Here is a 144,179-nt window from a genome sequence, read left to right as displayed (position 1 = left end):
TTCATAGATAGTTTCCTAGCCATAAAGTCCATGGTAGAGGAAATGTATAAGGACTTTAGAAAACATAAGGATGAAGATTCATCGGGCTCTAAACAAGACAAAGGAGAAGATGAGTCTCACTTCCATGACCACTCAAAAGGAAAATGGAAAGAGGAAAGCTTTCTCACACCTCCTAATAGCCCTGAACACAAAAGGAAAGCATCTTTGATCAAACTAGATGTTTGATTTACCTATATATGATGGAGAGTTGAATGCCGAAAATATGGACAATTGGATTAGACAAATTGATGTTTATTGAAGAGTGCAGAATATCGATTCAGACAAGAGCAATATTCAGCTGGCAAGCCTACGCCTTGGAGGCACTACCTTGGTTTTTTGGGAAGGCAGGACCCAAGCTGACATGAAAAGACATGGTAAGACTATCTCTGTCCGGAGTGAATTTGTTTCTGCAATCAAAAAGCAGTTCTATCGATTGGCCTACATGCAGCAAGCCATAATGAGCTGGCAAACTCTTCGACAGTTGAAAGGGAAAAGTGTGCAAGGGTACACTCAAGAATTTAGAAAGAGAGCATTGATTCTAGGAATCTCAGTAGACTCACCTGAGATTCTGTTGAAGTACATTGGTGGTATACATAGCTACAAGAGGCACACTATCCTCATGTTTAATCCCACTAGTATAGATGAGGTATTTGTACAAGCTACTCATCTATAAGCTAGAGGAAAGAATGGAAGTCCAGAAGTTGGGGGATCATCCCAACCCACTGCAAGCAAGAATAAGGAGAAAATAAAGCAGAAATGGAAAGCAAGGAAGGCTAACACTGCACAAAAAAGCAAGGCTTCATGAACTCATTGTAAAAAGGATGGGCATGATGATGAGCATTGTTGGATTCTGCATCTAGATCCAAGACCTAAGAAGTTTGAGGGCAAGAAGAAGAAGATTGTTGCAGCTATTCAGAAATATTTGGGGTCAGACTCAGGAGATGAAACAACCATTGCAGCCACAGGTATAAAAGGTAAGAATTCTGAAGCATCTACTAGTAATTCTGCACAATCTACTATTGATGAAGAAAATGAGAGAAAAAGACATGAGCTTTTCCATATTTGGGTTATTTCCAAACATCAAAAGATTGATACTCTATTTCATAGTGGCTCACAAGTAAATTTAATTTCTGAAGCAATTGTAAAGAAGTTGGGATTAGTAACTACACCTCACAAGAAACCATACCCATTAGGATGGTTGAATGATAAAGCACAACTACAAGTGACTAGACAATGCAAACTCAAGTTTTCTTTTGGGTCAGCGTTTGTAGATGAGGTTGAGTTAGACATAATTCCTTTGGATATATGTGGAATTGTTTTAGGAAGTCCTTATTTGTATGATAGAAAAGCTATTTTCTATAGAGTTGAGAACAAGTATCTACTTGTTAAAGATGGAATCGAATACTTTGTAAGAGCTCATAAGCTCAAGAATAATTATACTCTCATAAACTCAGGGCAGATGAAACGAATGATAAATTCATACAAACAATTCTTACTGATGGTTTTAAAGGAAAAGAAACCTGATAAAACCAATGTATTTGAAGGTTGTAATGCTAAATAGCAAGCTGATTTAGAAAATGTTGTTTCAAAGTATGATATCTTGTTTCAAGAACCTAAAGGTCTGCCACCCAAAAAGGAAATAGTGCATGATATTATTTTGCAGCAAGATGCTCCATTGCCTAACATTGGAATGTACAAGTTGTCCGCTTTAGAGAATGTTGAAATCAAGAAGTAGGTGCAGGAATTGCTCGAAAAAGGGTTCATCAAACATAGCACATCGCCATGTGGGTCACCAATCGTTTTGGTGAGAAAGAAAGATGGCTCATGGAGAATGTATATTGATTACCAAGCACTGAATAAGATAACAATTAAAAATTGTTATCCCCTTCCTCGCATAGATGATCTTTTAGATCAATTGAAAGAAGCTGTTTATTTCTCCAAGATAGATTTGCATAGTGGATACCATCAGGTCCGAGTTGCAGAACAAGATGCATGGAAGACTGCTTTCAAAACAAAGTAGGGATTGTATGAGTGGCTGGTTATGCCTTTTGGCTTAACTAATGCTCCTGCTACTTTCATGAGATTAATGAATGACATTAGATATTTTGAAAAGAGAAAAACTTTATGTTAAACTCTCAAAATGTGAATTTGTCAAAACATCTCTGAATTATTTGGGTCATGTAGTAGGGGGGTGAATTGAAGATAGATCCCTCTAAGGTGGCAATCATTGTAAACTGGCCTAAACCCAAATCTGCTACAGAAGTTAGAAGCTTCTTAGGAGCAACACAATATTGGAGAAAGTTCATTTCTAACTTTTCCTTAATTGCAGCTCCCTTACATGCTTTGACAGGATTGAACAAGGTGTTTTAGTGGGGAGGCAAACAGCAGAAAGCCTTCGACACCTTGAAAGAAAAGATTAGTACAGCACCTGTACTAGCACTGCCTGATCTTCAAAGACCATTTGAGATCCAAACGGATGCCAGTGACTATGCGATGGGAGCAGAGTTGACACAACACATTAAACCCATATGTTATCATTCTGAGACATTTAATTTTGTAGTAGTTAACTATCCTACATATGATAAAGAATTGTATGCATTAGTACAGAGTGTGAAAAAGTGGAAACATTATTTAATGGGCAAAGAGACAGTAATACATACTGATCATCAACCACTTCAATATCTACACTCCCAAACTAAGTTGCAGCAATCAAGGCACTATAGGTGGATGGATTTTCTACAACAGTTTCATTTATTCATCAGATATAAAAAGGGCATACATAATAAATTTGCAGACATGTTACCTAAACCCATTATAAATGCATCTACTATACTTAAGCATAATTATGTGTTACATGAGAGTTACATTGAATAATATGCTCAAGATATAGACTTTAAAGATGTATATGCAACTTTAAGTCAAGGCAAACGAGTAGAAGAATTGGATTATCATGTAAAGGACCGACTCTTATACCATTGTGGGAAGTTATGCATTCCACAAACTGAAAGAGTAAAGATAATTCAAGAAGCCCACACTTCTCTAATATCAGGTCACTTTGGGGTAAGTAAAATAGTTGCATAGCTGCAAAGATTTTGTTATTGGCAAAAAATGAATGAGTCAGTTTCTAGATATGTAAGAGGGTGTACTATGTGTGCTAAAAGAAAGCCCAACAATAGAAAACTAGGCTTGTACACTCCATTACCAGTTCCTTCTCACCCTTGGGAAAGTGTTTCCATGGATTTTGTTGGAGGACTACCTAAATCTAGGAAAGGTCATGATTATCTATATGTTGTTATGGATAGGTTTAGCAAAATGTGTATTTTGATACCTTGTCATAAACATATTACAGTTGAACAAACTGCAAAACTATTTTTTGAACATGTATGGGTTCATTTTGGATTACCCACTTCCATTGTATCTGATCGAGACACCCGATTTGTGGGGAAGTTTTGGTCAAGTCTATGGGAACTGATGGACACCAAACTGAAGAAAAGAGCAACTTTTCATCCACAAACTGATGTCCAGATAGAAGTAGTCAATAGGACAGTGATCCAGTTGCTCAGGGGATATTGCAGCAAGCATCCTAAGCTTTGGGATGAACATTTATGTTATGTGTAGCATGCTTACAACAGAGCAAAACATTCTTCTACACAGAGATCTCCTTTTGAGACCTGTTTTGATTTCACACCAAGGTCTCCTTTGGATTTTGTCTTTGGTAAAGACACCACAGTTGAGGGACACAGTGATGTGGACAGAGCAACTAGGTTCATTGAACAAATCCAAGAGATCCACCAGGCAGTACAGGAACAGCTGGAAAAGAGCCAAGCAAAGTACAAGGCAATGCATGACAAGCATCAGATGGAGCATAGTTTCCAAGTTGGTGACCAAGTCTGGTTGTATATCAGCAAGGAAAAGATGCAAGGTGAAGGTAAAAAGATAAAGCCTATCAGGTATGGACCCTTCAAGATACTTGAGAAGATTGGTGAGAATGCTTTTCGCCTTGATTTACCAGCTTACATGCACGTCTACTCAGTCATAAATGCAGATTGCTTGAGGTTTTTTGAACCTTCACTAATTGAGGATCCCGAAGAGCAGATTCAATTGCCTTCCATTGATGACCTGCTGCCTGAATATCTTAATGAATTGTAGGAAGACACAGTTCTGGACAGGAAGGTGAGGACGATGCGCAGAGGAGATGTTGAGTACCTTAGAATTGGGCTCAAGTGTTCAAAGCCGAGCAGTTCAAAGTGGTTAGAGATTGGACAAGTGAGACAATTGTACCCTCACTTACTCGATGCTTGAAAACCAACTTTTGGTGGTCCAAAAGCTTTTTCAGTGGGAAGGCCGTGATTCAAATTTGATCCATGAAAATTAGCAAAGTGTTATGACTATATCAAATCAGGACAGACTTCAAAATTTATGAACAAAGAGTTACCAGGAAGACCTCTAAACAGTGGCAGTTTGTAGCCAGCAAGGAACGACGAGGACCTCGGTCAAAGCGCGCTGACCGAGGCCCATGGAGACCGCGTAGGAAGCAAAACTAGCAGTTAGGAAGTCCGGATCAAGAAACAGAGGCCGTTTCTGATGCGCGATTGGGAAAACCCCCTCGAGAAGGAAAAGCCCCGAGCGCTCCGTCACATGGGAATCCAGGAAACCATAGGGAAAGTGCTAAGGCAAAAGGAGGGTCCCGTGCTCCAAAACTGACGGAATATCAGAGGCATATTGGGCGGTAAGCAGATTTGGCAGGAGGACGAGCGATTCCATTCATCGCACGACACGTGTCTGGCAGATGAGAGAGAAAACTGCCTCTCATCGCGGGCTAACGGTTGAACAAGTCAACCACGCAGAAAGAGCGAACACCGTAGGATCTGGGGGCTCTAGATCTGACAGTGGAGATTGCACCCGATGGGAAACTTGATTTGACAGGGGAATTAAGCCACGAAATATAAAAGTCTGAAGTCCGATTTGACCGCTAAGTTGGCGGATGAGTCATTCCACAGTGTAACCGAAATACCAAACCATTGAGGAAGAGCTGGCGCAGTTTGTGAGAGGACAAGTGGCTACTTCCCTGTGAGACGTTGGCGATGACACAGAGACAGGGAACTCCAAGCGAACAGTAGCAGGAGATCTGAAGGGGCGAAAGAGGAAGAGAACCGTCAAGGACAGATTGGCTTTAAGCCATGAACATACAGAGAATAGAACAAGGGGAAGAACCAGAGAAGAAAAACCTTAAAAGAAAAGGTGAAAGAGATAGTGAAGCAAGAAGCAGAAAATAGAGAGCTGAGCTAACCTATGTAGCATCAACCAGACATAAGGCTTGAGAGGTTCAAGCAATCCCTGTGAGGATCTGTTGGGAATTAAGTACCACATTGGGCTCCTCCCATTAAAGACTAGAGAGGTCAAGATTTGGTAAGGAAAGAGTTTGTGCACTCTAGTGGCTTGGGGAATCCAAGAACCACCCTATCAAGCATTATCTGTTTCAGGAGACTCAAATTGAGCTCCTCACTGTAAAAAAAACTCTGCTTTAAAGACACAATAAAATAAGGCCACCACTGAAAGCTGGACGAGAGACGTAGCCCTGGAGGATAAGGTGAACTACTTATTAATGTGTTGTGTTCTTGTATTTGCTTATTATGTTTCCCTTAATGTTTTCCATCTTCCAATGTCTGTGTATTTTGTAATCTGATCGATCCGTTGCCTAAAATAACATAGACACACACCAGCACATGAGTCTGTAATACTTTCATTCATTAATTAATTAACTGAGATCACTCACGAGTGATTTTCAGATCAATGGTATTTTATATCAATATGTTTAGTGTTGCTATGATGAACTAGATTTGTAGCCAAATGTATAACACTTTGACTATTGCATAATATAGTTATTTTCTTTTGCATTCTTCCAAGTTAAACTAGAAGACCCTTCAACCAAATTTCCTTTTTGCAATCATGTAAGGTAACAATGTACTATTCCTTTGTAGGGGAGAAAGAAATTGTTTCATCAAGCTTCAACATCCAACTGATGGATCCCCTTGTAAGAGTAAAGATATGTCCTGAAATAGGCCTTCTCTTGTCCAAATCACTTGCAACATCAAATAAACATATTTATAGACATAATCATTACAACCATTAAAGATGATACAATACCATGGGTGCCTCTAAGATACTGAAAGACCCATTTCACTACAACCCAATGTTCTTTTCTAGAATTTTCCATGTATCTATTGACAACACCCACAACATGTGAAATATTCGGTCTTGTACAAACCATTTCATAAGTCAGAGTTCCTACTGCATTAGCATAAGATAAATAATACATAATATTTTTTTCCTCACTAGTAGGATATAAACTTGAAGAAGGCTAAAAATTGGAAGGAAAAGAGATATTAATTGTTTTCACATTATTCATCCAAAACTTTACAAATATTTTCTCAACATACTTCTACTTTGAAAACTTGAGCTTACCATTTGTTTTGTCTTTGTGTGTTTCAATGCCCAAAAATTGTTTTTATACCCCTAGATCTTGGATATCAAAGGTTCTAGGCATCTAAGTCTTCAACTTGTTGAATGTGTACATGCTTTTCCTTGCAATAAAAATATTGTCAACATATAGCACTAAGATAATAAATATTTCATTTAAACTTATGAAGTAAATGCAATGGCCATACCGTTAAAATTTGAAACCAGGGCAAAACTTCATGTGGGTCATCTTATTCATGGCTGATAATATTTTTATTAGATTCCTCTCGTCGAGAGGTGTAGGATTGATATAAAGATCATCCAATTCCGATAAGTATTCATGGAGATATGAATTTATTTTGATTATGGAATTATTATCAAGCCGACCTACAACTCATGTAGGCTCAGAAGCCCAACAGTCGCATCTATTCATCCACCAACGTTGTGTATAAATATAAGAGGAATTTTCCTCATTTGGACTCACTCATCTCATCACATCTCTCTCTCTCTCTCTACTACGCAGAAATGAGTCTCTTATCTACTGCGCTGAAATGGGTCTCTCTCTCTCACACATGTGAAGCCGGAAACTGCTGAAACTGAAGCTGCAACTGCAGAAGTAAAGATTGACTTGTGTGGCCTAGAAGATCTCCTCTTTGGAACTGTGTTGTAGGTTCATCTGAACCTCCTTTGAAAACCGCAACTTTTGGTGGTGGAATGAAGTCAATTCGACGAACGGTTTGCAAGATATCGACTGCCCTAGTTTGAAGCCAGAAACTGCTGAAACTGAAGCTGCAACTGCAGAAGTAAAGATTGACTTGCGTGGCCTAGAAGATCTCCTCATCTGAACTGCGTTGTAGGTTCATCTGAACCTCCTCTGGAAGCCGAAACTTTTGGTGGTGGAATTAATTCAATTCGACGGTCGGTTTGTAAGATATCGTCTGCCCTAGTTTGATAATGAAGCCGCTAATACTGATGATGCTGATCTAGGGTTTGCTACTGCTGATATGAATCAGATTTATTTTACTATTTCTCTCTGCTGAATTATTGAAGATAAAAGAAGATTTGATCAAAGGGTTTCCCCACACATTGTGGGGTTTGTCCCTGGCTAGCCGCCACATCTTGTGTCTCTTGTCTTGGCTTGTTTTCTGTCGATCGTTTAATGTTCTATCTGCACTTTACTTTATGTACATGTGATTGCTAATCAGTGGAATATAATAAGAAAAAGAAGTAAACTCTTATAAGCATAGAACATACCATTTGTTTTGTCTTTGTGTGTTTCAATGCCCAAAAATTGTTTTTATACCCCTAGATCTTGGATATCAAAGGTTCTAGGCATCTAAGTCTTCAACTTGTTGATTGTGTACATGCTTTTCCTTGCAATAAAAATATTGTCAACATATAGCACTAAGATAATGAATATGTCATTTAAACTTATGAAGTACATGCAATGGCCATACTCACTTCTAGTATAATTCTTATCTGTCGTAAATTAATCAAAATTCTTGTACCATTACCTAGGCGACTTCCTCATGCCATACAATGATTTATTGAGCTTGCAAACTAATCTTTTATTGTGATGTTGTACAAAATGTTCTCGTTGTTTCATATAAATCTCCTCATCCAAATCTGCATGCAAGAGCATTGATTTAACATATAATTGCTCTAACTCCAATTCAAGAAAAGAAATCAATGCCAACACAATATGCACATAAACAAGTTTAATAGCTAGCAATTTCCCCAAAAGGTAAAAAGATACACTGAAGGAATAAAAGATCTGGGAAGATCATCTTTCCAAGAATATAGCCAAAAATAAGCTCATAATTAAATTTTAGAATTCAAAATCAGCGACATAATTTCAAAAAATACTTTTAATAACACAAATAATCATAAATTTTTATTTATAAAATACAAATAATTTAATAAATTTAATTACATTCAACATAATGATGACAAAAAAATATTCATTTTTACTAAAACTTTACATGCACACAAAATTTGTAATAAAAAAAACTCTAAACCTTACACCTTGTTTAATTTAAATATAGAATTTCAAAATAATAATTAATACTTTCACATTATTACATGCTAACATTTCACCCTATTTAATTTTACATGGTGTGAATGCATACTGCATCGTTTATTTGACACCGGTGTGCTCATCACGGAAAAGCCTTAAGAGATGCATATCAATGCCATTGGTGTTATGGCTATTTCGTTGATAGGACCAACATGATGGAGTACGTGCACGAAATCTCCAAAGGAATGGCACCTAAAGCACGCATTGTAGTCTACAAGGTTTGTTGGGTATCTGGCTATGTGACCTCTGACCTTCTCTCTGCCTTCGAGAATGTGTTAGACGATGGAGTGGATGTTATCTCGATGTCGATTGGGTCAGATGTGGTTCCTTATGTTAAATTACTGGAACTCTTATGGAAAGAAGACGTTCAAGTTGAATTAGTCAACCATGGTCACCATGGCCATACATAATGTATTTCATTAACCATGATCAACCATATTTCACCATGGTCAACCATAGACAACATGTTAAGCATGGTCAACATGTTCATCCATTATCAATTATAGACAACGTGGTCAACCACGATGAACTTGGTTAAACAATACTTGGCCATGGTCATCATGGCTAACATAAATAACCATGCTCAAACATAGTTGGATGTTATACATGGTCAACCATAGTCATTTATGGTTAAATGTTGACAACCATGGTTAGACATGTTTCCCCATGGTCATCCATAGTTAAATTGAGTGAATCTTTGTCAAAAAAGTTCAACCATGGTCATCTGTGGTCAAACATAGTCACCAAGTTAAACATAGTCAACATGGTCACCCATGGTCACGTTTAGTCCAACATAATCTATAATCTAGATCTTTGGTCAACCATGGTAATCATGGTCAACCAAAGACATTGACAATCTACTTGCACAACCACATATATGTGTCGTGTGCACCTACGATTTACTTTCACATCATTATTAATAAATGTGATTGTTATACAAGAATAGATGAAATTTTCTACATAAACATCTATCAATCACATCTACTAATATAATAATAATATTAAATATTTAAATAAACAAACTATTATTATATAATTAATATCTAAATAAAAAAACAATTATATAATTACATTTACTACATTGAGAAAATGTCACATCTTATATAATTAATTTCCCATATATAAATACTATAAAAAGTTCCTCTCATGCTGATGAAAAATCAATAATAAGAATCTAAATTGAGGGGTATGGCCTCTCCAAAACAGCGAAATCCATTTTCCCCAAGTGAATTTCTTATTCGAAACCTCCCCAAATGGAAATTCAGGTTCTCACGTGCAGAAGTATATATTCTCACCAATTAACATATATATTGAAAAGACAGCAGAGATGTCTATATAGTCGACTCAACGATTGGTAAGTGTGAATTATATGTAGTAAATGTTAAATTTAAGCTATAATAATTGAAAAAGTTATATATTTGAATTATTGCACTTCATTTTCAACAAAATTCTGATACTAAAGAGTTTCTCCGTTTTAACTTTTTAAATATATTAAAACAAAGTTATAACTAAATTTCCATAAGTTAGCTTCAATGCTCTTAATTAGCTAGCTTCTTATACTAATGAGAAACTAGCTTCTTACACCGACAATTAACTAGCTTCAACAAAAACAATCAACTAGCTTCAACATTGATAGTGAGCTAGCTTCTAACATCAATACTCAACTAGATTTTACGCTAATAAGAAACTATGAACATGAACAAAACTAGTAAGTTAGAAAATTATGTGGAAACAAAATGATTCCAACATATTGATATTACATTTTTTCACATTCATGTAATTCAATGGTCTAGCGACAAAAATGGAATTTCATAGCTTCAACAACCTTTATGACAAAATCTATTACATTTTATTTAGTCTCACACTTTACCAGCTACACCAAACCAAGCTCAATCATGTCTTTGAGAAAAGGAAACTAAACTATACTATGTTTAGTCCTTGTATGATATGTCGATGATCTACTAAATGTAATGGCACTTTGACTGTAGCAAAAAATGTCCACATAATATTCTTTATAGCTTCCTTGGTAGCCCCTATAGTAGCAATGTCTTCATCCTCTGCACTTGAAAAAGCAACAATAAACTACTTCTTAGCCATCTAGTTGATGGCTCCACCAAAAAAATTCAAATACACCTGTAGACTTTCCACTATCTACATCTCTAGCCTAATCAAGATCTATAAAATATCATAAATATAATTATTCATTTTGATTTTTCTTCTAACATAAAACATAGTCCTTAGTCTCCTTCAAATACCAAAAAATGATTTTCACAGTGACCCAATGCTCCTTCCTTGGATTAGACATAAATAGACTAACAAATCCCATTAAATGTGTAATTTCAAACCTACATAAGAAACCCTACAACTTCAACATATGGCATATTGGCCATCTATTCCCTTTCTATTTCAGTCTTAAAACATATCTCTGGGGATATAGAGATAGTTGAAGAACCAAATTTTCCAAAGATAGATACAGATGTACCACTAGCAAAGGTAGGTGTATCTACGGGTTGAATTTTGATGCCTACGGTCGAGGTCAACATAAAGAAGGTAGGGTGACTAGTATGGCAAAAAGAAGTCATGTCTAGCAGAAGTGTTTACTAAGGGTGAGTTGGCAAGTCTGTTGATATTAATCTCTTTGGATTGGCTATGGGACATGTTAATGGAGACAAATATACCTACAATTGATAGTTTGAGAGGTGATGATGAGGTTGGTAGATAGGAGGACAAACCAGTAAAGGATACAATTGAGAGCACAAGGGAGGTCACAAAGACACTACCTCTTTTTCCACTAATATCGGAGAAACCAAGTAGAAAGGTAATGCCATCTTAGCTAGTGGCTAGATATAAAGAGTATATGGAGCTTAGGGAGAAAATTGATTAGGATCACATTATGACGGATGAGACAAAAGATAGGTAGGAGAGGGCCATCCATGTTAAAATTATCTATACATCTCATATGTAATTAGTATAGGTAATTTCATAATAAATCTTAGTAGACACACATTTTTGTTCCCGTTGGGAAAGATGACACCTACACTAGAGGATGTAGACTAGATCATGGGTATCCCTATAAATGGCACCATAATAGATGTTGAGTTGTTTAACCATGAAGAATAGCTTTCATGCGAATTGGAGATAATATATTGGCTCTCTCCACCCACAGGAAATGATAGCTCTTCTCATTTTATAGCTTGCCTTGAAACCCTATGGTGACTAGGTCAAGACTTGAACAAGCCTCCAGTGGAATACCATCTCTGTGGAATTTGTGAAGTTCGAGCTTATCTAAGATAAGGTCCAAGCCTATTTTTTGATGAATTTTGAGTCCATTCTGAGGTTGAAGTTCAAGCCTTGCTTGTGATAATATTTGAGCCCATTCATAGTTGAAATTAGAGTCTATTATGTGGTGAAGGCCGAGCTTTTTGGGATAGTAAAGAATGCCTAAATTTGGCCCTAGTACAAATCTAAGTCAATACTTTGATCGAATTCATTTTGGACAATTGAAAAACAATTTGTGGACATATTTTGAAGGGATAAATTGGTACTTGTTGGAAACTTTTCTACCTCACATTAGGAGAGAGAAGAAAGTTATATGCGTCTTGCATGTTATATATTTGCATGCAACATCCTATTAAATGTTTCAACATGTTTTTTTGACACCCATAAATGTAGATTCCTTATCATTATCTTAGGAAGTGTTGATATCTTACATCCTTATAAGTATAGATATTTTCATTGGAATGTGGCCAGGGAAATGGAACAATATTCTACTTTGTAGAAGTCCTTTCTCCCAAGCCTGTTGGACTCATTAGCATTGTAGAATTTCCAAACTCTAATGATACCAAATTTGACTAGTATTATCTACAAATTATCGATGCCAAGATTATCACTTATTGATCCCTAGACCTCTTCACCTAGTATTCTACAAATGTACTCATTTATCGACCTCACCATTATTAAAAGTGAAATTTGACATCACTCTTTTTCATCTTTTCATGCAAATTTCACTACATTCCAAGAGAGGTTTCTATAAAAGGATGAAAAAGACCAGACAAGGATTTATTCATGTTTGAAACACCCAATTATGTTCATAACATTAGTTTTTCAATGAAATTTGATTCCATCTTGCTTCACATGGGTTCATATGACAACCCAATAGATGGAAAAGGCTCATTCCAGTTGAGGGAATTATGGACTCGATCCATAAAAAAAATGAAATGTAATTGTCCCATTTGAGATGAAGCCTTGACCACTCTACCTTAGAATTGCTTCTCATATAGGTGTCATTCCTGCTAACGAAATTCCTAGCTTGTTGAAACTTGCATTGCTTCCATTGAACATTATCAGTCTTTGTGCAATGTAACTTAGATAAGTTTTACTTAATATTCCTCCTTATCAAATTAATTCATCTATCTAGGTTGCATTTCGACTAATGAATAACGTAACACATGCAAAATCCATATTTTACATATGTCACATTTCCAAAGTTTATGAAGTCGACTAGAGCTAACGAGGAAAATCACATGGAATTTTTGAGAATTTGAAATATGACCAAGGATATATTGTGCATGCATGAAAAGCATGACCTCAGCCTGATCATTGACAAATAATTTGATCTAGCATGGATGGTAACTGGCTTGAAATTCGACACATAAACATTGGTTTGAATGCTCACTTCAAATTCAAAAGATTTGTAGAAGCATTTATGTGGACTCATATTGTATCAAGCTTTGCATCCAAATCTTGCTATAGTTCACATTCATTTTCCTACGCTACTTACTTATTTTGGTTCTCTAATATAATGGAAAAAAATTATGGGATTGTCAACTTTGGGCAATTGCTATAACATTCTAATAAACAAGATAAAAAAAACTTGAATATTTGATCTTCTCATCTTTGAGATGCTTCACAATGGTATAGTTTATTAAAGATTTAATATAATGGCCTTGGCCATCATCTTTAGTCCATTGAAATTATGGACATTGGATTACAGAGTAAGGTTTTGTCCTACTTTTTGGACCTCTTATGATACTATGAAATTGTATCATAATAATATCCCAAAACCTCAAATTGGAGAGTGCAAGATATTGTGCATAGTTGGATAAAATGATGATAGTCCAAATGGAAAATTAGAAGTGCCTTTAAATCTTATATTCTAGGATAAATGACTCTTAACCATAGCTCAGTGGTTAAATCTTATCTTCATTCTTCTTAATTAACTAATGTCTTTTCTAGTTGCAAGAAAGAGTACAATGATGGTTAAATCTTATTTTCATTCTTCTTAATTAACTAGTGTCTTTTCTAGTTGCAAGAAAGAGGACAATGAAGTAAAGGGATGCAGGGTGGCTTGGTACTTCAGAGAATACATTTCAAGGGATTTTTCATTTCTTTTTGTTGGTTATATTTGATGGAATGGGCCATTGCTAAGATACATTTAGATGATCGGAAAAAAGGAAAAGAAATTTGCAGTATCATTTGGCTTATACCTATTTCATCCTGTAGAGAAGAAAGTGTAAATCTACATTCAAATGAAGACTCCACCAAGCTACAATTTGGAGAGTTAATGTAATATTAGATGCATTATAATCAAAACGAATGGAACATCCAATGGCGTGGTTAAAAGAGCTTTCTCCACATGGAATAATACTTTATAACTATGAAAACCTTTTTGAATCAACCACTAAACTCCTTAAAAACCATTGCATAAACAACTTCCCAAGCAAAATTTGGTGTTATTTTTTTTTTTACCAGAACACAATAGTGTAATGAGGACAAACCCATCACTACATTACTAATTCATGCCACATCCAAACTTTAAAGAATGAGAGAAAATACATTGATGATTTTGGGCGTGTAACATATACAAATATAGTGTTTTTTAGAATAACATAGTTAGTTTCTCTATACGTTTTTAGTTTTAAATAGTGCATATGATATCTTGGGCAAATTATATAAATTTGGATCACAAAATTGTTCGATCACAATTGAAACCTTAAAAAGTTTCAAAATGTAGTAAATTTCCTAGCTTTCACAAATATTCATGCTTATTACTTCATCTCATAATCGAAATTTCAGAAGAAAACTTGACACATATGTATCTAACTTGGGGCAAGAGGAAATAAAGAAATTGGATTAGCCAAGACTAAAAAAATTGGAACAATATAGTACCAATAAAGGTTATTTTAGTGAACAATATATTACCAATACCAACATCATTCACAACTCACTTTGCAGTCACCATCCACATGTATCTCGTAACTGTGGGATTCACCATCCATGTTATAGTGGGGTTCTCAAGCATCTATATGCTCTTGCTCTACTTCACACATAGAGGCTTCAATTTCTCACTCTACAATATTTTTTGTGTCTTCTTCATCCAAATGCATGTTTTCATGATGTCTTTCACTTTTATAGTCTTTATGACCATCATCCACATTTGAGCGGGATCCTCCAAGCTTTGTTTTCCTCCTAGATTCTTGCTCATTTACTCTCAGACCTACAACTAACTTTTTATTGATCCTTCAACAGACTGCAAGTTCAGAATTTCTTGCTTAATGTCACTTTCCTTTATACCAAATTCTACTTATAGGGTCTTCCATGCTTCCTAGGAAGATGTAGCTTTTGCTACCTTGCACAAGGACTTCTCATCCAATGCATGTTTTATAAAATCCAATACCAAGGCATCACATACTTCATCATATGGATTATTAGATCGCTACTCAATCAACTCTTTACATCGAAAATAAAATCATTTTTGACAGTTCCCCAAAATTAATTTTTTTACCAATAAATTTTGGAAGTGTTCAACTTCTCACTCTACAATCTTTTTTGTGTCTTCTTCGTCCAAATGCATGTTTTCATGATGGCTTTATGACCATCATCCACATTTGAGCGGGATCCTCCAAGCTTTGTTTTCCTCCTAGATTCTTGCTCATTTACTCTCAGACCTACAATTGACTTTCTATTGATCCTTCAACAGACTATAAATTCAGAATTTCTTGCTTTATGTCACTTTCCTTTATACCAAATTCTACTTATAGGGTCTTCCATGCTTCCTAGGAAGATGTAGCTTTTTCGACCTTGCACAAGGACTTCTCATCCAATGCATGTTTTATAAAATAAAATATGAAGGCATCACATACTTCATCATATGGGTTATTAGATTGCTACTCAATCAACTCTTTACATCAAAAAAAAACATTTTTGACAGTTCCCAAAAATTAAATTTTTTACCAATAAATTTTGGAAGTGTTACCAGATCTATCTTGATCCATTTTTCTTCAAATTGTTCTACTTAATCTACTTGTATTTTATATGCCCTGACTATGGCGATAACCTCTATGAGCTCTTCGAAATAATTTGGCTCTTCTTTTCAATTTCTTTTCTCGGCTTGCTTCAGTCTTGCTTTGTGACCCATGAATGACGTCGTTCTTTTGTGTTTTGTCTTCTTTCCTTATTGTGTCGTCCTTATAGAAATGAACGTCACATACACTTGATTACTTTTAAAACTAAATATTTTTACCTTCACTTTGACAATGGCTCCCAACAACTACCAACAACTTTGCTAAGCTCTTCTATGCAGATTCTTATGGAGGCTCATGGCTACATCTTACGGTGGAGACTCCTTCTTTGGTCAATGGAAATTACTCTTTCCTCTTGATATGGTTGTGGCTCTATAGGTTACTCGCCCTAATCTTTTAGTAGTTGGGTTTACAAACTCTTAACGAGCTCTAGTTTCTACTTATGGACCAATGGATGCAAACTTCGATTTGTGGGCTACTCACAATAGCCAAGGTTGTTAGTGGAAGTAGCTCATGACCTTCTTAACTCCTTTGGTTCTTTGAAACCTTGCTAAACCTTGCTCTGATACCACTTGTTATTTAAAGGCAGAGATAAACATGCAAACACAAGACAAATAAGTACACAATCTTCTACTTGAATAAAGAAGTTCTATTCATTAATTATTCTCTCATATACATCCATCGAGTTGTTGTTATTCTCTCTTCTTACTTCACATTACAATGACCCAACCATGAGTATATAAGAACTAAACTTTCTAAATATAAAATCATGCAAAATCTAACTTTATTTTTTGCATGCAAACTATGACTTGAAGATTTAACTAAACTTTTCTAACTTCATTTTAACATAAATCGACATTTTTCTTTTCCTTAACTTAGATTTTCTTGACAAGGCATTAACTTTTTAACCTTGACTCACTTGACTTCTAATATTAGACTTAACTTGCTTTCCTTCACTTAACTCTTCATACATTGCATGCATACAAGAGTACTTACTATTTCTATCAAGTGAAACGTTTTTTATCTATGACAAAGTTGCAATCGGTGGCAGTAAATCAAATAGGAAATTTGGAGAAAGGTTCGTACGAATTGTGTGCTCTTATCATTTTTAAATTGCTATACGAGACTAGAGTTCACTTGGTTGTAACACATTTGAATATTTGACAATTGTTAGGCCAGTTGGGTTGTTGATTCTATAAGATTATTTTCATTCATATCATTTTCATATTGGTTATGTTAAGGCATAATTGTATGGAATGATTATCTATATACTTCAGTGAGTGTTAAACTTATGAATTTTAATGATCGTGAAATATAAAAAGTGGCGTGTAGTATCGAATCACATAGTTTAAGATTGAGAAAATAGATGAGATGAAATGAGTCACTATGCACCACAAACCTATAGTGATGGGCTATCTGGGTGCATTGAATCAACTTCCGATGTGGGTGACTATAGGGGCATGACAATGGCTTTTTAGGTTAAGTTAAATTTTATGCTAGCGATACTGTTTCAACCTCCTTCATAATTTATTTATATATATCTCTGTTGAGTGAGGAAGATAAATCACATAGTCATTATTCCCTAGTTTGAAATGATATCAATTACTAATATTACTTGGTTTCTTAATAATGCATTCATAGTTTTCTAATTACTAGATCAAAATTTTTACCAAAATCTTAGTACCTAACAATAGATTAATATCAGAAAAAATTAGCCCATGGAGTGTAACTCAATTGGCAATCACCTTGTTATAAAGTATTATATAAAAGCATGAGATTCAAAGTTCAAATCCCGTGAGTTAGGCCAACCAAAAAATAATAAGATTTATCTATTTATTTATTATATTTTTAGAATGTTGTATGTATATTGTAATTATTTTGAAATCAAATTATCTTTAATTTATTACTTTTATGTAATTTGTAATATATTTTTCAAATAAATATACATTAAATTAAATACTTAAAAATTAGTTAAAAATATTCTAACTTTTCAAAATGTTATATTTTAATTTTATAATTAATTAAAAAAATTAATATAATTAACATATTTTAATATTATATATAATTAAAAAAGATTAATGAAAAAGATAAATATAATATAAAATAAAGAAATTAATATGATTAAATTTCATGTGGTATGAATTGTAGGAATTTACAGGGTAAGTTCCTAAGACAGAACACCAAAGGACACCGCTCACAAACAGATCACAGATCAATACACCAGTATTTTGATGTGGTTAAAAACCTCAAAGAGGGAAACAGTCCACGGCCTGAGCCAACGCGGCCACTTCGGGCAATTTATTAATAAAAGAATGAAAATTTACATATATTTCTCTCATAGACGGATTACCCTACAAATGACCCTCCATGTGCTTTAAATAGAAATCATGGACCAATCGGGTGTTAAGCCACGGATCAAGTGTTGGCAATACCGAGGAGAGAATGAACCTGTTAGCTACCTATACCAATAGGTTTCATTTTTCATGATTGGCTTGGGAAGTTCCAATATGATCTACTTTGGCAAGGCAAAGATCTCATATGTTGTCATACTTCTCAATGGGTGATCCAACAGCCTAAGCTGGGTCAGGCCTTGTTTCAATTTTTGTTGTAGATTAGAGAAAGAAGTCTGTCCAAACAGTTTAATCTTGGCAGACAAAGTAGCTAGGTAGAGAATTAAGGTTCCCAACTGCTTAACTTGGGGCCTTGGAAGAAATAAGGGTAGCCTTAGATAGATGATCAAAAGGAAAAGCCAATGAAAAGAAAAGGCACATAAGGGTCTGCAAGTTCAAGTGCACCCTCCAAGAAGAAACAAAAAATGCTAGGCAAAGTAGCTGGGTAAGTAGATGGGGTTGCAGAAGTGGTATTCCTTTCAATTGAGTGTCTGATAACCTGTTCACAAAGGGCAAACCAGTGGATGCCGAGGCTCCTCTTCTACATCATATGCAGCAAAGAAAAGAAGCATGTCTAACTTCCCAATTTTCCCCTTTCCCATTCATTACTAACATCCCCTCATCAGTTGAAATTCATAGAAAAACTTGAGGTTTGATGGCGGTTGTTATTCATTGGAAAGCCACATTTATTGTCTAAAATCTTTTCATTTTGATATACTCTTAAAGCTAAGAGGTTTTCAAATAAACTCAGTGATTTCACTCCTCATTCACCTCTTTTTTCCATATTAACACTTAACTCTACTATCTAAATCCCTTATGTCCCCCTTTCCCTACTATAATAACACTATGGTGTATAAATCCCAGCATTATATACATATCCTCCCTTTAGCACTATAGCTAAATAAATTGTCAAGGGAGACATTAGTCCACCAGGGACTATGGTCAACCCTGTCATGGGATTGCTCTGACCTCAGGTTGGAGTGACAGCCTCCCCCTAAGCCATCACCTCACCTCTACCCAATAAATTCCACAAGAAACCCCTTTCCTCTGCTTAAACCCACTCTCTAACCCTTCTTCCCCCCCTTTCAGATTAACCCTTGCCCTGAAAATACACAAAAAACCCTTAACCCTAAAGTTTTCCGCCTAAAGTATTAAATTGAATATTTTAATAGGCTAGCGGGACCCCCCAACCTGCACGATCCGTCGGAGGGCCCGCCAGCCGTCGATCCGCTGCCACCCACGATCCAACGGTGGGCGGGTATTCTTAGGCCCGGAGCTGCCGACCTTTAGCGTCCGGGGAACAACGGTATTAGGGACCATACCCAGGACGCGTGTCAAGCGCTGGGGTTGTTCGGAGCCCCCCTCCCCGATACCGCTTATCACCAAAGGTGGTGCGGGGAGACCACTTACCGCTTCCCCATTACCGCCCATCCAGCGCACGTCATCCCGATGTCATGTCGCTTCCGCCCACCCCCGCGCCCCGTGGCCCTCCACGAGGTCTTGCCGCCACATCCTACCCGCCACCGTGTCTTGCCACCCTGGCTTACACCTCAGCAGCCACGTCACCTCCGTATCCGGGCCCGCCATGATGTCATGCTGACGTCATCGGCGGAAAGGCGCCAATTACTTATTTTTGCCAAATTGGTCGTTATAAACGCCCAAAATAGCTGTTTTGTGTCATTTTCAAGCGAATTACAAAGAACTCTTGTCGCTGCCTCACCACCAACTTGCTTCCGGACCTCAGAATTTGAAATTTCGACCGTGCCAACTCATCAAATCAGCTACCACAAAGCCTTCATGGTCCGGCCCGCAGGCTTTTTCAAGCGTTTATCCAGGTATTCACCATATTTCCCCATTTCGCCCATGCATTCCATTTCTCTGCAAGTTCACCATTAAAACACTGGTCCAAATCCACAGTTTAGCTTTGTCTGCTACCTAAAACTCAGCTAAAGCAACCTACATTGCCTTTGTATTGTAATTCGACATTGAAACAGTCGACCCACGGACCTGAACCATAAAATTGTCCTCGAAGTGCTCGGCATTGTTCCCTTTTGCCGAGTACGGGCCAGCTGCAATTTAACCAAAATAAATCTTGCATACCCTCTGCAAATTATCCCTAACAATTCACAACCCCTGTGAATTTGCTAAAACCTGCAGAAACAAGCCGGCCTCTTTTACTGTGAAGAAAAGTTCAAACATTGTCAACAGTGAGGCTATCATTGAACTCTGAGGAGCCCTGCAAACCACTGCACTTACATTATTCACAATCAGATTACACAAAGGCTGCCCCTGCACCCACAGCTCTCAATGTTACTCCTTTAAATGCACCAAACAAAGACCTGGAGTCATTGCCTCTTGTTGACAGGGACTCCCTTATTGAAGACTTTGTGGGTAACAGGGACTTCATGCAGACCTTCAGGCAGTTGAGAGAAGACTATTTGAATGGTAAGGACACCTATGGGATATGGGAGTCAAACCTACCATACTATTGCCTCCCCTCTGTCAATGTTTTCCCTCAGATTGTGCGCCTATGTGCTGAAAACTATGATGTACAGCAGAGAGCCATTAAGTCTCCATCTGGGAGCATCCTCTTTCACATCAATCCTGAATCCGTTAATAAAATGCTCCACTTTGACCAGACTGAGCTGCTATTTCCCTTTTCCATGAATTATCTGCTGGATGCTGCTGCCAAAATGACTAGTGAGGAGATTCAGAATGTCACCAGAACATTCATGAAACCTGAATGCCAGCCTGCTGGGCCACCTCCCTATATGGATGTCTCCTTTACAGAAACAGGCAGACTGCTGCTAGATATGATCTCTTATGTGCTGGGGTACAGAACCAGTGAGCATGTGGATGGAACAATGTTGGTTCTGTTATTTGTTTATAGTCCAGGCCAGCCCCCTACCCGCAAGTTTAACTTTGCTAAGTTCATAGCTAACAAAATTCATGACCAGTTGAGCAAAGTGGACAGACAGGGTGTCTTCAAGTACTCAGCTTACATCTACCATCTATTCATGTACTATCAGTCCCAGGTTTTTCCATGCTACATTAAAAAGCTGGATTATAGAGGGGAAAGAAGATCTGTCATCTTCTGGACATCTGTTTATCACCTGGTCCAAAATTCACCCTATTCCTATTGTGAGTTCATTGACCAGTTTGTATACCCTGTCTCCTGCTTGTTGATGAGGGCTCCTCCTCCCAGAATATCAACTGAAATATAGAAGGCTCTGCAGCTTTCCAAGAAGTCCAAAATAGGTGATTGGTACCTATATGAGGACCATACAGTCATCAGAGTGTATGGCTATGAGCTTTGTCCATTCAGGCTCCTAAAATATGTGCCTATGAGGATTTTTGCCCTTGAGTATTATAGGCAGCTGATTCAGTCTGACCTTACCCACTTCCACAGCTCCAAAAAGAAATCCCACCTCAAGTTCAAACATCAGTTGGGCCCCTTCATCATGAATAAAAAGGAAGGTTGGGAAGAGGTTGACCAGATCCTCAAAGAAAAATATCAGCTGTCATATAGTTTTCGGTTGGTCCATTATGACCCTGAAGGCTTCATTTCTGCTAGGAGAGTTAAGTACAGGCTAGTAGGCATAAAACACTGCAATTATCCACATATTGAAAAATATGCCAACCAGCAGGAATGGCTACCGGATTCTTTAGTTGACAAATTAACTGAAGAAGAAATGATGATAAAGAATGTCAAGGAATTAGAAAAGACTCTTGACCTAGACTCTGTGCAGCAGGTACCCTTCAAACGGCCTCATTCAGCAGGAGAAGGGACCTCGACCTCAAGGACTGCACCAGCCACACAAGCATCTTCTACAGCAGCACCAGGCTTAGACAAAGGAAAAGGAATAATGGGTGCTGAGGAGGAAGCATTGAAAGAGAAGGCTGCCCCTTCAACTGAGCAGCAAACTGAACAGCAAAATGAGCTGCAGAGGGAGGAGCAAATAGAACAGCAGCAAGAGCAAACTCCTCCTGCACAAACTGAGCCACTAATAGCACCAATTTTGCAGACCCCAGCACATGAGGAGAGGGGTACAAAAAGAGACAGAGAAGAGTCCACTCCTATTAGTGGATCCTCCCATCAGCCAGAGGCAAAAAGGCAAAGGGCTGACTCCCCAGAAGTTGAAGACATCACTGATGAATTCCTTGACAGTTCAAGGAAAGACAAGGAGGGCAGCTAGCACATAGGTACCAGCTCCTTTCAACAGGAGCAAAGTTTACAGCTTGGTTTGGAGGTGTCCTCTTCTTCCCAACAGAGCAAGAAGCCCAAGAGCACTAAGGCTTCTTTCAAACAAATAAAGGCTCAGAATGATCTGCTGAGGGCTGAGGTCTACAAGCAATTTATAGATGCAACACCAGCCCAGCAAGAAAGGCTAATGTCTGTGTATGACATAAAAGAGGAAAAGATAATCTTCAGTCACTTCAAGCCTACAAAACCGCAGCCTACATCAGCTGCAGATTTTGTGAAGACAAGGGTGGAGGTCTTGGCCAGAGACATCCATCCCATGGACCAGATAGAATTACATAAACAAACTGGAGAAATGTTCTATGCAACCTTGGTGGAGAAGGCAACCATGGCCCATGAACTGAAGGAGTCAGTCAAAAATACCAACACTCAGTTGGATTTTGAGAGGATGTCCTCCTTGGCCAAAGACAATAGAATAAAATCTCTTGAGGACATTATCATAGACCTAGGACATGATCCTAAGGATCCAAAGGGTGTAAGGGCCCTTATGAAGAAGAAAGATGATGACCTGAATGCATTAAGGAAAAGGTTGAAGCTGCAGCCCACAGAGCACCCTCAAACCGCAAAGCTTCAAAAGCAAAAACAGGTCGATGACCAATTAGACCTCCTAATGCAGCAAGACCAGAGGATCAGGGATTTGGAGAGAGAGCTGGAAGGAGCATTACAAGATAAACAGGCAGAATCCACTTCCCAAGCTCCTCCAACTACTTCAAAAACAACAACAACTTCAGGGGCAGCAGTGGCCCCAACAACAGAAGCAGCAGGAACAGCAGCAGCTCCAGATGCCAGCCCAAGTGTAGAGGAAATGACCAAGGCTGTCAAGGCAATGGAGCTCCAGGCAGATGAAATAAAGAAGGCCAAGGAGAAGTTGGCAGAACTGGATGAGGGGTATGACAAGTCCAAAGTGACTGTGGCAGAACAGGGCAGAGAAATAAAGGCCCAAAAAGAAAAGATAAAGGCCTTAGAGAAAGAGCTAAATCTGGAGACTGCTATGGCCGACATAAAGAGAATTCTATGGGCCAAAATTGGTCAATCCATCAAACAAAAATGGAGGTCAATAAAAATAATGCATGAGCAGATGGATCTAATGGGCCAAATACAAGCAGAGATCCATAAGGCCAAAACAGTGCTAGGGAACAGAACAGAGCAGGCAAACAGAATGATAGACTTCCTAAATAGGCAAGAAAGGGAGGAATTGGTAGCTATAGGCATTCCCTACAGAACAGAAGCTGTCCTTAGTGCCAAGAAGGTACTAACTCTCAGGAACTATATACAAACAGTGGAGAGGAAGTACTATGAGATACAAGCAGATGTGGAGGAATATAAAGTTAAATGGCAGTGCTGCAAGCAAAAGGCATGCCCAGCCTATTAAGTGGTGCAGGAAAACTGATCTCTCCAGATCAAATGGCCAACAGAATGGCAACCACTATTGAAAATCAGATTATTGCATCTGGCAGTTCATCTGAACAAACAGGGCCTCCCACAGGACAGAGCTTATATGACAAACTTGAAGGCCTGTTCTTCATTGAGGATGAGGTGAATCATCTTTTTGAAACCCCTCCCAACCTTTATAGACATACAGAGGCCGAGGAAACCTTGATAAAGATGCGCAGACATCAAATGCCTAAGGAGGATTGGTGGCAATCGATGCTTCAGATTTTTCCACGGTAACCTCAGTTGTTCGGCCACTGCCAGCTCCAGGTCACTAGAAAACAAACAGTAGAAAAGGGTTAGCATTCAAAGCAGCTAAAAAGTGACTCATCACATAAACAATGACAGCTAGCCCAAAAGATAAGAAAGAACGCAAGTTTTAGACAGCGCATCTCCAGCCGACTCTAACAGCCATAAAGTCCAATATCTTCTGACTATTTTGGCAGCTGAGGCGTTAAGGAGTTATTGCAGCATTCACTCCCTCAGCTACTGCATTCCAGAGATTGGCATATCATAAATGAGACATTAACTCATTCTCTGATATTTTTGATGTAAATTTTGTATATATACTCCCCTGAGTAACGCACAAGGGGTTGGGAATTTTCTCTACGAGACAAATGTATTGTACAATTTCGGAATTATCTAATACAAAGAGCTGGATGAGCTCAGTGATTTCCTGAAATATTTGATGTCTGGATGATGCTATATGTGCTGATGCAGAATTCCTGTGCTGTCTGATGAAATAACAAGTTTTCTTCAAACTCTGTTTCTTGGTTTTCTTATGTTTTTTAAATCATACTCATGTTACACTAAGCTAGCAGTAAAGAAAAGGAATAGTGTAGGATTTGTTTTGCTACACCTTGTACTCAATTTTTACTGCTGTAAATGTTTGTCTTCAGGATTACTATGGACATGAATTCTTAATTGCTCATGTGTATATTGGTTCTATATGTATGAATATTACCTAGAAATTCTTCATTGCTTCTAGGACATTATTCCCACTGTCTTTCTGTACCATTTCACTGCAAGATTCTTCATTGCCTTGCATAAACTGGACACACTCCACTCAATCACTATTATAAACGTTTTTTTCTCAGACACTAATCTGGCTCCACAGCATCATTACAGTATCACTCAGCACCTCAAAATAGCTAAAGGACCACTGACTCCATTGCCCAATGACATATGACATTCTAGTGATAGCATATATACCTTGACTGAAACATTCTCCAACCAAATATAAAAACAACTCTTGAACATCATAGCTAGCCTAACATACTATCAGAACATAGACAAATCATAAAGAGAGAGCCCTCTCTGATTACAGTTTGGCTAGAAACTGTAATCCAAAGATTGGTTAGTGGTTACCCTGGCCGTATTCCCTTAGATTCAAAGGGAACAACCTGGGTGTTAACATAAATGGTGACTCCGCTGGGGAATTCTTAGGATTTTCTAATTACTATACATCTCCCAAAGCTATAAATCAAGCCTGAAATCAGTCAGGAAACCCTCAAAGAACTGTTTCTGTGTTACATTAACAGCTTTAGGGAAGAACCTTTTCAGTGAATCTTCATCTTAGCTTTGAGATATACATAGCCATTCCAAAATCTTATCTAGTCCTTGCAGTCATAAAATTTCATAAAAAACTCAAAAACATAGTTCAGAAGCTGGCTCCCAAGAGGAATCTGAGGTATACAAGGTCAAACCCTGACCCCAATCCTCCAACTCCTTTTGAAAACCCCAATATAATCCCCAAAATTACAAGGAAGCAGCAAGGACGAGAGAAAGTTGTTGACTTGAGTCCTGAAACAATTTATCCTAATCCTATTCCAACTCCAGTCAAAGTTCTATTCCGGTCCAACCCTGGTTCCCCTAGTTCACCATCCACATCTCAAAGCCCGTCTTTCACACCTTCATCCACTGCTCACATTCCCTTCACCAGTACTTTGGCATCTACCGTTCCCCTTACACCTGTTGTACCTATTGTCCCTGTTATCCCGTTTATCCCTGCCAATCCTATAAACCCTCCAAACATGGCTAATAGATATGCACCCTTACAGCTACCTGCTAATGCTCCAGCTCTACCTCAGGACTATCAAACCAAAATCTCATATTTTGACTCCACTGGCCCTTATTCAGCTATTCAACATGCTAGGAGAATGCAGGATCACTTTGAGAACTATGAAATAGATGATGATATTGTGAGGATGAGAATTTTTGTTCAAATCCTAACAGGTGATGTCCGAACTTGGTTCAGGTCACTTGCTGTAAACACCATCACAACCCCTGATGAGCTTTATCAGGCCTTCACTAACAGATGGGAGAAAAAGAAAGACCCCCTGCACATACTTGGGGAATATGACACAATAAAGAGAGGTTCTCAAGAGACCGTTTTCGAATATTGTGCCAGATTTAACAATGTATATAATGCAATACCACAAAACTTAAGACCTCCCCCTGATTTAGCCTTGTACAAATTCCCTGATGGTTTTGACCCTGATATGGCATATCAGTTGAAGGAAAGAGCCCCTGAAACCTTAGAAGAGGCCCAAAAGGTTGTTGTCACAGTGGAAGCAAACCTGATTGCTAAGAGAAACAGGGCAAGATTGGAAAAGAGAAACATATACAAAGAAGAACCCTCGGCCTTTGATCAGAAACTGGATGCAATACTTAATGGTATGAAAAGATTGGGTGATAGAGTGGAATCGGTGGAAAGAAAAGCATCATGGGAAGCACCACAAAATAATCCTATAAGGAATCCAAACTTTAGGAGAAATCAAAACCCAAACACTAGTAAGGCCAGTTCTGATCCAGAAATCAGACCTCCATTCCAAGAAAACTATGCTGAAACATCCAATTCAAATGAGCAAGAAGATGATACCCACATTAACCTAATGGGCCTGAATGAAGGGCATCAAGCTTTTCTTAGCCAAGAAGATCAAGAGGATGATGAAGTTGAGCAGTTCCAAACCAAATCAGGTGAGTCATTTGACTTTAAACAAGGGTATGATACAGCTGTTTATGAAGTTCATAAACAATACAAATTGAGGAGCAGAACTGTAAATGTAACACAGCCGGAAAAAACAAAGGATAGCTTGCTGCCCAAGAAAGCCATTGTAACAAAGTTACATGACAAAACCGATTCACAAACAAAGGAAGTAACCATTGAAGAAGTGACTGAACAACTTTCTTCAACACAACAGCCACTGCCTGCATCTTCTTTACAGCCTGATCCAAAGATTATCCCTCAAGAGATGAATGAAAGGCACAAGCCCCAAGATCAAGATAAGAATCAAGAAGAGAACTTAGGGAACAAAGAAAGAATTGTCACCCACAACACTAAGGTTCAATCTAAAAAACCCTTTGACTTGGAAGCTGAAGTTGGCAAACTGAAAGTGGCCATCCCTCTCTCAGAATTAGCCAAGCATGACATCTACAAACAACAGATTAAGAAATCCCTTCAACTCACCTATAAAAAAGATGATGTTAATGTGTTGGATGACACTCCAGAATTGCTGTTTGGTCCAGAGGTTGATGGAAAGATAGCAGTCACAGGGGTCTTACCTTGCTATGTTAGTTTACACGTTCATGACAAGATACTACACAATGCAATGTTTGATTTAGGTGCTTCTCATAACCTTATGCCCAAATCAGTGATGGAGAGGCTCAATCTAGACATTACAAGACCATACAAGGACCTATTCTCATTTGACTCCAGCCAAGTTAAGTGCTTAGGCTTGATAAAAGACTTGTGTGTATCCCTTGTCCAATATCCTAATAAAACAATCTTAATGGATGTTGTAGTTGCTGATATCCCACCCAAATATGGGATGTTGTTATCAAGATCATGGGGGGCTAAACTCCAAGGTTCCCTACAATTGGACATGTCATATGCCACCATCTCAGTCTTTGGCCAACCCAAGAGGTTATATAGAGAGTCATTCATGAAATACATGGTCAGCAGTGAAGAAAAACCTCAAAATTTTCCCATATATGCTGTCCATTCTGACATAGACTCTTATATTCTCTTCAATGATAAAACAAATCACACAGATGATGAGGAGATCCAAACACTCAAACAAGATCAGGGCTGTAATGAACAAACTGCTGCCCTAGAAGCAAAGCTGATCCAATCAACTGATGAGATTATTCTAAAGGACAAACAAAATAAAAAAACCAGAACTTCAACCCACAATCACAGACCATAGAGAAGTTACTAAGCTTCCCCTAGAACAAGAGATCCTATGGTTCCTTGAATTTGATGGATCAGTCAACAAGTTAGGGGCAAGAGCGGGGGTTTGGATACACAATAAACAAAACAGTCATGCAGAGGGTCGAGCCTATAGACTGAACTTCAGGTGCACTAACAACATGGATGAATATGAGGCTCTCTTACTAGGTCTCAAGCTAGTAAAGTCCCTACAAGCTATAAAAGTTTCAATCCTAGGAGATTCAGACCTAGTTATCCAACAAGTCAAGGGTAATTTTGTCACTAATGACAAAAGACTGAGGTCTTATAGGTCTGCTGCTGCTGAACTATTAAACTCATTTACTGAATTTCAGATTACCAAAATCTCTAGAGACCATAACCTTCATGCTCATAGCCTGGCCACATTTGCAAGCACCTGCAAGTTACCCTTTGAACCCAATCATTGTTTTACAGCTGAGATAAAACACAGACCATCTGTCCCAAACAATGTCAAGGATTGGCAAGTGTTTGATGATGACATACAAATAAACAATTTCTTGACTTTGCAGCAAGAATTTTCAGGATTAAACATTGACACTGAGAGAGCAAGTCAATCACAAATACTTGAAAGAGAAAGTCAATCACAAATACAGTCTGAACAGAATAACAAAGTAATTTCACCTAAAACAGCTAACCAAATGCTACATCCTACCATTTTAACAAAGACAACATACTAGAAATTCAACAAATGGATTGTGAGGAGACAGCTGATGATGAAGCTGAAGTTATACAATTGAAGGACAATTTTCTTCCAACAGGTTTAGCTCCATTGGAAGATATTTTTGATTCCAATGATGTTCCCAGCAAACCAAAAATGCAGCCCCTCAACACTGCCATAGAAGAGTGCAACATAGGGACTGCTGAACAACCCAAGATCATAAAGTTGTCTGCTGCATTACCCCCTGATCAAAAGCCTAAATACATTGACCTTTTCAAGGAGTTTCAGGATGTCTTTGCCTGGAGTTATGAGGATTTAAAATCCTATGATACCTCTGTAATTCAACACACCATCCCTCTCAAGCCAGATCAAAAACCCTTTAAACAAAAACTTAGGAGAATCAATCCTATGCTTCTCCCAGCAATGGAACAAGAGGTACAAAAAATGTTTAAAGTAGGCATCATAGCACCAATCAGATTCTCTGAGTGGATTTCAAACTTGGTCCCTACAAGAAAGAAAACTGGTGAGATAAGGCTTTGTGTTGATCTAAGGAACTTGAACCAGGTTTCCTTAAAAGATAATTACCCCTTACCAAAGATGGATCACATCTTGCAGAGAGTAGTGGGGTCCTCAAGAATTTCTTTACTTGATGGATTCTCAGGATTCAACCAGATCCTAGTTCACCCTGATGATCAGGACAAAACAACATTTACAACCCCATGGGGAACCTTTAAATATGTCAAAATGCCTTTTGGATTGAAAAATGCAGGGGCTACCTTTCAAAGAGCAATGGATATTACTTTTGCCAAAGAGATCCATGATTTTCTTGTGGTTTACCTAGATGACCTTACACCATTCTCAAAATCTGACCCTGAACATGTGAAACACCTTAGGCAGATTTTCACAACTTGTAGAAAATATGGAATTTCCTTAAATCCCAAGAAATCCCTGTTTGGATTGGAGGAAGGTAAGTTGTTGGGTCACATTATTTCAAAGGATGGTATTAGAATTGACCCAGACAGAATCCAGGCTATCTTACAAATGTCTCATCCAAGAAATGTGAAGGAATTACAAGCCTTTTTGGGAAAAATCAACTTTCTAAGGAGATTTATCCCAAATCTAGCCGAATTAAGCAGATTACTCAATAACATGCTCAAGAAGGATTCAAAGGTAAAATGGACAGTGGAAGCAAATCAAGCCTTTGAAAGTATCAAACTAGCCCTCACTCAAACCCCTGTCTTAACAAATCCGCAATTTGATAGGGAATTTATCATATTTTCCTTTGCCTCCCAACACACAATTGTTGCTGTTTTATTACAGAAAGATGATCAAGGGAATGAGAAACCCATTGCTTTTTTCAGCAGATCTCTCAGAGATGCTCCCCTGAAATATCAGATCATGGAAAAACAAGCATATGCTTTGGTCAAAGCCATTAAAGACTTTAGGATTTACATCTTATATTCCCATGTTGTAGCCTATGTACCAAGCCCAATTGTGAAAGACATTCTTACTCAAGAAAACTTAGAGGGCAGAAGAGGAAAATGGATTGCCAACATTTTGGAATTTGATATTGAAATAAAACCTACAAAACTGATAAAAGGGTAGGGCTTGGCCAAATTAATGTCTGAAACAAATTTCCAAGCCTTGGACATCAACCAACTGGACAGTGAACCGGAGCTGGCGACTCCAAAGATCAATGTAGCCTTTGAACAATCCCCCTGGTATTCTGATATTTGATATGTGTTACAAAACCTGTGTGCTCCCCCAGGACTGTCCAGAACTAAATGTAGGTTCTTAAAAATGAAAACTTCAAAATTATGTGTTATGAATGGAAATTTTCTTTGGAAAAACCATGAGGGCATTTTATTAAACTGTTTGATTGAAAATGAGGCTAACAAAATCATGGAAGACTTTCATGCAGGTAATTGTGGTGGACATTTGTATTGGAAATCCACTGTGGATAAGATATTGAGAGCTGGTTACTATTGGCCCACTGTTTTCTCTGATATCAAGAAATTTACCACTGCATGTCATAAATGCCAAGTGTTTGAGGGAAAGAGAAAGTTACTGCCACTTCCTTTGAGGCCTATTGCAACCGAGAGACCTTTTCAGCAATGGGGCCTGGATTTCATTGGGGAAATTCATCCCTCATCTTCAGGCTACCATAGATGGATTCTAACAACTACAGACTACTTTACCAAATGGATTGAGGCAATCCCATGCAGACAAGCAAATGACTCCACTATCATTCAGTTCCTTGAGGCCAATATCCTTGCTAGATTTGGATGTCCCAACAAGATAATAACAGACAATGCTGCTGCTTTTAGATCCAAGAAGATGGTCAACTTCTGCCACAAATTTCATATTACTTTGGGCCACTCCACTGCTTACTACCCTCAAGGGAATGGCCTAGCTGAATCATCAAATAAAAGCCTGGTGAACATCATAAAGAAAGTGTTGGAAGAAAATAAAAAGAATTGGCATAAGAAACTAGTAAATGCCTTGTGGGCAGATAGACTAACAACCAAGAGATCAATAGGGGTCAGCCCATATGAGTTAGTCTATGGACTAGAAGCCAAATTTCCTTCCTCACTAGGGATTCCTGTCATGAAACTGCTGCAAGAGAGTCAAGCTGAGCCCAATGATATGCAAAGGAGGGTGAATCAAATTATATGTCTGCAGCAAACTAGAGATCAAGTTTATAACAGAGTTCAAATCCTACAAGAGAAGTTGAAGAAAGCTTTTGACAGAAGAACAAAGGCTGAAGATTTCAAAATGGGTGACAAGGTCCTCAAGTGGGATTCAAGAAGGGAAGATAAAGGTAAACATGGAAAATTTGATTCTCTTTGGAGAGGACCATTTATCATTCAAGCAGTACAAGGAAACAACACTTACTTTCTTAAGAACCTTGATGAAACTGATCTGGATGAAGGTCCTGTGAATGGCAGGATGCTGAAGCACTATATTGAGTACCTTCCATGAATAAAGCATGGCTGTTCCCTTGTACATAATTTACTGTGTGTAGTGTTCTTTTTCAGCATGTAAATAACTTAGTTTCAAGAATCTTGCAGAAGCAAGAAAGGGCTGTAGTTCAGCAAGTTTTGCAAATATGACAAGTTGACAGTTTTGATGTCTTAAAGGAAAAGAAAAGACTCCAAGTTTTGATAAAAACAGATCAATGACCAAGGTATTCTGACCTGCTGTTCTTGGTCTTTCAAGAAGAAAAACCATCCCCAAGTGGAGCCACTATTAGCTACCTATACCAATAGGTTTCATTTTTCATGATTGGCTTGGGAAGTGCCAATATGATCTACTTTGGCAAGGCAAAGATCTCATATGCTGTCATACTTCTCAATGGGTGATCCAACAGCCTAAGCTGGGTCAGGCCTTGTTTCAATTTTTGTTGTAGATTAGAGAAAGAAGTCTGTCCAAACAGTTTAATCTTGGCAGACAAAGTAGCTAGGTAGAGAATTAAGGTTCCCAACTGCTTAACCTGGGGCCTTGGAAGAAATAAGGGTAGCCTTAGATAGATGATTAAAAGAAAAGCCAAATGAAAAGAAAAGGCACATAAGGGTTGCAAGTTCAAGTGCACCCTCCAAGAAGAAACAAAAAATGCTAGGCAAAGTAGATGGGTAGGTAGATGGGGTTGCAGAAGGGGCATTCCTTTCAATTAAGTGTTTGATAACTTGTTCACAAAGGCAAACCAGTGGATACTGAGGCCCCTCTTCTACATCATATGCAGCAAAGCAAAGAAGCATGTCTAACTTCCCAATTTTCCCCTTTCCCATTCATTACTAACATCCCCTCATCAGTTGAAATTCATAGAAAAACTTGAGGTTTGATCGTGGTTGTTATTCATTGGAAAGCCACATTTATTGGCTAAAATCTTTTCATTTTGATATACTCTTAAAGCTAAGAGGTTTTCAAATAAACTCAGTGATTTCACTCCTCATTCACCTCTTTTTTCCATATTAACACTTAACTCTACTATCTAAATCCCCTATGTCCCCCTTTCCCTACTATAATAACACTATGGTGTATAAATCCCAACATTATATACATATCCTCCCTTTAGCACTATAGCTAAATAAATTGTCAAGGGAGACATTAGTCCACCAGGGACTATGGTCAACCTTGTCATGGGATTGCTCTGACCTCAGGTTGGAGTGACAGCCTCCCCGTAAGCCATCACCTCACCTCTACCCAATAAATTCCACAAGAAACCCCTTTCCTCTGCTTAAACCCACTCTCTAACCCCTCTTCCCCCCATTTCAGATTAACCCTTGCCCTGAAAATACACAAAAAACCCTTAAACCTAAAGTTTTCCGCCTAAAAGTATTAAATTGAATATTTTAATAGGCCAGCGGGACCCCCCCAACCTGCACGATCCGTCGGAGGGCCCGCCAGCCGTCGATCCGCTGCCACCCATGATCCAACGGTGGGCGGGTATTCTTCGGCTCGGAGCTGCCGACCTTTAGCGTCCGGGGAACAGCGGTATTAGGGACCGTACCCAGGACGCGTGTCAAGCGCTGGGGTTGTTTGGAGCCCCCCTCCCCGATACCGCTTATCACCAAAGGCGGTGCGGGGAGACCACTTACCGCTTCCCCATTACCGCCCATCCAGCGCACGTCACCCTCACGTCATCCCGACGTCATGTCACTTCCGCCCGCCCCCGCACCCCGTGGCCCTCCACGAGGTCTTGCCGCCACATCCTACCCGCCACCGTGTCCTGCCACCCTGGCTTACACCTCAGTAGCCACGTCACCTCCGTATCCGGGCCCGCCATGACGTCATGCTGACGTCATCGGTGGAAAGGCGCCAATTACTTATTTTTGCCAAATTGGTCGTTATAAACGCCCAAAATAGCTGTTTTGTGTCATTTTCAAGCGAATTACAAAGAACTCTTGTCGCTGCCTCACCACCAACTTGCTTCCGGACCTCAGAATTTGAAATTTCGACCGTGCCAACTCATCAAATCAACTACCACAAAGCCTTCACGGTCCGGCCCGCAGGCTTTTTCAAGCATTTATCCAGGTATTCACCATATTTCCCCATTTCGCCCATGCATTCCATTTCTCTGCAAGTTCACCATTAAAACACTGGTCAAAATCCACAGTTTAGCTTTGTCTGCTACGTAAAAGTCAGCTAAAGCAACCTACATTGCCTTTGTATTGTAATTTGACATTGAAACAGTCGACCCACGGACCTGAACCATAAAATTTTCCTCGAAGTGCTCGGCATTGTTCCCTTTTGCCGAGTACGGGCCAGCTGCAATTTAACCAAAATAAATCTTGCATACCCTCTGCAAATTATCCCTAACAATTCACAACCCCTGTGAATTTGCTAAAACCTGCAGAAACAAGCCGGCCTCTTTTACTGTGAAGAAAAGTTCAAACATTGTCAACAGTGAGGCTATCATTGAACTCTGAGGAGCCCTGCAAACCACTGCACTTACATTATTCACAATTAGATTACACAATGGCTACCCCTGCACCCACAACTCTCAATGTTACTCCTTTAAATGCACCAAACAAAGACCTGGAGTCATTGCCTCTTGTTGACAGGGACTCCCTTATTGAAGACTCTGTGGGTAACAGGGACTTCATGCAGACCTTCAGGAAGTTGAGAGAAGACTATTTGAATGGCAAGGACACCTATGGGATATGGGAGTCAAACCTACCATACTATTGCCTCCCCTCTGTCAATGTTTTCCCTCAGATTGTGCGCCTATGTGCTGAAAACTATGATGTACAGCAGAGAGCCATTAAGTCTCCATCTGGGAACATCCTCTTTCACATCAATCCTGAATCCATTAATAAAATGCTCCACTTTGACCAGACTGAGCTGCTATTTCCCTTTTCCATGAATTAGCTGTTGGATGCTGCTGCCAAAATGACTAGTGAGGAGATTCAGAATGTCACCAGGACATTCATGAAACCTGAATGCCAACCTGCTGGGCCACCTCCCTATATGGATGTCTCCTTTACAGAAACAGGCAGACTGCTGCTAGATATGATCTCTTATGTGTTGGGGTACAGAACCAGTGAGCATGCGGATGGAACAATGCTGGTTCTGTTATCTGTTTATAGTCCAGGCCAGCCCCCTGCCCGCAAGTTTAACTTTGCTAAGTTCATAGCTAACAAAATTCATGACCAGTTGAGCAAAGTGGATAGACAGGGTGTCTTCAAGTACTCGGCTTACATCTACCATCTATTCATGTACTATCAGTCCCAGGTTTTTCCATGCTACATTAAAAAGCTGGATTATAGAGGGGAAAGAAGATCTGTCATCTTCTGGACATCTGTTTATCACCTGGTCCAAAATTCACCCTATTCCTATTGTGAGTTCATTGACCAGTTTGTATACCCTGTCTCCTACTTGTTGATGAGGGCTCCTCCTCCCAGAATATCAACTGAAATACAGAAGGCTCTGTAGCTTTCCAAGAAGTCCAAAATAGGTGATTGGTACCTATATGAGGACCATACAGTCATCAGAGTGTATGGCTGTGAGCTTTGTCCATTCAGGCTCCCAAAATATGTGCCTATGAGGATTTTTTCGCTTGAGTATTATAGGCAGCTGATTCAGTCTGACCTTACCCACTTCCACAGCTCCAAAAAGAAAGCCCACCTCAAGTTCAAACATCAGCTGGGCCCCTTCATCATGAATAAAAAGGAAGGTTGGGAAGAGGCTGACCAAATCCTCAAAGAAAAATATCAGCTGTCATATAGTTTTCGGTGGGTCCATTATGACCCTGAAGGCTTCATTTCTGCTAGGAGAGTTAAGTACAGGCTAGTAGGCATAAAACACTGCAATTATCCACATATTGAAAAATATGCCAACCAGCAGGAATGGCTACCGGATTCTTTAGTTGACAAATTAACTGAAGAAGAAATGATGATAAAGAATGTCAAGGAATTAGAAAAGACTCTTAACCTAGACTCTGTGCAGCAGGTACCCTTCAAACGGCCTCATTCAGCAGGAGAAGGGACCTCGACCTCAAGGACTGCACCAGCCACACAAGCATATTCTACAGCAGCACCAGGCTTAGACAAAGGAAAAGGAATAATGGGTGCTGAGGAGGAAGCATTGAAAGAGAAGGTTGCCCCTTCAACTGAGCAGCAAACTGAACAGCAAAATGAGCTGCAGAGGGAGGAGCAAATAGAATAGCAGCAAGAGCAAACTCCTCCTCCACAAACTGAGCCACTAATAGCACCAATTTTGCAGACCCCAGCACATGAGGAGAGGGGTACAAAAAGAGACAGAGAAGAGTCCACTCCTATTAGTGGATCCTCCCATCAGCCAGACGCCAAAAGGCAAAGGGCTGACTCCCCAGAAGTTGAAGACATCACTGATGAATTCCTTGATAGTTCAAGGAAAGACAAGGAGGGTAGCCAGCACACAGGTACCAGCTCCTTTCAATAGGAGCAAAGTTTACAGCTTGGTTTGGAGGTGTCCTCTTCTTCCCAACAGAGTAAGAAGCCCAAGAGCACTAAGGCTTCTTTCAAACAAATAAAGGCTCAGAATGATCTGCTGAGGGCTGAGGTCTACAAGCAATTTATAGATGCAACACCAGCCCAGCAAGAAAGGCTAATGTCTGTGTATGACATTAAAGGGGAAAAAAATAATCCTCAGTCACTTCAAGCCTACAAAACCGGAGCCTAAATCAGCTGCAGATTTTGTGAAGACAAGGGTGGAGGTCTTGGCCAGGGACATCCATCCCATGGACCAGATAGAATTACATAAACAAACTGGAGAAATGGTCTATGCAACCTTGGTGGAGAAGGCAACCATGGCCCATGAACTGAAGGAGTCAGTCAAAAATACCAACACTCAGTTGGATTTTGAGAGGATGTCCTCCTTGGCCAAAGACAATAGAATAAAATCTCTTGAGGACATTATCATAGACCTAGGACATGATCCTAAGGATCCAAAGGGTGTAAGGGCCCTTATGAAGAAGAAAGATGATGACCTGAATGCATTAAGGAAAAGGTTGAAGCTGCAGCCCACAGAGCACCCTCAAACCGCAGAGCTTCAAAAGCAAAAACAGGTCGATGACCAATTAGACCTCCTAATGCAGCAAGACCAGAGGATCAGGGATTTGGAGAGAGAGATGGAAGGAGCATTACAAGATTAACAGGCAGAATCCACTTCCCAAGCTCCTCCAACTACTTCAACAACAGCAGCAACTTCAGGGGCAGCAGTGGCCCCAACAACAGAAGCAGCAGGAACAGCAGCAGCTCCAGATGCCAGCCCAAGTGTAGAGGAATTGACCAAGGTTGTCAAGGAAATGGAGCTCCAGGCAGATGAAATAAAGAAGGCCAAGGAGAAGTTGGCAGAACTGGATGCCAAGTATGACAAGTCCAAAGTGACTGTGGCAGAACAGGGCAGAGAAATAAAGGCCCAAAAAGAAAAGATAAAGGCCTTAGAGAAAGAGCTGAATCTGGAGACTGCTATGGCCGACATAAAGAGAATTCTATGGGCCAAAATTGGCCAATCCATCAAGCAACAATGGAGGTCAATAAAAATAATGCATGAGCAGATGGATCTAATGGGCCAAGCACAAGCAGAGATCCATAAGGCCAAAACAGTGCTAGGGAACAGAGCCGAGCAGGCAAACAGAATGATAGACTTCCTAAACAGGCAAGAAAGGGAGGAATTGGCAGCTATAGGCATTCCCAACAGAACAGAAGTTGTCCTCAGTGCCAAGAAGGTACTAACTCTCAGGAACTATATACAAACAGTGGAGAGGAAGTACTATGAGATACAAGCAGATGTGGAGGAATATAAAGTTAAAATGGAAGTGCTGCAAGCAAAAGGCCTGCCCAGCCTATTAAGTGGTGCAGGAAAACTGATCTCTCCAGATCAAATGGCCAACAGAATGGCAACCACTATTGAAAATCAGATTATTGCATCTGGCAGTTCATCTGAACAAACATGGCCTCCCATAGGATAGAGCTTATATGACAAACTTGAAGGCCTGTTCTTCATTGAGAATGAGGTGAATCATCTTTTTGAAACCCCTCCCAACCTTTATAGACATACAGAGGCCGAGGAAACATTGATAAAGATGCGCAGACATCAAATGCCTAAGGAGGATTGGTGGCAATCGATGCTTCAGATTTTGCCACGGTAACCTCAGTTGTTCGGCCACTGCCAGCTCCAGGTCACTAGAAAACAAACAGCAGAAAAGGGTTAGCATTCAAAGCAGCTAAAAAGTGACTCATCACATAGACAATGACAGCTAGCCCAAAAGATAAGAAAGAACGCAAGTTTTAGACAGCGCATCTCCAGCCGACTCTAACAACCATAAAGTCCAATATCTTCTGACTATTTTGGCAGCTAAGGCATTAAGGAGTTATTGCAGCATTCACTCCCTCAGCTACTGCATTCCAGAGATTGGCATATCATAAATGAGACATTAACTCATTCTCTGATATTTTTTGATGTAAATTTTGTATATATACTCCCCTGAGTAACGCATAAGGGGTTGGTAATTTTCTCTACGAGACAAATGTATTGTACACTTTCAGAATTATCTAATACAAAGGGCTGGATGAGCTCAGTGATTTCCTGAAATATTTGATGTCTGGATGATGCTACATGTGCTGATGCAGAATTCCTGTGCTGTCTGATGAAATAATAAGTTTTCTTCAAACTCTGTTCTTGGTTTTCTTATGTTTGTCAAATCATACTCATGTTATACTAAGCTAGCAGTAAAGAAAAAGAATAGTGCAGGATTTGTTTTGCTACACCTTGTACTCAATTTTTACTGCTGTAAATGTTTGTCTTCAGGATTACTATGGACATGAATTCTTAATTTCTCATGTGTATATTGGTTCTATACGTATGAATATTACCTAGAAATTCTTCATTGCTTCTAGGACATTATTCCCACTATATTTCTGTAGCAGTTCACTGCAAGATTCTTCATTGCCTTGCATAAACTGGACACACTCCACTCAATCACTATTATAAACGTTTTTTTCTCAGACACTAATCTGGCTCCGCAGCATCATTACAGTATCACTCAGCACCTCAAAATAGCTAAAGGACCACTGACTCCATTGCCTAATGACATATGACATTCTAGTGATAGCATACATACCTTGACTGAAACATTCTCCAACCAAATATAAAAACAACTCTTGAACATCATAGCTAGCCTAACATACTATCAGAACATAGACAAATCATAAAGAGAGAGCCCTCTCTGATTACAGTTTGGATAGAAACTGTAATCCAAAGATTGGTTAGTGGTTACCCCGGCCGTATTCCCTTAGAGTCAAAGGGAACAACTTGGGTGTTAACAGAACCGTCGGATCACTACATATTGTGACTGTCGGATTGTAAGTTATAAAATGTACAAGGTAAAGAAACACACATTACCTAACTCTATAATAGACCAAGTTGTACTTAACTATTTCCTATGTGTCGGAATATCCTAACATCCCCCCTTAAGAACAACTTGGGATAGGATTGAAGGATTTACAAATGTGACACAATAGGAGAAGGAAGGAGGAACTAGAGCCTATCCCCCCTTAGTGACAACTTCCTGAACTCCAACCATAAATCGAAGTTTAGTGAACTTTGCCTCTGTGAGAGCCTTTGTAAAGATGTCTGCAACTTGATCATCTGTTGAACAATATTGCACTTCAAGAACATGGTCGTGAATGAGCTTTCTGATGAAGTGCATGTGCAGTTCAATGTGTTTGCTGCGCTGATGTTGGACTGGATCTTTGCATAGTTGAATGGCACTTTGACTATCACACCAAAGTGTAGTCGGATGCTGCTATTGAAAGCCAAACTCTGACAGGATCTGACGAAGCCACAAGGCTTCCTTACTAGCTTCTACGGCACCATGATATTCTACTTCTACTGAATAAAGAGAAATGGCACCTTGTTTCTTGCAAGCCCATGTAATAGGTCCTGAACCAAGAGTGAACACATAACCTGCAGTAGACTTCTGATCATCAAGGTCACCAGCCCAATCGGAATCAGTGAAACCAACCAATAGAGGAGATGCTTCGGCACTATAATGAATCCCAAACTGAACTGTACCTTGAACATAACAAAGTATTCTTTTAGCTGCTTTCCAATGACTTTCACGTGGGTTTTGCATAAACTGAGCAACAAGGCCAACAACAAAGGAAAGGTCAGGACGAGTATGGGTTAGATACAAAAGTTTTCCTACAAGTTGACGGTATAAGGTAGCATCAACGTCAGGAGAAGTACAAGAGACTGAAAGTTTGACTCCAGACTGAAAGGGAGAAGGGGCTGGCTTACAGTCTTCCATGTGAAAGTGGCGTATAATATCACAGGCATACTTGGACTGAGAAAGGGAAATACCTTCCTTGGATTGCAAGACTTGAAGACCGAGAAAATAATGTAAGTGTCCTAAGTCTGTCATTTCAAACTTCCTTTTAAGGCTAGACTTCACATGGTTTATAAGGTCGGGATCACTACCAGTCAGGATAAGATCATCAACCTAAAGAACAAGAATGATAAGAGACTTGCCCACTTTCTTGGTGTAGACAGTATTGTCAGAATGACACCTAGAGAAGCCAGATTCTAAAAGAAAGTTATCCATTTTGGCATACCAAGCTCGAGGAGCTTGCTTGAGACCATAAAGGGATTTCTTAAGCCGACATACAAGGCTGGAGTCTATTTGTATAAATCCAATAGGTTGTTCAATATAGATTTCTTCATGCAAGTCCCCATGCAAGAAGGTGGATTTAACATCCATCTGATGGACTTCCCATTTGAAAGAAGCAGCAAGGGAAAGAACAAGGCGGATAGAGTTCATTTTGGCAACAGGGGAGAAGGTTTCAGTATAGTCAATGCCTTCAACTTGTGAAAAACCCTTAGCAACAAGACAAGCTTTAAGTTTATCAACTTTCCCATCTGGTCCATACTTGGTTCTGTAAACCCATTTGCATCTAACAAGTTTTCGTCCCTTTGGTAGAGGAACAAGATCCCATGTATCATTTGCCAATAATGAATGATATTCTTCATTCATAGTTGCTTCACAATCTGGATGGCCTAAAGCTTCTGCAAAGGTGTCAGGATCATAATTCACTGAAGCTTGAGCCAGTAAAGAAGAGGCTCTCTCGAACTGAGAACGTGTACATCGCTGATCTGTAGGATCACCGGCAAGATCACCTGCTGCATCCTGAGTAGCACGAACACATTTTGGAAGCTGAGGAGCTGAAGGAGGATCCTGAGAAGGTGGGGGAGGAGTTTCATCCTCGCTTTCATCATCTGAAGAAGAAATATTTTCAAAAGTAGAAGAGATAGGGAGAGGTGGCACATCCGCCGAACTAGGCTCGCAGGCCGATATATTTTCAGCAAACTTTACATCTCTTCTAATGATAACATTTTTGGACTTAAGTGGAATAAGTCTATATCCTTTGAAATCTTCAGAATATCCAACAAAAATACATTTTTCACTCTTAGGTTCTAAAGCTTTATGTTTCTCATCTGGAATATGGGCCCATGCTTCACTTCCAAAAACACGAAAGTGACTTACATCTGGTTTAATTGAGCTCCATGCTTCTTCTGGAGTGATATTCTTTAAAACCTTAGTAGGAGTGCAATTTATTATGTAATTTTCACAGTTAATTTCTTTTGCCCAATAATTAAGACTAAGTCCTTTAGATTGAAGCATACAATTAGCCATTTCCTTTAAGGTGCGATTCTTCCTTTCAGCTACACCATTTTGTTGTGGGGTATATGGAACAGTATGTTGCATTTGAATTCCATTCTCAGTGCAAAAGTTGATGAATGTGTTTTTAACATATTCTCCGCCATTATCAGATCTTAGCTTAAGAATTTGATGTCCATATTGTTTTTCAACAAAGGCCTTAAAGGCCAAGAACATGTTAAATACTTCACTCTTGAGTTTTAAGCAGTATACCCAAGTGCGTCTGGAGAAATCATCAATGAAAGTTAAGAAATACTTGTAGCCAGAGAATGAAGCAACTGGAAGTGGACCACATAAATCACTATGCACGAGCTGTAAAGGGGCTGAGGCGTGCCAAGAGGCACGTTTTTCAAAACTGTCCCGATGATGTTTTCCGAGTACACGTCCGGAACAAACACCATCTCTGCAAGATACCATTGGAAGACCTATCACCATATTTTCTTTACATAGAGTCTGAAGAGAGCGATAGTTTAAGTGACCAAATCGCTCATGCCAAAGTTTGCTCACTTCATCATTATGAGCAACAAATACTAAGGGAAGATTTGATGACCCAAAGTTGTGAAACTTCTACAGCCTTGTAGAATCATCAGCAATGCCAGTAGCTAAAATCTATCTAGGATCTCTTAGGTCCTTAATTACAACATCGTGAGGTGAAAATTCAACGATTTTACCTTCACCTGAATGAGTTATCTGATATACAGATAGAAGGTTGCAGGATAAGGTTGGAACACATAATACATCATTAAACTGACCATTGTCTAGATGAACAGTTCCAGTCCCTACAACACTAAGAGATCTATCATCACCAACATATATATTTTTGGTGTTACAATCATTTAAAGAAGAAAACATGGCTTTGTTTTTGGCCATGTGATAAGAAGCTCCAGAATCAATGAGCCACTCATGAGAATGAGAAGAAGAAGATACATTTAGTGCATAGCCAGATGAGATGCTTGACAACCACATGCAGAAAGTGCCATTCCTGAAGATGAAGATGAAGTTGAAGAGTGCTCCAAATGGATGTTATGCTTCTTCATTGCTACTTCCAAGGCTTCCATCTTCTTAAAGCATTTGGATTCTAAGTGGCCATCTCGATTACAAAAGTTGCAATGTCTATCAGTCTTCTTCCCTTTATTTTTATTTGTCTTATCATTTTGTTGAAATGATTTTTCATTTTGAGGTTGAAATTGCTTAGGACCCTTGTTTGGTTTAGGACCATTCTTTTTGGGATACAACTTCTTAGGATTCTTTGGATTTGGTTGTTGTTGGGTGGCTAACACTTTCTTAGAAGAGTTTCCAAGATGAAGAAGACCAAGGTGTAAGAGTTTTTCTTGTTCTCTTATTAAAGAATCACAAAAGGAATCAAAGGAAGGGGACTTGTAGGTTTGTCCTTGAGAAATGAAGGCTTCTCTTGTAGAATGGAAGGTGGAAACAAACATAAAATAGGCTGGTCCCAACTTAGTAAGAATGGAGTAGATAAGGCTACTATCTTCTTTCTTAACCTTAACACCTTCCAAGAGAAGTCTAAGGGTCTTGAATTTGGACAAAAAATCTTCAATGCAAGAAAAATTATTGGGGTCCAATGTAAGCAATTCATTTTCAAGTTGATGGACTTTAAGTTCATTTTTAATTCCAAAGACTTTAGTAATCTATTGCAGTGCTTCATCAGGAGTATCAAGTTCAGCAATATGGAATCTAAGATCTGGAGAAATAGACATCCCTATCAACCCACGTGCTTGGTCTTGCCTATTTTCCCATTTAGCTGCCTTATCTTCATCTTTTGGTTTGGTCTCTTGGCCTGTGGCTATTCTGTAAATACCTTTACTTCTAAGTAAATCCACAATGTAGGACCACCATTGGAAGTAGTTAGTGCTATCAAGAATGACTTGGCATGGACTTTCCATTTTTAACAGAAACTGAAGCTGTAGATGCTGAAACTAAGTGTACCAATGGAAAGATCTCGAAAAATTAGGCCGTTTCAAAAAAAACGGTTCTGAAAATGGCTTCCGGATGGAGAAGTTATGGCTTTTTTAAAAAAAATTGATGAAGTCGACGACGAACTGCGGGAATGTGCGGAAATGAAAAAGTCCGCCCCCACAAAATGGAGACTTGAACCCAAGACGTCTACTCTCATAAATTAGCTTTGCACCAAGTGAGCTATAAAAAAAGTTTGAGAGAGAGAGAGAGGGGGGGGGCATGGTTGATGCTTTGGGTTGCGTGCTTGCTTTGAGAAAGCTCTTTTTCCCTACAAAACAAAAAACACAAAACCCAACACGGAAATACAAAAAAAATGAACCTTACGGCTCGAAGTTAGCTTTAGCTGGAAACTAAATATTTTCAAAAACGAACCTTGGGGCTCGAAGTTAGCTTTAGCCGGAAACTAAATATTTTTCTCAATGTTTCTGATTTTCTGAGATCACACTAAGGTGCAGCGGAAAAGAGCATACGCATGAGAAAAATCCTTCCTTTATGTTTCTGATTTGCCCAGATTGCACAGATTCGCGGGGCAAAGAGCATACGCAGAAATGAAAGGTTCAGATCCGGTAATAAAAAAAGGCCAAATAAACTGAAACCAAAATAAACAGAGAGAAAATGATTGTAAACTGCAAATAAACACTGTATACCTCCAGATCTTAAAAATGACGTAGCTAGGGCTACCAGAAACCTTTTCGCGTGAAACGAAAGGGGTTCCTCACTGGAACAGATGCTCCCAACACAATAGAGTAGTCCTCTCGGCCCGAAAGCAGTCAGAAACAGTAGATCTAGGAAACGGTTGTCGGATGCAATTCTACCAGCTTCAGATTTGGATCACCAACGGACGCGGCCCTCAAATAGCTCTGATACCATGTAGGAATTTACAGGGTAAGTTCCTCAGACAGAACACCAAAGGACACTGCTCACAGATAGATAACAGATCAATACACCAGTATTTTGACGTGGTTAAAACCCTCAAAGAGGGAAATAGTCCACGGCCTGAGCCAACGCGGCCACTTCAAGCAATTTATTAATAAAAGAATGAAAATTTACATATATTTCTCTCATAGACGGATTACCCTACAAATGACCCTCCATGCTCTTTAAATAGAAATCATGGACCAATCGGGTGTTAAGCCACAGATCAAGTGTCGGTAATATGGAGGAGAGAATGAATCGTCGGATCACTACATATCGTGACCGTCGGATTGTAAGTTACAAAATGCACAAGGTAAAGAAACACACTTTACCTAACTCTATATTAGACCAAGTTGTACTTAGCTATTTCCTATGTGTCGGAATATCCTAACATGAATATTTATTTTAAAAAATTAAAAATATAATTATGTCATATCCACTCATGAAATATATGTGCAAACAATGCAACAAGTTGTCTCTAATCGTATTAGCAGAGATTGAAAGGACAGAAGAGGAATGATGCCCAAGAAATCTTGCCAAGAAAAGTTGTCGCATTCTTCAGAATCGGTTGCCCGCACAAAATGAAGAGCCTAACAAATTGTTGTCTTTATATAAGATAATGTGAATGGTAAGTGAAATAGCAGCCTCAATATAAGTGTGAGGCATAGCCTACAAGATGGCATACTTAGGGCACATTGTCAAAGTCAATTTTGCAGGTGTTAGATAATCTTACCTTAAATTGATATGGTTTTGTCTTAATTGTTAATTGTCTTAAATGACTTCTGTTTTAATTGTCATTTTCTTAAGTGATCATTGTCTTAAATATAAAGTTTTGTTGAATTGAGGCTTCTGTGATCCATATCAAGTTTATGAGAGATTTTTCGGCATAAATCACATGATATTTCACTCGTAGGTCCCTCAGATCTGTGAAGGATCCTATCGACCCTAAGGACATGAAAGGAGTATATATTATTCCTTGTTCCTATGGGACCCCTTATATTGGTGAGACTGATCGCTCCATTAATCAAAGGATTAGTGAACACGCAGCTGACCTTAAGCATAGGAGAACCAAGTCTTCCGCTTTAGTAGAACATGTGGAGAAAACCAATCATCATGTCTGTATTGAGGAGGCTAGTGTTATTGCTAGGGTTTCGCATTTCCATCACCGGAAATTTAGGGAGGCCCTTGAGATTGAAAAAAGGTCGAGCAATCTCAATAGAGAGGATGGCTGGAAGATCAGTAGTTGCTGGATCCCAGCCCTCCCTTCCTAGTCGTTTTCTTCCCTTCCCCCCCCCCCCCCCCCCCTGCCCCTAGGTTATAGCTTGTTCTTGTTTTTTTTTCCTGGTACATTTCCCCTTGTTTCCCATATCCGGTAGCCTTTGTTCTTTGATGAGTAGTTGATTTAGTTTGAGGTTTTAATAACATTTTGTTCATGCGATTAGTTATATTCTAATATTTTTAACTTAATTAAAAAAGGAAAATAATCGTGAAATCAATCTATGATAATTTGCTAAATAAATAAATAATAATAATAATAATTTTTATTTTCCACATCAGTAGGATGACTTGGAAGGGTTTTGGAGAGCGATGATGTCGACCCTCTGAGTCGAATCGGAGATGACCTGATCGGGATGGTGGCTCCAGGTATGGGGTACTGCAGATGCCGGCACCTGGCCTGCAGCGACCCCTGACGATTTTCGATACCCGTGCCCAGGCCGGTTTCGCCTTGAACCTAAAACTCTTCTTCCAACCGGGTCGTTTTCACAGTTTAGGTTATTGTTTTTTGAGGAGGGCTCGCACAGGCCATTTTCACCCTTCTCATTTCCCGACGGTTAGGCGACTGTGCCTTAACCTAGATCCCAAATCTGTTTATACTCCCCGAGGTTTTTGTATTTTCCTAGTTCCGTTTCCATTGTTGTCGGTGTCGGTATTCTGTCAGCCAGCTGATTTCGAGGTGGTTAGCCATTTTTTAGTGCCGTTGTCACTATGGACGTTGATGAGGTGGATTATTTGGAGGATCCTCTGGAGGAGGGCTCCATCTGGCAATCCACGTTTGCAGCTACTGAAGGTATGTACAACGAAGACCTCTCTGGTAATTTTGTTGATTTCCCGCAGTCCTCTGGTCCTGTTCACTCTGCCTCTGTTTTGCTGGAAGAACCCTCATCGTGGTCGTCATTTTCAGTGTCGTCCCCAGCTACCCTGGGTTTTCTCTCGCACTATTTCCACCCTTTCCCGGATATTGCGGATCCTTCAATGCCGTCGGGTCCCTCGTCGGCACCTCTGTTTGGAACCTCATCTGAAGTCCCCCTGCCGGCTGCCCCCCCCCCGGTCCTCTGCACATTCCATCCCCTCGGGCAGTTTTTCCATGGTTCCCCTCCTCTCTGAAGCCGTTCCTGTCAACCCCTCAAACCCTAACCCTTTCCCCCCACCCGAAGCTCCGGAAGAGGTGAGGGTTTCTGTAAACCCTAGCCACCTGCCCTCCCGCCCCTTGAAGAAACAGAGGTGCTTCAAATCCCGACTTATAGACGTTATTCTTCAGCTAGAGGAGGACATACAGTGGGGGGACGCGATGGACTATGCGAACAGAGTTCTAGTTGGTCGAATTAGAGGGAGGAACTATTCGGCAGCCAAACTAAAAGCATGGGCCATGGAAATCTGGGGACAACACTTGGTTGATATCCCTTTTGTCCAGACTTTTGTCTACGGTTGGTTTGCATTACGGTTTGCAAGGGCTGACCACACCAGTTGGGTTCTCTCTTCCTTCTAGCACTTTGAGAACGCACCCGTGCTCCTCAAGCGTTGGACACCTCTATTCGACCTGGAGACTGAGCAAATTGGGGTCGGCCCAGTTTGGATTAGGCTCCCTGGACTGCCTCTTCAGTACTGGTCAGAGGACATTTTTCAGAAAATTGGGAATTCCCTAGGCACTTTCATGGAGTTTGACAAGTCATATCAAACCACGAGAATGATGGCATATGCAAGAATCCTTGTACACTTAGATACCAGAGGAGGTCTTCAAGAATTCATCACCATACAATGGAGGTCATTCTCGTAGAAATAGCTGCTGGACTACGAAGGTATCCCCTATCACTGCAGAAGGTGTCATTAGGTGGGGCACCTCTACAAGGCTTGCCCCCTCCTAAAGAAGCAGAAGCAGGCCTCACAAGAACAGGAACAGGAACTGCCAGCTGAACAGCCTCCTCCTCAGGCAGCAGAGACCCAGCCGGCGGAGCAGAACAAGACATCGGACACAGTGGAAGCGCCGCCAGCACCAGCACTGAAGAAGAGAGGCAAGAATCCTATGCGGCCTCCCTCCCCACCACTGATGCGCTCCAGGGCTGCAAAAGGCAACGTCTTCTCTTCGGGTATGTCTTTATTTTCTAATGTCTCTGCATCTCAACATTCTGCATCTTTTTTATCGCTCTCTTCCCCATTGCCTCCCCCGATTTTGGTTCCCCGCCCCCCTCCCTCTCCCCTCTGGCCCTATACTAGGCCCTCGGTTTCCCCCCATCCCCCATCGGGCAAGACAATCCTATATGTCCTACTCCCTCCCGGTGCCTCTTCCTATTTACACCTCTTGCTCCCTCTCCTCTACCCCGATCCCTTCTCTTCCGCCACCCTCCCCCTCGGTTAACTCTGCCCCGAGGTACTCTACCTGCTCCAAAACCAAGGAGAGAGAGCCGGATGCAGTAGGCCTTGATGTGGATTCTCCCCTGGTTTCTCCCAGACCAGGGAAGGGTAGACCTTCCAACCTTCACAAGGCGATTGCACAAGCTAGTGATGAGGTTGTCCAGGGCAAGCAGAAAACCATTGAAAGGGTTCTTAGAGCAAAGGATACCCTCCCCCCTCCCCCTCCATGAAGCTTTTATCTTTCAATTGTAGAGGGTTGGCTAGCCCCGAGAAAAAATTAGCCCTGAAGCGACTATTTCTATCTGAGATGGTCGATGTGATTTTCTTACAAGAAACCCTAAGTATGGCAGATTTGATCATTCCCCTTTTGAAATCTTGGTTGCTGGACTGGACCTTCCATGCTCTGGATGCCTCTGGACAATCTGGGGGGATCGCTATAGGGTTCAGGAACAGAACAATTGAATTAAGGAACATCTGGGGTGGTGGGGGTTTTATCGGAGCTGATATCTTCTCCAAGGACTTGGAGGACGAGATAAGAGTTATCAATGTCTATGGCCCCTGTCAAAACAGAGAGACCTTCTGGAGAAGGATTTTCGGTACCTCTCTCTTTCAGGCAGACAATGTGATCCTAGGCGGGGATCTGAACTTCTCTTTGGGTTTCATGGAATCATGGGGCCACATGGCTCAGATAGACCCGCTATCTGAAGTTTTTATGCATATGCTAGAGGACTATCATTGGATTGACATCCCATCGGCTAAAATCCAACACACTTGGAAAAACAATCGCACTGGCAGCCAAAGTCTGGCCAGGAGATTGGACCGATTCCTTATTAAGGAGGCCTTCCATGCCAGACACTCCCGATCTAGGCAATGGGTAGGCAATGGGGGAATCTCAGACCATCGGCCTATATTTCTGGAATTAGATGACAGCTCCCACAAGATCACAGCTCCATATAAATTCAATTCAACCTGGCTAAGGGACCCCACCTATATCAAGCTGGTCACTGAGTTTTGGCAATCCCATCCGATCTCAGAGGAGGTGGATCCTGCAAAAGGTTTTGTCAGTAACCTCAAGGAACTAAAAGGCTTATCTAGAGAATGGGCGCACAAGAAGAGGGAACAGGAGGACATTAACTTAAAACAAGCTGAATAGGCCATTTCAGATATTGAAGAACAATCGGAGGGTACCTTTACCTCTCCGGAGCAAAAAGAGCGGTGTGCCCTCCTTATAAAGCAGAGAACCCAAATTCTAAAGGACAAAGAAGAAAGTTGGCGCCTCAGGAGCAGAGCGACCTGGCTTAAGGAAGGAGATGATAATACAAAGTTCTATCATCATTTTGCTAATGGGCGAAAGACTATTAATACCATTTGGGAGCTCCAGAATGACCAGGGACAGAAAGTTAATACCTCTAGAGAGTTGGCTGCCTTAGCCAGCTCACATTTCAAGAGCACATACTCGGCCCCGGGAGAGGCCAACATTCTGGAGATAATGCGCATAGCAGAACTCTTCCCTCGGTTTGTTGAGATGGAAGAAGCTGAGGAACTTTCCAAGGAGGTAACCTTGGGGGAATTAGAAGCCACCATCAAAGGATTTCAAAGAGACAAGAGCCTAGGGCCTAATGGCTGGACCATAGAATTCTACCTTGCCTTTTTTGACATCCTGGGCCATGATCTACTCAAGGTGGTGGAGGACTGTCGCCTCTCTGGAAGGATGTCGCCGGCTATTAAGTCCACTTTCATTGCACTCATTCCCAAATCTGAGAAGCCCTCCTCCTTCAATGACTTTCGCCCCATCTCGCTGTGCAATTGCCTATACAAAATAATGGCCAAAATCATAGCAAACAGGCTCAAGCCCATCCTCTCGGCTCATATTTCCCCCGAGCAATTCGCCTTCCTTCAGCACCGCCAAATCCATGAGGCAGTGGGAACTACACAAGAACTTCTTCACTCAGTGCACTTAAGGAACCTGAAAGGTATGATTCTAAAGGTGGATTTATCAAAGGCTTTCGATAGAGAAAATTGGCTCTATATCCGACTGCTTCTTACGCACTTGGGCTTCCCTTATTCATCAAGTGGATCATGAGTTGTATTACCAATGTCTCATACAGTGTTCTTCTTAACGGTGCTCCTACTCCTTTTTTCTCGACTGAGAGGGGCCTAAGGCAGGGATGCCCTCTCTCTCCCCTACTATTTCTTCTCATCATGGAAGGCCTAAGCAGATCTATAAGGGCTGAGCATAGAAGGGGCAGAATAGTGGGCATAAGGATTATGGACAACTGCTTTTTAACCCACTTACTGTTTGTGGACGATGTCCTCATCTTCTTGAATGGCAGTATTGGAGACACCACAGTCCTTCAGAATTTTTTTGATCTCTTTCAGAAGGCAACAGGTATGGCTATCAATGTTCACAAATCTACTCTGACTGCAGCAGGCTGCTCACAGCTTGAAGTACAATTTGCACTCCGTCGGTTCCCTTTTACTTTACACTCTATGGAGGAGGGGCTAAAGTACCTAGGATTCTGGTTGAAGCCCCTGGGCTACAAAATTGCAGATTGGACTTGGCTCATCTCTAAGGTGGAAAAGCGACTGAACATTTGGTTCAATAGATATCTCTCTCGAGCTGGTAGGCTAATCCTCATTAAAGTTGTTCTGGAAGCGACCTTGGTTTACTGGATGACCTTGGCCTGGATCCCCAGGGGGATTCTTGCCAGGCTACAAAGGATATGCAGTAGATTTCTATGGAAAGGCAACAAACAGGGAAGTCTCTTTGCCTGGGTTAAATGGGATACTATTGCTAGACCCAAGAGATGGGGGGGATGGGGCATCAAAAAATTGGACATCTTCGCCAAAGCACTGGCAGCAAAATTGGGTTGGCAGCTAATAACAACTCAAAGTCTCTAGACGAAGGTTGCCTATGCCAAGTATATCTCCCCTACTAACACTATGGATTGGATCAGGATGGACCATCAGACTAGCAGCAATATATCCATCATATGGAAGGCGGTGCTAAACTCCCTTCCCCTCATTCGTGAAGGTTTAACATGGAGGATCCATGAGGGGAATGCAATTCGAATCGAGGTCAACCCCTGGATTGGATGCGGGAATGCTCACAGGCTCCCAGTAGAGATGACTAGACTTCTAGCGAATCAAGGCTACACACATCTCTGTCACATTGTTGACTCTACAAATACTACTCTTTTTCAGCAGGCCTGGAAGTCGGCCCTGGACCTCCACCTTCTGGCCCATTGGCATCGAGACTGGGATGGATTTACTGAGGCCCTTACACAAGCTCACATTCGGATATCAAAAGGAGAGGACGAAATTGTATGGGCACATGCAAAAAATGGCAGATATTCGCCTAAGGATGGGTACCTGAAGCTCATGGAAGCCACAAAACCAGAGCATTTAGAGCCATGGTGGAAAGCCCTTTGGAAGCTAAAAGCGGCCCCCAGAACGCGATTACTTATGTGGTCCATCCTTTTCAACAAAATCCCGACAGGTCTAAACTTAATGAAGCGATCTTTCCATGGACCCTTTTGGTGTCACCTGTGCAGAAGCAATGAGGAAAGTACTAAGCACCTTTTCTTGGACTGTTCTATCGTCTCCGAGCAATGGAACAACATCCTGGCACATTACCCCTCCCTTCAGGGATGGCGCGGGGGGAATATACGTGAGGCTTGGCTTAGTTGGCTCGGTGGACACAGGGGAAAAGACAGGAATCTTCCCCTTCTGATGTGTTGGGCTATTTGGATGGCAAGGAACCGAGCCATCTTCGACCTCAAGGACCCCCACTGGCTCTCCATCAAATCCAGAATCATAGCTGACTTTGACTCTCTACCTGAGGAAGTCTCTCAGCCTCCCCCTAGGGACATTCAACTGGAACACATTGATAAATCAACTCCTTGGGCCTATTTTGACGGGTCAGCCCAAGAAGAGGGTTGTGGGGGGGGGGGGGGGGCATCCTCTACCTGAGGGAATCTCACTGCTTCAAAATCCAAATGAACCTGGGAAGAGGCACAAACAACTATGTTGAGCTTGCCACTGCAAAACATCTCCTCCACTTTGCTCTAGAAAAACACTGCACTCATCTCCAACTCTTTGGGGATTCTAAACTTGTTTGCAACTGGCTTAATAGAACATCTCATTGCTCTGCATTCTCATTGAGGCACATTTTGGATGAGGCACATAGGCTTATTGCATCCTTTGATAACTTTGTATGTCATCACATTTACAGGGAGCGCAACTCAGGGGCAGACTACCTATCAAAGGAGGCAGCGCGCCGGCAAGAAGAGGACTGGTTGATACAGGAGGAAATTGATGGAACCTTCCATCAGTTTTACCACAGACCATTCATAGACCTACACTTGCACCAAGGGATATAAGCACTCTGTCTTTACTTTTTTTCTGATTTTCCTAGTATTTCGCATGTTGTTTATATTTCTGTACATAGGGTTCTACAGAACTCTCTTCTAGAGACTATTTTGACAGACTCTCAGTCAAGACTACTTCAGTGATATTTCAATTTTGAGACCTTCATGATCTCCCTGCATGGAGAATTCAGTTTACTGTTTTTTGCTGTTGTTTATTTGTCGGTTAAAATCTGATAAGTAACAGTAATTTTGAGACTTTCATGATCTCCCTGCATGGAGAATTTCAATTTATTGTTTTTGGTTGTGGTTTATTTGTCGATTAAAGTCTGATAAGTAACAATAATTTTGAGACTTTCATGATCTCCCTGCGTGGAGAATACAGTAATTTTTTGTGGTAGTTGTTTCGACAAACAGTCTGGGGAGGCAACCAACCTCAATTTGCATATGCTATGGCATCTACAGAATGTAATTTCTCTTTACTAATAGAAATTATGACTTTTTCCAAGGGAAAAAAATAATAATAATTTCTTTCTAACCCTTAAATCACTCCTTTACTTATATATTTAATAATTTTGATTTAATATTATTTTATTTTAACATATATTTATAATGGAAAGTTTACAGAATAGTTAAAACTTTTATATTCATATGGCCCTTTAACTTTTAATTTATTAAGAATATCACTAACTATCAATTTAATAATCAAGTTAAATTAATCTTGTTTATTTTAATCTTGTTAAATTAATCTTATTTATTTTAATCTTGAAATCAATCTATGATAATATGCTAAATAGTATTTAAAATATTTAAAATATTTTTTTTAACCCTTAAATCACTCTAATATTTATATATTTATATATTTAGTAACAACCTTTATAACTAACTTTTAATTTATAATTTATTTTAATATATATTTAAAAGTATAATATATATATTTAATATATATGGTTAAAGCTTCTATATTCATATGTACCTTTAACTTTTAATTTAATAAGAATATAACTAACTATCAATTTTAATATTAACTTAATAAGGTTATGCTCCTAGCGTGGTCCAACTAGCCGTTTCTAGTCAAATTTAGCCGTTAATTTAGTCATTGGATGCTCTGCTCTCACTATTTAACATGCATAGCTAGATCTGATTCTTCAACTTGTCCTGATGATGAACCACACTAGTTAGCCGTTAATTTAGTCATTGGATGCTCTGCTCTGACTATTTAACATGCATAGCTAGTTCTTCAATTTGTCCTGATGATGAACCACACTAGTTGGTTCGAAATGCGTGGACAAATGAAATATCATATGATTTACGCCAAAAAATCTCTCATATAAAGTTTTGTCTTAAATATTTTTGTCCCTACCCACCAATTTCCTAGCAATTTGAAATTATTCCAATTCTATAAGTTCCTCATTATTATTTATAACGTTTATTTATATACAAGCAAATTTATTTAGCAAAATGGTCTATTAATTTTAATAAATTTAAAAAATTATATTCGTGCCAAGTGGTTCCCTTCCCAGCAATTTCTTAGGGATTTGAGATTATTCCAATTCTAATAAATTCTTCCATGATAAGTTCCTCATTATTTATAACATTCATTTATATATAAGCAAAATTTATTTAACAAAATGGTCCATTTTACAATAAGATGCGTAATTTTTTTTTCCCAAGTTAAAGTTGGTCCATAACCTTTTTATACATGATTAATTAGATAAATGTGTTCATTGGTAAGATATTCTTCGTGTTCCAATAATTATTTTCATTATATTTATGAAAATTTCAATTATATCAGTGACATTAATATTTTTAATATAATTGCATTAGTTAAAATGATCTAATCGATATTAAATTTTAATATAAAATAACCAAAATAAAAAGCGATTTTTTAAAACAAAAATTTTCATTTATCTTAAATACCTTTCATGTATTTCAAAAAAGAGATGGCACCCGACTCACATAAAGATCCATAATTCAAGCTTTTGACCAATTAAAACCAATCAGAGCGGGTGTGGGACGTTAAAGTTGAGAAGACAGAGTGGGAGTTACAATTTGGCCATTGATAGCGGTTAACAAGCTAGTCTCACCGACAATACAACTACTATATACATATTCATATCTCATATTGACTGTTTAACTAAAGGGTGATACATAAAACGTAAGTACATCAGACTCAACAGCTATAAATCTGATTCTATAGCTTCAACCCCAATGGCCCAATCCTAACGAAAAACACCACAAAAGTAGCAGTCGTTACGAAAAACACCACAAAAGTAGCAGTCCCTGGTTTTTCTGCATGTTTATTGATCTTATCACATATTTTATTTGGGAATATTTTGGAATTTGATAAATATAAAAGAGTTTAAATTATTGATTTCATTTATGTTTGTCTGATTTCGAAATATTCTTAAAATAAGCAATATTTTGAAATTTAATAAATATAACAAAGGTTAAACAATTGATCCACTCATGTTTGTCTCACTTTAAAATATTATTGATGAGCGATAAGAATGTCCATGAGTGAATCCAAAATCCAAATATGTGAGTGTTTAAATAGTTTTTATTAGAGTAAAAAAAGATTAACACTATCAAAAACCTGGGGAAGCCAAAATCCCGAAGCTGAAGAACTATAGCCCAGATTTTCAAAAAAATCTACAGTATTTTCTCATACTCCCCATAAAATTTTCTATTATTTTCCATGCCAAATTGTAAAAACAGATTACTCTCACGATAAAACGGTCAATGGCAGGACTATCATAACCACCCACCTGCGACATGTTTTTTTGGCAGACCTAGATTTACTATTACCAAGTATTTTGCCCTAACCTTTGAGAACTGGATTTACTCTCACTGAGTCATTTTGGCAGAATCTTTAAGGGTAAAGAGGAAACTTACTTTCGACAAGGAGAGGAGTAATGCGGTTCGTCGATCCAACCATCATTGTTCCACTGCTTCATCTATAGCAGGTTTGTCGGCGACCTTCGGCGCCTTCTTAAAGAGCTCCACAGTATACGAACTCCTATTCCATGGCCTTAGAAGGGCCCATTGCTCCACTGCTGCTGCTATTACCTAACCCTAACCCTTGACCCCAGAGGGTGCCAAAAAACAGTAATTTATGATGCTATTGCTGACTTTCTTGTCATTTTGAAGCAAATTCTTCAGAGAAGCAAAATTGTTCACAATGTGCAATTATAGTGATAAACCCTCCAACATCATTTGCAATTATAGAGAAGAAATAATTTGGTAATTTGCCTTACAAATCCCAAACAGTACCTTTGCAACTTTTACCTCTTGCTGTGTGATTGACGCGGAAACCTGGACGGTTAAAATGACACAGGATGCCGGTGGTAATCCATAAATTTGGTGAGTTCTAACCTCCAAAAAGGGCTCGAAATCCCATCTCAAAGAAAGCAAGTGGACTCACAGACAAAAGAAACACACAATTTTTGTGGTTAGTTTAGTCGCCGATGGGAGGGTAAAACGCTTCGAATCTTTTCATTTCAACTAGGAGGAGATGTCGTCTTCGCCACAGAAAAGAAATTTGAAGCTATGGTGGCAACTTCCGTAATGGACGGGGCTGATGATGTCACCTCATGAGCTTTCTTCAAGAATGCCGCATATACAAGAAGCACACACAGTGAATCAAAAAGAAAAAGACACTAAAATCAATGCCACACCAAGAAAACCCTACCTTAGCATCTCCCTATGAAGGTTTGTTTCTGAAGCTTGAGTCATGGTAGTGCACATCAACAGGGGTGGTGGTGCAGTTGGTTAGCTGAGGAATCCTGAGGTCGAGAGTTCGAGCCTCTCTCACCCCACATAATATTTTGCCTGGAGCGAGTATTCAACTCCATTAAAATTTCTTTATTGTAATCCTGAGGTCGAGAGTTCGAGCCTTTCTCATCCCACATAATATTTTATCTGGACCGAGTATTCAACTCCATTAAAATTTCTTTATTGTAATCCTGAGATCGAACTAGTATTCAACTCCATTAAAATTTTTTTATTGTAATACTGAGATCGAACTAGTATTCAACTCCATTAAAATTTCTTTATTGTAATCCTGAGATCGAGAGTTCGAGCCTCTCTCACCCCACATAATATTTTGCCTGGACGCAGTGATCCATGCACCCTAAACAGTTTGTGTGGTGCATTCTCTGAAAATTGTTTTTTTTTTTCAGAAAACATTCTCTGAAAATTGTTAATGACATTCAACTCCATTAAATTTGTTTGTTTACTCTCACCATGTAGTGCATTCTCTGAATTGAAAATTGTTACTGAACGGGCAGTGTTTACTCATCATATGCTCCCGACGCAGCTTCCTGTGTTCATTAGTGAGAGTAATAAACTCAATTTGGAAGCTTCGCCCATTTAAAACCGTTCTCTTATTTAACGCTGTGAAATACAAATCGTCGACAGCAGGGTTCGAACCTGCGCGGGCGAAGCCCAACAGATTTCAAGTCTGTCTCCTTAACCACTCGGACATATCGACTTCAATTGAAAAAATTCCTGTAATGAAATTCTAACCATTTGCCGACTAATTCAAATCTTTTTTTACTTCGTTAACATAATATTATATGACATGCCTTTCTTTATTCACCTTATTTCTGTTTTATAGACTTGAATTATTTATTAGTTTTCACTTAGGCTTTTTTAATAAAAAATTATTAATATAAAATAAAATAAAACTAAATATTTATATTTATATAGAACAAGGAAAAATCCAACTTTCCATCAATTAATTGTTGCTGTAATTTTTAAATAAGGTTGTTCTCTAAAATGAAGAATCAGTGCATTAGTACATGGTTTGATTAGGTTTAGATTATCTAAAATATATTTGTACTGTAATTTTTAAATAAGGTTGTTTTCTAAAATGAAGAATCAGTGTATTAATATGGGTATAGTATTTATGATATTTTATTAATAATTTCATGGTTAAGTGGTATTAGGATTAGATTATCCAAAATATATTTCTAATGGAAATATGTATATAATTTAGGGTTTTTCTAATTAAATTTTTTTATATTTAAAATAGTAAATTGTTTTTTTTATATAGGTTAATTAGGAGAGTGAGTTCATGAACAAGGTTACTATGCTCTCACCGAGCCGCTCCATAAATAAGGGAAGTGTGTTACTTTCCTCAATTATGCATGATTAATGTGTGGTTAATCATGGTGTGCTAGACAAGTCGTCGTCACAAAGGTAGAGGTGACAGAGGTGGAGGGGGTTGTGGTACCACTGATGGTTCACGAGCTTGAATGCGGGCCGCAGAATCAACATGTGATTTTGACCAACAAGCCTTGGACAAAATTAAAGAATAGCTGAAGGATGTGGAAAAGGATGACTTGGTGCAATGGGCATACATGTTAGTTAACAATATCCTTGGCAGTTTGCATTCCTAATAGGTAATACATGTAGACAACCGATCTAATACCTACATAAAGTGTAACTCTATTAGAGAATGAAGACATTCTTAAGTAGAGTCTTGTTGGACAAGAACATTGCTAAGAATGAAATTCCAAAGGTGTTGGATGATGTGGTTGTGCAGTTGTAGGATATTGACAAATGACTTGTGAGCTTGGAGGTTGGGGAAGCTATAATTCCTAGCCCTAGTGGCTCTCACCAAGCTAAGCAATTTTTTATTAAGGTTAGTGCCTCCCTTTCCACCTAGTTTCTATGTTTGTGCTCCTTGTAGGGTCTTTGCTTTATGTTTGTCATCAGTTAGGTAACTGGGATCTGGTTGTAATTAATTCTTTTGGTAGGCATGTGATCCAATTTGTGTCTTCTACTATTATTTATCATATGCCCTAACAATATCTATCGCCCAAGTTTCAACTTTCTTTAAGTATGTTGATACTATGGATGAAAGGTTTCCTGATCTTCCTCTAGGCTAGTTTCAAAGTGGCAAGTTGAGGAGGAACCAGAGCCAATGGATATATGTAATTGTTTAGTATGAATGAACATAAGTTTTAATAGAATTTATGAAGCCTTTGAAATGATCAAGAAAATACAAGAGGAGGTGAAATAGACAAGCTAGTAGATCTCATAAACAACTCATCTCTCTTACCTATTGAGGGGTTACAACAATCATAAGTCATAAGACAATATAGAACAAAATTTAGTATCATCTAAGCCACAATGAATTAACAAAGTATTATAGGATTTTCCATATGAATGTACTACTTTGATGCGCGCAAGTTGATTGGAATGATAGTGATGAATAAAATAAGTTTCACTTCACTAAGTTTACCTAAGCAAGTGGTAACCAATGTTTCAATAACAAAGAACTTATAACTTGTGCTTCTTGACAAATCTCAAATTGTTGAATGGATAAGTAAGAACAGGATGCCAACTACATGAATCATGTGCACATGACTCAGAAAAGAAGCTTTCCTATTTTACAACTAAGAAATCCCTAGATCTCATTTGCAAAACAAAGTGAAAACCCTTAGCTCTACTTGATTAGTTTAATGAAGGAAAGCAATCCATTTAAGTAACAACATCAAGCAAATACAAGAGGTGGAGAAAGGAGATTCAATTTAAGTGGAAAATATTAGATCATTTTGTTTATGTTTTGGTAGCATCAAGAGTATTCTCGCATGTGGAGAAAGTGGAATAAGTGACAGGGATTTGCACCCATAAACCCATGGTATAGACCTGTGGTATTATGATGACCCATGGTATCGCACCCTTTGGAAAAGTACAAGTGCAAGGGTGAGTGATTCACTCTTGTGGTTTACGAGAGAACATCGAGAGGGATGAGAAGGTCTATGGTCGAAAAGAGGGTCGATAAGGGCAAGAAGGCATGTAGTTGACTGATAGGGCCAATAGGGCCAGCAATTTTTAAAGAGGGTCAATAGGGCCTAGGCTTGGAAAATAGGTCCCAGAGGGCCATTGGTTGTCAAATAGGGCTGAGATGGACTATCGATGTCAAAAGAAGGTTGAGATGGACGAGTTGGGAAGAAAGTGCCAATAGGGCCAAGGGGGATTATTTTTGGTGCTATCACTCTGTAATTTCCCTAGGCTAAGGAGAGAAACCTAGAGGTAACCACAAAACCACTTTAAAAGTTGGGATCTAGCCCTTCCATATTTAGGGAGGGATCTATCAATATGATTTAGATTTTTTTCAAGATATTAGGCTAGTTATGAAAGTGTGAGGTGGGATTTTTCAAAGGTTTGGTTGAAATATGCGGGGAAATTACATTGGACATGGAGTCATGAAACTTTAGGTAATCAATCACAAAATAATAGAGCAGCTGTAACAGAGTAGGATAGACAAGATTTTGGATCCTATAGAGTGTCTGTGTAGTGGAAAAGATGAATATGACTAAGGTTCAATCAAATATAGAGCATATTGTGATAAATTCAATATTTAACATCAGAAAGAAAACATTAATATTATTTACAAGCCAGAGCAGAGTACAATTAAGTAAATTCAACCCTTAATCTTCTTGAAACAATAAAGATAGAAAACATATGGAAAATTGAAGGAATAAACAATTTCACAAGAGATAGTACATCACCAATTGCTTGACACGAGAATCCTGGAACAAAGCTCTCTGTATTACTGCAAATTGATCCCTTTCAGTATAATGTACAACTTACATCAATATATAGCCTTTCTTCATACGAGTTCCAACCTTATTAAATCTTCATAAAATGTTTAAATAATGCTTGACATAACAATTTTGCAAAATAATATATATGACTTAATTACAGAAACAGAGATAAATTAAACATCTCTCAAATTCATGAATGCAAAGATGAACTGAGAGATTTTATATGTCCTAGAATAGATATAAGAAATCTTATTTTATTCAGGTAACAGAAAAATGGTGAATTGCTTCCTTGAAAATAGAATAGGTCCCTCTACGATTTAAGCATTTATGCTTATCAAAATAGGTCCCTCTACAACTGCTTCTTCTTTCTCATTCGTTTCCACTGAAAATTTTGAGCCTTAACAATTGGAAATTAGTTTTTCAATACTGATCCTCTTTCTTGAAATCTGAGTGGTTGTAGTTGTTTTCACAACATTGTCCATACAAACATTATGTTTCTCCTTTCCCATGATTCAACAGATGTTGATCCATTCATGCTCTAACACTTCAACTTATTTCATTATGGGAGCCTTTAAACCTTGTAATATCACCATGATGTTATTTCAAAGCTTTTTCCTCATCAAAACTTTACTTAAGAAACATTAAAATGACAGTGAATTTCGATATTCCCTTGGCCCTTTTGTGTTTAGCCCCTTCTTGTATTTATTCGCATAGGACCAAGGGCTATGACTTGGTGTTATGCCTTAAGGTGCTAAGGCTTTTATTTGATGTCAGGATTGTTTTTTCCTTTATAAAATATTTTGGTGCCTGAGCTCTTTAAACTAAAAAAATGTATGCCAAACCCAATATCGGAACTTTCCATCGGAGGTTTTCATTGTATGCCACTTTATATTATGCAAGGTGTGAAATCTCTAATGCACCTAGCCCCCGGGGCTCAGGTGGAATCTCAGGGCTAAAGCCTCTTTGCATGTTAAAACTCTTTGGCTAGAAAGGGGGGCGATTCTTTGAAGTGTTGCATTATACTTTAAAAAATCATAAAACCATAACGCATGTGCTTGGTCCCTTTACGATACTGGAACATCGCAATCGGCGATTTATAGTGTTGCTTTTGGTTGCACACTACAAAATTTGTGAATGCCAATATGCAATAACTCCTAGTAATCAGCACCAACCTTTGCTTCCTTGTGTTCTTCGCAACCATGGGCTAGCCCCCGTATCAGAGCCCTCAATCAGAGAATTCCAATCAGCAATTCCATTATAATGAACAACACACCTCAACCTTCAATCATCGATTTCCAACACGTGACATCATCAATCCCACGTCACTGCCACGTGTCATCATGTGATTGGTGACATGTGTCACCCTTATTCGGCCTCATCTGACCCTTGAAAATGTTGAATCTTCCTACCACATGTCCATCGTACGACCACATCATGATGACATCAGCCACCACGTGGCACTTATCGGAACCAATTATTGACTTGCCATGCGTCCCTTTGGGAGGAGAGAGAAGGGCCTAGCCTAGCCTAGTTTTGCAAGCGATTTCTTTATTAAACCTTTTCAACCTTCCCTGACGCTTTAACATGAAGGACTTTCCCAATGGTTTAATCGCATATCACAAGTTTTAAAGGTTGTCAACCCTAAAACCTGTGAACGTCGATTGCTGAATGCGATATGCTTTGGACCCTGCCGACTGTTGATTGTGATATGCTTTGGACTCCGTTGACTACTGATATGTCGCATCATTGATGTGCTTGATCGGCGATCAAATATTGCCTATATGCTTCATCGTTGTGTTGTGTATTGGACCTCCAATCACTGATATGTGATATCGGCGATGGTTTATTGCTAATTTTACTTTGACCTCCACTGCCTTTCTCTACATACCTCTAATATGTGGGATCCGGGATCAATATTTAGCATATTTCTACTGTTTTCAAGCCTTTGAGGGAGAATTCTCTTTTTTGCCATAATTTTTGATACTGAGGTCCTTTTGAGGAGATCTATAGCTCATTGGAAAGCTATTTCTGTGTACTTTATCATGAAAATACCTGCTAGATCATTTACAGAAGCTTGACAAGAAAAAATCCTTCCAAACCTAAGACTAATTTGACCACATAATTTCAAGGACTGAATGACTTCTTTAAGAAGTGAAACTTTAGGCTACAACTTATAGGCTAAGTTTCACAAGAAGATTCTCAAAATAAATAACTGAACAAACATACTATTATTACCTATTTTATAGGATCCTAACAGTTGGAAAAGAGGGCCAAGAGAACCTATCATTTGCAAAGAGGGTCGAGAGGGCCTGTTGTTGGAAAGGAGTGTTAAGAGGGCCTATGGAGGTCCAAAAGAGCCAGGAGGGCCTATGATTCAGGTGGATATTGGTGGCCATCCACCTATTCCACTTAGCTCACAACACAATTTCCTATCATTTTCCTATTTTGGGTAGTTTTTAGGTCCTGAACTTCAAGAGTCGTTTTGAGGCACCAAACGCCATTTTTTAGGGGAATATGAAAACATTAGTTTTCACTGACATTTTCAGATGAAATATGTTCTCCTCAAATAAACCTTTCTAATGAACTATCATGCATGCCAAACAAAGATTGTATGCCAAATTTATGACCCCAGGAAGTTGACGTTCCAACTTACCCCACTAGGGCCCATAAGCCTTTGGTGCTTCATCTCCTAGGTTAGGATTTTGGATGTTTAGGGTTTCTCATTGTTTATTCATGATAAAAAGGGCTTTGATCATCATTGTAACATAGTTCAAGAATGTGTGTAATCATCACATCTCTTCTTAAAAATAATATATCACCATTCGAGCTAGTTTCTTTCATTTTGCATATAAATAGTTTCAGTATTTCTGTTTATTAATTAAATTTCAATTTCATTGTATCTTTTTGTTTTGATTTTAATATGTATTTAATTTCATTCCCATATTAAATTTGGATCAGTGGTATCAAAGCAGTCTGTTATTTCTCTATTTTTGTGTGCATGTCCCCAATGAGGTCGGGATATAAGGAGTTGGGATTCGAACTGCTTAATCGCTTGCAAATTTGTCCTTGCTAACCTCGACGATTTCTTGTGGAGGAAGAAGATGGAGGAGAAGGAGATCCTATCAATTTTTTGCACAAATAAGCTCTTAAGCAACAAAGGAATGAGATGATGGATACCTTTTCCCAGATTCTTCAGTGGATACCAATTAGTGATGCATCTTCATCCAGTAGTCACTTTGAAGGTGTGGCACCCTTCAAGGTATAAGTTAACTTTGATATTCTTATATTTGAAGGCCAAATAAATGCATATTATTTAGATAAATGGTTAAATATGCTAGAAGGATATTTTTCAATCTATAATTTCTCTGATAGAGAAATGATTACTTTTACACTCTTAAAGGTCTCCCCCATGTCCAGGACTGGTGGGGAAATTTATTGTGAGCAAAGTGACAAGGAGGAATCCCCACTATTTTCAATCACATCCTCTTGGAACTCTTTCAGGATGTTGTTAAGGAATAATATTATCATGTTGGACACTATGAAGAGTACATAAAATGGACCACACTACGTCAGGAGAGGGACCAAGAAGTGGCAAAATTCGTGAACGTATTTCATACTTTATGCAAAAAGCTAGATATCAAGGAATCTGAGCAACATATGGTGCTAAAATACCTTGAATGTTTGTAAAAAATACATCCAGGAAGAAATTGAGTTCCTGGACATCTCCTCGCTTGGCATGGCATACTGATATTCTGTCAAAATTGAGAAAAATTTAAACAGAAGAAGTGAGACTTCGTATCTGCGAATTGAAAGTAGGGAAAGGGCACCCCCAAACTACAAAACAAAGGAAAAACCCAAAGTGGAACACCCCAAGACAACCCATCGAAGCCATAGGGAAATAATAATATTGGGAAGACAAAAAAGATACATGAAATTGGTGTGAGTTCCACAAGATCCCCTCTCATAACGCAAATGAATGTCATGCAAAGCAGTCATTGGTGGCTAAGCTAAAAGCTTTAGAAATAGATGTAGGTTCACACTCTAAGCCAAATATTGACAAGGGAAAGAAAATCATTGATTCAAAACCTAGTGCCATTGTTGCCACCACTAAGGTCAAGCAAAGTGAGCCTGTAGCTTCGGAGGAAGGTAAGTGTCTCTTTCTCTCACAGATGTGGGTGAAGGGTGCTCCACTATGTTTCATTGTCAATAGTGGGATTCAAAAGGGCCTCATATCAATAGAGGTTGTTATTCGATTGGGCCTACTGAAAACACCACAACCACAACCATACACCATCAAATGGCTCCACCAAGGGTGATACCTCTGTGTCAGTCAAAAGTGTTGCCTACCCTACGACATCAAGCCTTTCACAGATGAGGTATTATGTGATGTTGATCCCCTTGAAGTTTCTGATATTTTATTATGCAACCATACTTTTGGAAGTGTCATGTTGTGTATGAGTCCAAACCTCGTATGGTTATTATTACTTTGGGCAAAAAACTATACAAGATATAAGAGGTATCCCCAGCTACTACCATTTCTTTGATCTCTGCTAAGAAATGCAGTAATATCATCTACTAGACTCAAAAAAAAAAAATCTTCCTGATTCGCTATCAAAGTAAGGGGAATATTGTGGTTTCTTCCATGGCCTATAGAAAGGGCTCTATTGCACAACAAATTAATTGGATAAAGATCATGAAAGAGTACAGGGATATCGTCTTCTCATCCACAGGTATACCTTTGCATTATTAAGTCATGAATTCAATTTCTTTGACCTGATTATTGATTCATTCTTGTGTTTTGTGGGAGAACACTAAGAGGGTTGAGATGGTTGAGTTGGGTCGAGAAAGATAAGTAAGGGTGAGAGGTCCTATGGTTTTTAAAGAGGGTTTAGAGGGCTTGCAGATTTCAAAGAGGGCCAATAGGGCATGTGGTTCGCAAAGAGGTCCAATAGGGTCTTTGGTTGTCAAAGAGGTTGATATGGAATATGGATGGGCGAGTTGGCACGAGAAGGATGAGGTGGGCCAAGAGAGCCAAGAGGACCTATTTTTGGAAAACAAGGTTGAGAGGGCCTATTGTTGGAAAAGAGGGCCAAGACGGACAAGGGGTTATGTTGTTGGAAAAGAAGGTTGAGAGGGCCTAATGTTTGCAAAGAGGGTCAAGAGGGTCTATTGTTGGAAAATAGGGTCGAGCGGGTCTATGGTTAGAAAGAGCATAGAGATGTGCAAGGGCATGAGACATTGAGAGAGATATTCTCTCAAGCAAGAAAACTTTGCATGAGTAATATTGCAGGTTTGTTATGAGTGAGATACTCAGTTATGTCGGATGATAGGAAAGAACACAAAGAAATAAAGGAGATCTAGATCAACTAGATTGAGGATGGATCTAGGGTTTAATTTACTTGATTGGTTCTTTCTTCAAAGTAGTGCATAAATTCTTAATCAAGGTATAAATTTTTTAAGGAATGAATATTTTGAATGCAATGTCAATGGAGGATTTCAAGGCATAACATTACATTACATTTTTATCCAAGAAAATATGGATTCTATTTAAACAATAAAAAGATATCCCCATAGAGGCTACCTAAGGAAGGTTTCTCTCCCCAACTTAGGATGAACATTATGGGCACCAAAGAAGAAGGAAATACACCTTGCAGCTTGCAACCTACATGGTCTCCCATAATCTAGATTATGGAATTCATGTGAATGTAGTTGAGGAGAACTACAGTGCTTTTATGTTCGATTATGCTAAGTCTAATATTTTTACAATCGGCTTGGATCTCAACTTGTAGGTGAATTTTAGGATTCATAATAGAAAATAACAGAAAATGGAAAAATCATAATCCCAACGGGTGGCTAGATAATTCAAATCATGCAAGGTTCAGTGATGACTGCATGAATACACCCCAACAACCATGGACAATAGGAAACAACAATGATTTTGTTAACTTGAAATTGTTGATCTATGGAATTGTTAAGGAACGTGGGATTGGAAATCTTCCTTGGATGACATCTCTTCAGGTGGAGAAAACTATTCTCTGGAACAACTTGCAACAATCATCGCCCATATAGGTTTGGTATTATAGTCATCCCAATCTAGGATTCTTCTTTAATTCTAGAAATCCTCTTCACTGCATTGAATTCAAAATATGGCTTTTGTGGGCTTTTCGTTGCTTATCCCTTCATTAGGAATTATTATTCTAGAGGCTTGGTATTCTCACTGAGGTGAATTCCCTTCTCTCCCCAGGTTATTTACTCTTTCTTCATGTTGTCTCTCTTTCTTTCTTCTCTCCCACACTTCTCTGGTTTCATCTCACGATGTTTGATTCTCTAAGTTTGGTATTATTTCTCACCCTTCCCCCTTGTTCATTTCACCTTCTTAGGATTCAATTCTATCCCTTCCCCCTCGATTAGTATTCCCACTTTGCTTAGAAGTTTCATTATCTAGTTCCCTTTTGCAAGTCCCTTGATTCATTTCCTCCTCATGTTTCCTTTGTTCTACCATGGCTAGCCATTCATTATCAACTCCTTAGTGCAATGGAATATTAGGGATTCAAAAAGTATGGATGATCTGTAAAATGTAGTGGATATTCCTCTGGATAGTTCATCACAACAGATCTAATAATGTTATATTAAAACTATGAAAATTCTACACTATCACAGTTTATTAAACTTTAAGATCTGTGGATTTCATTGTAATTAGTGCATGCATGCAAATATAAATTATGCATAAAAGTAGACAATGAAAAAATAAGCACACACACACAAGACACAAGGTATGCTCTCTAGGAAACCCTTTCGCGAGAAAACCCCGTTGGAAGGTGAGGTCGCTTCACTCTCTTTCTCTGTCTAGAAATATGGTTGTAGGTACAAAGAAGTAATGCCTATGGCCCATGGGATGCTATAGTGCATATATCCTCTCTGTGTTCTCTACCTCCTATCTCTTATGTATATATTTTCTTAGCTATGGAACAAAATGCTCTCGAAAGAATGGAATGTCTCTTCCTCTTAGTGGCTCAGTTATAACACAACCCGGTAGCTTACTAGTGGTTAAGTTTGACTACATAAAATCTTAACTAGAGTTTCAAAATAGAATCTTCTAGAGTTTTTTACATCACAAACAAATGGATAGCCCATTTTCCATAAATAATGGGGGCTAACATGACATCCTCCCAAACTATAGGCGTGAAAACATGAAGGTCAACTTTTGAGTGGCATAACTTTTGCATACGGACTCCAATTGACGCGTTTTTTGCGCCGTTGGAAACATATCTGTGTGTACAATAGCTTGAAAAGGTGTTGTGTTAAAGAAGAAATTTTTTAACCCCCAAAAAAACATTGTTTCATGCCTCAAAATTCTCCATAGGGGATTCACTGAGGGAGAAATACTATATTACGTGGGTTTATATTGGGGGATATATATTGAGGAAAAAATGATATAATATATTGGGGGATATATAGTGGGTAAAGGGTTTTTATATTGGTAGGTATAAAAAATGGAGCTTGAAGTTAATGAAAAAATGGATAACTACAATATCTAGTGAAAGTAGGGGATTTTAAAATTGGGAAGGTGTATCAGGTTCATATTGGTAGGAGGTTAAATAATGTGATTTTTATAAGTATTTTCCAATATGTAGTCAAATTAAGGGTATTTTTTAATATGCCATGAACACACATGATATGTCAAAGGTTCATTGAGTGAAGACCCCATGAAGGTTTTGGACCTCGTTTTGCCAAACTGGGTCCTGCCAGTAAAAATAGTCTCGTGAGTTGTTTCCTCCACTTTTTCCACTCTTAATGCATCGATATGGATGACAAAAAATATAATGATCCAATTCGGATCACACCTCCCCATTTTGGGAGGATTTTGGTCCCTAAAAGCTTTTACTGAATGGGGTGAGGAATTTTTTTCACCACCTTCTCTCTGGTGTACCATTTAGCTTTGCCTGGAAGTTGTCCCTTCAACCCAATTTGCCAAAGGTCATCTTGCCCCTGTCTCGTAGTTCAGGGCTTCTTCTAAAAAAATATATCTTTTTTCAACTCTACTTGAGTGTATGGTGCCAAATCCTCCAAATAAGGTAGGATTTGTTCCTCTTCCTAAACTAGCATGGAAGGCTTATAGAGTTTCAACTTATCTACATTCACAACTGAGTAAATGCACACATATGGTGGTAAACTAAGTTGATAGGAATTGTCAACCACCTTTTCCCGTATCTCAAAGGGACCATACCTTAGAGCCTTGATTTTATTACCAGGCCCTTGCATCCTCTCCTTGTTCAATTGTAGCCATACTCTGTATCCCACCTTGAATGATTTCTCTAATATGTGTTGATCATGCCGCATTGTATACTTCTCCTACGACTTCTGCAGTGTTTCCCATACCTGCAGATGGATATGCCTAACCTTCTCTATAAAATTTTCAGCTGTTAAAGCATCCCTTGTAAGATCTCTCCTCACTCCTCCTTTTTGCCCATATGTAATATCTAAAGGTGAAGGTGGAAAATATCTGAAACAAGTCTCAAATGGGGATGTTCATGTAGAAGTGTGGATTGTTGTGTTATAAGAATGTTGTATATATCCCGTATTTCATCCTAGGTCTTCAAATTATTTTGGTTGTATCCCCTCATAAGTTGCACCAAATTCCTATTGACTACTTCTGTCTGCCCATCTGTCTATGGATGGAATGTTGTAGATCTCTTCAAATTTGTGTTCATCTTCTCCCACAATGTAGTCGAGAATTCACTAAGAAATCTTGCATCCTTGTCTGAAATGATGCACATTGGTATCCCAAAGTGCACCCATATATGTCCAAAGAACAAGTTTGTAGCTTCTTTTCTGTTGATGGTCTTTTTATAGGGAATTAGAAAACACATATTGGTGAACCTATCAACTACCATGAACAAGTAGTCATGTCCCTTCCTGCTTGGTAAACCTCCCACAAAGTCCATGGAAATGCTTTCCCAAGGATGAATAGGTACAGGTAAGGGATGATACAGACCATGGTTGTTGATGTTAGGCTAGATGTTACAACAAAGCATGCATCCCCTTATGAACCTATCTAACTTCTCTTGCATCTTGGGCCAATACACATCCCTATGTAAGTCAACGATGGTCTTCTCTACACCAAAGTGCTTTGCAAGCTTGTAGGTATGAACCTCTCTAATCAGCTGAAAACGCTCACCTTTAGGAACACAAAGCTTATCCAAACTGTAGAGTAACCCATCCTGGAGATGGTAGTCAACATTGTTGCCGCTATCTTGCACATGACTCTGACTTTGAAACTATTGATACACCTCCTTGAAGTCCTCATCTTCTGAATATGTCTCTTTGTATGCATCATGGGTGAATGGCTCCATGTGCATAAGAGTCCCCAAAGCTGTAATATTTGATGTGGGTGGCCTTGAAAGCAAAGCGAACAATTTTTTTGTGTTTCCCTTCTTATATTTTATCACCAAATTAAACCATTGTAAAAATGTCATCCACTTGTAATGACTGGTATGTTGTAGATTAATCTAGGCCTAAAAGCATTGTAATGGTTGGTGATATGTGTAGATTATTGTCTCATTTCCCATCAGATAGTGCTTCCACTTCTTCACAGATTGTACCATGGCATAGAGCTCCTTATTGTAGGTAGGGTAGTTAATAACTATCCCACGGAATACATCAGAATGGTAGCAAATAGGCCTTCCTCCTTGCATCAAGACAACACCCATTACATACCCACTCACATCTGTCTCCACTTCAAAGGGTCATTGCAAGTTTGGTAATTCCGTAACTAGTGCTTGACTAATCTTCTTCTTTAGCTCTTATAAATCCTTATGCTGACCTTTTCCCCACTGGAAACTCTTGCCACTTGTTGTTATGGCATGGAGTAGTGCTGCTACTACTGGAAATGAGGCTATGAATTTCCTCAGGTATTGTGTTGCCCCAGTGAAACTCCTGACCTCATAAACATTAGTAGGCATTGGCCATTTCATGATGGCCTCCATATTGGAAGGATCTATCTTCAGTTCTCCTCCATCGATCACATACCCTAGATACACCAAAGACTGCAACACAAACTCGCACTTCTTAAGATTTTCTAGTGGCTAGTGCTTCTTCAATGTTTTCAACACATGCATCAAATGTGAAATATGCTCCTCACATGTCTTACTATATACCAGTATATCATCCAAATAAATAATAACAAATGAGTCTATGAATCTATAATAGAGGCATTCACTCGCCCAACATCCCGATTCATATGTTATTTTTAGATTATCTACTTGGTGGAGCAAAGAAAGAGAAAGGGATAGCCTAAAGAAATCAAATTTCCTCCCTGTCAAAAGAGTATAGTTCAATTTTAAGTTGTTAGTTTCCTTCCCAAGTCCATGGAAACCTTACAGGCCAAAATCTCCCCCAACCACTTTCTATAGCCTCCCGCTGAATGAGGGTCTAAGCTCTCTCTAAATTATTTGTATGCTTTCCTCCAAAAGAAAGCAATCAATTTTCTTGACCTTTTCTCCCTTGCTAGGCCTCCTTTCTCAAGTCTATGTTTCCATGGTTGTATTTTGTAAGCATTGAATGTTGCTAGGGTTGTGCAAAGAGGTAAGGAGTGCAGGCAGTAAAGGGAAAATGTATATTATCTATGTCATTTTCAAAGTACAATAATGTCGCTCGTTGCTCTTCCTATCGGTCTAAAGGCCCTTACCCTAAGACATGAGGCACAACAATTCAGGAGCTACTTTAGACTAAAGGGGTCTGTGGCCAACACCAATTCTGAGGTCGCTATGTGCGGAGTGAAACTTGTTAAATTTTATGATTGTTCTATGTTGTATCAGTTACTTTAGCCCAACTTACTTCTTCATTAACAATGCATCCAATTATTAGCAATATAACCAATCATAAACATAACTCGAGAGAGAACAATATATGTAGTGACAAAGAAGACAACAACACAACCATAAGAGACAGAAAATTAGTCCAAGACTAGGGAAAAACCCCACAAGGGGGAAACCATTTCAAATCTTCTTCTTTAATAGACCGTCATAAAACGTTTTTAGCAGAGAGTTCAATGAGCCCAATACATATGTTTGCAGTAGATACAAATAAATAAGATCTATAGATCTATATAACAACAAAGACAAACCTAGATCTACTAGATCACTAAAACCAACTAATAAACCCAAGGTCAAAACCCTGCACTCTCTCAGCAAAATTGTTTGTGTGCGTCTGAAACTCTTCAGACGCTCTCTCTGCCATTGTGTGAGGGCATCTGTAGCTACTCAAACGCTCTCAGGAATACCATGTGTGTGCGTCGGGGTCAAACCCACTAGATCTACTAAAAATGCCTCAAACACTCTCTTCTAGTTGTCATGTGTGCATCGAGGAAGGCCTATACACTCTCAGGACTACTCTATACGAGTGTATGGGGACCGACACCTTCAGATCTGCCTTTGAACCCTTGTATGCTCCCTTAATCCTTTGTGCCAGCGTTTAGGGCTCTTTGGATGCTCCCATAATCCTATGTGCCAACGTCCAGGGAACAAAATTCCCAGTTCTGTGCCAGATACTCTGGGGATCAGAAAACCCTAAGTCAGAGAGAACCTTACGCCTGTGATTTCAGACCCTTGCGTGAAATCTTTCTGTCAAATATGTGTGAACCAAGACAAAAGAGAAGAATGACTTAATTAATGTGTTGAAATGAGCTTGAGGTCACTTCTATTTATATGCTTTTTTGAGGGTTCACTTGGGGTTAAGGCTGACCTAATCAGTTACCCATGTGGTTAGGGATGACCCATTCCATAATGCATGTATGAATAAAATAATTCAAAACTTAACTTCCTCTTGACCAAATTTGGTGATCTTCAGGTCGATTTTGTTCCTCTCAGAAAGAGGAATTTAATGCAAGAATAATCTCAGTCATCTAAGATTTCTATCGTGGAATTCCACCCTAGTTGAAAAAAATAACACTCCCTCTCAACTAAGAAGAATTCCACCTGTCAATATATGTCAGTTGATCTTCACATCATCCTGTAATTCTTTGACTGTCTCTACTCAACTCTATCTGCTAAAAATTTCTTGGATCTAAAAGAAGAAGAATCAGGAAACAATAGCTTCCACCCATATCGAAAAATAGGATAACTCATCATATAGGGGAGCACATCTTCAACCCTAGAATCTCATCGGGGAGCTCATCCTCAACCCGAAATCTCAAAAGGGGAGAACCATCTCAACCCTATCATATTACTGATCTTCCCAACAATGACTCTCAATAGTCATGTGGCAGAACACTTGCATCATAATTTAGTTGGGTTTTACACCCCCAGTATACTCTCAACTCGTTGGCCAAACGAGAAGTGGTATTCAAAACAAGCCTTTCTTTTGGGTATGATGCCAACTGGGGTATACTCTGAAAAGACCAGATAGGGGAGAAATATTCTCCAACCCTATGAAGATAGGGGATTAGAATATTAAACCCTATGGGTAACAAATAGAGGATTACCCTATTGTCCATAGATCCCTCAACCTCAGGAGCCCTCTATCTCAATTCCTCACCCTGGGAGCTCAAACAGAGTACGAAAAGTTAGCTCAATGTCCTCGATCAACGTTGCCCCTTATCTTGAGGGGCCACATCCATTAGTCCATGCTACTCTTTGAAGACCAAGAACTTTCCTTTCAGTAATACCTTGGTGAGAATATCTGCAATATCTTCATCTGTCGATATGTGATGGAGCCTGACAACTCCTCTCTGTACCATGTCTCGAATAAAGTGATACCAAATTTTGATGTGCTTGGACTTGTCATGGAACACGATTCTCTACCAAATGGATTCCACTCTTTTTGTCGCATTATATCTATTGAGCCTCAGTATTACAACAAAAATGCTACAACTCCCAAGGCTACCAATTTTAATTATCAACTTGGGGTTCATATAAAATTAAGAGGTATTAGAACTATATGTGCAAAATACAATGTGTCATTCCTTCGATGTTATGATTTAATGGAGTGAATTGAATGAAATCAAATCATAAACTAATTGCAGAAATGGAAATGCTCGAGATGGAAACCTTAACCTATTGCAGGGAAGAAAATATAAGGAAAGAAAACATATTCTAATTGCATAAAGAAAATATCATTAACTAAATATCAATCATTACATTTCAAAGCGTTCAGATCCACTAACAGAGTTCATTGGATGTGGAAATCAAGAAAATCATCATTGTATTATCCATTTCATAAATCTGTCCATTAACCCAAATTGTTGAGATGTATTGCAAGGGTAAAAAGGCAAGTCCTGAATGGTGTTTATTCCTCCTCAACCATTTATTTAGAGCCTAAGGGTTATGATTCCATCCTAAGAGACACAAACCAATCTTTTTTATCAAATCTAGGCAAGTATATACATGCTAGAAGAGTGCTACAGGAAGTTACAGGCTACTACTGGAAGTTACAGATTTGCTATAGGAAAATATAATTCACCAAATGACTAAGTAAATCAAAATTGGATGGGACAATTTTTTTATTTATTTAGTTTGATGTCTTAGGTCTCCATTCCAAGTGGAATCACTAAAAAATACCCCTACTAACATATGCTAAAAGATAGCAGAAAATTACTAGTCTAAAATCTAGAAATCCGAGAACTAGTGAGCTAGTTAATCTATCAAATGTTTAATCTAATCAAGTGAAAATATAATGGGGTAAATTTTGTTATTAACTGGAATTTTTTGTGATCTAATGCAGGTATAATCAACTCGATTGAATCTCGTTAGCATGTTCTAAAAATAGCATAAATTTACTACTATTTACCACAAGGGACTTCCAGAAATTTAGATTTGGGAATAAGAAAACTAATCCAATTAGCTCAATGATTACTATGACCTTCAAAAAAATTTCCAAGGATGAAATAATTCTTGTGATCCTACAAAAGAACTTACTTCAACCATTTGACCCAATCCTACAACAAGAAATCATTAATACTAAATGTAGAAATAGGAAAAAACAAGAAAAAGAGATGCATGTGAATAAGAAGCGAAAAGAAAAAAAAAAACTATACAAAAGGGATCTGAGGCTCCTAGGATGACCAAGCCCAAAAAAACTCAGAGTCCTATGAAGGATACCAAGATTTAGAAGCTGAAAACGGTACCAATCTTCATTATTTCCATCAATACAATTACATCCCTACAAGAAATGAAAGTGGAGAAGTAAAAATACAAGTTTTCTCCAAAAGAAGACTAAGAAAACTCAACCCCTAGAGGAAAATTCAACTTGGTAATTATACAAAATTATTAGGAAGAATTCCACGTGAAAGGGGAAGCTTTCCCCTCCAAAATCCCTCAAATAGTGGATTTGGTTCCCAACACTAGGAATCTCCATTAAATGACGGGGAACATATTCCTAGATTTTCTCAATCATTGGAGCTATAGAATTTGTGCATGATATCTTGTTGATTTATTATTCAATATCGATCCTCCTATAGTAGGGAGAAATTTCATAAATGGTCTCCTCCTCCAAATCTTCATAATCTGCCCAATATTCTCACAGTATTCCACAAAAATAAATAATATTAGGCACAAATATGCAATTATCCATAAACCTTCCTTATGAACATATTAAAGTTAAAAATACATTATCTAATGCAAAAAGAGAGCTTTAATGTGCTGAAGGATGGTCAGATGGGCCTTAAATTATTTTGGAGGCCCATCATACCCCCTACTGAAAGTGTTTCTCATCCTCTAATCAACTTAGTGACTTCATTATGCCTCATCCATGGTCTTCATGGCCTCTCTCTTGTAAATTCCTTCCTTTTCCCCCTTATGAAAGATGGGTTCTTGAAGATTTTTCGGTTTGGAAAGGTCTTCCACATCCTTTTCTAATCTCCTACTACCTTTTTCCACCATTTGGACACCTCTAAAACCTTCAAAACGCCCTTAGATGAGATCTTGTAGCAACACAGAGCATCATGTAGAGGACCTGTAGCACACCACAATATCTATAAAATATTGACCAAAATTGCATCTCATGCTTAATTTTTGCCTCTCACCATTCTATAACATCTTCTAGGCCTTGGAAAAAACTAGAAATATTAGAGACCTCTTGGAAAGCCTCTCTTCATCACTGTGGTTTGAATTATATTTTGATTATGGATTCCTTCTTTTCCATTGTTGCCTTCTTCTATTTTTTGGCCTAGATGATTTCCTAATGGGATTTGGATTTCGTTGTTTTGATTAGGTCTCCCTTAGGCACTACTATTTTGGTTTTTAGCACAATTTGTTCCTTTCTTCTTTCTTCCTTCTTCCTCCTTGAGTTTTTCTTTTGGCTAATTTCCATCTTCTCCATCTTCTTTTGCTTCTTCATTGGCTCATTATTCTCCTTCTTCTTGGTTGTGGGGTTTTTATGGTTAGATCCACCCCCCATAGCCTTCAATACAAATTTCCAAAATTGGCAAGGCAATTGTCTATTTCTGCTAGAAGTTTTAGATATTCCTATGTAATGAGGGTTTTATGACAGAGGAAAAAAGAAAAACTTTCTCATATTTCCTAGAGGAAGGTTGATTTCATGCTCACTCAAAAATAATTGCAATTCCCCTTCTTATCAGGCTCAATTCAAAGGAAACATCCATATTTCATTTTTTTGTTTTGTAAACATTTATCAAAAGTTTCCCATAGGTTGTACTACTGAAAAAATGAAATTTTTTGTAGGCTTCTTGTTCACATATGGCAAGGAGAAATATGTATTTACCCTTGCTTTGGGTGTTGTCCTTCGAATCCTAGGGTTTGGGAGTGAAATTCCTCAAAATCAGGGTCTTTTGCAACAACTTTTGCCTTCCTGTAGCATCTTTTTTTTTCCTGTAGCACATAGTCTGTCTTTCCTGTAGCAATTTTGTTTCTCCTGTAGCAGCGCGAAATCCTCTTGCAGCTCATTATTCTTGGCTCCCTTGGTGTCTGGCTTTCTCTATGAGGGTTGGGTTGCTTCACCTTAGCTTGGAGGGAGATTATTCCTTCAATCTACTCCTTATTTCCCTCTAATTCTTCCTTTTGGTGACATGTCAATTCTTAATTGTGATTACAGTTTTTGAGGGAAGTTGGCGCTTCTGACCCATCCTTAGCTTATAAAACCTCATCTCTCATGCATTGACAACAAATTTCTAGCTATAATAAGCTCAAGAGAAGAGGTGAATAGTATTGCATACGTGTACCTACTTGATGGTTGTTGTAGAGGCATGCATATTTCCGTTGAGTTTCTGATAGATTCATGCTTCTCTAGAGGTGATAATTTCATTTGTTTTCTTTTGCACAAGTCCTCATACCTTGATGATTCTTTGACTGATAAGGTAGTTGTGTGCAAGTTTATTTCCAGTGCCCAATATGTTGTTTGTGGAGTGGATGAGTGATGAAAGTAGTGTTGGGGGACCTCTCTCAAACTTCCCTAAAGAAGACATGACCTTTTGGCCCCTTTCTCCAATCAGATTTCCTCCTGTAGCTTCTTCTCGGCCACCCTGTAGTGCTAAAATATCTTCTTGTAGCAATTACAATATTCTTGTAGCAATATTTCTTTATGAATATCTCTCAAATAGTAGACTGGATTGACCTGAAGTTTTTTGAGCATGTTGACATCATCCTTATGCACATCCCCATAAAAAATGTTGGCCAATGATGCACGAATATCGAGAAAAAATAAAAATGGTTGTAGGTGATGGAGGTTGATTTCTTGAAAAATGTACAATGGAATTTGCTAAATTTGCTTGATCATGTTACCATCATCCATATGCATCTCCCCCTAAAACAACTTGGAAAATGGATGCATGGTTTTCAAGAAATGATAAAAATAATTTTCTACTTTGTGTATTTTGGCTTCTTGTAGAAAAATAGAGTCTTCCTATAGCATTTTAGGACAGTGAGGAAAATGAATAGGAAAAGCTTGACAATGATGGGTGGATGGTAGAAATAGATGAGGGTGATGGATTGGCATGGCCTTGGTCCTATTTTAGCATCTGAGCAAAGGATGAGAAAGTCCAACTTTGACTTTCTTTTACTAGGCTTTTGATCAACTTTTCTTTTGGTAGCTAACTTGTTTTTGTTGCTTGCAGAGGTTCGAGATTACCGGCATTCATTAGAGAGATACATGGAGAAATTTTATTAATTTTTTTGTCATTTTTTTCTCTTTTAAGCCTATTGGTTGCCTCAATGAGGTTTTCAACTAGTAGGTCTACCTAGGCACCTTAAAGGAGGTTTTCACCTAGGATCTTTTATTTTTCTCTTTTTTCTTCTTTTTTCCAACCCATTCACTGCCTCATGGAGGTTTTCAATCAATGAGTCAATCTCGGGTGCCTCAAATGAGGTTTTCAATTGAGATTTTATTTTTTCTCTTATTTTTCAATTTTTTTTTTTTATTTTATCCTACCCTACTTGAAGAAACAAAATTATTTTCAAGTGTAGGAATACTTCCAATGGAGCCATGTGCACATCAAGATGACATATAAAATGATGTGTAGGCTTGAAATACATTCTTTGACAGGTACCTGAATATGAGAGACCAACTTCTTTGATTATGATGAGATCAAGAATTGTTGAAGAAGAGTGGGTTGCTGCAACTTAATCATTGTCTGGAAACATATTTCAATATAGCTTTGATGCCCTTGGTCCACTTGTTGATTTGGATAATCTTGGATGTCTTCTTCTTCTATGAATTCAGATCTTTTTTTTTTTTTTTTTTTATTCGCTTGAACACATAGAAGATCTTATGGTGAACATGTTGTAACTTCCTCAATCTCTTATTCTTTTTCCTGCTCTTCATTAAGTGCATTCCATGATTCTTTGGTCTTCTCATTTGAATCTTCTTTTTTTGAAGGTTGTCTTTCAATAACATCAAGAACATCTATTTTTTGTAATATTCTTCCTGAGCTAAGATGAATGCCATTTAGATTAACAGGAGATATTTGGAAGTGTTGTACCTCAACATTGTAAGTGGGTTGAGCTACTTCATTATGTGGGTTTGGAAATGGTGGTACAGATAGTTGAGTGGGAGTAGATATTCGAGATGGATGTGGCTGGAGTTGTGGTTGTGGTGGAGGTGGATGGTAGAGATAACATGGAGTTGGGTATGGAGGATATTGAGGAAAATATTGAGGATATTGTGGATGGATCTCATAAGTTCCTTGCCAACCTTGTTGCCAAGGTTGGTTTTGGGGTTGATATGGCCAAGGTTTCCAAGAAAAGGGTGTGCTCCAATTACTTTGAGATGGATGTGCATAAGCTTGAAGTTGTAAATTATGCTCTTGCATCATACTAGGTTGACTAGGTTTCCATGGTCCTCTTGGAGCTAAACAACATAGTTGCTTTGGTGATTGACTTGCTCCATTGCCCTCTTGGTAAACTTCCTTCAACATTGGTAATGATGGAAAATATTTAACAACATGTGATTCTGCATGGAAAAAACAAATATCAACATCTTCTTTTTCTTCATCTTGCATTCTTAACATTTCTACTTGTTTGTTTAGATTGCTAATAATTTTTGTTTTAAAGTCATCAAACAATTTTCCAATTTTAGCTTGACTTACCGATCTTGATATTGATTTACTTACTCTTGCCCTTCCTCTTGATATGTGTTTGCATGTTTCACAAATTTTTTCAAATGATAACTTGTATACATCACCTTTACTCACGAGATCAAGGAGATCAATCCATTCATCCGTAATTGTTCTAAGTAAGAGGGTTTTTAGTGTGTCAGATCCTACATGATGTAATTTCCCCTCTTAACATTATACATGAACCTCTGTATTAGATCCTTAAGGCTCTCATATTCTTTTTGATTCACTCCAAATATTTCTTCCTGAAGAACATGATCTTTATATTTTTCTAGAAACATATTTTGCATATCATTCCATTGTCTTATTGAATTAGTCCTTAAACTCATGAACCATTTACAAGCTCTATTCTTCAATGTTGCCATACACACTCTAAATTTTTGAGTATTTAATAAGTAATCATAAGATTTACAATGGATTTCAAATTCAAGGAGAAAGGTTTCTGGATCCTCTGACCTCATACCATGGAAGTTGGGAAGAAAAGATGGAGGGATGTTCTTCATATGCACACGGACATCAGTATCTTGAATGGTAAATCCAAGAAGATCTTTGTCATTGTTATCATCTCCGTCCATTTCTTCTACCTTCTTTGTCACCTCCTCTTCTTGTACCTGCAAAACTGGATGGTGATGTGGCTCTTATTGCACCACATGATCAAATGGGAGTTTGGCGTTGGAGAGGTATTTTTAAAAAAAAAAATTTGAATAAGAATGTTAATGCAACGCAATTTTCTAACTTTGAAATGAAATATATCTAATGATTTTTTTTTTGGTTTTTCTAGAAAGTGAAAAGAAATGAATTAACTAGGGAAGAAAACAATGCATACTTTGACACCTCCTCGACAACGACGCCAAAAAGTGTTAAGCCTCAGTATTACAACAAGAATGTTGCAACTCCCAAGGCTACAAACTTTAATTATCAACCTGGGGTTCGTACAAACTTAAGAGGTATCGAAACTATATGCACAACATACAACGTGCCATCCCTTCGTTGTCATGATGTAATGGAGTGAATGTAATGAAATCAAATCCTAAACTAATTGCATAAATAGAAATGCTTGAAACAAAAACCTTAACCTATTGCAAGAAATAAAATACAAAGAAAGAAAACCTATTCTAATTGCATAAAGAAAATATCATGAACTAAATATCAATCATTAAATTTCAAAGAATTTAGATCCACTAACAGATTTTATTGGATGTGGCAATCAAGAAAACCATCATTGTATTATCCATGTCATAAATTTGTCCATTAACCCAAATTGTTGAGATGTTTTGCAGGGGTAAAAAGGCAAGTCCTAAGTGGTGTTTATTCCTTCTCAACCATTGATTTAGAGATTAGGGGTTATGATTCAACCCTAAAGGACACAACCAAGCTTTTTGAGCAAATCTGGGCAAGTATATACATGCTGGAAGAGTGCTACAGGAAGTTACAGATTTTCTAAAAGAAGATATGATTCACCAAATGACAAAATAAAATCCAAATTGGATGGGACAAGTTTTTATTTTATTTAGTATGACGTCTTAGGTCTCCATTCCAAGTGGAATCACTCAAAAATACCCTTTAACACATTCTAAAAAATAACATAAAATTACTAGTCTAAAATCTAGAAATTTGAGAACTAGTGAGTTAGTTAATCTATCAAATGATTAACCTAATCAAGTGCAAATGAAATGGGGTAAATTTTGTATTAACCAGAATTTTTTTGTGATATAAAGCAAGTGGAATCAACTTGATTGAATCTCATTAGCATGTTCTAAAAAATAGCATAATTTTACTACTATTTGCCACAAGGGACTTCTAGAAATTTAGATTTGGAAATAAGCAAATTAATCCCAGTAGCTCAATGTTTACTATGACCTTCAAAATTTGTTACAAGGATGAAATCATGGTTGTGATCCTGTAAAAGAAATTACTTCAACCATTTAACCCAATCTTACAACAAGAAATCATTAATACTAAATGTAGAAATAGAAAAAAACAAAAATGAAAAATGCATGTGAATAAGAAGCGAAAAGAAAAAAAGTAAATTATACATAAGGGCTCTGAGGATCCTGGGATGGCGAAGCCCAAGGAAACTCAAACTTATATTAAAAATACGAAGATTTAGAAGTTTAAAATGGTACCAATCTTCATTATTTCCATCAATACAATTACATCCATGCAAGAAATGAAAGCGGAGAAGTAAAAAATACAAGTTTTCTCCACAAGAAGACTAAGAAGAAACAACCCTAGAGGAAAATTGGACTTGGTACTTATACAAAATGATTAGGAAGCATTCCCCATCAAAAGGGGAAGTTTTCCCCTACAAATTACCTCATATAGTGGATCTGGTTCCCAACAATAGAAATCTGCATTAAATGGCAAGGAACACATTCCTAGATTTTCTCAGTCATTGGAGCTCCAGAATTTGTGCACGATTTTATGATATCTTGCTGATTTATTATACAATATTGATACTCTTGTAGTTGGGAGAAAGTTCTTAAATTATATCCTCCTCCAAATCTTCATAGTCTGCCCAATTATCTCAAAATATTCCACAAAATAAATAATATCAGGCACAAATATTCAATTATCCATAAACCTTCCTAATGAACATATTAAAGTTAAAAATACATTATCTAATGCAAATAGAGAGGTTTAATGTGTTGAAGGATGGTAATATGTGCCTTTATTTATCTCTGATTTGGAGGCCCATAAATATCATTGTAGTATCTAGGACCTGCTCAAATAGCTCTCCAAAGAGATTTCTCAACCAAACTACTTTGCAACTAGCTATGCTAGTGGCAATGTATTATGCTTCAACGATACTCAATGCTACAGAATTTTGTTTCCTGCTCATCTAGGATATCATGGCAGATCCAAGGATAAAACGACATCCAGATGCACACTTTCTATCAGTAACATTTCTGGACCAGTCAGCATCAATGTATCCATGAAGTTGAACATCTCTGGCAGAATATCTCAGGCCAAGTGTGATCGACCCATGCAAATATCTCAATATGTGTTTGACATCTATCCAATGTGCATGGAGGGGTTTAGTCATGAATTGAAGCAATGTTTTTACCGCACATCATATGTCTAGATGGGTGTTCACAAGGAACATCAGAGCCCCAATCAGTTGCCTATACTTAGATGGATTTTCCAAGTCTGGTCCTACAGCTTCTCCACATAACTTCTTGAAGTTCATTCCCATTGGTGTAACAATGGATTTGCATTTAGACATTGGTGGGCCCCAGTATTGTAGCAATAATGCTACAACTCCTGGAACTCCCTTCTTTAATTTTATCAACCCGGTAGTTCGTAACAAACTTGGAAGCGACGGTGTTGTATGCACAAGTACTAGCTCTTGCCGCAGCTGTCACTTGGTCAGCTGGCACAAGTCCGCTAGGAGCTTAAGCCAACTTCTATGAGCTCTTAGAAGAAGCTTTTTAATTTATGGATGAAAGCTAACTCGAAGGAAGCTAATCTAATTGCGAAAAGAAAATGAAAGCCAAAAAGGAACGCAAACCCTAGCAAACCCTAATTCTACCAACTAGTCCTACTGATGCAAAAATGAGAATGCAAACTACGAGAAGAGATGCCATTACTTCTATGAAGGTCAAATACATTCTTTTTGTATTTTTGACTAAGTTATGAGAATTATCATGCATGTGCTTTTAACTAGCTTTTCACTGTGCAGAGGTGGTCAAGGAGGAGAAATGATTGGGAAAGGTTGCGAAGGTTCAGAGAGTCTCACAAAGTTTGGCTGCCAAGAAACCGCGTTTATGAGCTTCTGCAGGGGTTCTACAGGATGTTCAGGATTTCTACAAGATGTTTTGTAATTCTTCTACAGGATGTTTCGAAATGGGATTTTGGAGCATGGATGGAGGGAAAAAGATGGAGGAATGAGTATGGAGGTGAAATAGGGGTGTGAAGAGGTCTAGGAATTGGTGGATGAGGCTAAGGAGCGATTGGATTTGTTCAAGGATGGAGGAAGCGACGATGCACAAGAATGTAGGAATTAGGGAAAGGTGGGGAAAGTATGGCAAATGAAGGGTACGAATCATGGACTAAGGGTTGGAGCAGATTATCTGATGGATTATGGGTAGACAGAGAAGGATAACAGGTACTCTACAAGTGGTTTTTCAAACTGAACAAACAAAGACATGCAAGAAAACAAAGATCTAGTTATGCTACCCTAATATGATCTAGCTAACAGTAACAAGAATGGACAGTAGCTTTATTTATAAAAAGAACCATGTACAACACGTGAGCAAGAACATTCCAAAATATCTGAATGCATGACTAACTCCTACCAATCTATTCTAAACATAAAAAGCTATTTTAACCATCAAAAGCAACCTAAATAACAAAGCAAGATTTAAATTTAAAGAGCAGATTTTATTTTAAGAACGCAACAAAGACACATGATAGTAAACAAAGGAGGTATTGGGCGCTCGAGATGGGCCCAACCCCAAGAGCTACAGCCTCCCAAGAGAGATTTAGAGCTGGTGCAAAGCTGGATTCATCTTTATTGATCAAGAAATGAAGAGTTACATCAAAATTGTCCACAAGAAGAACTTGAACATGAGCTGAAAGCAAAGCTAACCTATTGCCTAAAAATCAAACTACAAAATGACTACAACAAGACTATGAAATGACTAACTACCAGCTACAAAATGACTAACCACTAGCTAACCAAAATGAGGCCCTAAGCCTTCTTATTTATACAAATTGAGGATCCAACAGTCCTCCTAAACTTTAGGGACTCGGCTGCCCAAAACTTGTAGTTAACAGCAGTCCTACTTGACTTGCTTGGCTGCCCTTGTGCTAATTGATTTGGTGGCCTTTGAACTCCGAGCTGATGGTGGAGAATTCGAGGTAAGGGCCCATAAATGAAGGGGAAACCTTCCTACAAATCCTCTCCCTTGTTCTCCCACGAATTTGGCTGCCAAGTGCTCATTAAGACCTTCAATTTTGTCTCCAAGTTGACCAAAAAGGTTACACAAAGCACCCATTAGACTTGTTGGCATAATGACTAACCAAATTCACTCTATTAGCATAAATATAATCAAAAACATGCAATAAACTAATGATAATGGTGGATTAAGTCAAATTAGGAGGTTGAATGAGCCCAAATAATTATCCATTTTTGGGGATCATCATCACCCCCCTACTGAAAGTGTTGCTCATCCTCTGAGAAACCAATCTCTCTCCTCATCTTTGATGGACCTGGTGGCCTCCTTGTCATGCCAAGCTTCTGAAGTGATGTCCTCTTCTCTGTCATGAAACCATGCTTCTTTGCTTCTTCCCACTACTTGCTCCTTTTCTTAAAAAATTCTCAGCTTTGGTATGATTATGCAAGTATATTCAATCTGATGGCAGCAATGGTGGCGAAAGGAGATGAAACCAGTGGAGGATGGAAGAAAAGAGTGGTTGCATGTCTCCTCAACAGTCTTCAAGCTTCAAATCCCTCTCCATAATTGATTCTAGCATACCCAAAGGCTTCTACAGTATGTTTCTGGTAAAAATACAGTACTTCCTGTAGAACGTCCTGTAGCTGAGTTCTGGCTTCCTGTAGAAACAGACAGCACCACTGTATCCTGCTTGGCTGTGGGTGATTTTCCTTTTAGCTTGGATGTGGCTACCTTAGAGGTGCCCTCACTGATGTGGAATTTTTCAGTCCTTTCCATTCTACTCTGTAGTCTTTTCTCCCTGGGTGTTAGTGTGGTTTTGTCCCCCTCTGTTTTGGCAGCTTGGTTTAATGCCAATGTTCCAATCATTGATGTTGTTGGATACATCTACAGGGTTGTGATTTTCTGGGCTTGTCACCAACTTGTCATCATTTGCCTTGCCCCATAGTACAATATACAGTCCTGCTATTACTAGAATTGCTCCCAGCAGACTTCCCAGATAATATTTCACATGAAGGATTAGCTGTTCCAACACTGCAACAATTATGATTGAAGTTGGATTGAACATTGCAGCAAAGACAGGTCCCTTCAGACGGATACAGTAAGTCTGTACAAAGAAGGAAAATGCAAACCATAATACTCCCTGCATATTATGGGCCAATATGATCAATGACGATGTTAAGAATTTCTGCACATTATTAAAACGAAGATGCGGTGCTCACAGAGTATATGATGCTGAGAAGCTGAATGTACCACTTTAGCCTCCAAGCAGAGGCCTTTGGCTCAAAAATTAAAGCCACCACATTGCACTGTAGAGTTCCTTGCAGCATCGTGAGAGCTGTTAATGAAATTTCTGTTGGATATTTCTTAACAACTGGAGCCTGAAAGGTAAGCCATCCAGACCAAAATAAACAGCCGACAAACAACATCAGTGCTCCAAGCAGCCATGTGTTATGAAGAACCCTATTGAGCCTAATGAGAACAGGGCCCTTGTAGAAGTTCATAATCATTGCACCACCCACACATATAATGGTTCCTACAACTTTGGCTTGGCCATATTTACTCCTGATATCAACTTTCTCTAGTCTAAAAGCTGTGGCCATCCCAAATGTGACAACAGGAACTAGGTTTGACGTTGTAGAAGCAAATGTAGCGGAGGTGTAATCTAGGCCAGCAAAGTAGAAATTCTGAAATAGAGTGGTCTTACGCAGCCAGTGCAAGCACAAAGATCTGCCAGAAGATGGCACAGGTCTTTGCAGGGCGTTGGTTTCTTTCAAGAAAAAACAAAAGGAGAAATAACTACTATAGCAACAGCCAGGGTGTAAGCTACGAAAAAAAAATGACTCATTCCTTCGTCCAGAGCAAATCTAGTAATGATATTCATGCCGGCCAGGTAGACTTGAACTGCAATCTCAGCTAAGAATGTTGCAAATGCAAATTAATCAGCGAATGGTGAGAGCATTTCAAGGATGAGTTCGATTGGCTGTTTATGGAGGCTTCCACTGATGGAGGGTGAGCTGGCTAAGTGCACGTTGGCCCCATGCAAACCATTGGTCCCCACTGTAGTGTAATTATGAACTGTAGTTCTCTGCCTGTATTCACTTCCATCAATTACGTTGGATTTTAAACAACCACCACTACCTGTTTTCAATTTTCTTCTTGAGATGGCTGAGCACACGTGTTGATTTCACCCACCGAGCGCTGTTCGAACTGGACGAGGGTGGCCAGTTAGCTGGCCACCGATTTTTTTAATCCCAACCATCTCATTGCTCATGCTGTTTACGAATTACATTCATGCAAATAGAGGAACGAGTTTAGTCACGTACCTGCAAGTCGTGTGTGGTTGCTGTGAAGTGCTGAGATCTTTCATTTGCTGCATGCATTTGTTTTTGTGATTGCATGTGGCTTGGCTGCTGATTTTTTTGGTTGTTTTTTCTTGTGCAGGTGTCCTCTGGCCAGATCTAAGCTCCAGGCATTTGTTTCCACGTTCAAATCTGCACGTTCAAGCTGCTGCTGCTGAATTTTCACCGGGCCAGAACTTATTTTCGCCATTGCTCCCAAACGGTAAACCGGATCGATCTGAAACTTGCTGAGCACGTTCCTATCATCATGATGCACCTCCCATAGAAAAATCGTGATCAATGGATGCACGGATTTCGAGAAAAATGGAAAATGGCTGAAGATTTTAGAGATCGATTTCTCGGAAACCGTGCATCGAAATTGGCTGAAACTGCTTGGGTAGGTTACCATCACTCATATGCATATCCCCATGAAACAGGTTTTGAAACGGATGCACGGATATGGAGAAAATGCAAAAATGGCTGATGGTGATGGAGGCTGATTTCTTGGAAACCGTGCACCGGAATGGCCTGAAACTGCTCGAGCATGTTGCCATCATCCCTATACAATTCCCTGTAAAACGGTTTTTCAAATGGATGCATGGTTTTCAAGTTATGGCAAAAACAAATTCTGTTCTAGGTATTTTCTTCAAAGCATTTTGCAAGTTTTTGCATGGAAAGAAAAACTGAGCTTGGGCTGTGATGCAGGTATGGAGATGATGGAGGAGGAGTTTGAAAAGTGCAGGAGGACTTCTAAACCCTTGAGGAAGCTACCATGTTTGCCAAACCACTTTTTCCAATCCATTTTTAACTTCTTGTAGCTCCTACAGGGACTTCCTGTAGAAAACACAGTTTTGAGGAAAGAAGCACAATGACATGAAAAAAATGATGGAAAATGGGTGAGGGATGGAAACATGGATTCTTGCAGGCATAACCAATAGATTCCAAGATTTAAATTCCCTTCCAAAATCGAATCTGGCTCGCTTGAAGGTTCTACAGGATGTTTCCTGTAGAAATATAGAACTTCCTCTAGGAGGCACAAAAACTCCTTTGTCTTTGTTTTGAGTGATCCTCCTAACCTGCAATGTCATTGCTGCAACCTGAAATTATTCAATGGAAATTAAATTTATTTTTATTTCTCTTTTTCTCTTTTTTTTTGAAAAACAACTAGGGCGCCTCATGGAGGTTTTCACCCTAATTGCTTGCCCTGGGTGCCTCCAAGGAAGGTTTTCACCCAGAGATCTTATTCTCTTTTCTCTTTTTTCCCAACCCATTGATCGCCTCACGGAGGTTTTCAATCAATGAGCCAATCTAAGGCGCCTTCGAGGAGGTTTTCACCTTAGATTTTTATTTTTCTTCTATTTTCATTTTTTTCCCTTTTTTACTTTTTTTTTTCTACCCTACCCTACTTGAAAAACAAAATCATTTTCAAGTATAAGAATACTTCCAATGGAGCCATGTGCACATCGAGATTAGAGACAAAATGATGTGGAGGCTCGAAATGCATGCTTGGACAGCTATCCGGATTTTAGAGACCAAATGATTTGACTTTGAAGGGATCAAACATAGCTGAGGAAGAGAGTACCACTGCAACTTAGTGACCTTCTGAAACCATATCTCAATATAGCTTTGATATCCTTGGTCCTTTGGCTGATTTGGGTCATGTTTCATGTCACTTTCTACTATGACTTCCTCATCTTCCTCTTTTTGCTGATCTTTCTCTTGAATACATGGAAGATTTGACGATAACCATGAGGAAGCTTTCTCGATCTCTGATTCTGATCTCTTCTCTTCATCAAGTGCAGCCCATGGTTCTTTGATCTCCTCTTTTGAATCTTCTTTTGCTGGATGTGATCCTTCAATGCTTTCAAGATGATCTCTTTTTTGCAATGCTTTTCCTGAGCTATGGTGAAGATCATTGAGCTCAAGAGGAGTCATTTGGATATGTTGTGCTTCAGCATTGTAATGGATTTGAGCTACTCCAATGTGTGGATTTGGAAATGGTGGTATGGGTAGCTGAGTGGGGGTGTATATTTGAGATGGATGTGGATGGGGTTGTGGTTGGGCAGGCATTTGGGGCTGCCTTGGTGGAGTAGGAGGCGATGGTTGTGGATGAGCAGGGGGTGGAGGAAAATAAGCGGGAGGAGTGTTGTATTGGGGCCTCCACCCCTGATGAGGTGCATTCCACTGAGGCTGTGGCTGAGCATAAGAGTGAAACGAATGAGCAGCTGGTTGGGCATAATATGGATCTATGAAGGACCAAGGAGGAGGTGTGAACCAGGAAGGATGAGTAGGGGGACCCCAAGAAGGCATGAAAGTGGCTTGATAGGGGTCATAATAGGTCTCGGATGTCCCTTGCAGTTCCTGCTGATAAGATCTAGGTTCATGTGGCCTCCTTTGGTTCATATAATAGAGTGATTCAGTGGCTCCTTTGGCTCTCTGATATGCAGCTTTGATTCTGGGTAAGGAAGGGCACTGATCTGTGGGATGGTATTCTTCACATACAAAACACACTTCTATGGAGTACAATGGACATTCGTTCCTAGGATGCTTTCTAGTGCACCTAGGACAAAAAATGGCCAAAGCCCTCTTGGCTTCTTCTTGCTTCTTTTGGATCCGCAAGGTATCCAGTTGCATGGCAAGAAACTGCCTCATATCACTCTTGAAATCTTCCAGCTGATTTGCAAATTCGTGTTGGGACAAGGTACTGCTCCCAACATTCCTGCTTGTAGCCATTTGCTCCAGAGGAATGGTTTCTTCTTCTTCTTCCCTAGAGGTTCTTTAAATATGCCTTGATGTCCACCCAGGGGTTCTTTAATCACAGCCATCGAAGAAGAGAGAATGTTGGCTGTGTGAAGCAGTGGGGGTGTTGTGCAATCATTTTTCTAACTTATCTCTACTCCTACAAGGCATGAAATGAAATCTTTTTGGTTGATTTTTGCTTTTTTCTACTTCTAACTGCAAAACTGAAATAGATTGAACTGCAACTAACTATCTTGCTAAAATGAAAATGCGGAATTGAAATGAAAGCAGGAAAGGACTAATCTATTTTTCTCAAATGAAATTGCAGGAATGAAATGCTAGTCTACGCTTGCGGAATTGAAATGCTAATCTACGCTTGCTAAAATGAAATTGTGGAATTGAAATGCTAATCTATGAAAGCGGTAAATGCTAATCTACTTTTGCATAAATGAAATTGCATAATGGAAATGAAATAAACTACTTAGCAGAAGATTGTAGTGGAAAACAGAAGAAAAGTGGCAATCACCAATACTTTGACGCTTCCCCGGCAACGGTGCCAAAAAGATGGTGGGCCCCAGTATTGTAGCAATAATGCTACAACTCCTGGAACTCCCTTGTTTAATTTTATCAACTCGGTAGTTCGTAACAAACTTGGAAGCGACGGTGTTGTATGCACAAGTACTAGCTCTTGCCGCAGCTGTCACTTGGTCAGCTGGCACAAGTCCGATAGGAGCTTAAGCCAACTTCTATGAGCTCTTAGAAGAAGCTTTTTAATTGATGGATGAAAGCTAACTCGAAGGAAGCTAATCTAATTGCGAAAAGAAAATGAAAGCCAAAAAGGAACGCAAACCCTAGCAAACCCTAATTCTACCAACTAGTCCTACTGATGCAAAAATGAGAATGCAAACTACGAGAAGAGATGCCATTACTTCTATGAAGGTCAAATACATGTGTCTACACTACCTCTAGCTGAAGAAAACATCTTTTTGTATTTTTGACTAAGTTATGAGAATTATCATGCATGTGCTTTTAACTAGCTTTTCACTGTGCAGAGGTGGATCAAGGAGGAGAAATGCTTGGGAAAGGTTGGGAAGGTTCAGAGAGGGTCTAAGGGGTCCCTAACACCCTTCCAAAGAGTCTCACAAAGTTTGGCTGCCAAGAAACCGCGTTTATGAGCTTCTACAGGAAGTCTGCAGGGGTTCTACAGGATGTTCAGGATTTCTACAGGATGTTCTGTAATTCTTCTACAGGATGTTTCGAAATGGGATTTTGGAGCATGGATGGAGGGAAAAAGATGGAGGAATGAGTATGGAGGTGAAATAGGGGTGTGAAGAGGTCTAGGACTTGGTGGATGAGGCTAAGGAGCGATTGGATTTGTTCAAGGATGGAGGAAGCGATGATGCACAAGAATGTAGGAATTAGGGCAAGGTGGGGAAAGTATGGCAAATGAAGGGTACGAATCATGGACTAAGGGTTGGAGCAGATTATCTGATGGATTATGGGTAGATAGAGAAGGATAACAGGTACTCTACAACTGGTTTTTCAAACTGAACAAACAAAGACATGCAAGAAAACAAAGATCTAGTTATGCTACCCTAATATGATCTAGCTAACAGTAACAAGAATGGACAGTAGCTTTATTTATAACAAGAACCACATACAAAACGTGAGCAAGAACATTCCAAAATATCTGAATGCATGACTAACTCCTACCAATCTATTCTAAACATAAAAAGCTATTTTAACCATCAAAAGCAACCTAAATAACAAAGCAAGATTTAAATTTAAAGAGCAGATTTTATTTTAAGAACGCAGCAAAGACACATGATAGTAAACAAAGGAGGTACTGGGCGCTTGAGATGGGCCCAACCCCAAGAGCTACAGCCAACCAAGAGAGATTTAGAGCTGGTGCAAAGCTGGATTCATCTTTATTGATCAAGAAATGAAGAGTTACATCAAAACCGTCCACAAGAAGAACTTGAACATGAGCTGAAAGCAAAGCTAACCTATTGCCTAAAAATCGAACTACAAAATGACTACAACAAGACTATGAAATGACTAACTACCAGCTAGAAAATGACTAACCACTATCTAACCAAAATGAGGCCCTAAGCCTTATTATTTATACAAATTGAGGATCCAACAGTCCTCCTAAACTTTAGGGACTCGGCTGCCCAAAACTTGTAGTTAATAGCAGTCCTACTTGACTTGCTTGGCTGCCCTTGTGCTAATTTATTTGGTGGCCTTTGAACTCCGAGCTTGTTATGAAACCAACTCACAAAAAGATATAAAAGAGAGATCCACGCCTTAGGATTCAGCCTCTTCGAGGGGGCAACCTCCTTTACATTACATAAATGAACAATTCTTGGATGATACAAATGAAAATACCTCCTTTCTATATATAGGAGTCTAAGTGGTCCCAATACAATCAAAGCCTACATAACAATAATATTGTAGGGCACAACAATAACAATAGTGGGCTTCTATGTGGCACAATAGTAACAATATGGGCACTACATGGGTACATCAATATAAATAAGGGGTATAACTACAATAGTAATGGGGTAATCACTAGTATTATAGGGACCCAACATGCCCCTCTCCTTCAAAAAAATGTTGTCCTCAATGCTTGAGTAGTTCAGGATACTTCTGCATAAAATTCTCATCCTCCCATGTGAAATCTTCAGCGGATAAGTTCTTCCACTTGATAAGGTACTCTGAAATTGATCGATTTCGTAGCTGTCGAGTTCTTGTTTCTATAACTGCTTCCGGTTCCAATATAATTTTTCCTTCTTCGTCAAGTTCTGGCAATATTGTTTGAACTGGGAGCTTGTCGCCTATAACCTTCTTTAAGCATGAAACATGGAAAACTGGGTGCAATCGAGAAGCTGCAGGAAGCTCCAATTTGTATGCCATAGTACCAATCTTTTGCAACACCTTGTACGGACCATAATACTTTGGTGATAATTTATTATCCTTCTTAGCTTGCTTGAGGGACATTTGCTTATATGGTTGTAGCCGTAGGAATACCCAATCACCTACATCAAAACTTCTTTCACTGCGATGTTGATCTGCCTGTTGTTTCATTCTATTCTGTGCCAACACAAGGTTATCCTTTAAGAGTTGGAGGACTTGTTGTTGATGTTCGATGTGATGTTCCACTGCCTGAACCTTAGAATTTTCTCTTAAATATGATGTGATGGATGGTGGTTGATACCCATAAAGTGCCATAAATGGGGTCATTTTTGTTGCTGTATGAAAGGAAGTGTTATACCACCATTCAGCCAGAGGCAACCATTTGACCCATTGTGTCTGTTTATCAGATACAAAGCAACGAAGATATCCTTCCAAACATTTGTTTACTATCTCAGTTTTCCCATCAGATTGAGGATGATAAGATGAGCTATGAGCTAACTGAGTACCAAGACAAGAAAATAATTATGTCCAAAAATTTCCAGTGAAAATGGGATCTCTGTCACTTACAATAATCTTTGGGTTTCCATGTAGCTTTTGAATTGTTTCCATAAATGCAGTAGAAACTGTACTGGCTTTAAATGGATGTGATAATGCACAAAAGTGTGCATACTTGGTAAGTCTGTCAACTACCACCATGATGACACTCTTTCCCTCAGACTTGGGTAAACCTGTGATAAAATCCATTGAAACCTCCTCCCAACGTTGGCTTGGAATGGATAAAGGTTGTAATAGACCTGGTGTCTTAATTGTTTCAACTTTATTTTGTTGGCAAACCAAACATTCTGCCACAAACTTTTGAATATCTGATTTAAGGCCATCCCAAAAAAATTCCTTCTTAACCCTGTGGTAAGTTTTTAAAAATCCTGAGTGCCCTCCTAAGGGAGAAGTGTGCAATTCCATAAGAATCTTTTGTTTTAGCTGGGAATTCTTACAGAGGTATAAGCGATCTTTGTACCATAACGAATCATTTTTCCAGCTAAATGTATCAGACGTACTGGAATCTTGTTGTAGCTTTCGAATAAGTGCCCACACTTCTTCGTCATTCTTCCATTCCTCCCTTGCTTCATTTATCCAATCTGGTTGGATGATAGAAATAACGCACAACAATGCTTCCACATCCTCATCCTTCCTTGAGAGTGCATCTGCCACCACATTTTGCTTCCCTTTTTTGTAGATGATTTCAAAGTCATAACCCAACATCTTTGTGACCCACTTTTGTTGCTCTTCAGAGGATAATCTTTGTTCTAAAAAGTATTTAAGGCTATCATGATCTGTTTTTACCTTGAAGTGTCTTCCCATTAGGTAGGGTCGCCATTTCTTAAGTGCATGGAGTATTGCCAACATTTCCTTCTCATAAATAGCTTTTCTTAGAAACTTTCCCTTGATTGGACGACTTTCAAAAGCAATGGGTCTTTCATCTTGCATTAGAACAGCACCAATTCCATTTCCTGAAGCATCACATTCCACAATAAAGGTTTTTGTGAAGTCCGGTGTAGCTAAAACCGGTGCTTGGCACATTGCCTCTTTAAGATGTTCAAAGGCCTTTGTTGCTTCTGGAGTCCATGAAAATGCATCTTTCTTCAATAATGTTGTTAGAGGTGCTGCTATTCTCCCATAATTCTTAACAAACTTGCGATAATACCCTGTCAACCCAAGAAATCCGCGCAAATGCTTTATGGATGTGGGGATTTTCCATTCCTTAATGGCTTTAATTTTGGTAGGGTCTACCTTAACTCCTTCATGAGATACAATATGACCCAAATATTCCACCTCTTGGACTCCAAAGAAACATTTGGATCTTTTGGCATATAATTGTTTCTCTTCCAATAGTTGTAGCACCCTGTCAACATGTTCAACATGATCCTTCCAAGACTTGTTGTAGATAAGTATATCATCAAAAAATACTAACACAAATTTTCTAAGGAATGGTTTGAAAATTGAATTCATCAAACCTTGAAATGTTGAAGGTGCATTGGTAAGGCCAAAAGGCATGACCAAAAATTCATAATGACCCTCATGAGTTCTAAATGTCGTTTTCGGAATGTCTTCAATCTTCATTCTGATTTGATGATATCCTGAACGAAGATCCAACTTGGTGAAGTAAATTGATCCATGCAATTCATCCAGTAATTCATCAATGACAGGAATGGGGAACTTATCTTTAATAGTGAGCTTGTTGAGCTCCCTATAATATGGACACATGCGCCATGATCCATCCTTCTTGTGCACCAATACTACTGGAGCAGAGAAAGAACTTTGACTCGGTTGAATTATACCAGCCTCTAGCATTTCTGCAACCATACGTTCAATTTCACTTTTTTGGACATAGGGATATCTGTACGGCCTGATGTTTGGAGGAACACTTCCTGGAATCAGATGAATAGCATGATCATGATCACGCATAGGTGGGAGACCTTTGGGAGTCTCAAATACCTTGGAATGATTGTCCAGGACTTTTTGGAGATCTGGAGAAATAGATGATTCTAATGTGGAAACATCTAGCGAACATAATTGTGCAATTACACCCCTTTGCTCCTTTTTTAGAAGCTTTGTCATGCCATTAGAGCTGATTATCTTTCCTGGTTTCCCTGCAATACCCCTTAATTCAACTTCCTTTCCTTCCACAGAAAATTTCATGAAAAGTTCTTGAAAATTAAAAGCTATTGTACCCAAGGATTGTAGCCATTGGACTCCTAGTACAACATCAACACCTCCCATTGGAATGGAAAGCATTGGGCTAGTCAATACATATTCTCCCATGGATAGCTTGATATTATGGCACTTTCCAGAGCAATTTATTGTTCCTCCATTTGCAATCATCACTTGACACTCTGGTGCTGGATATAGGAAGCAATTCAATTCTTTTGCTACCCTACAATGAATAAAATTGTGGGTGCTTCCTGAATCAATCAACACTATCACCTTTTTCTTCTTGATTTGTCCTTCTATCTTGATGGTTTGAGGAGTGGTAATTCCCGCCAATGCATTACAAGATATGGTTGGATTTATTTGTTCTTCATCTAGGCTTTGTTCCTGGAGTATATCTTCTTCTTTTGACCTTTCTTGCTCCTTTTCTTCTTCCTCTTCACAATCTATGTAGAATAATTTCTTCTCACCACACTTATGACCCTTTGTGTATTTGCTATCACAATTGTAACAAAGCCCTTTTGCTCTTTTTTCTTCCAATTGTTGTGGTGTCAACCTTGTAGGTTGTGGAAGACTATGGGCAACAACACTTCCATCTTTATAGTTGTGAATGGTATGCTTCCTAGTTGCCATAATTTTGCTTTCCATTTTTCTTGCTAACCTGAATGCCTTCTCTAATGAATCAGGTTCCCAAAGGCGAACATCATGTTGGATATTATCCTTTAAAGACCCTATGAACACATCAATCCTATGCTGCTCTGGAATATCTTTTACCCTTATGTTCAATTTTTGGAACTCCTCAATGTGCTCCATTATTGAACCCTTTTGTTTGAGACTTATCAATTGGCTAAAAAAAGTGTTGCTTTTTGTATCCTCATAATGTGCTATCAATTCTTCCGTAAAAATTGCCCAAGTGATAAATTGTTTACGAGAACAAAGCCATTGATACCATACAAATTGATTTGGTTCCAAATATAAAGTTGCCATACGTACCTTTTGTGTGCTTTGCACATTATTGAGATCAAAGAACTGCTCCATCTGTAATATCCATGTGGCGGGATCCTTCCCATCAAACTTCCTCATATCGATTTTTGGAATATGGTGGGTCTTTGATCCAACATTAGAATCTATGGAATCATGATTAACATTACTTTTGTTCACATCATGAGTTTCCTTTACAACCTTTTCACCATTAGTAAGTATCTCTTGTAGAAAATTTGTCAAATCTGTCTTCAAATCTGCCATGTCTGTCTTCAAATCTGTCTTCAAACTTGCCATGTCTTTCTTCAAATCTGTCTTCAAATCACTCTTCAAATTGTCCATCTTAGCTTCCATGCCCTTTATCTTAGCATCTGTTAGCTTTTGTGAGCGTGACATTTGTTGCACTTGTTCTTGTAATTTTGATATATCATGTAGCATTTCTTCCTCTTCTTCATGAGTCATGCTAGAGCTTTCAGGTTCCTTACTAGGCGTTTTCATTTTCTTTCCTTAGGGCATCAGTTACCGATAATAATGCTTTACTAGGCCCTTTGAATTCCTTCAAACCAAGTTTATGCAAAAATAAAAAATAAGAACTACACACCTTTTTTGACTTTGTAGAAGCCTGATATTGAATCTGATGTACCTCTGTAATTTCGAATAATCCAGTTCTGAAATTGTGATCTGTAGTAGCTTTCTGTGTCCTCTTTCCAATGCCACTAGTCTGAACCAAATTGGATTCTCCAAGAAAGCGTTATGCCCAATCTCCCGCAGTGACCTGATTATAGACTGGTTCAGTAGAGTGAACGTGTATGAAGTGCCACGTGTCACTGTTTCAACCCTTGACTTTGAAAAATATATAAAAGAAAACTACAGTTTGTCCTCTTTCTGCAAATTCTTACGAAATTTCAATCCGATGCTCAGAAAGAATGTTATGACGATTTTCCCCAGGTCACCTGTTTTGAGTGTAATTCAGGAGTCTGCAAAAAGACCAACTTCCTGAGATCATATCTTCGAAAATATCGTGCAAAAAGATCTGAAATTCGGACCCAAGGTTCAGTGCGATTTCTTCTCAAATGGGTTTTTTTTGCGACTTCTGAAACGTCACAGAAAAAACGTTATAGTGAAAATGCCACGATGACCTGTTTGGAGCAGCGAAACCCTAGAATCCAAAGCTCTGATACCAAATGTTATGAAACCAGCTCACAAAAAGATAGAAAAGAGAGATCCACGCCTTATAATTCAGCCTCTTCGAGGGGAAACCTCCTTTACATTACATAAATGAACAATTCTTGGATGATACAAATGAAAATACCTCCTTTCTATATATATGAGTCTAAGTGGTCCCAATACAATCAAAGCCTACATAACAATAATATTGTAGGGCACAACAATAACAATAGTGGGCTTCTATGTGGCACAATAGTAACAATATGGGCACTACATGGGTACATCAATATAAATAAGGGGTATAAATACAATAGTAATGGGGTAATCACTAGTATTATAGGGACCCAACAGAGCTGATGGTGGAGAATTCGAGGTAAGGGCCCATAAATGAAGGGGACACCTTCCTACAAATCCTCTCCCTTGTTCTCCCACAAATTTGGCTGCCAAGTGCTCATTAAGACCTTCAATTTTGTCTCCAAGTTGACCAAAAAGGCTACACAAAGCACCCATTAGACTTGTTGGCATAATGACTAACCAAATTCACTCTATTAGCATAAATATAATAAAAAACATGCAATAAACTAATGAGAATGGTGGATTAAGTCAAATTAGGAGGTTGAATGAGCCCAAATAATTATCCATTTTTAGGGCTCATCAATCATTCCAAATCTTTCCAACAACTTCACAATGTATTTTCCTTGTGAAAGGAAAATCTCACCAGGTCTTTGCCACACCTCAAGGCTTAAAAAGTAGTGCATGAGGCCAAGTTCTTCCATCTCATATTTAGAGGCTAGCTTCCTCTTACACTTGATCATCAGAGGCTCGGTACCTGTCAAGAATATATTTCAACATATAAAACCAAAATCAATGGCACACCTTGGAATACCTTGAAGTAGAGGTTGGGATTGACATTGCTTCTTGTGAATCTCAGCTTCACTAAGCAATTATCAATGCGTGCATACTAAGCTTGGGAGATTGCTTCAAACCATAAAATGTCTTCTTCAACCTGCAAACATGTGTTCTTCGATCTTCCACTACAAATACTTGTGGTTGTTCAACATATACTTCTTCCCTTAACATGCCATGAATGGATGTGGTCTTTACATCCATTTGATGAAGAATCGATCCCTGACTCGCAGCAAGGGAAACTATAGAACAGATATTTGTATATCAAGCCACAAGAGAAAATATGTAATCATATTCTTCTCCCTCTTTCTAAGAGAATCCTCAAGCAACAAACCTTGTTTTGTATTTCTTAATGTTTCCATCAATTCCATGTTTGATCTTGAAAAGCCACTTTGAAGTCACAACAGACTTCCCATTCAGTCTAGGTACAACATCCCATACATCATTTTTCACAATCGATTCATATTCCTCAGCCATAACATCCTTCCAAACTTGTTCTTTTACAACTTCTTCGAATGAGGACAGTTCAACTTGAATCATAGTTCGCATGGCTTCAACATATCCCTGATACCTGCATGGTTGCTTTCTTTCTCTGAATAATCTATGAAGGGGAACATTTATTTCATCATTTGGTAAAGTATCACAGAGCAAAAGTGGTCTCTTCTTAACAGGAGGATCACTTGGAGGAGGATCTCATAGATCCATAGGCTTCATGGGATCATCATCAATATCAGACTCGAGTACAAAAGGACCATCTAGAATATCCCAGTCATCATTCTTTTTCTTGGGAGGAGGAGGCGGAGGAAGATCTCTTGTTTTTCCAAGTGTTGCATCTTCATCGAATGTTATGTCCTTGCTAATTTCGACATTTCTCTGACTAGGAATATATATTATATATGATTTAGAATTTTCACAATAACCCACAAATGTACCTTTTCTTCTTGTAGCTTCCAATTTCTTCCTTTTTTCCTTCGACACATGAAAATATATGGGGCATCCAAATACACGAAGATGGCTAATATTAGGCTTGATACCTGTGAATATTTCTTTAGGGTCTTGTTTTCTAATGCTTGATGAGGCACCCTGTTTTGAACATATACAATAGTAGATGTAGCTTCGGCCCAAAAGAACTTTGGCACCTTTTGATCATGGAGCATGGCACAAGAAACTTCTACTATAGACCTATTCTTCCTTTCAACCAAACCATTATGTTTAGGAATATATGGCATATTCATTTCCTTCTTGATCCATTCTTTCTTACAAAATGCTATGAATTATTTTGACATGTATTCCCCTCCATTGTCGAACCTGAAGACTTTGATTCTCTTTCCTGATTGATTTTCGATCAAGGCTTTGAATTCCTTGAATATTCTAAAGGCTTCATCCTTGTGCTTAAGGTAGTATATCCATGTCTTTCTTGAGAAGTCGTCAATAAAGGTGTTGTAGTAGAGGTGAACACCAACATAATGTATAGGAATCAGACCACATATATTAGAATGAATGAGATGGAGGATGTCATTTATGTTGTTCTTACTAGAGTGAAATGGTCCCCTTGTTTTATTTCCACTCGCACAACCTGGAAAAACTCCATCACAATGAGCTTGAACATCGGGAATACCTGAGACCAATTTATTCAACTTTGGAAGTGCACCATAGTGTAGATGAGTCAGCCTGTGGTGCCATAACTCACTCAAATGATTGGTATTATGAACCAATGCTAGAAGAGCTCTTCCAGTGACTCTATATAGTCCTTCAAACCTCGATCCTAAAGTGAATGCATCTCTCATAGGTGAATCAGCAGGCCAAGTCAAAACTTTTCCTTTGACGAAGGCAACCCTCATCCATTTATCTTCCCATCCGGATATAGATACCAAATTATTCATTAATCCTGGTACATACATAACATCATGCAACAGAACTGATTCCTCAGAATTTAGCTAAATTTTGACGAACCCAAAGCCTTTCACGGGATGGGTGGAGTTGTCTCCAGGAATGATCTTCAGCTTAGTCTCCCACTCTACAAAATTAGAGAGGACTTCCTTGTACCCATATAAATGATGAGTGGCCCCACTTTCAACCTATTGTCCTATGAGATGATTCTAGGTTAATTAATAATGCAAGAGCATCTAAAATGTTTTGTTTTTATTTTTATTTTTGGATGACCAATGTTATGAAGAATTGAAAACATGTGCTTAAACTTTAACACTTGCTAAATAAAATGAAAGGGTTGTTTATTTGTCTTCAAATAGTTAATTGATTTTAATTGAATGAATAACAAAGTTTTAAAGAATTACAACTCACTAAATATTCAAACTGAATATTTAATTAATTATAAGAGAGAATGTAGGTAAACAATGTTTACCTGCTCAACAAAATGTATTTAATCTTGTGAAGATGGGTGTGACACTTTATAAATATATAGGAGTTTATAATAACAAACATCTTTATAAACTAATCACTAATTATTGATGATAACTTCACAGGGGATTTAAGATGGACTGATATTCAATTTTATCTTACGCAAATTTCTCCATAAAAACTTAAATACATGAGGAAAAACATAACGAAATGATCACATAAGAAAAACTCACAAGGAGACAAACTATTTGGGGCAAATCCAGAATCATTTCATTAATTTGAAGCAAATCTCCAGATTAGTTACAATTCTACTTTGAAAGCTCATCCAAGGGTTCAACCCATAATAACTCTAAGGAAGAGTTATTTATACAAAATGAGATATCTTTTAGAGAAATCCTTTAACAAAATACAAAAATAGTACAAAAATATAGGAATCCCAAAACTGTTGAGTTGTTGGCACTATATTCGAGGAATTTGTTGATGATTTGGCCCTTAGAAAGTGGTGTCTTGTTGTTTGTCATTTGGTGATGAAAGTTACTCGATGATTTCACACAGAACATCCCATCTATCTTCACTTGGTATAGAAAGATTAATCAATTTTCTGTAGAATTCATCAACCTCGATATACTTTTCAAAATTAGTCTTATTAACAAAGATATGTTTGATTTCATGCTTGATTATTAAATCAAAGTTCAAAGCCTCTAATAATTCCTTCCATGTAAGGTGACCCTTAATACCTGCAAATTTAGCTTTATCAGTTGTAATTGCATAAATCTTTTGAGAATATTCCTCCAAACTAATTAACTTGTCATTTGGTGCAACTAATCCTGGAAGTCCTCTTTGGTTGAGAAAGTTGAACTTGAAATGAAACCTTTGGACAACAATTTTCAAGGTATGACATTTTGTCTCCAATTGAGTCTTGAGATTCTTTTTCTACAAAACCTTTTTAATATCCAGAATAGTTTTTGTCCTATTAACAATCTGAATCTCTTCCAATTCAGCCCCGGTTTTTTAATTGAGCACTTTAATCATATATATAGCTTCACTTGGTTTTTCCTTAAGGAGTTCTATGAATTCTTCAATAGTTGTCTGGCATCTATTAATGAGCTCTTCTTGTTCAAAAATAATCTGTATGGAGGGCCAAACTTCAGTTATAGCTTGAATGATATCTACCCAAATATTTTCCTTGGCTTGAACCAAGGTCTAACCCATTAATGACTCATTCTCAAACTCTCCAATCCTTCTTGTCAATATGTGGGACTTCTGCATCTCTTCAACATAAAGAGTATCATCCTTAATCTTTTGTCTCTACATATTTTTGAATTTCTTGTGAAGCCTTTCATTTTCCTATCTCTGGAAAGACATCTCCTGTATAACTTTGTTTAAATCACCTGTTGTTGATTGATCAGATATTGATCTAGGACCTTAATGATAGCTCAATTTTCAAAGTGTTTGAGAAAGTGTCGAACCTGAGAAACTGGATAGATCTCGTCTTCCTGATTCTGGTGCCGCAAATGGTTCCAAAAATTGCAATTTATGGACATTTAGCCAAGATTAATTTGGTTTAAGTGCTAAACCTTTCCTTAAGTGCCTTTCTTAAAAGTGTGAATTAAGCATGTGGGGAGTATTCGGAAAGTTGGAACTAGTATCTCACGCACCCTAAAAATGGTAAGCAGTATTCTTAAATTTCACATGATTCCCCTTAGCAGGCGACACGTAGCACAGGAAAACTGCTTTTCTCACGTGCTCTCAATCTGATATCAATCGAGAAAGATTTCACGTGAGATTTTGAGACAGTCGTTTGATTGGATGGGTCACATCGATGGTGGAGATCGTCCAGGTTAGTTGGTGAGTGGACGACGTGATAGTCGTTGGATCAAGTGGGATAGATTGATGGTGGAGATTCCACTATTTGAAATGCTTCCAGTGAGGGTTATCTCGAACCGTCGAGATTATACCGCCTCATATGCATGCCGGTCAGCCTGGCAGAGTAGCTAAACCTAGGGGTTATGCTAAGTTTAACTAAAGTTAGGTGCAGTTCGCCAAAATTGGTGGAGTATCCCTAGGGGATATTGATTAAATGCACTCCAGGAGAAGTTTTCAACCAAGGGAGAGAGAGAGTGAAACAAGAGGACAGATAAGCTAATTGGAACCTTCTAAAGCCAATGAAATAGTCTAGAGAAGCTGAGAAAGTCATCTTCATAGAGATTTTCATTTAGGGAGATTTTGGAGCTTAGGGCCACCAGGAGTTGGAGGCAGTTGTAGGAGCTACCAGTACTCATTCTTAGTGAGCCAACAATCATTCATGACTGTAATGAGAATTCTGAATCCATTGTAGGGATTTTGAAAAGAATTTGAAGACTTCTAAAGGTTGAGATGCTACAGGGAAGTCTAAGGTGGCCTAGTGCCAAATGTGGAGGAAGGCCTAGTTCAGGTGAACTCCTAGATTAAATTTTTTTTTATGTGTTGATGTTTATTTGTTGCATTATATGGCTATTATATGTGTTTAATATCAGTAGAAGCAAATGAACTTAAAGCACTTAAACAGTTAAAAATAAACGACATAACCCTGTTTCAAGTATCTAATTCTGCAAATGTCATATATAAGCTAGATCATTTATTTGTTTAACTGAGTGGGAGGTTCTTGTAAGCATAACAAGTTATCAAACCCCCATTTCAGATCAGGTGGTATCAGAGGAGGTTGCTTGATTGACAGAGCAATAAGTTGCTTGATTGACAGAGAAATAAGTTTCTTGATTGACAGAGCATTAGGTTGCTTGTTTGACTTGAAAGGTGCTTAAACAGTACAAAGGATTTGACTGTTGGACTATTTATAAACTGACTGTTGTTTGAGTTTGAAAAGGTGAAGGGAAAGCTACTGATAGCTAAGTCTAGGAAAGGAAAAGAAGGAAGAAGGGCTGAAGGAATTCTCCTTACCCAAAGGACCTCAAGGCAACCCTTAAAGCACAAGAGATTTTGTTTGCAAGATTTGTGAATTTTGTTCAAGGCTTTGAATTCCTTGAATATTCTAAAGGCTTCATCCACATAAGCATTGGAAAAAAATTGCATGTTCCTTTCACGGTTTGGTTAACCATAGTGTTTCTAGATGTTGGAAGAAAATGGCCACCTACAGGAAACTTTTGAAGAAAAGGAGGCAGGAAGCCACAGGTCCATTGGACAAGGCAAATTATGTTGTAAAGAGGATGAACATGTGTTTCACTTATTGCCATAATCAAGAAGATGCTGCCAAAAAGTGTTGGATTTTGAATCCAACAATGCTTCCACGAAATTTGAAGAAGGTGGAAAGAGAAGGGCAAGAATGGAAAGGAAGTTTCCATAATTTATGTGTTCAGGATGATTCACATGTTGATGTCGATGTGTAGTTAAAGGAAGCACCTTTTATGTGGATTGGTAAGAAATGGTTAGAGTTCTTATCCAATTAAAGGTTGCATGTCTTTTGATTTGATGCATTTCTTTGCCGATGGAATGCAAGTTGCAGGGTTTTACCAAAAAGGTGAATGAAAAAGTTGAGTATGAGACTCGCTTTATTGCAACAAAATTATATTCATTTCATCTTTGTAAGTTGTTAAAATTGGAAACTAGGGCAAAACTCCATGTGGGTCACCTTATTCATGGCTAATAATATTTTTCCTAGATTCCTCTCGTCAAGAGGTGTAGGATTGATCTAAATATCATATGATTCTGATAAGTATTTATGGAGATATGAATTTATTTTGATTATTGACAAATCATCAAAGTCATCCAGTAACTTATGTAGGCTCAGACACCCAACATACACATATATTCACCTTCAACGTTTGGATATAAATACAAGATGACTCCTCCTCATCTGATCACTCACTACTCATCATCTCTCTCTCCTGCATAGAAAAAGAGTATCTTCTCTCTCCTGCGCAGAAAGGCTCTCTCTCTCACCCAAGCCGAAATAGGTCATTCAAAGTCTTGGACTAGTGCACAACGAAATCTTGAACTGGTGCACGGTGACGTCTTGGACTGATGCACGGCAAAGGAACTGGTGCACGGCGAAGTCTTGGACTGGTGCACGGCGAAGTCTTAGACTGATGCGTGGCGAAGTCTTGGACTAGTGCACGCCGAAGTCTTGGACTGATGTGCGATGAAGGAACTGGTGCACGACAAAGTCTTGAACTGGTGCACGGCGAAGTCTTGGGCTGATGCACGGCGAAGTCTTGGACTGGTGCACAGTGAAGTCTTGGACTGGTGCATGGTGGACGACTCACTGGTGGAGACTTGACGAGTTTGATCTGGGGTTTGCTACCGCTGATATAAATTAGATCTTTGTACTATTTCTCTCTACTGAATTGTTGAAGATAAAAGAAGATTTGATCAAAGGGTTTTCCCATATTGGGGTTTGTCCCTGGCTAGCCACCACATTTTGTGTCTCTTGCCTTGCCTTTTTTTTTTTGTTGATCGTTTAAATGTTCTATCTGCACTTTACTTAATGTACATGTGATTGATAATCTATGGATAATAATAAGAAAGATAAGTAAATTGATCTAAGCCTAGAACATACCATAACTTAACATGGTATAGTGAAGACAAATCCCAAGCAAGAGCAAGATCAATCACCAAAGAGAAGTTTGGCAAGGCTATCTGAAAGAAATCATGGGGCCCTCAACACACTTCCCTGCTGAAGACAAACTCTGTGAGAAGTCTAACTATTACGGATGGAAAATGTCTCTCAATCTAACATTAGAATAACAGGAAGTGTTGGACCATGTGAGAGGTGGAATTTTTGAGCCTCCATCAAATGCATACGCTGCTGCTAGGAACAAATGGACCAAGGGAGAAGTCAAAGTAAAGAAGATCATCTGGGACTCTATCTACAAATGCTTGGTGGCCTATGTTTCTGAGTTGAACACCTCCAAGGAAATCTACGATAAACTGTTGAGTTTATTTAAAGTTAATGATGCATTCAAGAAGAAACAAGGATGAAAGAGCAAGAAATACCCATACTTAAAGGTCATCCCTTTTCCTTTTCTGCTCATACTAAAAGAAGAAACAATTCTGGGGCTAAATTCAAATGAAAGGCTGGACCAAAGGGTGGAAGAGAAGGATGATGTTAAAATTGCAATAAAATAGGTCACTATGCAAGGGAGTGCTCTGATAAAAGGGACTCACACAGGGACAATGATCAAAATCCATCTCAAAGCAATCAAAGGAATAGCAAGTCAAATGGCAGAGGTAAAAGAAGTTTCAGAAATCAAGGAAGAGGACAACCATTCAAGAAGGCAAGAAATTCCAGGTATGAATCTAACATTGTTGACAATAAGAAAGGTGAATATTATCTACTAGCTGCTCTATCTACTACTACTCCCCCAGACTCACTGGGAAATTGGCTTATTGATAGTGGTGCCTCGAGGCACTTCACTGGTTACAAAGAAGCTCTCTATAATCTAGTAAAGAAAGAAACCAACCTGGAAATTGTTCTTGGAGACAATTCAAATATCCTGTGAAAGGCACATGAAATGTCACTCTTCAACTAAATCAGGGTAATACCATCCACCTACAAGATGTATTATATGTACCTGATCTCAAAAAGAACCCAGTGTCCATTTCGGCAATGGAAGACAAAGGCTACAAGGTGGCTTTCAGTGATGGCAAGGTACGTGTATGGAAAAAGAACTTTAAATATGCTTTTAATCTTGGGTTTCGAGTTAATTCATTATTTCAAGTCGGAGGAAGTCCGTTGGGTGTCATGACTTGTGACACATCTCTTCACTCTGAATTATGGCATCAGAGGTTTGCTCACCTTCATTATAAAGCTCTACATAATGTAAGAAAAATGGTAATTGGGATGCCCGATTTCATATTAGAGAAAGAAGGTGTTTGTCTAGGATGTGTTGAAGGGAAGCTCAAAAGGGGACCATTCTCCTCAAGCCAAAGCAAGACCTCCGATATATTGCAGTTGGTTCACTCAGACATATCCAGTATGATGTCTGTGAACTCTTTGGGAGGATATTTATATTACCTCACTTTTACAAATGATTATTCTCACAAGACTTGGATATATTTCTTGAAAAAGAAGAATGAAGTGTTCTCCTAGTTTCGACACTTCAAAGCCTTGATCGAGAATCAAACCGAAAAGAAGATCAAGATCCTAAGGACTGATAATGGGACTGAATATGAATCCAATGAGTTTCATGACTTTTGCAAAGAGGTTGGCATTAAGAGGGAGACCACTACACCCTATACTCCTGAGAAGAATGGTGTGGCGAAAAGGAAGAACCATACGATTATGGAAGTTGTTTGTGCTATGCTCCATGATCAAAGACTTCCGAAGTTTCTATGGGCCGAAGCTGCAAACACCGCTGGTATATGTACAAAACCAATGCCCTCATCAAGCATTGGGTTCCAAAACTCCTAAAGAAATGTTCATTGGTAAGAAACCTGACGTATCTCATTTTAGAATTTTTGGAAGCCTAGTATATTTTCATGTGCCGAAAGAGAAAAGGAATAAATTGGGTGCATCTAGAAAGAAAGGAATTTTTTGTGGGTTATAGTGAAAATACTAAGGGCTATAGAATGTATGTAGTTGGTCAAAGGGAAGTCGAGATTAGTCATGATGTCACCTTTGAAAAAGATATGGCCCTTAGCAAGGTGGACAATCTTCCTACTTTGAGGAGCACTCAAGATGCTGACACCACGGAACCGAAAGAAAAAGAAGAGGAGACAATGCTCGATGTGGAAGAACCCCTAGATCCTATTGATCATCCTCTTCCTAAGCCCTCCTCTTCAAGGAAGAGGCCTTCATGGCTTAGGGGGACACTTGATGATGCTGAAGGACACATAGCACCCCAAGGAACCTTCCGTGAAAGTAAGAAACCAAACAGGTATCAGGGATACCTGACCATCATGAGCACGATCATCCAAAATGAGCCTTCATCATTCAAAGATGTCGTCAAGAATCAAGTATGGAAGGATGCTATGACCGAAGAATATGGGTCTATTATGAAGAACGATGTCTGGGATGTAGTCCCAAACCCCAGGACAAGGCAATTGTCACTTCAAAATGGTTTTACAAGATAAAGCATGCAGTTGATGGAAGTGCGGAAAAGTATAAGGCTTGTTTTTTCACTCGTGGCTTCTCCCAGAAGGAAGGTATAGACTATGAAGAGAAGAGATATTTTCACCTGTTTCCCGATGTACCACCATCTACTTGATCATAGCCCTTGCTGCTTCGCAAGGATGGAACCTACATTAGATGGATGTCAAGACTGTGTTCTTACATGGTTCGATCAAAGAAGAGGTCTATGTGGAGCAACCCAAAGGATTTGAGATTCATGATCAAGAATCTCATGTGTGCAGGTTGAAGAAGGCCCTCTATGGGCTAAAGCAAGCACCCTGAGCATGTTATGAGAGGATCAATAGCTACTTGATGAAGTTGGGAATTCAATAGGAGTGAAGCCGACCCCAACCTTTATTTTAAGGTTATAGATGACAAGCCTCTCATACTGGTGCTATATGTTGACAACCTCTTTCTAATAGGTGCAGACCCTCTCATTCATGAATGTAAGAGGGAGATGGCTTCTGAGTTCGAGATGAAAGACCTAGGACTTATGCACTATTTCCTAGGACTAGAAATCTGGCAGAAACTAGGGGAGATTTTCCTATCTCAAGGAAAATATGTGGTGAATATATTGGAGGGATTCGGCATGGTGGACTGCAAGCCCGTAACGAACCCGATGGAGCTTGAATTCAAGAAGTTAAGCGATAGTGTTGTTGGACCTGTTTTACGAAATACCATCGAGTATCGTCAACTTGTCGGAGCAGTGATGTTCCTAGTGAACTCCCGTCCAGATATATGCTTTGCAGTGAACACGTGGAGTCAACACATGGTTGAACCTCACCACATACATTGGATTGGTGCCAAGAATCTTTTGATATATCTTCGTGGCACAATTACTTATGGGTTAAGATACACTACCAGAAATGTGAGACTACTTGGATATATTGATGCTAATTGGGCAAGCAATGTGGTGGACCGTAAGAGCACTTCAAGGTGTTGCTTCTCCTTGGGATCTGCTTGGATATCCTGGATGAGCAGGAAGCAGAAGTCTATGGCTTTGAGCGCCACTGAGGTAGAGTACATTGCTACTAGCATGGCCTCCTGTGAGGCAGTCTGGTTATGAAAGCTCTTCAGTGAGCTGTTTGGATTTACATTGTATACCACCGTGATCCTATGTGACAACCAGAGAAAGATTCATTTATCAAAGAATCCTGTATTCCATGATCGCTCCAGGCATATTGATATCGGGTACCACTATATTCGTGACATGGTGCAGTGGGGAGCTATAAGGCTCCAACATATCGGTACAGATGAACAGGTCGCCGACATTTTGAAAAATCCCCTAGGAAAGGTCAAATTTATGACTTTTCGAGAATGACTTAGAGTTGTTCAGAGACCCTCTTTTGAGGGTCTAGTATGATGTACTGAGCTCTGGGTGCTCCAGGGGGATGTGGGGTACTTCTTGGAGTAACATATGACCACAGGGTAACTCATCATCCCCTGTTTGTGCACTTTGTACAAGGTAAAAGGTTCAACCTTCCCCTAACACCCCGTGGCGACTATGGAATATGATGATTAGTTCTCCTATGGGCCAAGATGATTCATTCTCCATGGCGATTGTGGAACAGGATGATTCACCGGTGCACGGTGAACGACTCACCGGTGGAGACTTGACGAGTTTGATCTAGGGTTTGCTGCTGCTGATATAAATCAAATCTTTGTACTATTTCTGTCTACTGAATTATTGAAGATAAAAGAAGATTTGATAAAAGGGTTTCCCCATATTGAGGTTTTTCCCTGGCTAGCCACCACATCTTGTGTCTCTTGTCTTGGCTTGTTTTCTGTTTATTGTTTAAATGTTCTATCTGCACTTTACTTAATGTACATGTGATTGCTAATCTATGGATAATAATAAGAAAGATAAGTAAGCTACTCTAAGCCTAGAACATACCATAACTTAACATAAGTACATGTACATATGATTGAGGATCTTGTACTTATGGTTGTGCTTGAGAGAAAGTTTAAGAATGGAATACATACATGAGAATGGTATGTATGAACAAAGTAATGTTGATGATTTCATTGTATTTGAACATGTACGTGTAATTGACTTGATGGTCGATTGCTTTGTTTAAACATGCATGCAATGTCATATTGACTTGGAAAAGTTGATTTTGTCCCCAAGATTGAAAAATGGAAATAATGATGAAGTGTTTCACAAGAGGTGGAATTCCTTCTACTTTGAAAAAGAATCGTTAAGTTCTTTTTGTAAACTTCTCAACATAAATTCTGAATGAGTTCAAGGAAGACAGTTCCTAACAGGAGGACAAGCACATCCAAGAAGGGAAGTGTCAAAAACCTTCGAGTTTTGATTCAAAGGCACTAGCCATGCAAAGCAAGTGTATGGAGGCTGAAAAGAAGAGGGTGTTGTACTCTCATCTATTGTACAAATCAGTATATCAGTCTTTTGGGGTCCAAAAGATTCCTAATGGGAGGAGTGATCAGATATTGATCTAGGACCTTAATGATAGCTCAAATTTCAAAGCATTCAAAAAAGTGTCGAACTTGAGCGACCGGATAAATCTCGTCTTCCTGATTCTGGCACCGTGAATGGTTCAAAAAACCGACACCGTATGAAGGAGTTATTGCAATTTGAAAATGTTTGGTAAACTACAATTTATGGACATTTGACCAAGATTAATTTGGTTTAAGCACTAAACCTTTCCTTAAGAGCCTTTCTTAAAAGTGTGAAGTAAGCACCTGGGTAGTATTCGGAAAGTGGGAACTGATATCTCACACACCCTAAAAATGGTAAGCAGTATTCCTAAATTTCACGCAATTACCCTTAGTCGGTGACATGTAGCACATGAAAACTGCATTTCTTATGCGCTTTCGATCTGATATCGATCAAGCAAGATTTTACAGGATATTGCACAATAATCATTCGATTGGATGGGTCACATCAATGGTGGAGATCGTCCCAGTTAGTTGGTGAGAAGACGACTTGATAGCCATTAGATTAAGCAAGATAGATCGACGGTGGATATTCTGCTATTTGAAATGCTTCCAGTGAGGATTATCTCGAATCCTCGGGATTATACCATCTCATATGTGCACCCAACATTAACTGTAACAGTCACCTCTGATGATCAGCCTGGAAGAGTGGCTAAACCTAGGGGTTATGCTAAGTTTAACTAAATTTAGGTGCAATTCACCAAAATTGATGGAGTATCCCTAGGGGATATTGATTAAATGCACTCCAGGAGCAGTTTTTGACCAAGGGAGAGAAAGAGTGAAACACGAGGCTAGTTAGGCTAATTGGAGCCTTCTAAAGCCAATGAAATAATCCAAAGAAGCTGAGGAAGTCATCTTCATATAGATTTTCATTCAGGGATATTTTGGAGCTCAGGGCCACCAAGAGTTGGAGGCAGTTGTAGGAGCTATCAGTAATCGTTCTCAGTGAACCAAAAGTCATTCCTGACTGTAATGAGAATTATGAATCGATTTTAGGGATTTTCAGAAGCATTTGAAGACTTCTAAAGGTCAATATGCTATAGGGAATTTTAGTGCAACCAAATGCCAACCGTGTAGGAAGGCCTAGTTTGGGGATGCATTGCTCATTTTGAGCATCTGATCAGTCTATTGTTGGTGTTTGATATGTGTTGGAGATAGTAGAAGAGGTTTCAATGATAGTTAAAGAATTCTGAAAGAGTTAGTGCCATCAAGAAGCTCAGAGTAGCTCAGAGCACTGATTGAAGGAATCAAGTCTAAGGGAGCTTAGATCCGTTTACAGAGTGATGACAGCCATGACAGGGATATGGATGGTGTTCTAAGTCCATTGGTTCAAGTTAGTAACCTTTGGAGTTAAGTGTGGAACTTGTAAAATAAACTTTTCCATAATCCCAAAGAGCAAAGTAAAAACGACAAAAGCTCAAGGAGACATAGCCCACGCTTTTCGAGTGAACTCCTAGATTAAATTTTTTGTTATGTGTTGATATTTATTTTCTGCATTATATGGATATTATATGTGTTTAATATCAGCAGAAACAAATGGACTTAAATCACTTAAACAATTAAAAACAAACGACATACACCTGTTTCAAGTGTCTAATTCTGTAAATGTCATATATAAGCTAGATCATTTATTTGTTTAATTGATTGGGAGGTTCTTGTAAGCATAACAAGTTATCAAACCCCCATCTCCAGATCATTGATGTAGACTCTATTTTTGTTGATGTCAATTCCCCTGCTGTCCCTGCCACTATAATGGGTATAGTTGTAATTGGAGCTATGGCTACTTGAGCAGATTCTTCCTTTTCTTTAAGTAATTTTTCTATCTGCTCTTCCATTGTCTTTATTTGTACATTTTGCTCAATGATTAATTTGAGCATTTCTTCTTTGTGCTGCTCACTTTCTTCTATCTCCTTAGTTTGAGGATCCTTTGTAGAAGGTAGTTTGAGTTGCTTCCTTAATGTTGAAATATTTGCATTCTTCTTTTTGATAATGTCCTCTACAACTTTAACATTAGTGGGATCATACCCAATTTTGATCACTAAGTCTTCTAATGATTTTACCCTATTATCCTTTGCCAAAGAGGATATCTTTTCTATCTTTAATTGTGACTGCACATTTGAAAGAGTTGTCCTTAATTTTGATAATGCCATAGCAGTGTTAGTCATGGTAGAGAAAAGCATCTCACTAGACTATCTGTGCATGTCCATCTGGTCGATTGGGTGTATTTGGTTGGCATCAAAGGAAAATATGGTATTTTTGTAATTTGAAGAAGCCTTTGGAAAAGGCACTCGAGCTTGTAGGAATTTCATTTGCATCCTACCTTTTTCACTGTCAAAAGTTGTCAATAACCTGTCTTGTGAAGTGGATGTTTGTTTCCAAAATTTAGCATAGACATTTTCCTTCATAATTTCATTCTTCTGTTTAATTTCAAGGAAACTAGTGAAGATGTTTGGCTCCTCTTGCTCACTTACTCCTGTTGATTGGGTAATCTCCAATAATTTTTGTGAAACTAAAGAGGAGGATGGAGTGGTGATTACATTTTCTTGTGACCCTGTAGAAACTTGTGAATCATCTAGATTGATGATTATAGGCTCTTTCTGACCTTGAGTAGTAGTACCTTTGGAGTCAGCCTTGTCAGAAGAAACACAAATCTTGGAGGGTGGATTGTAAGGTGTGGTTTTGAGTTCCACCCTTAAGTTGGAGATTATACTAAATGGGTTATAAGACTGGGTGAAACTTGGTTCGAATCCCATCTGTATGAGGATTGAGTCTGCTTCAATGCCTGTTGATCTGGTATTGCAAATAAATGATCCCACTTGGGATTTAATATTGAGCTAAGATTTCCTCTTCCCTGAAATCAAATGTGGCTCATCCATGTTGATCATTTTTCCTTATATATTCCAGAGAGAAAATTCTCATTGGAACATATTTAGGCAATTTGTATGGAGCTAATTCATAGCCATACACCCTAATTTCTGTGTAATTCTGGTAAAGATACCAATCTCCTGTCTTAGCTTGGTCACTTAGGTGCAGAATACTTTTAATTTCTGGACTAATTTTAGGCTCACTCTGGCTGCTAAGAATTTGTGCAACTGGATGAATAAAACAATCAATGAAATCTAAAAATTTGAACTCAGTTGAGTTCCTCCTGATCAATGAGGTCCACTGTGTGACTGATTGACTTACTTGTTGATCATCCTGCTTGTGTAAGGTTATAGGCAACATGTCTCCTTGTTGAAAAATGATCATATGCACTAATACATAAGAATACTAGAATACTCCTTCAGTAGTGTTTTTCATTATTTTTTCATGCATATTTTCAACAAAAAATTGACTGTAATTATATATGAAAGTTGGTTTGTGTTCTTTGGAGAACATGGATAGATAACCTAGAATAGATTCATCTACCCATTGATCTATTTGGTAACCTAACAAGCAAGAAACTAAAGAAATTATATGTTTAGCTCTCTCAGGGAACATGGATGTTGAATAAGGAGGGTTATTTTTAGTAAATTCAACATCTTCTGGAAGAAAGATCTCAAAAATTTTAGCTCTTTCGGGGAAAGTGAGCTTATGGTATAGATCCATGAGGAAAACAGTGGAGAAAAGCCAAGGGAATCATTCTGAAGGATAAGAAGCATTTTATTGATAGTTTTAGGTGCGATAGATATCATAATGTCTCCATTCTGAGCTACCACAGTTCTCTGTAGGGGATTGTACCTAGGTTGACACCACATGGCTAAGTCAGTAAATGGATGGGTCTAAGGAAACATGAACATTGGAAATAAATATTCCCATAGGTTAATTTCATCTTTTGAGTCCTAATAAGTCTGTTTTAACCAATGGTGCAATTCAAACATATCGAATTCGCACTCTGTGTCTACAATTTTGAAAAATTGGTCAGCTAAGGGAATGTGGTCAAGGTCTAGGGTATCAGTGACTTTGGGATTTTCCTGCGATGAGGTTTTACTACTAGAGGGTTGGTCCTTTCTTTTTGGTGCCATTATTTGCAAAAATGGGTGGAAGAAACAATAGAAGGCTAGGAGTAAGAATACCTAACATAGAGTAGTCTTTGTTCTGATGGTAAATATGGGTATGCCACAAGGTAGGTGAAAAGAGCAATCAAATTTTGAAAACATGTTAATCAGAAATGAAATAGCACTAGAGAAATCGCAAGAAGGGTATGAGGGGTTTATTTATAACGAGGAAGTGCATAATCGTTAGAAGGGAATCGTTACCAAATGAGAGGGTGTTCATTGATGGCTAATGGGAAGCTAGAAGGGATATGAATATAACGAATATGGATGCATGGAGTGAAAGGATTAGTGGACAGAAGGCACAGGAAGTAGGGATAACCGTTGGCGAGATGATGTGTGAATGAAGTGGGATGAACGGATTTTAGAGGGGGGTAGTGGTAAGTGGTAATGAGCAGGGAGAGTGCGAAGTAAGGAAGGGGTGACATGTTGCAATGAGCCCACCATAAGGGAAATAATTTTTTGGACCCCCCCTTGTTTTTATCGAGCAATGATCGAAGGGGGTGTGAAATATCTTCCCCGCCATTGATCTGGGTGGGGAATAGGATCGTCGTTCAAAGATATTGGCTTGTTAGCACTTCATGACAAATTCCCTTTGACGTTTTATGACTTTAGTTAAAAACATCGTAAGATTTTATTTATACAAAATTAATCACCTTTAATAGGTAATTAAGTCATAATCAAACAAACCTTAATCTAAATTTTGGCGCATTTGGACTAGCAACCAATTTCTTGCCTAATTTCTTTGTAACCCTAATCTAATACATCACTTGGCCAAATTTTGAGCATGTTAGGCCATTATTTATTCTATTCTATCCTATCTAATCATGTTCTACCAAGATTAAACAATTTGGTGAACTTATTCACTAATCTAAAAACATAAATTTAAATGATTTGATCATGATTAAACTATATGATTTAAATCAAAACATCAGGTTGTGGCATTTTAAACACGCTGCAGACAAAAACCTAGCTTATTTACAAAGTTATTTATTCTTTTGAAGTGGCATTTAAATTTTCTCACTAGTACAAATTTTTATTTTCTTTTGATGGGGATTCACTTCATCCTTCTTTTTTTTCATTTTCATTCTTTTATTCTATATCTTTTCATACCCTCTTTTATAAATAAAGACTAACTTATCAAAAATAAAAATGTTACAACACAACCAAACAGCTATTCCATGAATCTGGAAATGAAAAATAAAAAATCAAGACAAAATCGGTCTCTTGGGGATTCGATAGCTTTGAGACTTCGGAGGAAAATTGGGTTCTGCAATCTAAACTAGGGTTTGAGTTAGGGTTTAGCACTGGTAACCATGGCGAGTCGTGGAGGAGGGAGTTCTACTCCCTCCTACAGTCAAATAGCCACGAACAAAAGCAAGGGAACTAGTCTACATCGCTTCAAGAAACCACCCGAGGTGATAACTGAGGATATTAACACAGGAAATATAAAACCTCACGGACAGAAAGAAAGTCATGAGGAAGATAGCAGGGAGAAGAGGAAAGAGGGTAGCAGTCAGAAAGCTGCACCTATGAGTGCGACAGGGGTCTGTAAACCCAAGTCGACCATTATTCCTTGGGTCGTTTTAAGTGACCCAGCGCTACAAGTGCATAGAGAGCACATGGCGGAACACACAGTTATATGAAAATTTATGGGGATTTGGCCGACAAAGAAGGCCTTACATGCATGAATAAGGAACCACTGGAAACCAAAGGGGGAAATAAGCCTTCACCTTGGATCCAAGGGCTTCTTTACGGTTGTGTTCACGAGCTTAGAAGATAAAGACAGAGTGTTCGAGGGAGGACCCTATTTTTACGCTGATGCAGGGCTTTACATGCGACTGTGGGTGATGAATTTTTCCCTAGAACGAGAAATGTTCACTTCAGTACCGATATGGATAAGACTATACTCCCTTCCTTTAGGTTATTGGTTACTGGAGTCTCTAAATGTTATCAGCAATAAACTAGGGCATTTTATATCATATGCGACTCTAAGAGCTAAATACACTTCATTTGCCCGGATTTGTGTGGAAATGGACTTATCTGGGGCACTTCTAAACAAGATCATTTTAGAAGTGTATGATGAATAATGGGTGTAGGCAGTGGACTATGAACATGTCCCATTCAGGTGCCGTAAGTGCCATGAACACAGGCACCTATACAGAGACTACCCATCAAACAAATTGGAGAACAACACAAAAACCACCACAACCAAAGATCCCGAGGGTTTCACTAAGGTGGGGGGCAAAGGGAAAGGAGGAAAGTGGTACCAAAAGAAAATCAATGAGGACGGGCAACTGAGCCATAATAGTTTCAAAATCTTAGAAGAAGAAGTTGGAAACAACGGGTCAAACCAGGAATCAGAGACTAATACCAATGAGAAGGACAGGGATGCTAGCATGGAGGATATACCAAAGAATAGCTAGCAAAAGGATGATCTACCGAACATTGTGGAGCTCAATAGGGACCATGAGATGACCCCAAGTGAGGCGGGAATGGAGGACCATGAACTACAGGAGACTCTTGAGAGGGATAACTTAGATCTAGAAACGTTTTTGGAGCGGGGTATTGCCAAAGGGGTTGACTCCCTGCCAAAGGAGGAGTTTGACAGGGTTAAATAGCTCTTCCTCTGGAGATCTCAATCGAAGGGCTCTGGAGTTAGAAGAAACCATGATAGCCAGGAGAATAGAGGGATGTAAACAATGGAGGAAACACCAAGGCACTCTTCCAAGAATCCGAGCAGGAAAAGAGGAAGAAAAAGACAGAATGAGTTGTTGACCGAATGTGGAAAAATCATGATTAACTCAAGTTAGATGAGAGATCTCACCAGCTACTCCTTTAAAAACCTACCTTAATGAAGCTTACAACCTGGAACATTAGGGGCCTAGGAAGTAAAAGGAAACAAAGAAATCTCAGCAGTAGGATAAAAGAAGAAAAACCAGATATAGTTTTTATTCAGAAAACTAAGTTTTCGATGGACAAGATCATAGAAATACATAGCAAATGGTTAAGCAAGTATGAGTATCTAGAGGTTAGGGTAGATCAATTGGCAGGAGGGATTCTTATGCTTTGGAATCCCCAGAAACTTGGAATCCTGGATGCGGAAGTATCCAGGAACTATCTATCGCTGGTGATTCAACCTTTGGGTGACAAGGAGACTTACATGATTACAAATGTCTATGGTCCTCAAAAACTAGAAGACAAACTCAAGCTTCTCACCTCCCTTGAGGAGTTGAGAGAGAGATATCCTGATATGCCCTGGATTCTGGCAGGGGATTTCAATATGATTAAATCTCTTATAGAGAAGAAAGGTGGCACCAGAACACTAGGCAGAGACTCCATTGCCTTCCAAAACTTCATAAATAAAATGAGAATAGCGGATGCTGAAATAATAAATGGCACTTTCAACTGGGACAACAAGAGAGGAGGGGCTTCTTAAGTTGCCTCTAAACTAGACAGATTCATAATCTAAGAGGACATCCTTCTCACAGACCTTGACATGTTAGCACTAATCCTTCCCTTTGGAGGCTCGGACCACTGGCCTGTCCAGCTTGAAGCCGATTTTACGAGTACACTGAGGAACAAACATTTTAGGTTTGAAAATGTCTAGCTCTCTCACCCTGACTTCGCCAACAATATTGACAAATGGTGGATGGAATATTTTCCCATTCAAGGCACAAATTTTTTTATGATGCAACAAAGACTTAAACACATCAAATCTAGACTCAAAGATTGGAACAAGAAAGAGTTTGGTAATAATTTTAAATCCAAAAGAGAAGTTGAACAGAAACTCCTGGGGATTAATAAAATCATAATCATAGATGGTTTTATCGAGGAAAGGAAAACTCAAGCTGAGTCTCTTCAGAAGGAATGGGAAGATAGGTGCATCCAAGAGGATATATTCTAGAGGCATAAATCGAGAGTGCAGTTGATTAGATAAGGGGAGAAAACACAAAGTTTTTTCATAAATCAACTTTGGATCACGGGGCACACAACCGAATTTCAAAACTTAGAGATTTTCAAGGGAAATAGCTTGTCTCCCATAAAGAAATGGAATTTTTCCTAGTACAACACTTCCTTAGCATTGCAAAGGAGCCTCTCTTTGGCAGGTCATGGTTCATTAACAATTTCAAAAAGTATATTCCCAAGCTTGTAAGAAGGGAAGACAATCACAATCTTAATAGACCAGTGTCTGAAGATGAGGTCAGTGAAGTTATCAATCAGATGCAAAATTGGAAAGCTCCTGGCCCGTATGGATTCAATGTGGACTTCTTCAAAGCATGTTGGAAAACAGCCAAACAAGACATCCTTCAAGTAGTGGAAGACTCTAGAAGATCTATAACAATTTTGAAGGCTCTCAATGCCTCTTTCATAGCTTTGATTCCAAAGAAGGAAAAATCTATGACACTGGATAGATTCAGACCCATAGCTTTATGTAATGTGGTGTACAATATTATTTCCAAAGTGATCGCTAACAGACTCAAGCCCCTTCTTCCATCTCTTATCTCAAAGGAGCAAACTAGTTATGTGGAAGGAAGACAGATTCTCAATAACATCATACAAGCTCATGAGGTGGTACACTCTCTTAAGAGAAATAAGCAAGCTGGCATGATCATACAGCTTGACCTAGCGAAATCTTATGACAAGCTAAGCTGGTCTTACATCAGGGCAATGCTGAGAGCTTATGGTTTCAACCATAATTGGATTAGATGGGTTATGGCCATGGTATCCACGGCTAGTTTTTCAATCCTGCTTAATGGCTCGCCCTCAAGAACTTTTATGCCTTCTAGGGGTCTCAGACAAGGAGATCCTCTCTCCCCCTTCCTCTTTGTGCTCATGATGGAAGGGCTAGGTAGAGCGATAAAAAGTGCAAGTGATGAAGGAAGAATCCAGGGACTGAAACTTACCATAGATGGAGCTGCTTCAACTCACCAACAATTTGTGGATGATGCTATGCTGCAAGGCATTCCCATAGTCAAGGAAGCCAAAGCTTTTAAAAAAATCTTGGACGACTTTGCTATGGCTGTTGGAACAGAGGTAAGCCTTGAAAAATCAAAATTTTCCTTATTAACATTGATATTTCTATTCAGAGAAACCTCACCAAAATTCTATGGTTTTAGAGGGATCAGTTACCTTCTAAGTACCTTGGAATTCCTCTTATGAACAAACCTCTGTGCAAGGGAGTGTGGGAGATGGTAATTAACAAACTTCAGGACAAAATTGGGGAATGGACTTGCAGATATTTGAATTTGGCAAGGCGCCTTGTGCTTACAAAGGCTGTCCTGCAGGCCATACCCATTTTTATGTTGTCATCTCTTCCTGCTCCTAAAGGAGTTATGCAACAGATCAAGAATATTCAAAGAGATTTGGGGCAAAGGGGAAGAGAAAAAGAAGTGGGCTTTGGTAGCTTGGGACAAGCTCTAAAAACCTAAGGCCCATGGTGGTTTGGGGCTTCATGACCCTGAAATCCTTAGTAGAGTATCGAGAGCCAAACTCTGGTGGAGGTGGCTCAAGGAATCGACTACCCCTTGGGCTAAGCTTTGGAAGCAGAAATATGCAAATAACTGGTAGGAGAGAGATCATATCAGAATGTCAAGACTTATCAAGGGCTCCCACATTTGGAACCTTACTTGGGAAAATAGATCCATTGTCCAGCAGCATAGTTTCTAGGAGATCTGAGATGGGAACCTTGCACAATTTTGGGAGGATAATTGGCAGCAGGAACCAAATTTGTTTAGAGAAGAATTAACTGCTCTCAAAAATGACACTGATAACAAAGTTTTACTTTTGGTAAGTTACTTCTGGGATCAGGTAAGGGACAATGGTAAATGGAGAATGTGGAAGAATCTTGGTTACAGTGAAGAGAGCCCTTTGAGGGCCCAGGCAGATTCCCTTTCTCTTGACTCAGAGCAGAGGAATATTTTGGTGTCTTCCTCATCTGACCAACTAAGATGGGGTCAAAACACCGAAAGCACTTTTAACCTCAAAGAAGCTAAACATATGGCCCTAGGTTTTGATTATCCAAACCCTGATCAGGGTTGGAATGACCTTTGGAAGAACCCACAATGGATGAAAATCAAATTGTTTATGTGGTTGGTTCACCAAAAGAAAATTCTCACATGGGAGAATCTTTTGAAAAGGGGATTTGTTGGCCCATCTAAATGCCATCTATGTGGCTTACAGGAGGAGATGATGGAGCATTTACTAAACCTTTGCCCCTTCACCTCTACCATGTGGGATTGGGCAGCCTCAGTCTTCAAGCAAATAGACAGGGACAGACTCAACATCACAAATACTTTGAAGAATTGGAGGAAAAACTTCTCAAGCAATGAAATCATTAACAAGGCTTGGAATCTGGTTCCAAGCTTTATTATCTGGGATGTATGGAAAGAACGCAATAGCAGGATTTTCAAGAACAAAATAGGCTCGACCCAGAGTACCATTGTCCAAATTTTACGATAGCTTAAAGATACAGTAGGAGCCCTTATGTGGAAAATTCCTGAGGACCTCCCTTTACCCCAGGATGCTCACATACTGATGCATTTGGGTCTCCATTCTCTGGTTCCCCAAGGCACTGGCAAGGGTGTGAGCAAAACAACTACTGGTAAAGATATCTGGCAACCTCCTCCTCCTGGTTTTTTGAAAATCAATATAGAAGGGGCCACTAAGGGCAACCCAAGGATGAATCGCTATGGTAGTTTCATAAGAGATGACCAGGGGTGCATAAAGAATATCTTCCATAGTCATTTGGGGACTACCACAAATAACATGGTGAAGCTTATGGCATTAGAGCAGTGCCTAGAAATCCTGATGGAGGCAAATTTACACAACGCCATAATTGAAGCTGACTCTGAACTGGTCATTAATGCAGCCAAGAAAATGTGTAATGGAATGGCACATGGAAAAGTGTCGAAACATTAGAGGCTCTCGTAGATCTTTCAACGTATTCATTCCCACTTGCAAACCCTGAGAACAGTCATCTTTGTTGATGCGAGAAGGAAATCCAATATGTTAGTTAATCGTATGGCGAATGAAGGGGTGCTATATAAGGAAAGCTATATTTGGTATGACTAGGAGTCTATACCCTTTGGTAAACTACGTGATGATTGTCAACGACAGGAAAACAAAGACATGGAGAATCTCCAAACCAATGAAGAATGAGCAAGAGGAAGGCTAGTGGGAGATGAAGGAATGGCATAAACCCGAAGTGAAGAGAAGGATGAAGAGGTAAGATGAAGGAACAACATAAACATGAAGTGAAGATAACGATGAAGAGGTGGGGTAATTATGCACAGGAGTCATTAGATCATGGAAGATCAATAGACATAATTGTTGGAAAAGATAAGTGAGAGTAGCGAGAGTGGGAGAGGGCGAAAGTCCTTGAACCTGATTGAAGTGTCACATTTAATCCTGATAGTCGATCTTATTTCTTTGCGCTAACGTCACTTGCCTTTACGGGGGTTCTGCTACCTATAACCCGCATGCTAGTTGAATAGCCACAGACTGTAGGTTTTAAGTGGCCCCGATCAGTGAATGGATATCGGGTTTTAAAATGGAGAGAGGTTAAGTCTAAGAGCGGACTTGAAAATTATAGACCAAAGGTTCATTGTCTATTCTGGGTCTAGAATGTGATTAAGTGGTGAACAAGTTTCAGGAGCAATGCCTTTTATTGGATATCGGGTTTCAAAGTGGAGGGAGGTTAAGGCTAAGAACTGACCCGAACTTTTATAGACCAAAGGTTCATTGACAATATCGGGTCCGAAAAGCGGTTAAGGGGTACGCAAGTTTTCGAAGCGATGTTGTGTCAACCACCGGATCAAGAACCAGACCGATGGCAAGGATTTATTCATAGTTAGTCTTTCAGTAAAAGAGGGTAAATTTGTTTTGATGTGTGATGTTTAGGGTATTGTTGACCCTGTTGTTTGTTTTCATCAATGGGTCTATCTTTTACTGGTCTTTACACTTGTAAAGATGTGTACCATATGTAATCATGTCTTTCGGTTAATTGAAGGCTCCACTCTTATTTGACCAAAGAAAACTATCCCACGAAATAAGGGTACAAATAAGAATGTATTCAAATTTATTTACAACATTACTTTCATACCTGGGAGCCCTTGACTTTTTTTGAGGAGGATGATCTTCTTTGCGGTCGCTTGAGGAGTCTCTTCTTCTTCTTTCATATCTTCTATCAAAATTATTCCTTTGATTGTATTTTCTTCTTTTGTTATTGTTGTTGCTTCTGGTGTTGTAAAATGGCCTCTTTCTCTTCTCATGATAGTCTTGATCATAATGACCTTTCTTGTGGCAATTGAAGCATTCAATATGAGATAACGATCTGTAATTCATTCCTTTTGTATTTTGAGAAGGAGGCTTCCTTGATGGACCTCCCTTTGCTTTATTCCTTTTGTCGTGAGTGATATATATAGCGAGCTCTCCCTCTTCATGCTTTTGAATCATTCCTCTTACTATCATCCTTAATTCTTCTTGAGTGAGCTTCCCAACAATTTCATCAAATGACGGAAGAACATTGTTTTTGTAGATTGTAGTTATGAAGTTGTCCCATATAGGAGGAAGACCTCTAAGAGTCACAACTACTAGCTCCATGTCAAGCACATTTTATCCAACTCTCTAGAATTGATCTCTAAGGTGAGAGATCCTCATAATGTAGGATTGAACAACTTCTCCTTTATTCATCTTGGTTTCCTTGAGTTGATCTTTCAAGTTTATGATCTCATTCAAGTTTTTGATTTCATACACTTTATTAAATTCCCAACATATGTAAGTAAATGATCTTGTAAACCATCAACTATAATTTGTTTTACTTTGGACTCACCTTTCTTGTACCTATCCTTGAGGGAAGCGGAATAATTTTCTGCAGGCTCAAGCATCCTTCCTTGAATGTATTCCAGAATGTCATTGTTTTCAGCTATGATCTCCAATCTATCTTTCTATGCAATAAAGTTTGATGCATCACCCAATTTTTCATGCTCCTTGAAGGTAGAGGACAACATCTTGACCTTGACTAGGAAATATGTTTTTTGAAGATGAGGGCTTCAATTCTTGTCTTCTTTTGGGCTTGAACTTCACCTCAGCTCTAATACCATGTTAAATTTTCATATTGTTCTATGTTGTATCATTTACTTTAGCCCAATTTACTTCTTCATTAACAATTATGTATCCAATTATTAGCAGTATAACCAATCATAAACATAACTGAAGAGAGAACAATATATGCAGTGACAAAGAAGACAACAACACAATCATAAGAGACATTAGATTGGTCCAAGACCAAAGAAAAATCCCACAAGGGGGAAACCCTTTCAAATCTTTTTCTTTAATAGATCGTCATAAAAAATTTTCACAGACAATATTTATGAGCCCAATACATATGTTTGCAGCAGATACAAATGAATAATATCTACAGATTTATATAACAACAAAGATAAACCTAGATCTACTAGATCACTGAAGCCAAATGAAGCCAACTGATAAACCCAAGATCAAAACCTTGGACGCTCTCATCAAAACTGTATGCGTGTGTCCAAAAATCTCTGGACGCTCTCTCTATCACTATGTGAGGGTGTATGTAGTTGCTCGGAAACTCTGAGGAAGACCTTGTGCATGCGTCCGGGGTCAAACCCACAAGATCTACTCAAAAACCCTCAGACACTCTCTTCTATTTGTTATGTGTGTGTCTAGGAGGACCTGGATGCTCTCAGGACTACTCTTTGCGAGTGTCTAGGGACCGACACCTTCATATATGCCTTTGAACCCTTGGACGCTCCCTTAAGCCTCTGTGTTAGCATCTAGGGCTCTTTGGACACTCCCATAAGCATGTGTGCAAGCATCTAGGGACTAAAATTCCCAGTTCTGTGCCAACATTTGGGGATAAAAAAACCCTAAGTCAAAGCAAACATTATGCCTGTGATATCGAACCCTTGAGCAAACTCCTTTCATCGAACCTGTGCGAACCAAAATAAAAGAGAAGAATGACTTGATCAATGTTGAAATGCGCTTGAGGTCACTTCTATTTATAGGATTTTCTAAGGGTTCACTTGGGGTTAAGTCCGACCTAAGAAGTTACCCACGTGATTAGGGCCAACCCATTTCATAATGCGTGTATGAATAAACTAATTCAAAAATTATCTTCCGCTTGACCAAACTGGGTAATCTTTATGTCGATTTTGGTCCTCTCAAAAAGAGGATTTTACTGCAAGCATCATCTCGGTCATCTGAGCTGTATATTGTGTAATTTGACCCTAGTTTAAAAAATTAACACAGCCAAAGTGGCTTCGCTTCCTCTCCTTTCCCTTTCAAGTCATTATTCAGATTCAAGCAGTGGACAATCCAAGTATTTTCATAATAAAAAGGCTCATATGGGACTTGTGATACAAAATATTTTTTGTGAGGGTGATGATGGTTAGACTCTATTGTTAAGCGAATAATAACACAATCATCAGTTAAGTGTGAGGGTATTTAAGAATCTCTATGGGAATGGGCTAAAGTCAGGGCATAAAGTAATTATCCCGCAGAAAACATTGCTCAGAGTTTATGGGTCTGCAAGAATCAAGAAATCGTTCTTCAAATTAATTTCAATGCCATAATTATAGCCAGAATTAAGAAATCGTTCTTTAAATTAATTTCATAATTATAGGAAAGAAAAAATTGGAGCTCTATTCAATAACCATTATTTTCTGAGAAATGCCTTGATGGCTTGAATTACTTATTAACAAAATCATTTATTTCCAAAACTAAGAAATTGTTGATTAAATTAATTTCATAATTGTACCTCTAGGCGCAACCAATTCAGGTCGTCCTTCCCAACTTTTCTTCTAGGCTCTGATGCAAATCCAATACAACTCAACACAGAGCTTAAAATATAGTTGAATAAGTGGTGGCTCACGAGCAACATGCAAATAGACACATTGAAATTCAATTTATAACCACTTGTCAATGTAGAACCACTTGTTTATTCCACTAGTCCACTTCCACTTGTCCATGGGTGCATGTGAACTTTATAATATAGTCATTGCACATGAAATAGTAAATAACATTAAATGTCACTAATATGTGAGTGAAGTAAGGTTAGCATTACTTCACTGGACAAAAACTTAAATTAAATGCATGTTGTTATCAGAATTTATACTAAGATATTTGAGACGCTTGCCTCAAGAAGAGGCCAAATAAGATGGCAGAATAAAACTTTCATTAAAAATAAGATACGATCTTCAAGCTTTTGAAATATCATTTTGAAACTTTGATTAAAGCAATAAAAAGATTATAATTTTTTGCATGAGGTTAATAGAAGAGCACATCAACCGATTACAATAGTCCCTGCCGCCTTTTGGGTAGGGACTAATAAGTCAAGGATATGTTAATCACAAAATAGTTTCGGTGTTATATTCCATTCATGTGGCTTACACATAATTAGTAGTACTCTATAACTAATTGGTATTGCCCATCCTATGTATTCTCACTCCACGTTGTTCCTATTCCCATAGTTCAACCAAATTCCATTGGTGATGATCGCTTGATTTCATTTGGGTGCCTTCTCCCATCATTATACGATGAAGATAGTGATTGATTCAATGCTCCTCCATCATCATTGATGATGCTCCCATATGTTTGGGGGAATCTATATATATATATATATATATATATATATATATATATATATATATATATATGGGAGCATCATCTATATCTGAAGAAATCAAAGTACAAACACAAATTACTGGAAGAAATGAACTGATTACTCGAACTATGACTCAAAGTCACTCAAAGAAATATCCCATATTGACTTTTTAACAAAATGATGATACATAAAACGTAATTACATCATACTCAACAGCTACAAATCTGATCCTATAACTTCAACCTCAATGGCCCAATCCTAAGGAAAAACACTCCAAAAGTAGCATTTTCTGGTTTTTTCTGCATTGTTCCTGAACTTATTTCATCTTTGATTATTTGGGAATATTTTGGAATTTAATCCTGAATTTGATAAACATAAGAGAGGTTAAGCAATTGATCCCACTCATGTTTCTAAGTTTAAAATATTCTTGGAATGAGCAATAAGGATGTCCATGCATGAATCGAGAATTGAGATATGTGAGAGTCTTTTTTTGGGTAGAAATGGATTCAGCACTATCAAGAACCCTTGGGAAAGCCAAAATCCTGAAGTTTGACCGTTGTAACCCAGATTACCAAAAATTTCTACTGTGTGTTGGAAATACTGAGAGGGGGGTGAATCAGTATTTCTTTTCAATTGTTATTTTTACCAGTTAGATTCTTCACAATTTAATCAGAGAAATGTATAATAATGATTTTATTAAGTATAGAAAAGATTGAATACAATAAATGATGAATGTTGCCAAGCACCAACTTGGACTTTGATGAGGCTCCGACCTCTAGGGCTTTGACCCTATCTTATCCAAGGCTCCAACCTTGCATTTAGGAGCACCAACTCCAAGGACACCAATCCTATTGTCTTGTCTTCTTTTAATTGAAAATGAAAAATGTACTTACTTGACTGCCATCAATGAGATCACCTTACTGTGTTGTTGATTTCAATCTTCAATGTCAACTTCATTTGTCCACTTGCTTTACTTCACTTAATCCATCACTACTTGTGCCACTGCTTGCTGCTTACTGAGGTGGAGGAATCTGCTATTGTCCAAAGTCTTATGCCAGAGATCAAGGTCTTCAATGCATGCCACAGTTCCGGTCTTCAAAACATTTTACAGTTCGAACTTCAACACTGCCCAGTCCAAGAAGATATACCAACTCCCACAGTTGAGGATACATTGTTGCCCAGTTCACAAAAGGATATACAAGACTGCACTTGTTCGAGAACACCCCACAGTCTGAAGTGTCAATTGCCACAGTCACAAGCTTTGAGAGAACCCTGTCTGAAAGCACCACAATCACTACCTAGTTCACAATGCAACAGTTGATGCACTGTGCAATCTGAGATTTACACTACATAGTCATCGTGTGACACAATTATTGAACAGAGATATGCCACTGTAAAAAGTCTGAGAGGCTTGCAACAATTTGAGATGATAAGGCTTGCAACAATTTGAGATGATAATGCCTGCCAGGTCTAAGGAGGTCTATTGTAGTTTGAGATGCATCAACCACTTCTACAACCCACAGTTGAAGGATTCAAATTGTATCATAGAGAGGATCAGTCAATGAAATCACAGAAGAATAACCCAGTGCAGTTTAGTTCTTTGAGGTCTGAGGTGCAGAAGAATAACCTAGTCCAAAGTATATTTTGTTGTGCTCTTTTAACCCTTATTAATCAGTATTCATGAGGTGTGAACCTCCTTCAACTATTATGTGATTGTGTGTCGAAGTTCTAAGTCAAAATGAGGTCGAGCATCCTATATTTATAGTGATTTTACAGTGGACAAGCGAAGGGACATGTCCCATAGGTAGGCCGACATTATAGGTGATGCAGGAGCATCCAACTAAAAGGCAGCAGCTAGAATTAACTTCTTCTACTGGACAGAAGAAGAAGTTTTTTAATTTTATTTTATTTTGTTTTAAGTTAAATTTGGGCTAACATAGCCATTGTAATTTGCAATTAAAAAAACAATTAAATTAGGATTAGTTAAATTGTTAGGGATTATTTTCAATAGATTATTCTGAAACTAAAAGAAAGTTTCTCAACCATATGGGAATGCTGGAAAGGTACAAAACAAGACCAGATCCACCTAGGTGAGAGTCTGCCATCTTACAGAAGAAGAATAACGAAAAATAATTGATTTGACAAACGGTGTGGGTGAAGCATTTTATTATCATAAATTCTCTGTAATTATATGTGACATTCTCAACATCTTAAGGCTAAATAGATTGTTAACCATATACCGAGTTCTGTTTGATAAACAAACTAAAAACACGGGAACCAAGACCATGAACCAAGATGCATTCAAATTAAACAAGGAGGAACAATAAATTATCTACAATCGAATTGAACTAGGAAGGAATAGCATATTTCAAATCAAGATTACAGTCGAAACAACCTGAGCGAGTACTACATTGCAAAGAAGATACCACAGGTAGATTTTACAAAAATATTTTGATAAACAGAATCTAAATTATTTTCATTTCAAAGAGTCCAAAATATACATCGAATTTGCCGTAACATTGGAAGAGCTCCAAACACAATTGAACAACAAACCCAACAAGGGTTTATAAAAATATACGTATTATCAAACGGCTAGGTTCTACCCTGGTCACAAAACTGATAACGTATTCAAACAAACCCGAGACAAGCACAGTACTGCTCAAGAATATGATATGACAAAAACCCTCCTGGGTTTTAAGTTTTCTAATGCAACTAAAGTACCAGTCACGAAGGAAAGGCCCTACCCTTTTCGCACAGGGGAGCTTTGACCTCGAAGTTAGCAAGGAGCTATTCAAGTTCGATACCCGCAACCACAACAGAATACCCAAATCAAAAATACAGAGAAATACAATTGATAGATAAGATTGCAAAGAGAGAAAGCGAAGAATTCCATTGATAATACTTGGAGAGACAAGTCATCAAACCAGAAGATGAGGAGACCCGAATAAGCACGAGCAGGACTCTGTCACAGTGAGGTTACAAAGGGTTTTTACTTGCTCAAAAATGAGCCTAAAGATCAGTAAAACGAAGGAAAATGTTGATGGAAAGAATCAGAACAGAAGACTTACCTGTGCGTGATGAAGCCAAGGTGCTTAGGAGCGAAGCAGAAACCTGTTGAACATGCAGAAGACGGTTATAGAAGTCACATACAGAACTATGGAAATACGAGCAGAAGTTGAAGGATAATAGAAACAAAACGAACAATGTTATAGAGACCTCGCAAAGAAGAAGTCGAAACCATTATACATAGACAGAGAACCTCCACAAACCACAGGCAGTCACAGGGTCAAAACCCCTGCCCTCTCATTTTTCTCAAGCCTTGCGACGAACAAGCAGAAGTGACAAACAAACCCTCGGGACGAAAAACAAGGGTCTTTTAACCAGATAAATAAGCCCATGGATTCAGCTTGAGATCACATGAGGGTGATCGCTTAAGGGAAGGGTGTGGGTAGGTAGAATTAATTTCTAAATTAATTATAAGGTCCTTGAGGTACCAACGCCAGCAATAGTAAATTTATTGAAATTAAAGTTTGCATCCTCAAGTTCCCCACCAATTGTGGTATCATAGAAGGTTTCTCTTCTTTCAGTGAAGATGGAGGTAGGAAGAAGAGGTCAAGGGAGAGCCATCAAAGGAGTAGTAGATGAAGGGCTACGAGAAGAGATCAGAACTTCGTCTGCACATTTGGCAGAAGTGGAAGTGGGAAGAGGAAAAGATCCTGAAGGTGGAGATGACGGTGAGGATGAAAACGCGGAAAAAATAGATGGTTCGGAAAAGGAGGGACCAAAGATTAAATTGTTGAAATCAGTTTTGATGGCTAGCAGCAAGCCAAGACCAGAACTTTCTAACTACAATGCCAGCTTTTACACAAAGGCATTGTTGGACTAGATAAGTGAGTTAGATAAATATTTTGAATATGAAGAAATCAATGAGGATAGGAAGATCAGGTTTGTTGTTACCAAGTTGAAAGGACACGCAGCACTGTGGTGGGACAATGTGCAGGAAGAAAGGAGGAGATTGAACAAACCACTAATCAAAAAATGTGACAGAATGATTGCAAAGATGATAAGTAAATTTCTACCTAAATATTACCAAATTACCCTTTACAGATAGGTGCAGAACCTAAGACAAAGAATGATGACTGTAAAGGAATATACTGAAGAGTTTTATAATGTAAACCTGAGAGTTGGGTATGTTGAAGAAACCCCCAAGAAGAAAGCGAGATTTGTGAATGGTCTACAAATGGAGATCCTAGACGAGATTAATATTCTTTCCCCTAAGACTATAGAGGAGGCATATCAAAGTTCTTTGAAGGAAGAAGATAAGATTACCAGAAATCAGAATGCAAAAAGAGGACATGGTTCCAGCAGAGGAAGAGGACAGTCCTTTGGCAGAGGTAGAACTGCCAATAGCAATGAAGAGGGAAGCAGTTTGAAGACTTCAGGATAGACTGAGAGGGAAGGTAACACTAGAGGAGGAAGGCCATACCAACGTGGAAGAGGTAATGGCAGAGGCAGAGGAAATGCCTATCAGTGTTACAAGTGTCACAAATGGGGACACAGGTCTTTTGAATGTCCTAAAAATGAACAAGTTGGACAGAGGGGAGTGTATGTTTCTCAACCTGATGTAGCAGAGGCACCACCACAGAAGGTGGAAAATGCGCCTGAAACAAGAGAAGCCTTGGTGTTGAACAAGGTTCTACTAAAACTAGCTAAAGAGGTAGCTGACTTGATACAGAGGAAGGCATTGTTCCAGACTGTGTGCAAGTTGCATGGAAAATGCTGCAAATTAATTATAGACAGCGGAAGTACTGATAACCTAGTAGCTACTGAAATGGTGGAAAAATTGGGTTTGAATAAGTTGAAGCACTTGACTCCATATAAGGTGTCCTGGTTGCAGAAAGGACACCAATTGTTGGTTGATGAGCAGTGTGAAGTGGAGTTTCACATTGGCAAGTACAAGGATAAGGTAACTTGTGATATTATGCCTATGGACGTGTGCCATATTCTGTTGGGAAGACCATGGCAATATGACAGAAAGGTTGTCCATGATGGGGAGAAGAATTGTTACAGATTTGTGAAAGATGGGATAAAGCATATGCTAGTTCCCATGAAAGAAGAAAGTGCTACAGAAACTAGTGGGACAAAAGCATTGCTGATAGGCGGAAAGGAGTTTCTGTGACAGATTGAAGATAATGAGGTAAACTATGTAGTTGTGCGGAGACCAAGAGCAGTATTGATACATACTAAAATTATTGATTTGCTTGTGGAGATACAGGACATGCTGCAAGAGTTTAGTGATATTGTGGTAGATGATCTACCAGATAAATTACCACCGAAGCAGAGCATTAGTCACCATATTGATTTTATTCCAGGAGCCAGTTTGCCAAACAAGGTTGCTTACCAGATGAGTCCGAAAGACAATGAGGAGATCAAGAAGCAAGTACAGGAGTTGTTGGATAAAGGGTTGATTTAGGAGAGTTTGAGTCCTTGTGTTGTTCCGACCATTTTAGCTCCCAAGAAAGGAGGTGAATGGCGGATGTGCACTGATTCCCAGGTGATAAACAAGATTACTATCAGGTACAGGTTTCCTTTACCACAGATGGATGATATGATGGATTTTCTGAGTGGAGTAACATACTTTTCAAAGATAGATATGAAAAGCAGCTATCACTAGATCAGGATTCAAGAAGGTGACGAATGGAAGACAACTTTCAAGACCAATGAAGGCTTGTATGAATGGTTGGTCATGCCATTTGGACTGAGCAATGCTCCCAGTACATTCATGTGTTTGATGAATGAGATGTTGAAAGAATTTATTGGAAAGTTTGTGATCGTATATCTGGATGATATACTTATATTTAGCAAGACAAAGGAAGACCATTTTCGACATGTCAAGTATTTGTTAGAAAAATTGCAACAAAATAAATTGTTGGTAAATTTTAAAAAATGTTCCTTTTTCAAGAAAGAGTTGATTTATTTGGGATTTGTGATTTCTAAGAATGAGTTGAAGATGGATCCAGAGAAGGTTGTGGCCATAGTTAGCTGGCCATCTCCTAAGAGTTTATTTTAAGTAAAAAGTTTTCATGGACTGATGAGTTTCTATTGGAAGTTTATTAAAAAATTCAGTGGAATTTTTGCACCTATGATAGATATTGCTAAGAAGGAAAACTAGCCTTTTCATTGGACAGAGTCGGCTGAGAGGAGTTTTCAGCTGCTGAAAAAGAAAATCACTGAAAAACTAGTTCTAAGATTACTAGACTTTAACAAACATTTTCAAGTTCGTTGTGATGCCAGTGGGACAACCATTGGTGCAGTACTCAGCCAAGAAGATAAGCTCGTAGCCTATTTCAGTGAGAAGTTAAATGAGAGTAGGCAGAAGTACACGTCTTATGACAAAGAATTTTATGCAGTTGTCCAAGCACTGAAGCATATGAGAAATTATTTACTGGATAATGAATTAATCTTGTTTTCAGACAATTTTATGTTACAGTACATCATGCAGCAGCACAAGCTGAATCATAAACATGCGAAGTGGGTGGAGTACTTGCAGAGTTTTACGTTCATTTTGAAACACATCAGTGGTCAAGCCAACAAATTGGAAGATGCATTAAGTAGGAGAAGTTTGATATTTCAAGAAAGCGCAGTACAAGTATTAGGATTCGAACATCTTAAGGACTTGTATGAAATGGATGTAGATTTTAAGGAAGCTTATGAAGCTTGCCAAAATCCACTGTTGAGAGACAATAGTCCATGGTTGGACTATAACATGTAGGAGGGATTGTTGTTCAAAGGAGGACAGTTTTGTATTCCAGAATGTTCTATGAGGGAGAACTTGATCCAAGAAAAGCATAGTGGGGGTTTAGTAGGACTGGTGAGCACCAGTATTGCAGGAATAATGCTGCAACTCTTGGGCTTCCTACTTTACTTTTTATCAACCCGGTAGTTCGTAACAAACTTGGAAGCGATATGCATAAGTACTAGTTCTTACTGCAGGCTGTCACTTGGTCAGTTTGCGCAAGATCACTAAGCTCAAGCCAACTTCTATGAATTCCAGAAAAAGCTTTATATGTGATGAAAGAAAGGAAAGCTTAACCTACAAAGGCTACTCTACTTGCAGAAAGTGAAAGAAGACTTAAATGTGAAGTAACCCTAACAAACCCCAATTAACCAACTAACCCTACTTTTGCAAAAAGGGAGGTGAAAAACCATAAAATGAATGCCATTACCTACTTGGAGAGTAAAAAACATCTATTCAAGCTATTTCTAGAAGGAAATGAGAAAAAAAAAACCATCTTTTTTGGTTTTTATGTATTTTATGTGAAATTGTCATGCATGTAATTTATTTGTTTATGGATGTGGTAGCGATTAGGTGGCGATGGAGGGCGACTTTGGAGTTTGCAAAGGTGTAGGAAGGTGTGGATGGGTCCTAGGAGGCCTCTGGTAACCTTCTGGAGGCTTTCCCTGCAATCAGACTTCAAAAAGTCACCTACAGGAATTTCTACAGGAGGCTGCAGGGGATCTACAGGAGGTCTATAGGAGGATCTACAGGAGGATGTCGAGGGCTATTTTAGAGGTTTTTAAGGTGGGAAAATGGTTGGAAAGGGTAAATGAGGGCTAGAAGGATGTGTTAAGGTGTTTGAGGTTCATCAGGGAGGATTAGGAAAGAGAGAGGTGGTCGGATTTGTTCAAGGAAAGGAATGAAAGTTTATGAGAACAGTGCAGAAAATTAGTGCAGATTTATGAGGGGCTGTCAATGACCTGTGGAACATGTAGCAAAGAGAGATGGTGGTGGTTGATTTATTGACTTATTATGAGCAGAGATGTACTACAAGAGAGTTGTGAATCAAACACTGAAACTGAGCAAGCAAGGAAACTAGCTGCACCAAAAAAATAGAACTATATCTCATGTTAACCTAAATTTTGATCTAGGAAAATAAAATGTTGAACAATGCTATATGGAAAGGAAAGCATGAATGGAGATTTATTGCAGAAACAGAAATGAGCATGACAAAATAGATCTGAAGCAAAGCATTAACCTCTAAATCAAACTACAACACTAGAAATTGCATGGAGAAGGCAAATCTGTGTTTTTGTGGCAGCAAGAGGGTCTTGACCTCAGTTCATGGTCCCAAAGGGAGGAAAGGAGGTCAAGGCTCTATTGATGGCCTTTTTTTATCTTTTTCCTATCACTACTTAACCTACTTCAGCAAACTGAAATGGAAATAGCTATGTAAATCACCAAAAACAACCTATGTTAACTAAGGAGGAAACCTATCTAACAGCAACTTATTCATAAACTGGAACAAAATATATAAATACAAAACAAGAGGTGTTGGGCAACTTGGGTTGGGCCCTAACCCAAGAGCTTCAGCCCTTTGAGGTAACTCAGTGTTGGCTCAGAAAAGATTTCTTCATTATCAAAATAATAGTCGGATTACATGAAATTGTCCACAAAAGTAAGCTTGAAATGAGCTGAGCAAAAGCTGCAACAAAAGTGAAAAAATTTGACTAACATCCAACAACCTACTGAGGCCCTAGGCCTCTCTATTTATACAACTAGATATCCCAGTAGCTCTCCTAAAATCAGGGAGGCTTGGCTCCTAGGACTTGAGATAGACATCATTTAACCTTCACTTGCTCGAGAGCCTCTTTGATGCATTGATGTGGCTACTTATGCTTCGAGCTTTTTGAAGGAGGATTCGAAGTAGGGAGTCATAAATGAGGGGGACACCCTTCTATAAATCCTCTCCCTTGTCTTCCTCGAATTTTGGTTGCCAAATGCTCATTAAACTTTTGAATTTGTCTCAAAATTGACCAAAAATCTGCATGAAGCACACATTACAGTTCATGGCATAATGACTAACCCAACTCACTCTATTAGCATAAATATAATCAAAAACATGCAATAAACTAATGAAAATGGTGGATTAAGCTAAGTTAGGAGGCAAAATGAGCCCATATAATTACCCATTTATGGGGCTCATCAAGGATATTTTGGCATAGCCAAGACTTTGGATTTGTTGAGCCACTTTTACTATTGGCCAAGGATTCGAGGAGATGTGCAGAGATTCGTGAGCAGATGCAAAGTGTGTCAGCATGCAAAGGGACGCAGCTAGAATGCAAGGCTATATACACCCTTACCCATTCCGAACAGACCATGGGACTCAGTCAGTTTAGACTTTGTCTTAGGTCTGTTGAAGACACAGCGGGGATTCGACTCCATCATGGTGGTGGTGGATTGTTTCACCAAGATGGCACATTTCATTCCATGTAGAAAGACAAGTGATGCCATGCATGCAGCGCACTTGTTCTTTTCAAAGATAGTCAAATTACATGGCTTGCCGAAATCCATCATCCCAGATAGGGATGTAAAGTTCATAGGCCATTTCTGGCGAACCTTGTGGAAGAAGTTAGACACCAAATTGAACTTCAGCTCAGCTTATCACCCACAGACAGATGGGAAAACTGAAGTTGTGAACAAGAGTTTGGGAAATCTGCTAAGAAGTCTAGTTGGTGAAAATTCTAGACAGTGGGATCGTGTGTGTGCACAAGCGGAGTTTGCTTATAATGACTCACCCAACAGAAGCACGGGTAGAAGTCCATTCCAAATCATATATGGAATGCACCCACGTGGAATATATGAGTTGCAGGATTTGGGTTAGTTGGAATGCAGGAGTGCTGATGGCGAAGATTTCACGAAGGCAATTAGCGATCTACATGAACAGGTAAAATTGAAGCTACAGGACAACAGCCAAAAATACAAACAAAGAGCAGATTTGAAAAGGTGGGAGGTACAGTTTGAAGTAGGAGACCTGGTACTCGCACACTTATTCAAGGAGAGGTTTCCTAGAGGTGAATACAACAAATTGAAAATGAAAAAGATTGGGCCTTGCATAATCTTTCGGAAGTTTTCTGCAAACGCTTATGAGTTGCAGTTACCTCTGGGTATAGGAATCTCGCCCATTTTTAATGTGGCAGATCTGTACCCTTACATTGTTGTTGATGAGGAAGATCGTTCGGAGAGACGAACACGGGACACCCAGAATGAGGAAGAATCATGGATTAGACAAATGCCTCTAGCAAAGCCTTTGGAAATTGAACAGATATTAGACACACAAGTGGCCAGGAAGACACGGAGGAAGAATATTTACAGTATTTGGTTAAATGGAAGGACCATTCTATTAAGGATTGTTCTTGGTTGGATGCTGCCCAAATTCAAAGCGTCGGGTACTCTATTGAAGAGCTCATGGACAGGAGCCATGAGTTTAATTTACCCCAGGAGCCTGATGCAGGAGCATCCAACTAAAAGGCGACAACTGGAATTGACTTCTTCTGCTGGACAGAAGAAGAAGTTTTTGAATTTTATTTTATTTTGTTTTAAGTTAAATTTGGGCTAACATAGCCATTGTAATTTGCAATTAAAAGAACAGCTAGATTAGATTAGTTAAATTGTTAGGAATTAATTTCAATAAATTATTCTGAAACTAAAAGACAGTTTCTCAACCATATAGGAATGCTGGAAAGGTACAAACAAGACCAGATCCTAGATCCACCTAGGTGAGTGTCTACCATCTTAAGGAAGAAGAATAATCAGAAATAATTGATTTGACAAACTATGCGTGTGAAGCATTTTATTATCATAAATACTCTATAATTATATGTGACATTCTCGACATCTTAAGGCTAAATAGATCGTTAACCACACATTGAGTTCTGTTTGATAAAAAAACTAACAACACAGGAACCAAGACCATGAACCAAGATGCATTCAAATTAAACAAGGAGGAACAATAAATTATCTATAATCGAATTGAACCAAGAAGGAACAACGTATTTCAAATCAAGATTATAGTGGAAACAAACTGAGCGAGTACAACATTGCAAAGAAGTTACCACAGTGACATTTTACAAAAATATTTTGATAAACAGAATCTAAATTATTTTCATTTCAAAGAGTCCAAAATATGCATCGAACTGGTCATAACAATGGATGAGCTCCAGACGATATTGAATAACAAACCCAACAAGGGTTTATAAAAATATACGTATTATCAAACAGCTAGGTTCTACCCTGCTCATAAAACTAATAACGTATTCAAAGAAACCCGAGACAAGCACAATATTGCTCAAGAATATAATATGACAAAAACCATCTTGGGGTTTTAAGTTTTTTAATGCAACTAAACTACCAGTCACAAAGGAAAGGCCCTACCCTTTTCGCACATGGGAGATTTGACCTCGAAGTTAGCAAGGAGCTATCCAAGTTCAATACCTGCAACCACAACAAAATACCCAAATCAAAAAGACAGAGAAATACGATTGATAGACAAGACTGCAAAGAGAGGAAGCGAAGAATTCCGTTGATAACTTACCTGGAGAGACAAGTCATCGAACCAAAAGATGAGAAGACCAAAATAAGCATGAGCAAGACTCCGTCACAGTGAGGTTACAAAGGGTTTTTACCTACTCACAAAGGAGCCCAAAGATCAGTAAAACGAAGACAAATGTTGATGGAAAGAATTAGAACAAAAGACTTACCTGTGTGTGATGAAGCTGAGGTGCTCAGGAGCGAAGCTGAAACCTGTTGAACACGCAGAAGACGGTTATAGAAGTCACATACAAAACTATGGAAATTTGAGCAGAAGTTGAAGGATAATAGTAACAAAACGAACAGTTTTACCAAGCATGTGTGTCTCGTGAAGACAAAGACTCCGCAAAGAAGAAGTTGAAACCATTTCACACAGACAGAGAACCTCCACAAACCATAGATGATCACAGGGTCGAAACCCTTTCCCTCTCATTTTTCTCAGGCCTTGTGACGAACAAGCAGAAGTGACTAACAAACGTTAAGGTTGAAAAACAAGGGTCTTTTAACAAGATAAATAAGCCCACTGATTCAGCCTGAGATCACATGAGGGTGATCGCTTAAGGGAAGGGTGTAGGTAGGTAGAATTAATTTCTGAATTAATTATAAGTTCCTTGAAGTACCAACACTGACAGTATTAAATTTATTGAAATTAAATTTTGCATCCTCAAGTTCCCCACCAAGAGGCTTAGCACAGGTAGGTTCAAGGACCCGATTAATATTCCTAACTTCAAAAATCTATATCTTCCAAACTATTTGGAATTTCGAGCCAAGAGCTCATTGGAAGGGAAAAATTATGCTCTAAAAGATGGTATAGGAATCATATTGAGAGGTTACCTCTAAGGTAGTGAAAAACATTATTTTTAATGTCGCTAGTCATCAATTAGTGCAGAATTGGAAGTAGGACAGAATGGCTTCATGGAGAATAAGGTCATTTGGAAATGTAAGGCTTCATGGCGACATTTACTAGGAGAGCTCAACAATATATATTTCATCAATGACAATATGCCTAAGTCCTGAGCGAGTGATATTTTTGGCTGTCAACTTCCACCAACTATAACTCCTGATCTAGGAGGTCATTTCCAGACTTCCACATACCATTGGAAAACTCTTTCCGAGCACTAACCAATTTTGTTATCTCCAAGAGTATCTGAGCTAATCTCTTGAGGTAGAATCTCCTTCAAAGTATGGGAATCCCAACCATCATAGCCATCATTTTATGGCTTCTCCAATAAGCCTACTACTATGATGATTCTTTACAAGAGACTATAACAACCATGGGACTTCCCCTGAGCTTGACACATCAAGCACATTAATGCTACCCTAGTTACCATCATAGCTAGGCTAGTGGACATCAATGCTAATTTTCTTAATATCATGCCATCACATTAGTTGCAACCAACATCCATGCTAGTGTGGTTGACATCAATACGAACACTCTTACTGTCACTATCAATCTAACAATGTCAATTATCCAAAAGATGTGTTCTAGATCTGCAGTACCTGTTGCAAAAGATGCACTCATGGCAATGACAAGTTAGTTCAAGAAAGATCAGTTCAACAATCAACTTACATGTAGAAAAACAATCACTAAGGGAAGGGATTGCATAATGTTGGGCTCAAGATGGGTAGACTAAGCATGGAAATACGCATTGCACAGTTATGGAGGAAGACTATGCAGATTAGGATTGCAAGGGAGCTAATTGTGCACTAGACCTTCACAATGCGCAATTTCTACTAGGAGAGAGAGAGCCTAGATTTCATAGTGCACAATTTCAGGTAACAGAAAAGGGTCGTTGTTGCCTGTGATTTCATAGTGCACCACTAGGGAAGGCCAGTGACTACGCGGTGTGTAGTTTTAGCTAGCAAGCAAGGGCTTCTGTTGGAAGAGATTGTGCAGTGCGTAGTTGGAGAGGTCAGCAAGGCTCAAGGATTGTGCAGTTTCTTCCAAGAGAAGGGTCGAAGAAACAATCAAGTCAGTCACAGACATAGAGAAAACAATATTTTGCAAAGAGAAGAACATGCATGCATAAATATACCCAACAATAGTAACTCTTGGTAGGCGAAAAGACAAGAAATGTGATGCAACATGTGTAAAGAAGCTCAAAATACTAAAACGACACTTGTACAAGTTAATAAGAACATAAACGCCACTTACAAGAAGAACCGAGCAAAACGACACATGCACACACAAAAGCGACACTTGAGAAACTTAGCCAGAAAAGCAATGCAAATTAAATCTAGAGCTCCTTGAACTCGTGAGAATGGCTAGAGCTCCAATGGCGAATGTGAGAATGAGCTCTATGAGCCTCTCTTATATAGATTAGCACTCATGAGATTAGGGTTAGGGTTTCTTACATGCATGCCTAAAATCAAGGGGGGACTGACATTTGTCTTCAGAACAAACTTGTACCACACTGCTAGATAAGAATGTGCACCTCCTATTTTCTAGGAGTGTGTTGTTGACTAAAACCAGGGACTGCATAGTTAATTGGTTGAAGAAACTTCGCAGTTCCCAATGACAAGGGACTATGTAGTTCTGTTGCACAATGAATTGCGCAGTTTCATCTGACAAGGTGACTCTGCAATTTGCTTCTACCGTTGCATGCCTTAAGGGTTGCACAATTCAGTGTCACAACGAGTTGCACAGTTCCTTGTGACAGAGGATTGTGCAATTCCTCAAGACAAGCCATGCAACTGGTGTTTGATGAAGGCATGAATTAGCTTATGTTTGAGGAGAGTTTGTTTATCTTCAAAAGTTGTGCAAGTGTTGTTGACAAGGCCTAATTATCGTCATGATAACACAATTAAGACATCACAACCCTCACATGAAATAATAAGCCATTGCGACACTTAATAAACAATAAGAACACTTGATGCTATTTAAAATGAAAATTCTTATGATCGAAGGTAGCTCCAAAATCAAAGCGTAGGCAAAATTTTGGAAGGGGTTGTAGCAGCTACAACAAAACCACACAGATGACTTGGGTTGATCTAGTTGCGTTGTGGCCATGAATGCACAAAACGCTGACTCCTCCTCTATCTGCTCTACAACATGAACATGTTGTTGAAGCCCTCCTTTACTACTCTTCTAGTGAGTGAACCTCTTTGTGTAGTGCTTCTTCATATGGTTTTCCTTTTCCTGGCCACAATAACTGCCATAGAGAATACTAATAACCTTTGAGGTGGCATAGAGAATACTAATAACCTTAGTTACCTCAAAGTATTTTCTATCCCAAATTTGCCATAGAGAATACTAATAACCTTAGTTACCTCAAAGTATTTTCTATCCCAAATTTTCCGATTCCGTTAATCCCAAATTACTTTAAACAAAACTATGTCAAATACTCAAATCACTAATAGTTAAAACCACTTCTTCAAACATAATATAGATATCCAAAATATGACATAATATGTATTTCATGTCATAATCTGCATCAAAAATTTAATAGCGGCAATGATTTAATTTAATTCTCCTTTTAACGAAGATGGTTCGTTTTATAACAAAAAATTGAAAGCTTATTTAGCCAATTCAACATCTTCTTACAACGAATCTGCCCTGTGATTGTCTGTATGTTTAGTTATTTCCTTTCACATTACTCAGAAACTGCCCCAGTTTGTCATTTATCAGGGTTAAAGTTCAACTTTAAATCTCTGCAATCAATATCAATAATATTACTTATGTGATCTGTAAACCATAACTATGTTACTTAGTGATCTGTAATCAGTAACTGTATTATGAAGCATCATTGTTCCACTGCTTGATATATAGCAGTTTGTCCGCGACATTTTGCGCCTTCTGAAAGAGCTACACAGTCCACTAACTCCTTTCCCGTGGCTTTAGAAGAGCCCGTTGCTCTACTGCTTCTGCTTTTACCAAACCCTAACCCTTGAGCCCAGAGAGTGCCAAAACACAGTGATTTATGATGTTATTTCTGACTTACTTGTCATTTTGAAGCAAATTATTCAGAGAAGAAAAATTGTCCAGAGTGTGCAATTACATTGATAAACCCACCAACATCATCTTCCTTAGCAGAAGAAACAATCTTCATCCCTCAAGATTGAAAGGAAGTGAGTGCAGTTGAGGAGGCAGCAGGGGATCCAATTCAATTCGATCCAAGTGAGGCAAAGGCTTTTTCTTCTTGGACCTGCAAGGAAATTTCAACAATTTTCAATGGAAAAAATCAATAAAATAGAAGATGAAACATTAGGCTGGAATCAAATAAAAATAAAGGCACGCATACGCCCTATCGGTTGAGTAGAGCCAAAAAGGACAGAGAAGAGGCGTCGAACGAGACGATGATGAGGCGGCCTTCAAATCATTCAAATTTCTTCTGCATAATTTGGTAATTCGCCTTACAAAACCCAAACAATACCTTTGCAACTTTTACCTTTTGCTCTACAATTGATGCAGACACCTGCACGGTTAAGATGAATCTACCTAGAAACTAAACAGAATGCCGGTGTGAATCCATAAACTTTGTGAGTTCTAACCTCCAAAAAAACTCGAAATCCCATCTCAAACAAGGCAAGTGGACTCACAGACAAAAGAAACATACAATTTTTATAGTTAGTTTAGACGCCGATGGAAGGGTGAAAGGCTTCGAATCTTTTCCACTGCAAGGAGATGACGCCTTCGCTACAGTAAAAAATCTCTAGCTGTGGCTACAACTTTTGTAATGGACGGGGCTCATGATGTGACCTCATAAGCTTTCTTCAAGAATGTTGTTTATACAAGAAATAGAGTGAATCAAAAAGAAAAGAAAAAAAAAGACCCTAAAGACAATCATACACCAAGAAAATCCTACATTGGCATTTACAACAGGGGTGGTGGCGCAGATGGTTAGCGCGTAGGTCTCATAGCTAATCTGAGAAATCCTGAGGTCGAGAGTTCGAGCCTCTCTCACCCCATATCCCCTTTTGCCTACTGGATGGAGTATTGAACTCCATTAAATTTCTTTATTGTAACACGTTAAATTTCGGAAGGTCGAGAGTTCGAGCCTCTCTCACCCCATATGCCCTTTTGCCTACTGGACGAAGTATTAAACTTCATTAAAATTTCTTTATTCTCACTTGTAAAACTTCTGGACGAAGTATTAAACTTCATTAAAATTTCTTTATTGTCACTTGTAAAACTTCTGAATGCAGTGATCTATGTACGCCAAACAGTTTGTGCGAGAAATCGTGAGGTCGAGAGTTCGAGCCTCTCTCACCCCATAGCCCCTTTTTCCTACCGGACGGAGTATGGAACTCCGTTAAATTTTCTTTATTGTCACTTGTACAATTTCTGAATGCAGTTCTCTATGAACGCCAAACAGTTTGTGTGGCGCATTCTTCGAAAAATGTTAATGAACCGGCGGTGTTGCTCCTCAGATTTCTGTGCTGTTATGATTATGCTCATTATGGAAAATTACAAACATGAACTCAATCTTGGAAACTTCCGAACATAGTGAAGAGTTCTATCCCCTTCAGCAGCAGGAATCGAACATGCACGGGAAGCGCATTTAAAATGATTAACGAACGTTAAAAATTGTACGAATCGTCCACAGCAGGATTCGAACCTGCGCGGGTATAGCCCATCAGATTTCAAGTCTATTTATTTAACCACTCGGACATATGAACGTTAATAGTCAAATGATCTTGTAATATTCCCAGAGTTTATTACAACCAGAGTATACTAAAATCTATTTCTTCTTTCATCACCATCATATTATATGACATGCCTTTGTTCACCTTATTTCAGTTTTATCATTTATCATTTATATTTATAATGACAACAAAGAAAATCCAACTTAATTAATTGTTGTTGTAATGTTTAAAGAAGGTTATGTTGAATAGATAGTTATAATGGAAGTATGTATATAATTTAGGGTGTTTTTAATTAAAAAAAATATATATTTGAAATAGTAAATTATTTTTTTATATGGGATGATTAGAAGAGTGAGCCTGAGTGAGCAAGCCTAGCATGCTCCCACCTCATAACGTGTTACTTTCCTCAGCTATGCATGATCAACATGTTTGGTGTTTGGTCTTTAGGAGCTACCATAATGATACATCTCTTCCACTGAATCTTTTTTATGAGGGTTTATATCTAGGGTTGGATTATTGCAAACGCTAACTTCATTCTTAGATGGTTTGTAGTTAAGTATGTAATGTTGAAGGTTTCTATGAGGCAATGGAGTAATTCAATAGGCATCATGACAATACAAAAATATTATTTTGTATCCGATACAGTTCTGAATTGTGAATATTTCCTACATCTTGAGCTATTGGTGAGCATACTTTGTACTCTGCATCTCGTCTAGTCAACTTCTATTAGCATTAGAGAAATTTTGAAGTCTAAAATGGTCCTCAAAATAAAAATGTACAACCAAAATCAAACTTATAAAAAAAATAGGATTCAAGATGATAACGTCAATCATGGGGTGATTCACATTTTTTGGAGTAAAAAAGTAAAAAGATTAAAAAATAAAAAAAAAAAATACTATTTTTTCAACTCGTATTTTCAACTTGTCTCCCTATGGTTTTACTCAAATTTTGAGTAGGAGCACTCGTTGGATGCAAAATTTAATTTCTCATCCAAGGAGTACCCATGTTGTAAACTTTTGATGGACCCTGCTACATGAAAAATGAGAAATACATGAAAAATGTGATTGCAATTATGTTTTTTCATGTATTTCTCATTTTTCATGTAACAGGGTCCACCAAAAATATGCAACATTAGTACTCTTTGGATGAGGAATTAAATTCTACATTTGGTGAGTGCTCCTGCTTAAAATTTGAGTCAAACAGTAGGGAGATAAGTTGAAAGTACGAGTTGAAAAAATAGTTTTTCTTTTTTTCCCTCTAAAATTTGATGACGTAATATAAACTTATTTTATTATTTCCACTATTATTTTATAATATTCCTTAGGAAGCCCATTTTAGACCTCAAAATTTCTCTAATGAAATCTTTGTTTTTTGGTTGAATTCGTCTCCACCCCCATTGCAGCTTGAGCTTATCCAAGGATAGTAGGCTAGTTTCATTGGCTTTGCAATGGGTTATCATGGTGCACTAGACAACTCGTTGCCACAAAGGTAGAGATGACAGAGGTGAAGGGGATTGGGGCCGTGGAATCAACGTGTGCTTTTGATGAGCAAACCCTGAACGAAATTAAAATAAGTTGAAGGATGTGGAAGAGGATTTTGTGGTGGAGTGGGCATACATGTCAGATTTTGAGGTAACAATGTGCCTAATAGCTTGCATTACATGTAGACAACTGAGCCAATACCTACACACAATGTAACTCTATTAGAGAATGAAGACACTCTTAAGCAGAGTCTTGTTGGACAAAACGATGCTAAGAATGAAATCTCGATGGTGTTGGATGATGTGGTTGTGTCATTGTAGGATATTGATAAATGACTTGTGAGCTCGGAGGCTGAGGAAGCTACATTTCCTAGTCCTAACAGCTCTCACCAAGCTAAGCAAGTTGTGATTAAGGTTGATACATCTCTTTCCACCTAGTTTCTATGTTTGTGCTCCTTGTAGTGACTCTACTTTTTATTTGTCGTCGATTAGGTAGCTAGGATCTAGTTCTAGTTAATGATTTGGGTAAACATAGAATCCAATTTTTGAATTCAACTACTACTTATCATATGCCCTGGCAATTCCTATGGCTCAAGTTTCATCTTTATTTAAGTTTGTCAATACTATGGACAAAGGTCTTCGACTCTTCTCTAGGTTGGTTTCCAAGTGGCAAATTGAGAAGGAGCCATAGCTAATGGATATATATACACAAGGGCTTCACTAGGGGTGCAATATCATACCACGTGTGTTCATATAATTTGGGGAAAAATGACAAAATATATTGAGCATATAATAGGGGGTAAAGGGTTTTTATATTGGCAGGTATAAAAAATGGAGCCCAAAGTTAATAAAAAAATATAAAGGGGTATAAAAAATGTTAATGATAAAATGGATACCTAAAATATCTAGTGAAAGTAGGGGTTTTTTAA

General features: G+C 38.7%; 2 non-coding genes and 1 pseudogene across 2 annotated transcripts; 1 reads left to right on the top strand and 2 right to left on the bottom strand.

The window, feature by feature from the left end:
- Window positions 1-51,377: 51,377 nt before the first annotated feature.
- On the bottom strand, window positions 51,378-128,057 carry LOC149246553 (WAT1-related protein At5g07050-like; annotated as a pseudogene).
- Window positions 56,865-56,946, bottom strand: TRNAS-UGA (transfer RNA serine (anticodon UGA)). The gene has a single exon. It is a non-coding gene; the product is annotated as a tRNA-Ser (tRNA).
- Window positions 128,058-141,005: 12,948 nt separating the features above from the next.
- TRNAM-CAU (transfer RNA methionine (anticodon CAU)) lies at window positions 141,006-141,092 on the top strand. Its single transcript is given in 2 exon segments — window positions 141,006-141,043; window positions 141,057-141,092. It is a non-coding gene; the product is annotated as a tRNA-Met (tRNA).
- Window positions 141,093-144,179: the final 3,087 nt, after the last annotated feature.

Source organism: Pinus tabuliformis, chromosome 7 (genome assembly GCF_031772625.1).
Source record: "Pinus tabuliformis cultivar Carrire ecotype Pingquan chromosome 7, CPIR1, whole genome shotgun sequence".
In the NCBI taxonomy this organism is placed as follows: Eukaryota; Viridiplantae; Streptophyta; class Pinopsida; order Pinales; family Pinaceae; genus Pinus; species Pinus tabuliformis.
The sequence above is the reverse complement of the archived record's forward strand: the minus strand, read 5'-3'. Positions and strand labels throughout refer to the sequence as shown.